This window comes from Patella vulgata, chromosome 2, assembly GCF_932274485.2.
Source record: "Patella vulgata chromosome 2, xgPatVulg1.2, whole genome shotgun sequence".
Lineage (NCBI taxonomy): Eukaryota > Metazoa > Mollusca > Gastropoda > Patellidae > Patella > Patella vulgata.
In genome coordinates this window covers 26,070,093-26,214,271 of record NC_065880.2, presented here as the reverse complement: position 1 = coordinate 26,214,271, position 144,179 = coordinate 26,070,093, and the positions used below count along the sequence as shown (strand labels likewise).

The 144,179-nt window shown below is 34.4% G+C and overlaps 6 protein-coding genes and 2 long non-coding RNA genes across 12 annotated transcripts; 2 read left to right on the top strand and 6 right to left on the bottom strand.

Annotated features, from left to right (window-relative positions):
* Positions 1-274: 274 nt before the first annotated feature.
* On the bottom strand, positions 275-4,266 carry LOC126809636 (CUB and sushi domain-containing protein 1). Its single transcript, XM_050534306.2, has 6 exons — positions 4,185-4,266; positions 3,708-3,877; positions 3,129-3,285; positions 2,784-3,008; positions 1,292-1,471; positions 275-558 (listed from the first exon to the last, which is right to left on the bottom strand). The coding sequence occupies exons 1-6, from the start codon at positions 4,237-4,239 to the stop codon at positions 362-364; spliced, it is 984 nt and encodes a 327-aa protein (XP_050390263.2). The 5' UTR covers positions 4,240-4,266; the 3' UTR covers positions 275-361.
* A 1,354-nt stretch (positions 4,267-5,620) lies between these two features.
* Positions 5,621-19,874, bottom strand: LOC130010674 (uncharacterized). Its single transcript, XR_008785941.1, has 7 exons — positions 19,704-19,874; positions 8,852-8,961; positions 8,427-8,521; positions 6,929-7,150; positions 6,584-6,679; positions 6,156-6,289; positions 5,621-5,757 (listed from the first exon to the last, which is right to left on the bottom strand). It is a non-coding gene; the product is annotated as an uncharacterized LOC130010674 (long non-coding RNA).
* A 29,442-nt stretch (positions 19,875-49,316) lies between these two features.
* On the bottom strand, positions 49,317-57,722 carry LOC126810462 (protein PERCC1). Its single transcript, XM_050535554.2, has 2 exons — positions 57,663-57,722; positions 49,317-50,273 (listed from the first exon to the last, which is right to left on the bottom strand). The coding sequence occupies exon 2, from the start codon at positions 50,220-50,222 to the stop codon at positions 49,374-49,376; it is 849 nt and encodes a 282-aa protein (XP_050391511.1). The 5' UTR covers positions 50,223-50,273; positions 57,663-57,722; the 3' UTR covers positions 49,317-49,373.
* A 9,919-nt stretch (positions 57,723-67,641) lies between these two features.
* LOC126810447 (coiled-coil domain-containing protein 154) lies at positions 67,642-110,394 on the bottom strand. 3 transcript variants are annotated; one of them, XM_050535524.2, is made up of 19 exons: positions 110,016-110,394; positions 96,847-97,365; positions 96,120-96,312; positions 94,601-94,683; positions 94,044-94,139; positions 93,239-93,464; positions 92,734-92,862; positions 87,721-87,845; positions 84,623-84,749; positions 83,575-83,715; positions 82,886-82,915; positions 79,630-79,647; positions 79,214-79,333; positions 78,200-78,276; positions 77,345-77,447; positions 76,695-76,712; positions 73,894-73,980; positions 73,214-73,301; positions 69,941-70,080 (listed from the first exon to the last, which is right to left on the bottom strand). In XM_050535524.2, the coding sequence occupies exons 1-19, from the start codon at positions 110,111-110,113 to the stop codon at positions 70,073-70,075; spliced, it is 2,286 nt and encodes a 761-aa protein (XP_050391481.1). In that variant the 5' UTR covers positions 110,114-110,394; the 3' UTR covers positions 69,941-70,072. The 3 variants fall into 3 exon arrangements, with proteins under 3 accessions (XP_050391479.1, XP_050391480.1, XP_050391481.1); XM_050535522.2 differs by lacking the exon at positions 82,886-82,915 and having other exon boundaries at positions 67,642-70,080; positions 73,144-73,301; positions 110,016-110,389; XM_050535523.2 differs by lacking the exons at positions 79,630-79,647; positions 82,886-82,915 and having other exon boundaries at positions 67,643-70,080; positions 73,144-73,301; positions 110,016-110,389.
* On the top strand, positions 101,795-122,713 carry LOC126810456 (glutamate-rich WD repeat-containing protein 1). 3 transcript variants are annotated; one of them, XM_056098443.1, is made up of 7 exons: positions 101,795-101,926; positions 116,501-116,793; positions 118,690-118,955; positions 119,809-120,019; positions 120,526-120,665; positions 120,843-121,040; positions 121,626-122,713. In XM_056098443.1, the coding sequence occupies exons 2-7, from the start codon at positions 116,634-116,636 to the stop codon at positions 121,935-121,937; spliced, it is 1,287 nt and encodes a 428-aa protein (XP_055954418.1). In that variant the 5' UTR covers positions 101,795-101,926; positions 116,501-116,633; the 3' UTR covers positions 121,938-122,713. The 3 variants fall into 3 exon arrangements, with proteins under 3 accessions (XP_055954418.1, XP_050391503.1, XP_050391502.1); XM_050535546.2 differs by lacking the exon at positions 116,501-116,793 and having other exon boundaries at positions 101,805-101,926; XM_050535545.2 differs by lacking the exon at positions 101,795-101,926 and having other exon boundaries at positions 116,496-116,793.
* Positions 122,714-122,753: 40 nt separating this feature from the next.
* LOC126810455 (cytosolic Fe-S cluster assembly factor narfl) lies at positions 122,754-129,749 on the bottom strand. Its single transcript, XM_050535544.2, has 9 exons — positions 129,584-129,749; positions 128,708-128,800; positions 128,036-128,191; positions 127,118-127,250; positions 126,058-126,192; positions 125,507-125,755; positions 124,598-124,670; positions 123,884-124,021; positions 122,754-123,255 (listed from the first exon to the last, which is right to left on the bottom strand). The coding sequence occupies exons 1-9, from the start codon at positions 129,743-129,745 to the stop codon at positions 122,856-122,858; spliced, it is 1,539 nt and encodes a 512-aa protein (XP_050391501.2). The 5' UTR covers positions 129,746-129,749; the 3' UTR covers positions 122,754-122,855.
* On the top strand, positions 129,746-135,564 carry LOC126810464 (HAUS augmin-like complex subunit 2). The gene is made up of 6 exons (XM_050535557.2): positions 129,746-129,887; positions 130,346-130,465; positions 131,787-131,856; positions 132,470-132,602; positions 133,849-133,963; positions 134,285-135,564. Exons 1-6 carry the CDS (start codon positions 129,771-129,773, stop codon positions 134,402-134,404), a joined length of 675 nt encoding a protein of 224 aa, XP_050391514.1. The 5' UTR covers positions 129,746-129,770; the 3' UTR covers positions 134,405-135,564.
* LOC126810467 (uncharacterized) lies at positions 135,195-143,456 on the bottom strand. The gene is made up of 5 exons (XR_007675227.2): positions 143,329-143,456; positions 142,973-143,045; positions 140,133-140,246; positions 139,039-139,167; positions 135,195-136,532 (listed from the first exon to the last, which is right to left on the bottom strand). It is a non-coding gene; the product is annotated as an uncharacterized LOC126810467 (long non-coding RNA).
* Positions 143,457-144,179: the final 723 nt, after the last annotated feature.

Here is a 144,179-nt window from a genome sequence, read left to right as displayed (position 1 = left end):
CTACTCCTTGTAAACATCACTCTCTGGCCAAAACTCTACTCTCCCTGGCATTCAACATGTCGCCATAGATAAAATGGCCACATGTCAGTCTCATACTGAAGAAATTATTGTGTTGTCGAGATGATAAATTCCATTCTTTTACCATAGAGAAAGCCCACAAGGTTAGTCAGGTGACCCTACTCCTTGTCACGTACAAGCGGAGAATTAAAACTCCACCATTTATAAGTCAATGACAGCCCTTTAGATCTAAAGCAAATGCATTAATCTTTGCAGCCATCCAACCCCCATACTTTTACAGAGTGGTACAAATAGAGCAGAACATGTTAAATTAGGACCGATGGTTTCCGAATGTATTCAGTTTTTAAAACTTACATCTGCAGGTAGGTTGTCCATGTGTCCAAGTTCCATTAGACTGACAAAATATAATTGGTGATCCAATCAAATCATATCCATCAAGGCACCCATATGTGTAGATAGCTCCAAAATTATTGCTATTTGTACCGGTTTGACTTCTCTGCACAAAATTTGATGTTGATGGCAATGAAGGACATGTTGCTCCTAATTAAAATAAAACATGATAATGACAGTTAAAAAAACAATACAAACCATTAATGTTTAAAAATGAAAAGGTCTTTTGCAGGTGTTGAATGGTTTCATCTCTGTGATGTATGAGAGAGAAGGGTAATTGGGCTTTAACGTCCACTCTATATAAACTACGTTATTTTGGGACTATCATACGGTACACATTTTTTTCTTTTCAATCATTTGCCTACATGTTGGGGTCCTTAGCAGTGAAAAGACACCACAAGACTTGGAGTAAACCCATCAGGATGAGCAGGTAAGGGTTGGGACCAAAACCAAAATACTTCACCTAACCAACCCTCTCATATGAGATATATATGCTCGTATGTTTTTCTATTCTTTCAATAATTTGCTTGCATGTAGGGGTCTTTAGCAGTGAAAAAACAACACAAGACTTGGAGCAAACCCAACAGGATGAGCAGGGCGAGGGTTGGGACCAAAACTACAATACTTTACTTAACCAACCCTCTCATATGAGATATATGCACGTATGTTTTTCCATTCTTTGGGAACACCAATAAAAAATTTCTTTCTTATTTCTTTGGGTAAAAAATATATTAAAAATCAATAAGTACTTGTTGTATTGTAAGCTTTTAGTTCCCATTTTACAAGGTGATAAATTTTAAACAAAACATAATTTCATGTCGCCATTTTATTCATCAAGATTCCAAAGAATAGAAAAAAATTTGTTTGGTCAATATGATCTTACCTTGACAAATTGGTGCCGATTCCCATGTTCCATCTACTTTACATGAAATCGTGGCTGTGTTCGGGTTAGCAAAATTATAACCATTATAGCAGGCATAGGTGACATTATGACCTACAGTAGCTCCAGTGGCACTGGAGATATAACCACTGCTAATTGATGGTGCTTGACCACAGTACAGAGCTGTAATAGAAAGAATTCCAATCTTGTTTATTAGACTTGTTTTAATACTCATAAAAAAATGATTGGCTCTGAGTAAATGAGTCAAAACACTTGGTATGTATCATGTGACAAAGTGGTATGAATTATGTGGTATATTGGTATGTACCATGTGACCTAGTGCTATGTATTATGTGGTATACTGGTATGTATTATGTGGTATACTGGTATGTATCATGTGACATAGTGGTATGTATCATGTGACATAGTGGTATGTATTATGTGGTATACTGGTATGTACCATGTGACATAGTGGTATGAATTATGTGGTATATTGGTATGTACCATGTGACATAGTGGTATGAATTATGTGGTATATTGGTATGTACCATGTGACCTATTGCTATGTATTATGTGGTATACTGGTATGTATCATGTGACAAAGTGGTATGTATCATGTGACATAGTGGCTTGTATTATGTGGTATACTGGTATGTACCATGTGACATATTGGTATGAATTATGTGGTATATTGGTATGTACCATGTGACATAGTGGTATGAATTATGTGGTATATTGGTATGTACCATGTGACCTAGTGCTATGTATTATGTGGTATACTGGTATGTATCATGTGACAAAGTGGTATGTATCATGTGTCATAGTGGTATGTATTATGTGGTATACTGGTATGTACCATGTGACATAGTGGTATGAATTATGTGGTATATTGGTATGTACCATGTGACATAGTGGTATGAATTATGTGGTATATTGGTATGTACCATGTGACCTAGTGCTATGTATTATGTGGTATACTGGTATGTATTATGTGGTATACTGGTATGTATCATGTGACAAAGTGGTATGTATCATGTGGTATACTGGTATGATTCATGTAAAACTGGTGTGTGGCCGTGGTACCGGTATATGTCATGTGACATATACATTTATCTTACAAAAAATATTTAGTTTTAAATTTCGAATAAACCATATATCATTCATTTTTAAAACAGGTAAAAAAAAAATTGTTGTGCATTACATGGTGCTCTCTTTCTGAAATAACAGGCTAGCATATGGCTCATTTAAGCTGGGCTAGTCACCCTGGCTATCCTTCAGGTATAGAAAAGGTCATTTTGGAAGACAGATATGCTGGATATTCAAAACAAATAATAAAATAATCCCTGTTGTGCCGTTTCTCAGATAAGGGGTTTCTCTCACTAGACATCTTTGAAGTACAAACAAATAGAATGGTGAAATATCCTGGTGAATTTGACATATTAATAACATAATATTGAACGCTATTGTTGCAGAATAAAGTTACAATGATACTTACGTTCACACATTGGGATTCTGAGAGTGCTCCATTTTCCACCTTTACTGCAAACCATAGTTACTGATGTTTTACTGACAAATCTATCTGTTACAGCTGTATCACGAAATTCTTCTGCTGCGAAATGGTAGCCAGTTTTACAGGAAACCATTATACGACTATCTGGGCTGTTAGATGGGTTGATAGGGTCAGTAATGGTATTTTCATTAAAATCTGGTGCAGGACAATCTGAATAAAATACAAAACAGACATTATTAATAATTAAAAGCTGACAATTGTCAAAATTCTGATTTCGTTTTTTGATGTTTTTCTAATTTTTTCTAAGGAAAGAGATTTCAGAAAACTTACCGACTGAAAAGGTGGCGCGAAAACCCTTCTCGGTTCCAGTTCCATCAGCTTCAAATTTCAAAAATAACATGCCATTTGCTGCCAAGATGTTACTTGGTACAACATCACCTTTGAATGTGTCTACTAAAATTCCAGATTCATTCATTCCTCTATATACCTGGTTAAATGAAATAAATTAGAAATGTGAGGAGTAATAGAGAACATTACCCTATCTTTATTTATGGTATACAGTAACTACCTAATTTTATACCCCAAATGGACTGATGAAGACAGTTTGCTCCCGTTCCCACCTACTCTTCTCAAATTCCAACTGCAAAGGATTTCTTACGTGCACAAAAATGTGTATACAGAACTTTGTTTGTTCATCCCATATGAACAACTAGACATTCTGAACCACTGATAATTAATGGGAAACCAACACCGGCATCGAAACCAATGACCTCCTGTTTAGTGGGCCAGCATGTTACTCACTGCACCACTGTGATTTCCCTTTGAAATTGTAGTTTATTATTCATGGGGTTATGTTGTCTCTTGGGTACCCAATTAAAATCAAATCAAATGAAAAATATCAAAGCCTACCTTTAACGTGTCTTCAGCTTTAGTTGTAAACTCATCAAATGATAAGGTCATTGGTTGACCATTTGTTTCTTTTATGATGTAATCACATTTGACGTTGTTTGGATATTTTGAGTTGATGAAACCAGGAGTAGAAATTTCTCCTTGGCTAGCAACAAATTCAATGGAACATCCTAAAAAATAAAGAAAAGCATGTTACTAGCTAGCCATCTAGGTTTTCATTAAGTGTTTATCTGGTCAGCAATCAAGGATTCATTAAACTTTTATCTAGCTAACCACCTAGGTTTTTCACTACCTGTTTTTTTTTAGCTAGCGACCTAGATTTTCATTAACTGTTTATCTAGCTAGTCACCTAGGTTTCATTAACTGTTTATAACTAGCCGTCAAAAAGGTTTTCAATAACTGTTTAGCTAGCTATAGTATTCTAGGTTTTCATTAAATACTACATGTATTATGAAATTTTTTACAAATTACACTTACCTTGTTTATATTTCAACATAAATCCTTTGCCTGTATCATAACCACGAGTTTGCATGGTAATATATATTTGATAACCAGATGAAAAGATGAATTTCGGTGAAATCATATTGGTGGAGTCTAATTTTAGAAGTTGTTTATGGAAGACCATATCACCATCACGAATAAAAACCATATCAGATCCTCTTAAATCTACTTCCCCAATCTAAAATAAACAAAATTAATATTTTTACAAAGTTTGTAACTAATAATAACTATATTAGATCCACATAAATCTACTTCTTCTATCATTTTATTAAAAAAATCTAAAGTTCATAAAAAACAACTTTGGTAACTTTTTGTGTGATATATTATTAATTCAAACAAGATGACTAGTCATCACCAACCTGCTTCTTTGCACTAGTTGGGAAGACATAAGGAAAAACAACATATTGGAATATCAATGGGACTAGTCAGAAGATTCATAATCTGATCATAGTATCTCGGCAAGGCACAGTCACTACTCCCTGTAAGGTTTGCACAACACCCTTTGCCTACCTCAATCAGCTGCTCTATGTTAAACAACAAGCTTATACATCAGAAAAGAAAATACTATAATAGGCTGATGTTTGTACAAAGTTCCAAACAGATTTCTTGAATGGATAATTAAATATACTCCGCAAAGGAAATCGGGATGGAAGGACGGTCATCAGAAATTTGTTTCCATGGAAACACTAAAGCGATTGAATCCGAGATATCCCAAATTAACAAAAGGCACAATTACTAGAATAGATTGATGTTTATACAAAGTTTCATGAAGATATCTTGAATGGTTTATGAGATATGCTCCAGAAACAAAATCGGGACGGATGGACAGACAGACGGAGCCCATTTCAATATCCCTTCCTAACTCTGTTCAGTGTGGGATAACAAACCAATTTACATTGTGTACAAGTAGACCATATATAAAAATATGAAAGAACTGTACTAATATTAAACATTTAAGATATTTAACATGCAATTATCTAAAGATATTTTTCTTTTCCATCATGATCCACCAACTTTATTCTCATTTCTCTTTGGGAATTTTAGTTTAACTGGCACTTACTTCTAGAGTAATAAGTTGGTTCTTTGGTGAAGCTTCTATGATCCATGTATAATCTTGACTACCAAGATAATTAGCAGGATAAGAAGGAGGAGTGAGAACCTGGTAATCCATGGTAGCTGTTAACATTTTTCTTAATTGAAAATCAAATTTTTCTGAAATCACAAGATATAAACTGCATTAAGCATATATACAAAAGAACAAATCACAGCATTGCCTATTGGTGCATCCTCTTTGTCAATATTTCAAAAGAAAGCAATTCAAAAACATGTAGAACCTACTTGCTGAGAATTCTGCTTTGAATCCCATTTTTTCTACTGAGGAATCTGAAGAAAATTTGATCAGCATGAAATTATTGGAACTGGTGAATTCAGGTAAATTGGCACTCATATTTCCAGAAAGGGTTGCAACGTGATGGGACATAGATTCTGTTTTGCCACCAACATAAATTCTCACAATGTCTAATCCTTCTTCTGTCATAAAATCTGTAAACTGTAAAAATGAAAGTAGATTATATTTACTATCTCAAACTTATTTTGGGACTAAAATAAAGTACAACTTCATTTCAATAATAAGTTTGTGTGTATGGGTCTTTGGCAGTGAGAGGAAACTGGGGGATCAGAAGAAAACCCATGAGGATAGGTAGGTGACCCTACTTGCCTTAAATTGTCACACAATAGATCATTCGGCTACCCACTGACCTCCGAAAATATATTGTTACAAAAAATTATGTAAAGACGTTTATGTGAAGATAAATACCATGTTAAATGGTAAAATAACTCAACTACATCTACTTGTTTCATTGTTAAAACTTTTGAAAAATGTGAACATGCGCAAATTACCTATAAGCAATACCGGTAATAAAAAGGTCACAAAAATAAAGAACATACCTTGATATGTGCGTTAGAGCCTAGTGGCACTTCAACCAACCATAAACAATTTGTATTCATTTGATAAGGACTAGGGAAGTTTTTAGACATGATGTTCCCAGATGCTTGCTTAAAGACAGTTCCACATCGATCAGCTGCAGAGAGAAAAAAAAACATATAGAACTTTATAAATGTATAAAATCCTGTGCTGAAAAGATTTTTTACTGGTTACATATATTTTTCCCTTTAGGAATCCACACTGATCGTTAAAAAAAACCATGAGTTTTGAATTCAATAAATCTACGAACCCACTGCTGGGATTTAGAGTTAGATAATTGAAGATTCAATTTAAGAGTCGTTCATATTATTAAACATTATATTAAATTTTCTTCTAAATCCCTATTGGTTTTAATATGAATATTTTTTGTCTTGAACAATAGAAAACTTACCGCAGTTTTGTTCGTCTGACATATCACCACAATCATCTTCACCGTCACATGTTAATGACTGGTTTAAACATTTCTGATTTACACAATGAAAACTTCCTGTAACAGAAACATCACAGATACAATTCAAGTAAAAAACCTTTAATTCCAAATTGGAAACCAGGCTTTTAAAAAGTTTTCTTTGAGCTTTTTAATTTAAAAGTCCTATACTTATTTAACCAGGGTCTAATAAACACATTTTCTCTGAGCTTTCTTATCTAATAACACAAATATTAAACTTTTTATCCAGGATCTGATGAACAGATACATTAAAAGAAGATCCAGGAATATAAAGAATGATTAAACTACCTTGAGAACAGGCTGGTCTGGAACAAACATACTGAACCTTTTTCTCACAAGGACCGAAACTCCATTTAAACCGATCATCAGCTTTTGTAACATAAACACATTCTCCCTTTTTGATATCCGGTTGGTAGTCAGCCCAATAACCAACATTAGTAGTTTTAATGACTGACTGACCGTAATTAATATTATCCAGGGTTCCTGGACTGATTCCCATTCGATTGGCTCCTGGAAACAAGAAAAACCATTGGCTAAATTATTATAAGGAAAATGCTATCGTTAATTTATTTTGTATGAAACTACAGAATAACTTCTAGGGACTTGCTCATTCATGCATCATACATTTTAATTCTTAAATGAGTAGAGTAAAAAATTTGTTTACATATCAATTCATTTTATGAAGCTTCATGTGCAGTATGGAAGTTCTAGAAAGGAAAAGTGTCCATTCATTTGTGGCTATTTATCTATCAAGCCTCCAGAGAGAGAGAGAGAGAGAGAGAGAGAGAGAGAGAGGGGGGGTTTAACATCCACTCCACACTAACATATGGTTCAATTTGATTGCATGTAGGGGTCTTTAGCTGTGGGAGGAAACTTGGTGACCCGAGGAACCCGAGGTTGGACAGGTGACCCTACGTGCACGCTCTAACCATTCGGCCACCCAACCCCCTAGACCCCAAAGAATAGAATATCAAATGGGTGTGACCTAATCTACAAGTGCTTCTTCTAAACTATGCTATACATGTATATTTTGTGTCTATTCTAAAACTTCATAGTACAGAGTGGGTTCAATATAATTTCTATATGATAATTAAGTGGGTATATATTGTAATAATAAATACAAATACAAGCATCAGCAATTCCCGGAGGAAATCAAGACCTCTGGGCTCTGAAAGCACTGTGTAAGGTGATAAAGTTTGTGTTTATTCTAGAAGTCATAATATCGACTGGGTATAAAGATGCATTATGAAAGAGCTAAATGTTGTATAAATTACTATTTAGACATATATTCCCATGACAAGCCCATAATCATCTCTCTAGACCATTGGATGGCTGGGACATTACATACAAACCCTTATAACAATACATAAATATAAAGATATAAAAATATGATATGTCTAGCCTAGATAGATTGCTATAGCATGTATATTTTTTTTAGCTAGTTATTTGTCTTACCAGTATCAGGAGTCGTGAGGTTTATGTAAATGTAGCCTATGATAATAATACATTTAATTCAAGATTATGTTAAAAGCAAATAAATACAAACAAAATCAAAATAAAAATGTTAGCAATATCAAAACGCCGTTAATCTCTAAGAAATCTGCATGATGAAACAGTAGGTTAGCAAAATTAAAACACCATTATAGTTCTCTAAGAAATCAGAGTTAACAGTATGCGAAAAGGGTTTTTAAAAAAGTTCAGAATTATAATTTTACTGATCACAACACGAACATACATGTAACATGTAAAATATTGTTATTTGTAATATAGTAATTAATATGCTTACCAATCCAGAAATCACTACCACCCATGGTTTCAGCATATTTGCCAATATCATCATTGTTATAGTAGTCTTTAGGACGTACTAACTCAGATCCATACCTGAAATATAAACCGGAAGCTCAATGGGGGTCAATTATCAGATTTCAAGTCCCACCTATCGAAACAATTGCTCTACTATATAGTCAAACGCTTTTTGAATTGGACCTTGCTTTTCGAGAACAGAAGACTGGGCATCCTGCCAGGAACAACGTCAAGTTGGTTGTTCCAATGAGCCATAGCCGAGTGTAATGAGACCTACGTTCAGAGCTGAACTATATATATCCCTGATGTCGAGATATGGGGTTCCAATACCTTATCTCGGCGTATGCCCGCGTCTTCAGTAGCCCAGATGATGCAGGAAAGTAGGACGTATTTCGTTTTTTAACTTACGTTTGGCAGACTTTATGAGCACTATCATATGGTACAGGATCGGTAAATAATTTATAACAAACAGCATCTATAGCATCCCAACCAGCAGGACAATCAACAGGTATTTCTCGCTGTAAATATAAAAATGATGGATATTTATAATTTATTCAAAAACATACTAAAACATTAAATACTAGTTCCAGGACAGCTTTTTGGTCACAGGGGGATTCGGGAAGGGTGTCTCTGTCCCCAATGCACAATAAACATTTAGAATATCGGCAATTCTTGTCCTTAATTGAGATTGTGGATGGGAATGAATAGCTACGAGAACGAGAACGTAGCTAAAAACGTTGAGCTATACTGATGTGCTTAATTGTTTTTAGCTACGATTGGGTGCCTTTATCTAGGTAATGGTATAATATGTACGGGAAATATGCTACTTTCCATTTCTCAATCAGTACCAAAAGCTCTTGAGTTTCAGTTGAAATCATCAGTATTGCTTCGTTATTTTATTAACAAAGCAATAGGGCAATTTTTTTCAGCTGTGGGTGCCCCACTACTTACTATACTAAAAAATGTCCTGACTACAAAAGTTGTATTAAAAAGCACAGTAAAATTGTAACGTTGTATTTAAATAATGTGTTAAAATATTTTCCGGGAATGTGCTTTAAAATTCAAAAAATTTGTGTGCATATAATTATAAATTTACGTGTCACCAAAATATGTTATTATCGGTATGGCAAGTCTAATAAAAACTAAGAATGAGTGGTTTACTCTGAAGTGTGTCCCTGGACTGTCACAGTATGACAGCTGGATATCATCACCATATTGTAGACAGTTTTTGATGTGTCATGATACGCAAAAAAGGCAATGAAAGGGGTCAAATGACTGTTTTATTATTATATACTACAATTGTCGCGATTCAATCTCAAAATGTCACACATCCAAAATCTGGAATCTGTTATTTATATATATATACTCATATATATGTAGTATTAATCTTTATGTCACATCAATGTTGACAGACTCTTTATTCTTACCATTAAAAGGTTCATGTTAATTTCAGACAAATTTAAAATCAAACAAGAAGTGACTTGTAGACAGAGCATCAGGGCAATGGGTACTTAAGAGTGACCCCCTACCCTCACACCTCCTACTTAGTAATATCCACATGATAGCAGTTGCAAAGTAAACTGTTACAAAAAGTAGATTGTTATAAAAATCCAATGAAAGTAAAAGTACAGCTGTCTAGTCGTTCGGATAAGACGAAAAACCGAGGTCCCGTGTATACATTGGCGTGCACGTAAAAAATCCCTTTGCAGTTGGAATTCGATACAAGAGTAGGCCATAGTGCCGCTGCCCGGGCAAAATTTCCCTCATAGCACACTGTATGGCGTATGTCCGTCTTCATTAGCCCAGTCGGAGCAGAAAAGTAGGACGTTAAACCCATTTCATTTCATTCTCCAAATAGCTGAAATAAACACAAATAATTATGTTATTCTGGAAAAGGCCGCGTGTAGGCGTAGGCCTACCATTGGAGCATACCAAACTTAGGGTGTCTGTCTACAGTTAGCGTCGCTTGAGAAGAGACACTAAGCTGGTTGAACAACATTTTCAGTCCTTAAAATCGACAATTTTAGTCGAAAACACTAAGTATACTTCGAGAATTTATTCTGCTTCCAATTAAAAAAATTGAAAACATTTATTTAGTCGCTGTGTGTATGACACGCATTACAAAACAGTATACTAATATATGTATATGGCGGCCATTTATAGGGCAGAGATCTATCCTGTGTGCAGAATGCCGCTGGAGTTTGTGCCAACCCTACGACTTTAAAGACTTCAATCTTTTAGATAATCGAATAAGTATCCAAAAAGTCAGATTAATTACAGCAGTGTGTTCTATGACTCATTTGCATATAGGTGTATTATGAAATAAGGCCCACCTCACAAATATTATGAATATTTGTAATATGTGTAATTTAATATCCTTAAAGAGATATTGGGTTTTGCTTCACCTCACTCAAAAAGTCACCTTAATAAATGTTGTGCAATTCAGTTTCAGCATAATGACATAACTAGATGAGATTTTATCTACCGTGTGAAAAGACCCGCAATCTGAAGAATGACTGGAGCATAGCACATTCCATCAACCAAAAATAACTAGATAAACCTAGATTATATAAAATATAACCACTTTTGTTTGTGTCATGTTTTTGCTAAACGTTACCATATAGTCAGGGATATCACGTACGGTCCCGAATGCGCAAATTTCTGCATGTCTTCATAATAAACGTAACCGATACACAGAACGGTATATCACGAGCTAATGAATTTAATAATATTTCTTGAATGATTCATACATATGTTTATTATGTTCGTTTTGTCTCATGTTTTGTTTTTTATTTCTTTTTCTTATGTTTTCATATAATATAAAATAAACTGAACGCCACCCCTTGTATAGACGTTTTCATATAAATAAAATATCTCATCGTATACGCATGTATTAGTATTTCTTTGAAAGGGCTCCAAACATTCTTAAAATGCCTTCCTCCGGGTCAGAGATTGTCGTCTACGGCCAAAAACCTTATCAACAATACAAAGTATCGTGCATGAGGCAGGGTACATGTATGTCTACTCTCCCCGGAACCTTTCTGATTTATTGAGTAAGTGGAGAAGACCAACCAACGCGTTACGCGTATGACCTTTATAAAAAGATTAACATTCTATAAAAGTAGGTCTAAGATTTAACAGTTCACTGACAAAATGACAAAAACATTCCAAAGAAATGCATCCCCACCTCACTTAGGTCGGTGAAATGTGACTACCAAATTGACGACTTTGATTCTCGACGCATGAGTAGACATGACTGACTACTATTCAGACATTAATTACGTAGGGGACACTTGAGAGATTTTTGGCTAGGTGTTTCACAAAGTTGAGAACAAAAACATTCAATTAACCACTTTCAGAGACCTTCGTGACACGATGGTCACGCGTGTTGTATAGCCGGATCCATTCATTTGTTTTCTATCTGATTGAAAATGGGCGTTAAGGTTAGCTTAAGACCAAATAATAATAAAAAGCTTATTTTCTCAGGTGTTCATCTGCTCGTTTAGTTGGCTATGTTTTTTTAAAATGTCTCAAAGGTAAATCGTTATCCTTAGTACCCAAACATTTTGTCTCACTTTTAAATTCTTTAAATATTTTAAGGTTTCTGTTTAGTCAAAGTTCATTTTACTTGATAACATCCAATGTGCTTTGTAACATTTGCAACGCCAGAACATAGGCGGGCAGGGTTTTTTTATTTCAGGGGTGGGGTGGGGCACCGATACGGATTCCAAAAGTTCTCTTTTTTTTCGCTAATAACACCAGACACCGATGTAGCCCAATATGACAAAAAGTAACCCTCGATTAATGTTAATATTAAATATATATCGGAATATTAGTCTTGCAGATTCTTGTCTGAGATTTCCCCTAAATTTGTGAAAATGGAATAGATATAGAAGTGGAACGATTGCCCGTATTTATGTGACCCCCTTGCTCGAATTTGGGGTCTTACAAATATTAAGGAGTGAGGGGCACTGTGACATCCCCACCCGTTCCATACGCCACTGGCCATGAATATAGCATTTTTCTGAAATCAGGAATTGTAACGAAAAAGGGGAGAGAGAGAGAGAAATGGGGTTTAACGTCCACTCGACACAAACTAGGTCATTTCGGGACTAACATATGGTTTAATTTTTATTTACATAATTCGCTTGCGCGTAGGGGTCTTTAGCAGTGGGAGGAAACCGAAGGCCCCGGAGAAAACCCACGAGGTTGGACAGGCGACCCTACTCCTTGCCACGTACAACCGGGGATTCGAAACCACGCCAGTCGACTCAATGACAGACTTTATGATACAGCGCGCGCACGCTAACCATTCAGCCATCCAACCCCCCGTAACGAAAAAGGAGTAGATAAAATAACGCCTTTCTTCCCAAAATAGAGTATTAAAGTACTGACACATCATGATTAATATGATAGAACAGGTCATATTTGATACAGATATATTTTGATTTATGACCTCCTGTACGACGATAATATCAGACAATATATCAAATAGTGTAAGAAATATTCGGAAAATGTATTTATTTGGTTCAGAAATAAATTTACTACAATTGACACACAACGTATATTTGATGCAAGTATATATTGCCGTGTGTTTCTGATTATGGAGGATAGAATAAAGGGCGGCATTTGGGTCTCATTTAAGCACATTCAGTCAAGTTATAAACACGTTATTATATAACAGACAGGTTATTATCATCTGCGTGCTGGGTACAAATGTTAATTATATCCCATTAAAGGGAATTCATTTCAAAAATCCACCAGGGGCATAAATCTACGATACGATAACTTACTTCCAATCACACGCCCTTTGAAGATAACGGTCATAATCCAATGGAGCCTATGGGCAAGGTCGATAAGAAGATCATAAAAAGGGTCATTTTAACAATAGATAGAAAAGAGCCCTGGGGGACGAATTTAGGCCATTATTTGACCGTTAAGCCGGACATGTGATGTACTTTATGATTCTGTTCTCATGACCCTTCAAACATCAGTCAAATACAACACACACTACTTGTCAACTACAACAATTTGTTCAACTAGGTGTTCAAAACAACTCTTCATATACATGTATACTCAATTATCTTGGATGTTATTAGACAAGTCATTTTATTATATCCCATATAGTCATTCTCACTTCACTGATCAGAAGAAATGGCGTTGAAAACACTTCAGCGAATCTTTCATGCATCATTACATTAGTCATTTCAGAGCGCTATTACATCGTGGTAAATCATCAGTTGTCTTTAGGAATGTAGAATAAATATTTGTCAGGTCACCCGCTATGATAATATATAAATATAGAAATACAGTCATTTATATAATAAATACGATATTTTGCGTTCCTATACACTAGGGGTGTCAAACATGCGGCCCGTGGGCCAGATTTCAACAATCTGACGTGTCGATAGTTCTTAGAAACTATAGCATTGGAAGTACTGGAAAAAGTGACTGACAGGGCAAGATATGTTATAGATATGCACATTCATAAAACAATTGACCATGCTCAATGGCCTTTAACTGTGTTAGGTAACTCACGGGTGGTCCCTGGGGCCGGGTCCACGCCACTTGACTTATGATCTAAAGGACAAGAGTTGGACAACTCGGCCATCCTGAATCCTATTGGCTATATTAGTTTCACTTCATAATGGCATCGAGTTGTTCCGCTAATCGCTAAATAATTTTTGGTGTATATAGGACTGATCGCCGGCGGTGACGAGTTCTCGCTTCTCTGCATGAAGGGTCGAGTTTGTATCGGCTGTGGTCCCACTAAGTCAACATTAGATTTAACTCGTTTTCCCTATTTCTTTTCTCCAATTTCAAATGAAACGGGGCACGAGTATCAAGGAAGTTCAACTTTGTTCGTCAGTCAAAGGAATTTCTTATAAAACTTCCATAATATGTAGCTTTTCTTCCAACTAGATGTCGTACGTGACCAATGAATGCTTATTAATAAATAATGCATATATTTAGCTATGATACACCATGATCGTACCCAGTCTATTTGTTATCTTAAGACTGACAACTTTTATAAATAATTTAAAGGATCTTAGAAACTTGGATTTTAATGAATAATTTAGTTTGTGTGTGTTGATGTACTGACAACCTCTAAGACTAACTAGGCACCAGTATTGATTTTGAAGTTAATTTAGGGGGAGATCAAATTCTAAATGGTCATTATTTAAACATTACTTGGATCAAATTACAGAGATACATCATGATAAAATTCTTTATTGCGAAATTTTCCTTTCACAACATTTCTTAATTATATACTTTATTTTGGTATTGTTGTCGGCATAGATGTTAGAGGTATTAAAGGTGTCACGTCATAGAATCTCCTATTCACGATACCTGGGTATTAGTTGGGTTCAAACAGGATAAAGAAAGAATAAAACATGCCTGAATGAGGAAAAAAATAGACAGATGATATGAAGCAGGTAGTGACACCTATTGTTCATTGGGGGCCCAATAGAAGCAATACAATGGGGTTCGGATTCTCCAAAAATTACATATTATGGTTAAGAGCACGTTCGTTTTAGGGCGCGGTATTAATAGGTTACGTAATGTACTTTATATAACCTATATTTAATGTATATGGTTGTAAAATGCCCTTCACAATCATGTGATGGATGTCACTAAGCCAATCAAATTATTTTTCGATCTCCGATCTAGAGATCATTTTGTTTTAAAACACGGGTAGACCATCTCCTGGGGAAACAATTACATTATACATACATGTATGTGTAGACGTTAGATGATGTAGTTTATTAGGGGCTTAACCTCTTTCATTAAGGTGAAATAAAGTTTTTTGTTTTTTGTCGGGGTGTTTTTTATTAGTGATAGGACAAAATCCATATATAGAATTAATTATTGGTTCGAAATATTAAGAAGTCCGTTTGTTTAATAATTTTAGTTTCGTTTAAAGCAGTTAAAGTCGGTCAAAATACAGTATTGAATTGAATATTGTGTTATTTCGATTGTTGATGGCACAAAATTTATACGATCGAATGTTAGTTTGAAATATTTCTCAGAAATCCGTTTGTTTAATAATTTTTAAGTTTCGTTTGTGGTTTAAACCGTCGATTGTGGACCACGAAAATCAGTTATATCTCAAAACTGACTATATCTGTCGACCCGAAAGTTTAAATTAAAACAGATACCATCTTCTTAAAGAAAACCATCCATAAATATACATTTTTATCTTTTACCCAAATGCGACATCAGTCGTTTTTTTTTCGTATGCTTTTATGCAAAACTGTTACTTATCACTAAAGTTACACCCTTTTCTTTGTGTAGATAATGCATAATGTGGATACCAAATTAATATTCATATACATGTACATGTAAGTAAAACTGTGTCGGCAATTATTTATATTTCTCAACACATGCTATAATATTATTTCAACTTTACTAAAGAAAATTAACAAAGATCTTTTATATAAAAACAATACAGTATTACAGTTAATTATTTAACGTGCGATGTTTGAATGGATGAATGAATGAAGGTTATTGTCCTACTTTTCTGCACCAACATAGGCTATGCCGTGCGCTGTAAGGGAAATTTTGCAAGGACAGCAATTGTATTTCACCTGTCAAGGCTTCTTCTACATGCTGGTCAAGGTGTACCGAATTGGTGATCCAATTGGATATGGAGTTGGTGATTGTATTGGATAATGAACATTTTACGGTTTCTGAAAGTGATAAAAAGTCTCCATAATGAGATGATGCATCGGATATGACGGCTCTTTTCAATATTTGTTTTTCTGTTATAATATATGACATTGCTTGATTTGTGTATCACGTTACACTTTTAGCGAAAATTATAATAAAAATGAAATTTCGAGAGGCTTTAAACCTGTTATCGATATTGAACGATCGTAGCTTAACATTCCAGTTCATATATTAAATATTGAATGGTGTCTTAAATGGTGCTACATGTATAACTAATACTTAATGTACCATTTAAGTTAAAGTGGCTATTAAACATAATACTATTATATCCAATATGAATATCACAGTGCTGTACACTATTGGGGTTTACCCAGTACTTTACAAGCATTTTATATATTTACCAACAATAAAACGATTCCTCAATTCAAATTTCAGACTAATTTGATCATGGTCATCTCATTCCATGACAGGGGGCGTTTAAAATGAGAATAACCGTAAATTCAAGATGATATTTTTCGCTGTTTTTTTTTTCTTTAATCACGCTAATAAATAAAGGGCTCGCAGAGATTTGTCAATTTTCACTATACATATACTTCCGATTATGCAATACATGTATATGAATTAATGGCGAAATTGGTATATTTAACAACAAGTGGGCCTAGTACAAATTAACTCTTGAAACTAGATATACCGTATTGTTAGATTATGGTTTAAAACCAGACTAATGATATATATGATAAGTATATATTATTATAGCGCCTGTAGGTATTAGGTTTTTTAAGATGGACTATATAGATAATAACATGACGGTAGTATTCATAGCAATGTGACTTACAGCTCTACTATAATTAGCATACACAAACATGTATAACATAGAAATACTTCAAGATTATCATATTCTGGTCAGTCGTAAATGCTCAAAATTAGTCATGTCATCTCCGACTGTCTTATATTACGTTGTATTTTGGATCAGAACTTTTCGGGAATCCATTATTTGTGGTAGCTTTCGCTAAAAATCCTTGTGGTGGCCATGCCATGTATTAGAGGAAAATAGTGAGTGGTCAAGATCTGAATTTGTTACGAAGACAGTTTCTAGGCTAATAAAATTAGTTCTCAAGGGAAATAACTCATCTATGCCTTTCTCAAGACTAATTTTCAATAACGTTGATAGATTTATAAATTTGTCAAAATAAACGTCAAGTTCACGCAATTAAACATTAGGTTTGGGTGTCGACAGGTATGTGTAGGGAAGATCGTATAACCAACGACAGCCAGGGAGAGTTCAATGTCGTAGACAAGCCCAAAAGTCATAACAGGATAAGCTTAAAAGTCATCACCACAAACCAGTCCCCGCTTGTCAAAGCCTTTGTTAGCTCATTGACAACACCTTGATTGCATAACAAACACAGATTGAACAATGTAATATCATTATCAATGGGGCTAATTAACAGGATAATCTAGTGTAATTTACAACATTGTTCTCGTTTAATGGCATCTATAGAAAGTTTTATAAACAGAATTAAAATTTCTGACCGTTCGCCGTTTCCAGTTTAATAGACACGAACGGATATACATGTATCATAACTTGAAGAGTAAAAGTAATTTGGAAATGTCTAGCATCAATATAGACACACCTAGATTTCTCTGTTTCTGGGAGGAAGGGGTGTGTCGAGTTGATTCGTTCGTTACTTTTATCTTAGTTCTAAAGTAGATATAGGTTGATATCTAATCTTAAAAGTGGGATTTAACGTCTACTCAATATAAATTTGGGCAATTCGGGACCTACACGTGGTGCAATTGTATTGCAATAATTCGCCTGCGCGTAGAGAGGTCTTTCGCAGTTGGGAGAAACTTGAGAACCATGGGAAAATGATATTTAAAATAAAATGCATCTGTTGAATACCCCTAATAGTGATCCATTTATACAAAAACTAATAAGACAACCTTGTGTGATCTGAGGATGTGTTCAAGTCATCTTTAAAGAGTCAGAAGGTGGACTGTATATAAGAGAACCTCATTGTTGACTCCACAATGACAAAATAGCACAATCAAACCCTTCGTTCTGATTCAATGAGTTCTTCAATAATGTACACTTTTAACAAATATGTGGACTATTCACCACCCAATTCGCTATGTATTTTCTCTTACTCTCGACTAAGGGTTTTCAATCGATATACACGGCCCCTTTGGTGTGAGCAAGTGTATTAAAGAGTGTACAAGCATTCTTATAGTTTGTTAATAGACTGGGAACGACTTTCAATGACTTTATAAGAAGGTAGCTTATTAGTCTACTTTTATATTATGTATATCCATTTCCAAACACCTGTAACCATTTCAAGTTATTTAACATGATTTCTTTATGCTCCTATCATCGAAATGAAGATAATGAATAAAATTATATAAGAATTCAAACGAGTATTAACAAGTTTTAAAGTGTTAACAAAGTAGTTTAATTACATAAAATTGAATCTGAGAAGGTATATTACATGCATGCATACGAACATGTGAGAATATTCTTAATTTAAATTTACGCCAACAGACAAGAAACTATTACAATATTGTCAAAAGGGTGTTTTGTCAATCTTTTAAAGCATAATGCGTTTAAACTGTGTCTAGACAGCATCAAGAAATTTCAATCCATCCCAGTCAATATAAATTGAATTGTTTCCCCATGCAGCTAATAATAGATTAAATTTGCAAGAAAAGTAAGTAGGCTTTTGAAATCTGAAGTTCAAACTATCATCCATATACAATAAATTGTTTCCCATGATGCTATCTATTAATAGATGGAATTTTCTAGACAAGTAAGTTGGCTTCGAAACTATCTTCCAAATTATGTACATGTATATGCATGAGGCCAGGGGCGTGGTGATCCCTGATTTTGCATGAGGAACAAGATCCCGATCGTGCCCCCAAAAAACAATAATTATATGAGGGGAGGGGGCAGTACCTCCCGCGGGGTGCAGTCCCCCCCCCCCCCGGTGCCACCGGTTAATACTGGCCCGTCCGTGTGGAACATGCGATGGTGTCGATTTGCAGAATATCTGACCCACGGTATATGTTTGACACTGGCTGAGCATTATGATTATGATTATAATATTGAAAACCGCATTGAAACCGCATAATTATTTTGCCATTTGCGAAGGAGCGCAAAAACTCAAAGGGACGCAAAAACTCAAAACCATGACGAAAAGCTCGTCATTGCGTCCCTCTCACTTTGCCCCTGCACAAGGCAGGGTGTATCTACACTTTATATATGACATTCTTCTTTCAGTGTGATAATTGTTTTAAAAAAAGATGTACATTATGAATTAGGAATGTGTGTATATGTTCTTTGTAGTGTAGACTATTAATGGCATGTCTGCGACTTTTTAGACAAGTCCATTAATATTAACCTAATAGGTGGCATGTTTATATATTAAAAACACGCGATTAATTCAATTATGCAAGCTTGAATTTTAATATTATACAGTTAAAATGAATAGCCTACTGGTACACGTAGGATAATACACTCGAGTATTATACTTATTAACATATTATACAAATGTTCACTGTTCAAATATGTTTTAAAATATCAATCTTTACTTACCCGTTGAGCTTTTAATAAAACAATGAAATCCACACAAATTATCACAGTCGCTAAAATTATATTGTATTGCTTCATATCTTGATTTCTACAGCCCTTGGGGCCAAAATAGTTTCTTAATAAAACAATATCCGAAATGTAAGTATCCTTAGAGAAAACGAAAATAACTGTACAGAGATCTAAAAAAAATGGGACGAATGGGGTCTCTAACCCTGCCTCACTAGTCCAGCTCGTGAAGTCCTACTGCACAGGTAGTCACGTCGCTTACAAGGCTACTTGTTTCCCAATAAGCCACACCCCTCGGTTCGACTACTCGTCAAGCATAACGCCTTACAAATACACCGAAAAAAAACATACGCTTGAATGACTTCTGATGCGTCTCGGTCATATGCGGCTTTTGTTTAAGTATGTCGTCATTAGACTAACATTGTACTGTGTGGAATACATGAATAAGGTGTTAATGGCGTCAGGTGAAACGAAGACAGTAGTAGGATTAAAGGATTAAGAATCTCTTGTGCATTATAATTTCATTATTTATCTGCTTTAGCTTAGCCCGAAAATTAAAATAAAATCAGTCCCGAACAGCCTATCGCAACTTCTAAAGCTCGGTATTTTCTTCTTTTTTTTTTAGGAAATTCCTTTGATGACGACGCAAACAAGGTTTACTATAGAAATAATTCAATTGATGAAGTGGTGCGTGTGTATTCTAAAGAATGTCGTATCCAGGAATCTGCTAAGGTGAATAGGAAGGGGGGGGGGGGTCATAAGACTGCTAGGGGCTTAGGGACATACGTTGTGGGAAATTTTTAATCATTCTTCCCGTTTGAGCGAGTTTGTTAATAAAATAATGTTAGTTGCATTACGTTTCCATTTTTTAAGAAATGGACTGCATTATATATACTATTCAAAAAAAGTAGGGGATATTTGATTTTGGGGGCATAATACTAAAATATGCAAATGACTACGAAAAAAGTCACTATAGAACCTAACAGAAGAAACATTTCGAGTTACATGTGACGCCCAAACGCACCAATAGCTACCGCATGGAATGCAGGTGATGCTTGGGATCATCATGGTGGTCCAACCCAAGATTTGCACGACTCTGACTTTGAATGTTACAGTCATTGTGGCATTGAATTCCAGGGTGGAAACATCAGTTTAATTGTTTTAGTGACCAGAAAACAAATTTTGATATGCGTCGGCTTACCCAAAATGAAAGGTTACGTGCTCTTGGCATGCTACAGATCGGCACAACACAGGCGGTTGTGGCGCGGACGATGAATGTTTCTCAGTCTGTCATAAGCAGGCTATGGTCCAGATACCGTGATACACAATCTGTACATGACAGACCACGCTCAGGTCGACCAAGGGCGACAACTCAAGCCCAGGATCGATTTATCCGTACCTTGGCCTTGAGAAATCGTGTCATCACAGCAAATCAGATCAGCGCTCGTCTTCAAACAGACACTGGTGTGAGAGTGAGTGGCCAGACGATTCGGAATCGACTGCGTAGGGGTCACCTTCGCGCCCGACGTCCTCGCGTGATCCCTTGTTTGAGAGATCATCACATTCAGGCAAGACGTCGTTGGTGTAGGGATCGTCAACACTGGGATAATCGACGCTGGAGCAATGTGATGTTTTCAGATGAGTCAAGGTTCACTGTTGATTTTTTGGACAGACGTAGGAGGGTGTGGCGTCGTCGAAACGAGCGCTTCCAAGACGTTAACGTCATCAGACATGATCGATTTGGGAGTGGTTCTGTTATGGTGTGGGGAGGCATCACTGTTGCTGGAAGAACGGCTTTACATGTTGTTGCAGGGCGTACTACCAGGACAACATCTTGGCAGTCCATGTTGTGCCGTTCGCACGACGTCATGGCCGCCGTTTCATCTTCCAGGATGACAACGCAAGATGTCACAGGGCCAGGATCGTTACAGGTTACCTCCAACAACAGAACATCACCACATTACCTTGGCCAGCACTGAGTCCCGACCTCTCCCCCCTCGAGCATGTCTGGGACATGCTTGGACAGAGGTTACGTCAACGTCAACAACGTCCTGCCAATGTCCAAGAACTTGCTGCTGCGTTGCAACAGGAATGGGACAATCTGGACCAAAATGACCTTAGACGTCTCATTAGGAGTATGCCACGTCGGATCAATGCTTGTTTGGCAAACAGAGGAGGATTTACCCGTTACTGACTTGGTTGTGATGCTGTGGTAACTTTGCTGTTTGACCCCGGGTATCATTTTACCCTTATAATGGTCAGTCTGTGCCTTACTTAGTCTAACGATCATTTGGAATAAATCGATGAATGTGAACTTCATTTCATTTTGTCATTTGTTTCTTCGTCAGTTTCATTAGGTGACTTTAATAACACTTAAAAATCAAATATCCCCTACTTTTTTTGAATAGTATACAAGACAGACGAGGCCGTTAATCTCTATGCAAATTTATGTCAGTTTTGGCAAATACATTCCAATAAATGATATGGCGTTAGAGTTATTGTCGGGGTGGTAGATTTATGTTTACAAGAACATTTTAACATTTTTATATGTATTTTGATCTTATTTAGAGCATGAATGGTATTTAAGACCCAAGCTAAGAATACAATATTGATATTTGGTTCATTTTCGATCGTAGTGGCTATACCACTACATATCTTACTTTTAGGTAATGTATTATAAAACTAGCCGTGTTTATAGACAACTTGTAACACACTGTATGACGTATGTCCGTCTTCATTAGTCCAGTCGCTGCAGAAAAGTAGGACGTTAAACCCCCTTTCATTTCATTTAGACAATTTACCTAAACATGCATTATGCATGCAAGCGCTAAATCTGCCTATTGCAGGTTTTTCTTAAGGCCTTAAATGTTATCTGAATTATTAATTAGACATTAATTAACTTAACAAGGCCATAATGAACTCTCGATGCCATCGTTAGCCTGCGTTATTTAGTGGATTTGAAAACGTTTTGAAATAGATGATTTAACGTAAAAATGGATAATCGAGACTTTGTTTATTATCGTACCAACGGTAGTAATGACGATAGAGGTTAGGCTAAAATTGAATCGCTAATATCTCGATTCCGATTGAAGCAATTTTCAGCATATTCTGTTTTCAAAATCCACTTTAACTATTATAGCGAAAATTGTCAGCTCTTTATCCAATCCGATCTAATGCCCCTTTAAACCTCTTTTCGTGCACGTGTGTTCACGGTTTTTTCACGTGCGTTTTTTGCCGGTAACCAGCTCAATAACATTTGTATTAGACCGACTTTTTCGCCGGCGAAAACGTCACAAAACACACGCACATGTAAAACGGACCTTAGATAAAGTCTACTGATGACGGTTTTTTTTGTTGTTTTTTTTTACGATCGTGATCAAGATGTTATTGAATAAATAACGTCAGGAATGACGATCTATATTTCTAAAGATATATTTCTAAACTTGCATTAGCCCTACCGATAGGTTAGAATTTTAACCGCATTGGTGATTTGTTATTAAAATAGCTTAATTTTATTTTTAATAATCCAAAGTGCGACGTCATGGATGATACAGCCCAAAAAACATCACGAATTTAAACACTCGAGTGGATTCTTTCAAGACAAATTTCCTTTTAACTCGTCAGACGGCTAAGATATAATATGATAGGCCTATTAATGGAACATCACCATTTATAAAAGTTATCAGTTATTCATTGATTTCGAATAAGGTTGGGACATAAATTTTGTTTTGGTATGACACGAGAGTGAACGCCCCTAACTTTCACATGCGTAGTAGGGCTGGTTTATTTTTATCCACAGTATATAAATAAAAATCCCGATTGCAAAAATTGTCCAATCACTTTAAAAGTGGTTGGGTAGACCAGCGTTGTTAAACAAAATGCTCATTCATCTCCCGGATTTCAAAATTATTGATCATTATTCTTACTAGTAATTATTTGCCACTAAGAAACCAAACCCATTTTTTAGTTTTAAAATAAACTCGATATCCATCATCGTGGATAACAAGTGGATTAAATAGACGATCCCTAATCTGTACAAATTGACGTCAATCCACTTTCTAAATTCTAAATTCGATTATAAAACGATTCTTTGTTCTTGTCCATCTTCTTGATCTTGTGGCTAAGTAAGACGCTGGCTTGCTAGCCTGAAGGTCGCGGGTTCGCTCCCGGAGTTGGCCGGGAAAGTTCATCGGGATTTTCCGGCGTGGTTTCCTCTTGTTAGTAATGCAAGGCGGAAGGCCTGGCAAGGACATCTGTCTAGTCGTTCGGGTGGTAAGAAAACCCGAGATCCCGTGTACACATTGGCGTGCACGTGAAAGATCCCTTGGCAGTTGGAATTCGATATAAGAGTAGGCCGTAGCGCTTGTTGCCCGGGCAAAATTTCCCTCATAGCACACTGTATGGCGTATGCCCGTCTTTATTATCCCAGTTGGAGCAGAACGGTACGACGTTAAACCCAGTTCATTTCATTATATATAATGTCTAAAATATTGCTAGGGAACATTTTAAAACTAATTCACCATTTTCGTAAATATATAGAGGATATTTGTCGTTTTAGAGTGAATAACATATTTTATTTCATCGAGAAGCAAGAAAACTTATATTTTCACGAATGCGTAGCATGAGTGAAAATATAAACGTTTTCTTGCTTAGAGATGAAATAAAATATGTTATTCACGACAAAACGACAAATGTTCTATTTATTTTATGATTTTACAATAATTTTAGGTAAAAACAACATGGACTACTGCTAGCCAGTGGAATAACACTTTTATTTCACTGATAAAACGCGGTATTCCACTACTGATCATAAAATAAATAAAGATATAGACTGAAAATAATACGCACGGATTTTTTTTCTGTTTTAGTGGGAGGAGGGGTGATTTACTTTTCGTTGGGGGGGGGCTTCCTTAACCGTCGAACTTGTAATTAGATTATTTAATCTGTGTTTTATATGTAACGGGTAATAGAGGTTTGACAATAATTTGTTTGACCATATAAACATATCATTTGGTAATATTAATAGGTATTGTTATTTGTATTGTATATAGAAAGGATAATATGTGTACTATACTGGTTAGGTTAATATTTACACCTAACATTGCCAGTCAATAACCACCCATCTTTGACCTCTTATACCGTGTTAAAGGTATGTAAAGCCCTTTGTAGCATATCAAAACTAACATGAACAGAATAATAGCCCAACTATTTGCGACCTATAAGTGTTATCATCTTCTGAAAAAAGAGCCACAGAAAATTCGAGACAGGTTGAAATGGGATATCATTCGTAAATCTGTTCTACCTCACTGAGTAAACAGGGCATTGGGTCCATTTATGCGTTGGATGTAAAGTTATCCTTCTTACCCCCACGAAAAATGTCATATTACTATTAAAATACCTGCCATGGATAGAAAGACGGGCTTTAATAAGTAGGCTACTGTGCGCCTAGTAATATTATGTATCCAACACGCATGTTACACTGAAGCTTTTTATGTGAGAGTAGGAAACGAGAAATACAAAACTTAACACTGTACTGGATCTAAAGAAACCTTAAATTGTAGGTAGTCAGAGAAACAGTAGATTGTAGTAGACAGAGATTTGTAGTAGACAGGGAAACATTAGATTGTAGTAGACAGGGAAACGGTAGATTGTAGTAGTTTTAGTATAGATTCTAGTCGTTTTAGTTTAGAACCTAGAGCAACAATAGACCTAGAGAAACCGTATATATATATGTATATAATATCAATGGAATTACTGATTGATATTGGCTATTTAAAATAATAGCGAGATAAAACAAAAATAAATTTTGTGGATAAGTACTAAAGGTGTTATAATTTTGCCCCAAGATCAATTTTATGGGAGAAACATTTATAACAATATTTGTGAGTTTATCGGGGAAAGAAGTATGGCGAAATGTCTGGACACACCAAAGATTATCATCTAGCTACTAGCCATGGGGGGACACCGAATACGTTCGGTCGGCATGTAAATAAAACCCCCATATCAGATTAAAGCATATACAATGGGTTTGTTGAAGGTGGGGGGATATAACTATGACAACTTGTCAACTAAATCAAGTCAGGTATCGGGTTAAGACAAGGTGGTTTATTTTAACCTGACCTATTTGATTTGGGTTTCTAGATATCATTAATCTTATTTAGACCTATATATTAGAATTCCTTTATTCAACTAATGATCTGTTGATTTTTAGGATTTGTTCTCATTTCTTGACACAGGACAAAAAAATTGCATAACAATCTAAATCAAATATTTGACAGTTTTGCAATAAACTATGGGGCGTTTGATTGTTTTTTCTTTAAAAAATAAAACAAAAAGCAGCCCTCGAAAAAGCCAAAACAATAGCCTATGTTATTCACTTCTATTCCACAATTTGAACCAGAAACAGATTTATGTTTTATATTAAAATATAAGAAGCAAATGTTCCAATGTCGAAATTTTCTTATTAAAAGTTGAGTTATTTCTGAAGATTCTGTAATTAATACTATGAGATCTACATGTACATGTATAGTGTTGGCAATTCGTGATAATAATACACTAAAAATTAAAAATAGAAATTTATCAAGAGTTTACAATTCTGACCCACCCTGACGCAAGATCTACCTTAAAACCGATAGTGCAGATATGGCCAATTATGTAACGTAATATATTTAAACTTCTAGTTTGAAAAGGTAACTTCTAAACTTTACAAAAAAAGCATGATTGCTTTCTGTGCAGCAGCTATAACACAATATTACAAAATGTAAGCGAATCTATTGAGATGCTTTAGACATCACGCCCTCTATTATATCTGAATATCATAGAAAATAACTTTATTTATTTATATCTTCTAATAATTTCTGGGTGTGATTCTATTGGTTTGACAACTATTCAACACGGACTGCGTGTATTAAATGGAAAATTATACAGTGCTTTTCAAATATCATATTTCATTTTATTTTGAGTCATATATAGATTTCACTTATCTTAGGGACAATTAAGAAAATGAATATATTAAAAACATATAGTATACTAAATAAACAAGCCTTATTTTAAAGGTTTAAGAATTTTACTTAGGTGATGTATTGAAATAAAATGACATTAAATGGGATAAGGGTTTAACTTTCACCTTTCTGCACCAACCTGGCCAAGGAAGACGGGCATATGTCATGTAGTGTGCTATGAGGGGAATACGACTTTCTCTTGTTTCGAATTCCAACTATTAAGGGTTCTTTTACGTGCACGCATACGAGTATAGGGGTAGGTCTCGGTTTGTAGTCCTGTCCGAGGGGGGGGGGGGTAGTCGAATGGTCGGTCATTGAGTCAAATGACAAGATTTTGATCACATATATGTCATTGAAAAGGAGTAGGGTCTGTTTATTTATGAACACCCAAGTAATGCCATCTTTGATCCATATTGGAAGGTAGCTTAATTTTATATTTAATGTCACCTTCACCAAGTAGTTCAAGCTTCTGTCCAAAATATCTTTCAAATAAGCTATGAGCAGTAACTGGTGTGATTAAATATTTTTCTGGAACACCAGATACCACCATTGGGATATACTAGAGGGTACTTTTTCTGTTGTCCATTTGGATGAACTACACGAGGGTCACGGTGGCTAAGTGGGTAAGACGCTGGCTCGCTAGCCTGGAGGTCGCTTGTTCGATCCCTGCATTGGCCGAGAAAGTTCACCCAGATTTTCCGGCGTGGGTCCCACTTGTCAGTGATGCAGGACGGTGGGACGAAAAACCGAGGTCCCGTGTGCACATTGGCATGCACGTAAAACATCCCTTGACAATTGGAATTCGATATAAGAGAAGGCCGTGGTGTCGCTGTCCGGGCAAAATTTCCCTCATAGCACACTGTACGGGTATGTCCGTCTTCATTAGCCCAGTTCGGAGCACGTCATTATTATGACGTAGCTCTAAGATTATATTTCTATATACCTTGGTTTGTTTGATAATATTTTTATATACCTTGGTTTGTTTGATATTGTGAGAAAGATAAATGACGTTTTTTTTATCGTATACTCTAATGTCATCATATCACGCCTACATTATGTGTATGCCAATGCAAATAGCACGCCTTATATTTAGATCCCATTGGAATTCCATACGTAATTTTATACTTAATTTATTAAACACGATTTTGTACGTCATTTTTTATTCAACATTTATAATACATCATATTTTTATGCCTGATTTTATACGTATCTTTTTGTATACTTAATTTTATTTATACATGATTTTATACATCATTTTTGTATAGGCTCCTACATGATGTCACTGGGCCTACTTAATTGTCATAATATGATTGCATGCTATTGCTAAGTATGCTTGTAAGTTTTTGTGAAAATCTGCAAAGAGCTTAATTCTTTGGAGACAGAACCCGGTACGTTCATTTACTTTGTTAAGCACTAAAAACAGCAAAGGGCAATAATTCAAATGCTTTAAAATGGATACAGACCACCATTAAATTTCACCATATCGGTACCATGTAGTTCCTTCCATTACATAATACTCGTATGCTATGTGTATCTCAAAATTTCAGTGGTCAACCTCATACAAATTCTGGAGCAAAGACATGGCCCGTTGTTGCCCTGTCTGAAGTGAAAAGCGTTCAACACATTTTTTGAAAAATTCAGGGCTGGCCAAAGAGACCAGAATTGACATTAAAGTCAGTGGAAAAATTAACGTTGGTCTACCTCCGAATCGATGGCGATTATACTAACTATATATCTACTGAGCGAGTAGACTCAGTTATGGATGAACTCACGGGTAGGCGAGACGGCAGTATGCTACAACATTAACATACTAATATATAATGAATTATTATCAACACAAATAACAAACAATATCAACATACCAATCAAACAAACGTGACATGTTTTAAAATTGAAAATGCGGATATAAAACGAAAAAATGCACCCATTAATTTAAAGCACATCATATAGTATGAAATTCATATTTCAATATCACACCCTTTACAGGATAGTTTAAAATGCGTGTTTTTTTATGTTTTTGAATTAGATCCGCTTTCCTGCTTAGCTTTGTCGCTTTGTCGAATTTGAATATAATGAAAATATATGGCGTTATCCCCTTTTAGCAAAAAAATAACAAAATCGACCAAGAAACGTAACAATCAATTCTGACTGAAAAATTATGACAGGCATACGATGATGTCCGTCATTTCATTAAAAGAATACGTTGTCCAAAATCGTTGATACTATTTCTCAGACATCTATGTTGACATGACGGTAAACACCCTTAGGATGGTTCTACAATTGTTAAAATCGTATATAGTCTTATTACTTGCTATAAGTATTAAAATAGGTAAAACAATATATTATTAGTAACACAGGTATATCATCACGTATTTATTGCCATTGATATTCACACTCATTCATCATTACGTCATCTAGCTGGAGGGGATCCCCCGTTTGAAGTGGATAACGTATATAGCCCCCAGGGATTGTAACCATTGTTTTACAACTTTACAAAACCGATCATACAAGGTTATTAACGCCTAGTGGGGTGTCAGTTAGGAACCGCTCTTATCTCTTCTATATCCTTTCATCGCGGATCATAGAGATTATCTTAATCCAAGGGAATGTTAATGGATTATAAACGAGGCGTTTTACTTGTTTTGTTTTATTGTCTTCCTTTTATTCATAATCCAGATATCTTGCTATTATTATTGGCATTGTGTGTAACTTTATTAATTGCGCTCTATTGAAAGCTTAGAGATTACCACCAGTCTGATTACAAAGGCTTCGTTTCGGGTTAATTTCATTTTTGCCCCTTCCTTTCTGTTGCTGAATGAGTTTGGTACTGGTTCACTAATCGGTGTTACCGGGTTAGATCCCTTCGTTTGCCAAGAAGGTTCATCGGGAGTTTCCAGCCTGGTGCCCCCTTGTTAGTGGTGCAGGATGCAGGCCCTGACAAGGAAAAGCGTATAGTCGTTGGAACGGGACGAAAGACTGAGGTCAGCCCGTGTTCTCACTGGCGTGCCCATAAGGGAACCCTTGATAGTTGAAATTCGATGAAGATTAAGGGAAAACAACACTGCCCAGACAAAATTTCATCCATATCGTACTATATGGCGTATGTATGTTCATTAGAACATTAGGTTGTTCAGCCCTAGTTCATTGTATTTCGCTGCCTTTTTGTTCAGTCTTACAATATATTGTTCGTCTATATTTATACGTGTCAACTCTTTTTTTTCTGAGAGACAGGTGACAGTGCCATAATGTCATATCGTGACAGTTACAGCCTATTTACTACGGGTATACAACACAATATTAAACATTTATATCTACTGTGCGAATATAAAAATACTACATACATAAATTTCAAAAGCAGATGGATTCAGTGTGTATTTTAAATAAGAAAATTAGCTTGGGATATCTATAAACGAGAGTTGAACGCTAACACAAGATAGTTTAGTGGCAGCCAAATTGCCCAATAGGTCGACAAGGATATACAAACGTTCGTATGTATTAATACATTCAACACAAATTGGATATTATTAAGCAATCAATTGACCCCAAGCTCAAAAAGTTTACAACAGTTTAAAAAATAAACTGATTAACCAACACACTTCCTGGTTGTTTGTCTATTAAAATTTAGAACGGAATTAAAGATGCATTTTGTAAGATTTAGATAAAGAGCTGGTCGTTCTCGTTATAATGGCTTAAAATAGATAATCTAAAATTAATATATTGAAAAGTCAGTTACATTACTTTAGTCTGAGCGAAATTTCCCTGCATTGGCCGAGAAAGTTCATCCAGGTTTTCCTGCGTGGTTTCCCCTTGTCAGTGATGCGCAGGATGGAGGGCCTGACAAGGACAGCTGTCTTGTCGTTCGGATGGTTACGAAAAACCGAAGTCCCGTGTACACATTGGCGTGCACGTAAAAGATCCATTGGCAGTTGGAATTCGATATAAAAGTAGGCCGTAGCGCCGCTGCCCGGGCAAAATTTCCCTCATAGCACACTGTATGGCGCATACCCGTCTTCATTAGCCCAGGTTAGGAGCAGAACAGTAGGACGTTAAACCCCATTTCATTTTATTTCATTTCATTTCTGAACGAAGTTATGGATGTTTGAAGTTTTGACAAGAATAGTGTAGTCTCGAGTGTCATTACTACGATAATAATTCTCGGTTTTCCATTTTAAATGGAGCGGATGGTATAATCCACTGAATAACCAAGCCACGCAATGGTATAGAGAGTTGATTATGGGCTTATGATGTGTGTAGTGTCTAAATATTAATTTATATAATATTTAAAGCCAGAAGGAAATCTGCAATAACCATATTAGCTCTTACACTGCAAGTTTCATATAATTTGGTCAAACACTTCAATCTGTTGATATGTCTACAAAATTGTTAATGGATTTTTGAAGAAAGGGCAATTGTAACATATTAAACATACATTATGCAAGAGCTGAATCTGCCTATTCGTGTTTCTTTAGGCCTGAAATGTTATATAAACTATTAAGTAGACATTTATTAACATGACAAGACCATAATCAAGTGACGATGCAATCTGATGGGTACGATTTTAAACAGATTTGAATCCGAGCTGCGATTCAACGGCTGTTCATGATTAACCACAAAAATGGATAATCGAGAACTTGGTCATTATCGTAACAACGGTAACAATGATAAGCGAGACTAAAGTATTTTTCAAATACAGTTATCTCGGATCTCAGTGTTGTAATTTGATTGAAATTTCAGCACATTCTCTTTACGTTATCTATATTTTAACTGTTATAGTGCGAACTGTCAGCTTTTTATCTAATCTTCCAAAATACCCCTTTAAATAGGACAATTTCTTTTGACGTAACAACAAACCTCTGTTGTTTTCTTGTCCTCAATATTATGAACGGAATTTTTGAAGCAAAGCCAATTAAATTACATTTCAATAGGTGGCATTTTTATGAAGTAATAATAAAAACGGTAGTGTAGCTCGATTTTGGTTATGGATGGCTCGTCAAGTCTTTTAATGACCTTGAGTCATGAGAACAGTTTACACCAACTAGAATTACACAACTATTAGGATATTAAATCTATATCCAATCATAGTTCAAACGGTGAATGACTGTTGAGCTTTTCGTAGAACGCTTTACAGAGTTTTTCATGTCAATTGAACAGGGTGGGGGTTCTGGCAAGGACAGCGTCTAGTCGTTCGGATGGGACGAAAATCCGAGGTCTTGTATACACGTTGGCGTGCACATAACAGAAACCCAGGACAGTTGGTATTCGATATACCATTGTCCGGGCAAAATGTCCTTTCATAGCAAACTGTATGGCGTATGTCTGCCTTCATAGCCCAGTCGGTACAGACAAGTAGGACGCTAAATCCCATTTCATTTCGCTTTCGGAAAAGTTGGTGTGTTGGGGGTCACTTCTAATCTCTGGTTAGTCAAAATGCATTAACACTTTCAAAATTTTCTAGAAAATATTTCGCATTGTTACGCTCGAAATATCGCTAACATCATATACATTTCGCTCTAAATAATATTTGTTTCATATTAGGTCCCTAACAATCTGATTAAAATACAGATCTATATTTCGTTTCGTTTTTTTATACTTTCGATGGACTGCCTACACTACATGAAGATCTGACAAGTTATAGTGGGAGTTTACGCCAAGGGTCAAACGGGTGGCTTTTGACCCTATGACGTCAGACATTGATTAATCAATCAGCGTTGACGTTTCTGGTAGTTTACCCACAGTACCGTACATCAAGAGGCCAAGAACTCGCCGTAAAATACCGTTCCATTGGCTAATCCCTCACATCATCCAGAACACGTCAATGATAACAACTCTTCCAGATCCTAGTGTAGTAAAGACAAGTAAAACGATATTTTGAACTATAGAAACGAAACGAAATAGGATCTGTGTTTTAATCAGATTGCGTCCCTAAGATCAGATTTGGGTACTATGTATCTCATACATAGGTTTGATGATGCTCGGGGCTAACTCCTTGAATACATGCCCGCTCATGTATAGGGTCTAGCACTCAACAATGTGAGAAAGGAAGGTATTTTAAATATGTAAAAACAGACGAAAAATAAACTTAAATAAGGCAGTTTGTACAACAAAGTTCATCTCACACTTTGATTGGATGCATTTATTAAATAGATGCCTGGGGGCGTCACCCCCTCTGCCCCACCGCACTCCCTCTATGCACGCCATTGTACATATAGGCAAAATATACAGTTCTTGAAAGACTGTGATTCCGTAACTATAATCAGCAAAATTAAAAACAAAATGCAACCGTAGAAATTAAACTGGGTACATGATTAATTGTGTACTACTTTATGTGATATACCAGATAGTAATACTTTATTTAAAGATAGTCATCTATGTTCATAAGTATAAAACTTGTTTAATAATCTAGGGATAGTGTATAGTCTTTCGGATGGGACGAAAAGCAGAGGTCTCGTGTACAAATTTGCGTGCACTTAAAAGAACCCATGGCAGTTAGAATTCTATATATGAGTCCGGCGTAGCGCCTCTGCAACCCGGGAAAATTGTCCCACACAGCACACTAATTTATGGCGCATGTCCGTCTTTATTAGCCCAGTCGGAGCAGAACAGTAGAACGTTAATTCCCATTACATTTCATTTCATTTGTTTAATAATCTAAATATTTGAGAATAATCAAACTATTATACAGAGGGTCTTTCAAGAAATGTATTACCATAAATTACCTTCCTGGTAATCAAAACCCCAAACACGGATATAAAGTCAATTAAACAGATTTAATCACCAAAATAAAACCCCAAATGAATTAATTTTGCAGTGTCACCTTTCAGTAAATTATATTATCTGGATCAGATAACATTACATTATATAAACAAAAACATAAATGTACCCCCGATACACTTCACGAAATCTGTTTTTTCATCTGTGTGATGACTAACCTATCACGATAACAAACAGGGGATCGAAACCACGTCACTTGATTTAATGACAGACCTTATGATCTAACATACAAGCCTTTAATCTTTCGGTCCAGTCTCATCCCCTTCATCACGGAAGAGTTTTTTAATTATTTTGAAGAAAATTGAAAGAGAATAAAGCAGTTTAACATACTAAGAGAGAATCAAGAATTTAGAAATGAAATCGACTCATTCGAATTCTTTTTAATGTTTTAACGTCAATAAACATGCTAAATATGATCCTGTATAAATAAAATTGCTGTATGTCAGGTGCAACACATACCTTCATGGCTGGGTGGTTATTATATTCAATTTATTGAAAGTTATGTTAATTACGATATGATGAAATGGATCTATAGAATAAACCAAATTTACTCTTCTATTATTTCTTTATACAATATAGGTAACTTGGTAATTTATTCCTTTAGATGAAATTTGGACAGAAAAAAAATTGTTGATTTTGAATGTGTGCAATTTTTTTATTATTATTTCTCTTAATGACACACGTTAGCCATTTTAATGCGTCGCTAAAAATATGTACATCTCTGATTATATTCTAACAAAAAATAGATAATGAAATCAACGGTTCAAGTATGTGTCGGGGGGTAGCGGTGACTCGATAAGTGAGATGTTAGCTCGCTAACCTATTAGAGGTCCCCCTATAGACCACGGTGTGGTTCCCCTTGTCAGTGGTGTAGGACGGAGGTCCTGACAAGTGACAACATATAGTCGTTCTGATGGCACAAAAAACGTAGGTCGCGTGTACACATTGACGTGCATATTAAAGATCCGTTGACAGTAAGAATTCGAAATAAGAGTTGGCCGCAGTGCCGCTGACCGGACAAAATTTCCCTTATGTATAATAATCCTAAATTCCATTGTGAAAATTACTATCAACGCTATATTAATAAATATAAGAATCCTTGCCTATCAAGTTCATCCAGATTTTCCGGCGTGGTTTCCCCTTGTCAGGCAGTGGCGGCGCCCGGGGGGGGGGGCATTTGCCCCCCCCCCATTAATCTGGTCTGTCCTCTGTTTGCCCCCCAATAATTTTAGAAAATAAAAATAGTATTCGTGATACGTTTCGGTAATCAATACCTTCTACGGTGAATAAATCCCACAACCCCACTCAGTCATAAACTTGCATGTTGTAGAGCATTTCCGACAGTCTATTTTTCAAATTTTTCTTGGCGAGGTCCGCAATGGACTCGCTACTTTGGCGCTCACAAGGGGAATTCGTTGAGGTTCGCAAGTCCGTTCGTTTGACATTTTGTTCTCTAGTCGGATAAACTAGTGATCAGGCGATGAACGGTATCTGGGCAGATCTATTTATCTCGACGATCGGTGCCTGACAGAATACTGTAAGACAGCATTTCCGGTAGTCTATTTTTCAAAATTTTCTGGGGGAGGACTCCCTACTTTGACGTTCGTGAGTGGGCTTCGTCGTGATTCGCAAGTCCGTTCGTTTGACACTTTACCTCATCGGTCAGTGCCTGAAATACTGCCAGGCTGCATTTCCGGCAAAATTTTCTGGGGGAGGCCAGCTACCCCTAGTTGAAGCTCGTGCCTTTGCCCCCTAACCTTGGACTTTGCCCCAGCTTTGCCCCTCCAATCACAGACGGCTGGATGCAGGACGGGGGGCCTGACAAGAACAGCTGCCTGGTCGTTCGTATGGTACGAAAAACCGAGGTCCCGTGTACACATTGGCGTGCATGTAAAAGACCCCTTGACAGTTGGAATTCGATATAAGAGTAGGCCGTAGTGCCCGTGTCCGGGCAAAATTTACCTCATAGCTCACTGTATGGCGTATGCCCGTCTTCATTAACCCAGTTCGGAGCAGAACAGTAGGACGTTAAATCCTATTTCATTTCATTTCCTTGCCTATAAAACCACATAAAATCACAAGTTTATACTGTATAGCACAGAGAAAAAAAAAGAATATTTCTCGTACATAAATTTGTGACTTGTTTTCCTAAGACTCGATAAGATGTTTAGGATAAAAAATAAAGCACACTTTTCTGGTCGTACTCACATTTTTCACAAAATCGCATTTATATTTTTACAGTTGTAAATAGAGATAATGGGAGATAACTACGGAATTAAAATACCCCGGTCGTATTTTCTAATGTCGACCAGCTTTGCTATACATTAATTTCTGAATTCATCATTAGCGGCGAAAGGATAACCGAGTTAAGAGGTTGGTACAGTGGGTAGTTATATGTTTACTAGTATACTAATTCAAATTTGTGTATCTCAAATTTGTGTATGTTGTTCCGTCTGGGGTATAGAGCCACAGTCCAGCGAAAGCCTGGGAAAAGGCTAGAGCCCGAAAAGAGATAGGAATTCACATTGAAGTCAATGGTCTGATTGATTTGAAAGCGCGGTTGTCTCCCATTAAGTTATTTCCAAAAAGGAAGATGCGTAACGTCCAAATTAAGATGAGCTATGAAGGTATCATTTGTTTGGTGTGCAGGTTTAAACATTATTTATTAACATAAAACGAAACCTTAAAAAGGTCTATTATGGAGCGTCAATAACTGTCTAATGGCAGAACCGTACTTAATCATTATGCGAAAATAGCATTACACGATGTGCATATTCCATTACATGATGTGTATGTTCTATTACATGATGTGCATATTTCATTACATGACGTGTGTATATCATTACATGATGTGCATATTTCATTACATGATGTGCATATTTCATTACATGATGTGTATATTTGATTACAATTCTGTCGTATTATCGTTAAACCTAAAACTTCGATGTTTCATCCCATCCAAAGACACACTTTCCTTGTGAGCACTGCGGGCGCTACCCCTGTCTAGGGATTCGAACCTGGGACATCTTAGTCTACTGTCCAGTGTCTGGGCCGCTCAAATATCATCGTCCCCGATTCCCAATAAAGATTTATGTTGTCCCAACAGAGAGACTGACAACCAAGAAAAACAATAATATGTAAACCTATACTTACCAATTTTGCCCAGCTAGATTTACTCAGTGGTAAATTCGACACCATTAAGAAATATATTATACACAGTTTCTTTAACTTTTTGTATCTTGGTTCCATAATGCGAGAAACGTTCGTAACGATACTGTTTTATAGATCTTCCAACACACATAAAAAACTACAGAATATTAAATGACAAAATAGCGGAATGAATACAGGTTCGTATTATATTATCCTATATGAATAAGTTGTAATATACGTAGATCTGACAGGGATAACACACATCAACGCTATGCGAATAAGGAAGTGCCTCCGGGGATTTAATGAACAAAAATATCAAATATCAGAGAAAAATATAAATTAATACCAAAATGATTATCTTAATGTTTGTTTTAAATGATAAATCGCATTGACAATATATCGATTTAGCATGCTGATATACATGTAATATTCTGTTTGACTTTGTTATAAATGTATTTTGTGATACATTAATAAAATAAATAGAGTTGTTTAATATGAATAATATTCAACAATAACACGTTTCAACATCAATCAATCAAGTACTATACAGGGTTCGATCTAGTAAACACGGATTTGTATTGTTAAAGTAATTTGACCCCTTTTGACATCTTAGTTCGCGAACATAGTAATTCCATTACGAATCCCAATCCAGACTTTATCGTCGATTCGGGAAGATATTTCTTACACAGATGTTCTAAAATTTAGACTTGGATCCTTGCTTCTCCCTGTCTGACACTTTGTAACTGTAAGAAACGAATTGACAGAAACCAATGCCTAACCGTATCCCTTAAACCCGCAGTATATTCAAATTTTTTGTACAAGGTTTAAATACATATTATAATATGATTCATCAAATTTGCACAACCTTGTCAAAAATATGATCCATGTTGTCGTTACACGGCAGAACAAAGGGTATTAAGATATAGGTTTTATTAGTGTTACCCCGATGTTTATGGTCGTAAATCAGAATAATAAAGCCAATGAATTTATCATATATTGTCACCTTGGGCTACATTTACAAGGGATATGAATAAACTATACTTATGTCGGTAAATGCACGTGTTATGAAATACCATGATAGACGTTTCATTTTATTCCCAAAAATTTCGTAAATAAAACATAAATGCGGATATCCAACCTAACTATATTTGATATCTGGAATATTGAAATTTATAAACCGTTATGGTGGTGTTGTAGTTCTCTTTTTTTTACTATCTATAGTGTAATTGTTAGAACTCATTTTTACCTTTTATTAATGTTTAAAAAAGAGAGACCATGTGTAGTCGGTTTTTTTATCAGGAAACCATGGGGATTAGGGTTACCAAGTATATAGTATATAGGTGCATGCAAGTATTCTTCATGTGCGTCTTAACATATTATGCATCTATGAACGAATAACACGGAATGGAATGGATTAGCATGGGGTTTACAAAATATGTCTTGTCACCACAATAATTCCGTCGTTTAAAGACAAGTATATGTTTATTTGTATTTCCGTGGTTACGTATGCAATTTAAGGTAGCGGAATTTAACCGGACAGTGGTGTTTCCGCCTACTTTTTTTCCGATTTCCAACTGCCAAGGGTTCTTTTACGCACATGCTATGATGCGTCCCACATTTTCCTTTTCAGCCACGTGAATGCCGGGTTTGACAAAAACTGAATGTTCGTCTTGGCCTACTCTTTGATTCGGATCGGGAACATTTTAGTCATGAGCCCAGTTCCCCAATCAAGTTTTTGACTGTTCTATGGATAGTGAGTGGTATGGCCATATCTCTCGCTTGCCTTTTATAATATTCGTTGCACTATCTATGATTAATAAACGACAGAGAAGTTACTTGGACTCTAGATCTGTCCTTATTTAAAGGAGCTAAATCGCTAATATTTGGGACCTAGAAATTGAGACAAATGGGTCGCAACGCATACAATAATGTAATATGAATTAATGTATATATTGACTGATTTACATTCAATCGTTTCCGTTTTACTCTAATTTCAAATCAGTTATGTTCGGCGAAATACGTCATAAGTCTCAATCGAATTGCAATGTCTAGCGTCTGGTTATTCCAGTCTACACCGATAGTATTTATTGCGCATGCACTCCAGATAAGAATATGGCATCTCCGTTTGACAGAACTCGTGGAATATGTCTAGCCTCGTTCTACGAGTGGCGCTGAAACGCAGTATGGTACACGATTCGTGTACCAATGGGACAATGTTTATTTTGTCTTAAATATTCGATATCTAAAGCCCATCTTTTCCCAGTAACATCACAACATCCATGTTGACTTAAATTGACAAAACATTTGTGTTTTCAATGTCAAAGACTTTGGATGATATTGAGTTAGAGACTTAGCTACTTTAAGAAGACTTAAAACAACGTGGTTACATTTAGTTATCAGTTGTCAGAAACGTCATATAAACTTGAAAGAATGTGCTGATTCATTGGTCAATCATGACGACCATCTGGACAAGAACTGGTCTTGGCAGATAGTTCTCGCAGGTTTTATAATCTTACTTTAAGACTGACCGACAAATTGTCCAGAAGATGATGCCAAAACCATGATTTTCTTTATAACACATGTTTCATTAAGTTCAATTAAGCCCTTTCTAATACCCCACAACAATCGAATCATGCTTACATGTCATATTTTCTACTATCAGAAACTGCGACAATTTAATGTTTGTGGAATACGATAAAGGTTGACAGCTATTATATGGGTGTCAGTAGATGTCAATATAAGCCTATCAAAATAGATAAACTCCTCTTCTTCTATATACACTGTTTATATATAAACATTAGATCGTGATGGTTTAAAACATCTCAACCTTTTGTTAATACTATCTAAGATAAACAGTTTGTAATCATTGGTCGGAGAGTTATGGGATGAGATAGGGAATACACGTTGATTTAGCACCACACCTATATCAAAATATCGATTTATTAAACATCCTGACACTTGGGGAGTTGACAGCAACGTGTACAGACAAACCACCAACGGCTCAACCTTTAGATCAGAAAGTTTACTTAAAAGCAGATAGACTTATTGTATGGGTAAATGTAAAAATTGTTCCACTACTGATAATTTCCGTCTTGACTCCAGCCACAGTAATGGGTGGTTCTAAGGCCTTCCTTTGAGCAGGTTTAACGTCTTTCTGTTCTGCAACAACTGGGCTTACGACATGGGTGAATCTTGCCCGGACAGCGACGCTACGGCCTACTCTTAATTCGAATTCCAACTGTTAAGGCTTTTTTTTTACGTCGTCCCATCCGAACAACTTGACGCTCGACCTTGCCGACCCCCCGTCCTGTACCTGCTGGCAAGGGGAAGCCAGGCTGGAAAATCCTGGGGAACTTTCTCGGCAAACACCGGAATCAAACTCCGGACCTCCTGGTTAGTGAACCAGCGCCTTGTGAGCACTCGCTATACGCGCTACTGTGTGGTACATGGGATCAGTCAATAGTATGCCAAACAGAAAAGCAAGTCCTGCTAAGTGGGGGTGGACCAAGAAAAATAATCCATGGCATATCTTCTGGACCGGCCTTGCACTTATTGCCGAGAGTTGTGGGCAGCAGACCATTTGTGGAAGAAAATCTTGGGTTCCATACCCGGTGTTGGCCGAGAAAGTTCCTCGAGATTTCTAGGGCCTGGCAAGGTAAAACATCTAATCCTTCGGTTGATAGGAAAAAAACAAGATCCCCATTGTACTAGTTAGCTTGCGCCTCAAAAGGACTTTAGACAGTTGGAATTCGGTGAAAAGTAAGCGGAAACGTCGCTGTCCGAGCAAAAAGTTCACTTATTATAACACATACAAGACTTATCCCCCGTCTTCATTATATGCGCGCTGATGCAGTAAAATGGGAGGTTGCCCCATATCACCGATGTCATGTCTTTTCAATGTAATTTTATAACTAATAAGGGTACTAGTGTATCTGGTAGCTTATCAATCTTGTCTCTCATTAAAAGATTATTTGTAAACTTCTTCAAATGATTTAATCATAAAGGAATAAGCAGTGACACGCTCCCCCCATTTTTAACGACTTGACCATGTTTTATTATCTGCCGATATGTCTTTATAAATCTTCACTGACATCATCAAATATTATCTATAGCTTTCAATATCGTCCCTAGTTTGTTCTCCATTAATCGTACTCGTGTTTAGTCAGTCAAGACTAGTTAAGACTCATTCCAATTCATTATTATGCGGTTATTATCTTTTTCTTCGTATCAGTTGAGATGAACACAAATGCTTTGATGCTGAGGGATTCTATATGTGCATGGGGGGTTGGGTGGCCGAATTGTTAACGCGTGCACGTTGTATCATTGGGTCTGTCATTGAGTCACGTGGCGTGGTACTGATTCCCCGCTTATACATAACAAGGAGTAGGGTCGCCTGTCGCGAAGACGAAAATATTTTCGGACACTTACGCTAAAGTGGCGAAAAAAGGTTGAGAACCACTGGCCGAAAGATACATATATAACAGCAGCTATATAAGAGAACATATTTAAATCCACATGTCACATTTAACTGGGACAAGATTACACAACTTTGTATTTGATATTTTTAAATATAAATTTATTTCACAAATAGATCTACAGGTCCTTTCAATGTAATTGATTATGTTCAGCATTCACAACTAAACTTTGTTAAAAATATAATATATTGGAATAAGTTTGGTAGAAAAAAATTCCGTTATCATTCAATAAAGATAAATTATTTACCCTATTTTCTATACAAACGTTACTGCTTAGTTCCCTACTAATATTAAGTTGTTATGTAGATAAAACCCAGCCGCCTCTATAGCGAAATAAAACATTTAGTCCATATGCTAATACCATGGGAAGTCATTTCGAGCTATATTGTGTCTACCATCAACATGATATGTTCATGAATAAAATTTAATTGAGAATTTTGTGATGGGCTATATTTATAAGGGTTATGTTTTAACAATGTTCTTTCAATGAAACCATGAAATATACAGTCATCTGATACTGTGAGAAAAGTGGGTGACAGGCCATGTTCACATAAAAACGTTTCTGACATAGACTGTACCTCAAAATGAAATAAAATGAAATTGGCGTTAACGTCGTTCTTGTCTGCGTCGACTGGGCTAATGAAGACGGGCATGCGCCAAAAATTGTGCCCGAAGGCGAGCCAGAAACCTCCTGATCTATCGCGGCTTCACGTTTCTGAAGAGACTGCACCACGAAGTGTGCACCAGAAATTATGTTCTGCTTAAAGATACATTATGGGAGATTCGATAACGAGTTGGCAGTTCTCACTATAATAATTAAAAACTAGATAACGTAAAGGCAATTTGCTGAAAATTTCATTCGAATTGATCCCCTATGAACCGAGAACTAAGCGAACGAAATTTCTGCCTGGCCTCGGTCATCATTACTAAAGTCAGTACGATAAACAGCATAGTCTCGATTATCCATTTAATCGTTTAATCGAGAAGGAAAGTTATGCAGTAAATCGGCTCACAATCCACATAAGATCGCAGGCTAGTGATGCCATCTAGAGTTGATTATGGTCTCGATAAGTTAATTAATGTCTAAGTAATAATTTAGATAACATTTCAGGCCTAAAGAAAGACCTGCAATAGACAGATTTCGCTCTTGCATAATGCATGTTGAATATAATTAAATAAAGGATGCCCTTGAATGTAATTAGGCTACAAAAATAATACCCGTCTTTCTATTACATGTCCTCCAATAACAGGCGTCGAAAACCACCCCAATACCGATTTATACCACCTGGGAAATGAGGGCAAAATGTTTAAGTTAGGCGATTTTGACTACAAAGAAGAAAGATCTGTCAACTAACTGCAGTAAACACGGGTATTTTGTTTTGTTTTCCTTAGACATTATTTACAAGTTATGCATTATGTGATATAAACATGTTTGATACAACCAGGTGTGGGTGGGGTAGCTCTGGGCCCAAGGACCAACTGGTTTGCTTTGGGCCGATTTAGGCCATTATATTTTCCCATGGATGCGACGATCAATTTTATTTATTTTGAAAATAATTTTTCGTGACGTATGCTTTTATCTAAATGTAGTAATTCTGGGATTATTCAACATGCCTTTAATTTAGCGGTTAAAAGTTCTAACATGGGGACCGTTTTTGGTTTTGAGCCGCGGTGGCTCAGTGAGTATGCCGTTGACTCGCTAACCTGGAGATCACGTGTTCGATCCCGGTGTTGACCAAGAAAGTTTCATCACTCTACATAAGCTGTCTTGTCCCAAAGCACCGAGGAGTGAAATTCCTTAACTTCTGTTTAATTATAGCTGAAAATGTCAATCATTGAACCATTCACATAATGAACATCTTCACCAAGTTTAAACATTGTTCCTCAATTAGAAGGGGAAGTTATTGTGTTCCAAATTCACGACCATTTAAAATTAAGTCTCTACTTAACCTACGCAGAAAATGCTCATTGCCGGACTTAGTCAAGTTATTGATGTAATGAAACTATACACGAAGTTTCACCACTTGCACTCAATTAGAATCAAAGTTATCGAGCTCCAAAGTCTCGACCAATCAAATAGCTTATGGCTCTCCTTAGCCTGGGCAAAAAATGCTTATTATCAACCTTTATCAAGGAATCGGTATAATGAAACTATACACCAAGTTCCATCACTCACATTTATAATAATCCGAAATTATCGTGTCCCAAAGCATCAACCAATCAAATTGCTTATCTCAGCTTAACCTAAGCAGGAAATGCTCATCTTCGAACTCCATCAAAGCATTCGTCTAATAAACACCTACTAGTGTGGTATGACATGTCATCCCGTGGGATTTGTATGCTAAAATTGATTGTTTTGGGTTGATGTTGGACCAAGCGATTCAAAAATGTTGGGGTTCAAATTTTTGAAATCGGGACCCCTCTGAACGAGGATATGTCGCCAATAATGGTTGGATTTTCATGATCTGATTTCTCGTGATTTTTTCATCATGCCGACCCCATCTATGATACAATTAAAGCGATTAGAAGTAGTTTTCATTGACTTCCGGTGGGGAAAGCCAATTTCCAGTTTCAAACTCGGATTGATTTCAGCCAATAATCTTTGGATTTTCATGATCCGAAGTTCATTCTGGGTTTTTTTTCATCATCTATGATACACTTAAAGCGAATGGAAGTAGGTTCCTTTGACTTCCGGCTGGAAATACCAATTTTGGGTGTCAAACTCGGATTGATTTTAGCCGATAATCTTTGGATTTTCATGATCTGATGTTCATTCTGGGGTTTTTTCATCATGCGGACCCCATTCTAGGGTTCCAATTTTTCGACCCTTGACCCCTCTGGGAGGGGCCTTTTTGAAATCCGGACCCCTCTGACCAAGTCCATGGCTATCTCTGCCAACAATGGTTGGATTTTTATAATCTAAATGTCATTCTGGGATTTTCTCCCCATGCCGATTCAATTTATGATACACTTAAAGCAAAAGAGAGTAGTTTTCATTGAATTGCGGTGGAGAATACCAATTTACGGTGTCTCAGCCTACCACTTTTTGTGGATTTTGAAGCATGGTAAAATGATTAATATGGTCACTTTTCGGTGACTGGAATGTTCTGTCATGAGATTAAAGACACTTTGACATTTGTAACAAGTAAACAAGTTTAATATCAGAAACAAAAAGAATCTTAACAAGGCAGAAGTCGCCAGAAATGAAACAAAAAGATCCTATCTTGGAAATGAATTCATCAGTTGTTCATTATCCTCGTCCTCATATTGGTACGGTCAAAACACGTGCAGAGATGTATAAGGCAGACCATTTTTGCGGCAACTACATCGCCCCGTGCAACCTGTTTTACAACCACATTTTGTGAGTTCAATTACAGCACGATGGGCAGGCAGATCAAGATTCGGCACAGGAACATGAATGCTCTTGTCCAACTGCCAGCCGCTGTCGTTAAATGGCAGGAATGTCGAGGGATCTGGTTAGGTACGACTTGTCGCGTATTACGGTGTACTTGTCCCTGTGATATGGGGCAACAATGCAGCACAAGTCAGTGGAAGCATCTGCCCCTCCAAAGTTTTCTGAACTGAACAATTGCCATGTATGTGCTGGTAGGTTTAATGGACAGAGGAAGAGTAGACTTGGCAGAAAAATCTCTCCAATTCTTTGAACTGCGTGGGCAAGTCACCATTTACCAGCTCGGTTGAGATGATACATTCTACAAGCTCCTTGAAACAGATGATAACAGGGTCATCACCATCAAGCTTCATGTATGCACTAACCCTTGTTTTCTTTGTGATGCCCACAATTTTACCTTTCCGGTCAGCACCAGAGAAGCTGCGAAGTCCAATCAGACCTTGAGACTTATGACTATCTATCTCTAGATCTTTGTATTTTGCGGCCTTCTCAGTTACAAACCTGAGATGACCGCGAATACCGAGAGGACCCAGGAAGACGAGGTCCATGAGAATTGTGAGGGCATCGGCGTCACATGATCAAACACGTGCTTCATGCAAGATCTAAGAGTTTCTCAGGTGTAGCCTTTGCTGTGTCAAACAGGCTAGCATATGCTGTTGAAGGAGCAAAGGCTCAACCAGTGTCATATGCTAGCCTGGTTTACACAGCACAGGCTACACCACCCAAAGTTCTCATCATTTATGCTATGGCTGTACATCAGAGTATGAAGAAAACATCAAACATGCAGAAACTCCCTAACCTACAAGAGGCATTCACCATGCTGGCTGAATACCATTGAGGACGCATAGTATTAAGAACTTTCCGAAGGCGTGATAATTACTGAATTGGTGAATTACACCGCCGTGCGCGACAAGTCGTACGTGACCAGATCCCCGAACCTTCCTGCCATTGAATAAAGTGGTATGTATGTTCCTGTGCAGAATCTTACTCTCCCTGACCCTCGTGCTTTAACTGAACTAACAGAAAGTGGTTGTAAAACAGGCTGCGCGGACCTTGTACATCTCTGTGCAAGGGTTTTGACAGGGAGCGTACCCATGTGACCAGAGGTGTGCAAGGAGACGAGGATGATGCATCGCTGATGTAGTGGACTGCGTATTTTTTTCCAAAATAGGAATTCAGGGGCGGATTGGGCGATCGGGCGAGGGCCGGTCGGACAAAAAATGAAAAAAAAATAATTTTGTCCAATTCGTCTAAATAAAACCTTTTTTCTGCTGAACATTATATGGGGGGCGGGGGTATTGGACCGGCCATGGAGCGATGATGATCATGTTGTATGTGGCCGGTGGCTTTAACGGGCCGCCACGCCATCACTGGAGTCTGGAATGGGCTGGTATAATAGACTTTCTGGGCCGGGTGTGCTGGGTGTGGGCCGGAATTCGGAATCTTGCAATGGGGATTCCGAATTTCATCCGAAAATTTCATCGGATTCACCCGACACTGTCGCCTGCAAATTTACTAATTATTAAGTCAACAGCACCCTGTTTGTGGGGATACGCCAGAAAAATCTGCCAATGATTCGTATATCCAAAAAAAATTCAGTTTTAAGGCCCCAGCAAAATTTGGTGATAGCTGGTCTGCTGGCTGAATTTGACAGAGATTATAATCAGATATGCCACCAAATCGCATATTTGGGGTTCATTTTTCAAAATTTTCCCGGAGGAGAGCACCCGGACCCCCCGCCTGGGGTCCGCGGCCAGTAAAAGGGGCCGCTCCGACACGGGAGCCCGGGCCGGTTCCCGGCCCCAATCCGCCCCTGTAGAAATTTCGTTGTTTTCGTTCCTGGCTACTTCTGGCTTGTTATGGTTTCTTTTTGATTTTGTCGGGGCCGCTCCGACACGGGAGCCCGGGCCGGTTCCCGGCCCCAATCCGCCCCTGTAGAAATTTCGTTGTTTTCGTTCCTGGCTACTTCTGGCTTGTTATGGTTTCTTTTTGATTTTGATATCAAACTTGTTTACTTTGCTAGATTTGTCTTGAATCTCATGACAGAACTTTCCAATGACCCAAAAGTGACTGCACGCAACATTAACGATTTACCACAAAAAGTGGTACTGCGTGATAGATTTCTCTAAACTGAAATCGACCAGAGTTTGACACCGGAAATTGGTGTTTCCAACCGGAAGTCAATCAAAACTACTTCCAGTGTATCATAGATGGGATCGGTCTGATGAAAAATACACCCAGAATGAACTTCAGATCAAGAAAACTCAACGATTATTGGCTGAAATCAATCCAAGTTTGACACCGGAAATTGGTAGCCTATTTCCCACCGGAAGTCAATGGAAACTCGTTCCATTCGCTTTAAGTGTATCATAGATGGGGTCGGCATGAAAAAAACCCCAACAGAATGAACTTCAGATCACGAAAATCCAAAGATTATTGGCTGAAATCAATCTGAGTTTCACACCGGAAATCGGTATGCCCCACCAGAAGTCAATGACAACTACTTCCAATCGCTTTAAGTGTATCATAGATGGGGCGGCATGATGAAAAACACGACAATGAACTTCAGATCACGAAAATCCAAATATTATTGGCGGAGATAGCCATGTCCTTGTTCAGAGGTGTCCCGATTTCAAAAATTCCCTAACTGGAAATCAATGAAAACTACTTCCAATCGCTTTAAATGTATTATAGATGGAGTCGGCATGATGAAAAAACACGGGAATGAAATTCAGATCATGAAAATCCAAAGATTATTGGCGAAGATAGCCATGTCCTCGTTCAGAAGGGTCCCGATATCAAAAATGCCCCTCCCAGAGGGGTCAAGAGGTCGGAAAATTTTAACCCAAACATTTTTGGATAGCTTGGTCCCTAATCAACTCAAAACAAAAAAAATCAATTTTAGCACACAAATCCTACACTATACACCAAATTTGAACATTTTGTCTCAATTTGCAGGAGAGTTATTGTGTCCCAAAATGTGTTGCGGACAGACAGACGGACGGACAGACCTATTTTAATAGTCCCGGGGGACAAAGAGGTTATTGAAACAAGGGCATTACCGATTAGATCCTAATCGATATTATTTATCTTTAGCTATATCAATATATATATATATATATATATATATATATATATATATATATATATATATATATATACAATATATATATTATTTTACTTAATACAGTACAGATTTTATTACAATAGAAGAGAGATAAAAAAAATAAGTAATGTTATGTGAAAAAAATGGCGATTTGAAGTGATCGAGCACTTATTCAAATCGGACTAGACCCTTAAAGTGGTGTATTTCAAGTTGATTATAGATTCAGGTTTAAATAAACACTTATTAATTGTTTGGATATTTCTAACAAGCCCATTATAATCAATCATTATACATAGGTCAACATGTTAGTGCACCCATTACTAGGACGTATATTATCTGTATTATCCGTATTATCTGTATCAACAACCACAGAAAAAAAAATGTGCTGTGGAGCTTGGTGTTTGACTTGATTATTTTAGATTCGTGGGGATAGTTATTATTTTCTGATGACAAGACATCAATATCTACGAAAAGAGATATACATATATATAGAAGATGAAAACGATTTAATGTAAGCTAACGATAGTAGCCATGTTGTAAAAATAATGGTAGAGTGACTTTCAAACCAACATTTTTTTTATGATAGGTCAAAACGGAACGCAAGTGTTGTAAATAATGGTACAGTAATATTCAAACCTATATGTTTTTTAATGTTAATAACGTGATATAATTTCACCAGAAAGTCAAATAATTCTGTTATAAAAGCTTCACTGAAATTAGTGTCAATTAAAAAGGACTTAAGAAATAAATGTAAAGGAAAACGATAAATAGTACATGTAGATGGATCGTAACATTTTATTTGGCAGTAATTCATGTTGTCAAGACGTATTCTTCACAAATCTGGCCCAGTTTCAAAAAAACATTCTCAGACTTAATTTAAGAATTTACTCAAAATTGTTCGCCTAAAATATAGCCCTTTATAAAACTTATGTTGTTTTAATGTAACAAATACATAAGTAAGAAACCGTGTGCATTTTTGGTGTTTATGGATCAAAGATATTTCTCATAAATAGTGATTGAAAGTTGAGTAAATTCTTAACTTATGTCTGAGAATGCTTTGTGAAACCGAGTTCAAAAAAATAATTTACTGCTTGAGATATTTCTGCTTTTAAAAAAAGGGCAAATATGACTCATTCTTTTTTCATATCAAAACGATACCCTTCTCTCCCCCGTCACCAAAAACAATGTAATTTGATTCGATCAGGAATCGGTAGCCGAAGCGCTACTTATCGTGTTGTTGTTCTTCCTGTTCTTGAAGATGACGCTCTTCGGAAAAATTCATGTGCGATCTACGTGAAACTTGTCATGCTTGTTCTTCGGCCAATTCCAACATGGCTGCGATGACGTCTTGGTCCATAGTACGGTGGTACTATTAACCTTTTAAACAAACGTAGAGATCCGGGTGTAGTTCGACCTGATACATGTTCGTAATACTTTTAAAAAATCAGTCATTTCTAGAGTACTTAGGCCTATCTCTAGAAATGTAAGACCTGGGAGATTTTTAAGCCCCAGCCTCCCCAAAAATTCTTAAACCTCAATTAGCATCAATTAGTACACATTTAATCCGACAAGGCCGTAACCTCGGTGGCCAAAACATCGGTCTATACCGTCCTACAGATATCTTTACTAGATTATATAAACTGTTATTTCTAAAACATATGAATATCAAATGTTAAAAATTCAAAAATAACCTAGACATAAATACTGAGCGCTGGCAGTCCTGGCAAGTAAGTAGCATACATTCGGATAATTTCAAACACGACGATGGTGCACGGGAACTGGTGACGTATTACTCGTATCACTAGACACGTCTCCTTTAAATTCAGTATCACCCATCATCGTCCATGTTTCTAATAAATCACTAAAATCGGGTGGTTTGGGTGAGTTTATCACATGAACATGGGCACTGTGGCATTTCTTAGTTAAGTGTTCAGGTTGCTTCCAGAAGGACTCTGGAAAACGTCTCTGCTGCATCGGCACGGTTGACACAGATTTGCTTTCTCGAGTTTTTGCCTTCTTTTCATTGAAATATCCCTTTAAGCCATGTTCAAACAATTCCTTGAATGGTCCTAATCCCAGTCGTTTATCAAACCGTCCTGTGAAAGTGTGTCGATTATCTACGTCTTTTTGTATCGACTCAAAAACTACATCATCCTTGGCACTTCTGCTCATATCATTATCACCTTCCGCGATTCGCAATAAATCTCTATAATAGCGTTCACGCCCAGATTTAATTGTTTTCCATTTGTCAGCATAAATATCACACGAATCCTCAGCCCCTTTCTTTGGTCCAAAAAACTTTTTTATATCACTATTTACAAGATCAGCAAAGTCGAGAAGCTGACGCGTCATATCCGGTCCTGGACCGGAAGTGAGGAGCTCATGCTGGTAATCATCTGCTAAATCCTCCGAATAATGAGAATCGTGATCACTGAAATCATCGTCGTCGGCAAAAGTATCCAACATTTGTTGATCAAATCCAATGTCACTATCGCTAACCACCGGTTGAAAAGTCTTCCTCAACAAAGATGGTGGCACGTCGCAGATTGAAGTTATTTTGTGATTTTGAAAGGCAGTCATTTTGGTCGGAAAGTCGTGCATGTTGAATTATATCATGTTGCCGTGACAGGTAACATACGTTTAGATTCCGGCCTGAAAAATACAAGAAATTGATACCACAAGTAAAATAACAGTTCATTCATTGATCTATATATTAGCATATCTATATACACACAGCACGCCTACCAATTTTAAGCCCCTCTTATAATTTGTTGAGAATTGAATATTATGTTTGATATAAGCAATACATTCTATATATAAAACAAATACAAACTTAAAGTTGCTCTTTCTTAAAGTCAGATAATTTGACTATCAGACTTTATATTATCACTTTGTAAGACCGTGGTCTTAATCCCATAAAGAGCTATAGAGATGGGTGGGTGTTTTTGAAGGGTCTGTCAAATTGATCGATGGACTTTGATCTCAGTAAGTAGAAAGGGTGTTTTACCTTAAACAAAAACTCAGGTGTTGTATAGAGACCCCACATTGTACGTCTGACAAACAAAGAAGTTCGGGATACAGGTAATTTACAAACCAGACTAGTTACGACTACGAATTCTCAACCTGTCGTTTGTGGATGGGTGGATAGGGAGGGGCGGGGATTGTTGTTGTTTTTTTCTGTTTGGGCCAACAATTCTAATTAAAGATATGGTCATTTAAATTTTACATTGTTTTATATTATTTGTATTCATATCGATTCTTATAGTTATATGGTTAAATGAGCTACACCTCCTATTTAGGCCAAAATAAAGCACTGAATTATTAGGTTACGTCGGTTATTGATGGGTCGTCCATACTCTTAAAAAGATGGAGCTGAAGTCTTAAAAGCTGTTCTCTGAGAATCATAATCTATACCATGTTATAAATAACCCTAATGTCAATACACATTTTTTTTTTATCTAAAGAAGCTTTATGGGTATACATAATTGTTCATGTTACAAAAATCTATCCATCATTATTTTGGACAGAATATTCATGAATGGTATATGTCCCTTTCTCGCGGCTATACTTGGTCACCACAAGTTACCTTTTCTTTACTTAAAAATGCACAAGTTAAGGGGGGTAAATCGCTAATATTTTGGATCAAGAAATTGACACAACTGGGTCGCAACGCATATAATAAGGTAATATGAATGTATATAAACTGATTTACTTTCAATCGTTTCCGTTTTTACTGTAATTTCTAATCAGTTATGTTCGGCGAAATACGCCAGAAGTCTCAATCGAATGGTAATCTCTAGGGTCTGGTTATTCAAGTCTACACCGATAGTATTTATAGCGCATGCTCTCCAGATATAAATATGTCGTCGCCGTTTGACATGACTTTGACTTTGACAAGTCCCTTGTTACAAATGGCCCTGAAACGCATTATGGTACACGATTCGTGTGACGTGTACCAATGGTAAAATGTTTATTTTGTCTTAAATATTGGATATCAGAAGCCCATCTTTTCCCTGTAAGATCACAACATCAATGTTGATTTAAATTGACAAATAATTCGTGTTTTGGATGATATTGAGTTAGAGGCTTAGCTACTTTAATGACGATAGAAATTGGTAGTGGTTATGAGAGGGCTACGAAGACTGCCTTATCCCTTTATACAGTTATTCAATGACTATTGTCTTTATATGACACTAGCAGGATATCCGGCTTCGCTCGGGGGTCATAACAACGAAACCGGAAGTGGTAGACTAACGCCACCTGGCCTATGTTACTCCCCGTCCGGGCTACCCCTATACCCCAAATTTCAGACTCGGGGCAGACCTAGTGTAGCCGCCAACCGCGAACAGACCGGCTTCGCTCGGGGGTCATAACTCCGAAACCGGAAGTATAGACTAACGCCACCTGGCCTATTTTACTCCCCGGTCCGAGCTACCCCTTTACCCCAAATTTCATACTCGGGGCAGACCTAGTGTAGCCGCCAACCCCGAACAGACAGACAAACAGACAGACAAACGACAGTCACAAATATATCTATATATAGATAGATTACTAAGCATTGTATAAGAACTAAATCTGCCTATTGCAGATCTTTTTTTCGTTCGGATAATCGAGACTTTGTTTATTATCATAACAACGGTAGCAATGAAAATCGAGACTACGCTATTCCCCAAACGTTCATAATTTCGCTCAGAATGAAGTAATTTGACTGAAATTTCCATATATTCCTTTTTCATTATTTATTTTTAAACTATTGTAGCTTTAATATGTGGCAGCTCTTCGGGACAGAACCGAGGTCTTGATTGAAATGGTTGTGGAATAAACGGAATATTCCAGATAGTAATTCAGAATTTCGGGTAGCCAATTAAAGAACATAATTATATCATAGTTAACGTTACACAGAAGAACATGCCCAATAACTTAAAGATACATTATGGGAGATTAGATAAAGAGCTGATAATTCTCACTATAATAGTTAAAAACTAGATAATGTAAAGGGCATTTGCTGAAAATGTCAGCCAAATTAATCCACTCTGAACCGAGAATTTAGTGATTGAATTTTCGGCCTAGGTTCTATCATCATTACTAAAGTCGGCACGATAAAAAGATGGTCTCGATTATCCATTTCTTAATTTAATCATGAATGAAAATTGAGCAGCAAATCGGATTCGAATCGAGTAAATATCTCAGGCTAGCGATGACATCGAGTGTTGATTACGGTCTGGTTAAGTTAATTAATGTCTAATTAATAATTTAGATAACATTTAAGGCCTAAAGAAAGACCTGCAATAGGCAGATTTAGCTCCTGTATAATGTATTTTTAACTTGGTCGTCAATAATACGCCTGAGATTTGCGCGCTGTGGTATACCCGGGATGTATAAATATTATTCAGACAAACGAAAATGTGTGGTTGATATAATCTGTAGAATATTTATTCTTTTTTATTATGTATATTCTAGACTTGGAATATTACTTTCGATAAATCACACTGAAACAACATTATAAACAACCAAGAAAATTAGCCACTAACGGACAGTTTATGGGCAGTTTATGGGCAATTGCAATCTGTTTGTTATTTGAATCCCGTACTGACATTTGTATTTTGTGACCATATTAAAGATGCATTACTCAAGAGCTAAATCTTCCTTAAATGTTAAGATAATCAATAATCAAAGCACACATATTGTCAAAACTACAAAACGTGATAACTTCGCTCAGCATAAAGTAATTTGAATGAAATTTTCAATATATTCATTTTGCATTATCTATTTTTGAACTATTATAGCAAGAACGGTCAGCTCCTTATCTAAATCTTACCTAATGTATCTCTTAATACATTTATTTTCTTAGTGCCTCTTTAATAATAATAATAATAAAAAAAAACATTTACACGGATATTCATGTACATTATCTGAATTCTGTAATATTTGTTTGCACGAACAGCAAACATTTGACATAAAAATTCTAAAATCCACCCAATTTGAAGATATAAAACAACGTCAAATGATAACACGGCTAACACCAATCGTGGGTTTTCATGATAACCATACCCTATGATAGCATTTCTAATTGATATCAATTAGAAGATTGATTTTAGCGACCAGGTGGTAGCTTTAATTGTGTGAGTTATCGTGTATTATCTCTGTTGAATAAACTTGTCTATTAGTAGCTATTAAAATGTTTCTTTCTCGAAGCTCTTTGACGGTTGATTATATCGAAAATCGACGGGATTAATTTCCATACGGATTAACCGTAGAATATAGAATTATAAACTTTTTGATTTTTGAATTTATATGTTTAATATTACAAATAAGAATGATTTCTGTTAAGAGAATTATTTTTGTTTCTATGGTTATACTGGGACAGCAGTGTGTGTACTGGAACTAGAAGATAATTTATACAGGTCACAATTCTATGGAATACAATTACTGCGTATTACTGAGCGACGTTTCGACTAGGCTTCCATAGAATTGTGACCGGTATACTCCAGTTTAATTACTAAATTCCATTGAAACAACTGTGAAATGTGTAACTACTTTTCTGTACCAACCGGGAAAATGTCTTTCTGAAAGGTGAGCATGCGTCACGAAATGCTACGGGGGACATTTTGACCTGGCAGCGGCGTTACGTACTTTTATTTCTATTTCCAACTGCCAAGTGATCTTTATACGGACCTCAGTTTTTCGTCGCGTCCAAACGACAATACACTAACCCTTGCCAGGTATTCTGTCCTGCACAACTGAACGTCACGATAAATACACAACTATCCGTTTCGTGAAATTATCACGGGACATCTCTATCATAGATAGAGGAGTAAGCATATCCCACATCTTGCCAAAGCTTTTGAATTTGAAGGAAAGATCTAACTAAATTATAGTATAGCTAGGGAAGCGACGGTGCTTCATACTGTGCTTTATTCAAATTATCTTTAACTTTACAATTCAAACAAAATATTATAAATGTTAAATTACTACGAAATAACGCAATTGATAATTATTGGTCATTGTTGTAATAATTATTATTAATTGTTTAATTATTTGTTAATATGTACTCAGTTATTTTGTTGTATGGTTGAGTACATAATTTTAATAAATTCGGATATTGTTAACTGTTTATCAGAACTGTTAAATATTATTTTTGAATTTTGTTGAGTAGTTTTTATTCAGTTATTGGTTAACTGTTATTATTATCCATATGTTTTTATTTATTAAGCAGTTTAAATCTTTTTATTAACTTATTATAGTGTTAGTTATTTTGTTATTATTATTATTATTGAGTTATTAGTATTAATTTATTCTGTTGTTATTATTTTGATTAAACGTGGATGTTTTTTGCTTTTTATGCAAGTAGACTACTAGACTATGTTAAATTTCATACTAAACCGTTTTAGTGTTTTTTCCGCAGTTTATTTAGTGGTACTAATGTCTGTTGTACCATCTGTAATTATTATTTTGAAAATGACGACTGGTTAAGAGGAGGAACCATGTCTACTTATTCGGAGTTAATTCTTGCCGGGGGGTTGGGTAGTCGAATGGTTAGCAGTGCGCTGTATCGTAAGGCCTGTCATTGAGTCAACTGGCGTGGTTTCGAATCCCCGGTTGTACGTGACAAGGAGTAGGGTCGCCTGTCCAACCTGCTGGGTTTTCTCCGGGTCCTCTGGTTTCCTCCCACTGCTAAAGACCCCTACGTGCAAGCGAATTATTGAAATAAAAAATTACCATATTATGTTAGTCTCGGAATGACCTAGTTTGAGTCGAGTGGACGTTAAACCCCATTTCTCTCTCTCTAATTCTTGCCTTGTCGCCGAAACCTTCGAAACGCTGTGCAGATCGGATTTGTTTTGAGATTTTTATAGTCCAACTTGAGACTGTGTGTTTTTTTTGAAAGAACGAACGCTATGCCAAGGATTACATTAATTGACATTTTCTGCAATTTTAACCCGAAAACAAAACATCTTGTTCAAAGAATGAATGATTTACACTAAACTAAAACGATATATTAATACAATTATAACTATACCCCCCTGTTTGACAACCGATAAGTTTTTATTATTTACGATTGTTGACCAAACGTCAAGTTGTATTAAGGTGGTATTACACTATATTAAAATTTGCCATGTTCACTGGTATAGAAATACTTTCAGAAAACACGCGTTTATCATTAAAGAAATGTAATAAAACAAAATCTGTATACAACTTTATTTGAATTTTATGATTAATGAGACATCAGCGAATCAGAACATTACATTATATAATAAACTATACATCTTTTTGTTGTTCTTTTATCTAACGTTTTAAATTTATATAGTGTTTTAAAACAGGTTTTTTGTCGTTTATCACCCAACCTTAATACAAACATAATTTACATGACAGAAATAGGCATTAATTATACATCTTGTGTCTACATTTGGAAATAAATCTACAAATAAATATATTTTAAATTTAAAAAAAAACAACGCTATTGCCATACTAAGCTCTCGCTACGTCACTCGAGAAGTCAACAAGCCGAAAGCCTGCCAATGTGTGACATCCTTACATTTTTCCCATGCGCGCACATTGCTGTTTTTCAAAGAGTAAAGTATTTTTCTAGTCAGATTAGGTGTTTATACTTTCCATATATATTAAATTTGACATACTTTTATTGAAAAAAAACCTCCCCTATAAATACTCTCGTAGAAATGCATTTATAAGAGCAGTTACTCTGGCAAATGTTGCTTTTAGATTTCACACAAACCCAATGAGGGCATAAACATTACATACTAGGTCTTGTGTTAGAAGAAATATCCCATTTGTCCATTATTGGTAACCATATATACCCGTCCTCAAAAGCCCGGTCGGAGCAGACATAGGCGTACGAGCTATTTGGACACCAAATGCTGGGAAAATTAGGGCACACAATTGTACTTTGTAAAAGTTGTATAAAAAATATTTTGTTCTTGAATGTGTCCAATTTAACAGCGAATTTATTATTATTATGTAACATACTAAGAACCTAACTACATTCTTTGGGCACCAACCACCACCGCCCCCCCCCCCCCCCGTCAAAAATTTCCCCGTACGCCTATGGGAGCAGAACAGTAGGATGTTAAACGCCATTTCATTTTTAATCAAATATAATAAGCGGCATTTAGTAATTGAACACATTCAAATAAAACGAAATGAAAAGGGAATGAGGTTTAACGTTTAGCACCATTGAAACAGGGGCGTTTCCACTTCCTCATCGAATTCCAGCTGTCGAGAATAATGTAACGTACACGCCAAATGCACACGGGGCCTCGGTTGCTCGTCTGGACATTGTTCCTTGTCAGATTCTTCGTCCTGAATCACTGGCTGAGAAATCCCAAGGATTGAACCCGGGACCTCCCAATAAGTTAGACATCACCTTATACACTAAGTCAAAGTGGCTCCTTAAAATAAAACACAATCGATTCTATGGAAGACATTTACTGAATCTCTTTTCAAGCATTAAAATTCCCAATTTTTATACCAATTCTAATGAGAGAGAGAGAGAGAGAGAGAGAGAGAGAGAGAGAGAGAGAGAGAGACGTCCACTCGACACAAACTAGGTCAGTTCGGGACTAACACATGGTTCAATTGTCGCTTGCGCGTAGGGGTCTTTGGCAGAGGGAGGAAACCAGAGGATCCGGAGAAAACTCACGAGGTAGGGCAGGGGACCCTACTCCTTGTCACGTACAACCGTGGATTTTAAAACCACACCAGTTGACTCAATGACAGACCTTATGATACAATTAAGTGGTTTCGCTAATGTTATCATTGTACATAGAGGACTATATTTTGTTCTTTCTAACTGTATCAGCATTGTGCTGGAAAACAACAAGAAAATCATTGTAGAAACATAACCCCAATTAATATGCAGTAACTGTCTTCCATAGAACTAATGTGATTATTTCAATAGACGGATATATTTATATGTCATCGTGTATTACAAACCTATCCCTATCTATTAACCGAATCAGATAGGTTTGTAGACAACACTTGGCCATAAAAATCAGACCATATTTACCTTAGACTAATACATACCTTAAATTTTATTCCATTAAATATCGAATATCCAGATAGCCCTCCTCGAATCTTAACTGTCCAGACTGATATTTGACAATAAACGATTTTGAGAATCAGTTATAGCACAAGCTGAATTGTAGAATTCTGATATTAAGACAGCCATTAGGGTTGTTTCAATTTTATCAGTGTTATCATACCTGCTATAGTAAGATATTAGTTGGCTAAATATAATGTCAACATGTAGATTACCTTGTCAAATATCCACCAATCGTGCACATTCTCCTTGATATTAACATCATTTATCTTTCAATGATTGGCCACCCTTTTAAATTTTGACAGGACGGGGAAAACACGTTTTGCCATCGGTAATAACTCCCTTTAAGTGAAAAGCAAACATTCAACTATGGCAGTTTCATAAATCTTTTCATAAGAGTTTGTTTCTGTAATAATTGTAAAATTTGAAATAACATGGACTTTATTGAAGGATCAGTCTTTTGTCAATTCAAAGGGTTATTTCGTGGAGGTATACATGTCCCTGGGTAGTTGAACTATAAATTTTGCTATATCACATATTTAAAGCGTTAGAAATGAGAAAAATGAAACTGAACGGACAGTTCAGAACGTTTAAACAATAATGTGCGAAAGTTATGGAATGGTCAACAAACTAGCTGGGAATTATTAAAGAAAATTTCTCCGACAATTTATCCTAGACAACGGTGTTTCCATCTACTCTTCGTCAAATTCCAATGTTTTATAATCATTATGTTCACGGACTCAATATGTTTTACTTCCCATCCGTACCTGTACATCAGAACCGTAGGACTTCCACGGTCCTTACAGAAATATTATACTGCATCAAACGGAATCCGTATTTGGTGAGGCAAATACATCATCATCATCATCATCATCATCAATTCCTGTTATCCCCTTTGGCTGTTTGTTTTGCTTCTTCCCAGGATATAATTATGTCAAGCCTAATTCAGTTCAGCATCTATAGTTCGACGCCATATGGTGGTTGGGCGCCCCCTCTTTCTCTTGCCTTGGGGGTTCCAGTCAAATACAACCCTTCGTAATAGTCATATATCAAATTGTCATATTTTTTTTTAAAGATTTGTAGCAAGCAAAAGGGTTAATTCTTATTTTTTATTTCGATAATACATTAGGGAAACCAAATTTTGGTTGAGCAAACCATCACGGCATTGGTTGCACCGCATTTATCGATAAACATTGACCGAACAAAATATGTATTTCTCAAAAATTCTCTACTTCAATCGAAGATATATATAATGTTGGTCTGAAAATATTAGGATATGTTTCTTTGAAAATATGTTATTTTTGCTTGAAAATATGTTTTTTTTACCTGACATTATGTAATTTTTGCTGCTATAGTAGTTCCAGACACATCGGGGTACGGAGACTAAGAGGAAAAAACGTGTAAGACCATGGGCACTGAATTAAGGTATAGAGCAGGTGGTTAATTTTCAAACTCAAATGTATTTTGTGTTTTATCGTCAAGCTACGTTTCATTATTGATTGGACAGAATAAAATTATTAAAATAACGATGTGTCTTTTGCATTTTTCGCAAAAATATGAAATTTCTCACGACTCAATCCACGATATACACTCAGATTGATTATTAAACATTTAATCAATCAACAGATAATCAATCGGAGCGGGCTTATTACATAGCGACCTGCATAGATCGATCAATTTACAATTCAACATTTATCTGTATAAATAAATATTCCTATTACAGATTCACCTTTAACAATATTAAATAATGAGCAGCGTAGATCAATGAAATTTCAATTCAACATATTTTTGTAAATACTGAAGGGAACTGAGCATTTTTTGAACTGATATTCCTTAGAGATTCACCTTTAACAATATTGTAATTTGCAAGGTATTCTTATTTAGCTAAATTGACGCAATGAGACATTCATTTTCAGAGCCATTTAAAAAACGAAAACAAACCAACTAAGAGTAATTTACAAGCAAGGGTATTTCCGTTCAAAATAACCCGAACTCTGTTATTTATATTCGTTCAGCATCTTATTATTAACTTACTGTATAAGGCTACGAAGTTGGATATTTTCTGTAATATGCAAATACAAAATTTATGTTTGCCAACCAAAACGTCTTGTAAATGTAACAGTTACACTTTTTTAAAAGGGTTTAGGTGATATAATATTCGTTTTGAAACAAATTTTAATGTAACAGTAAAACTTTTAATATTAAAAACATTTAGGTGATATAATATTAGTTTTAAAACAAGTTTTAATGTAACAGTAACACTTTTTAAAAAAGGTTTAGTTAATGTAATTTTCCTTTTAAAACAAGTTTTAACGTAATCTACGGAATTATTTTAATATTAAAGTTATCTGTATTGCGTCACAGGCCTGTGCCGAGGAGAACATTTCCACGTCATATGGTTTTAGAAATCTAATATCCCGATTCAATTTATTCTACAAAACCATATTCTGATGTCATTTTAAAATAACAGAAATTGCAATATTTCTGGAACCTGTATAATATTTATTTGAATATTCGCCTATTTCTAAGAGATGAAGTGAACTCCGACACACTGCCTGGTATCACAAACTTCTTTCCAAGAATGGCATCAGAGTTTTGTATTATGACTTTTCTATTGCTTATTTCCAGTTGAATCTGTGGAAGGGAGGATGGGTACATTTTGCAACAGAACATGCCGAATTTAAAACTCTACAGAGTAAGCCGGTTTCGCTGACAAAACCCCCTAATCATTCCGGAGCATATGGTCTTAATTGAGTGTCAACGCAACTGAAGGTTGCATATTATATAGAAATTGGACATATTATGTACTTTGAATTCGAAGACAAAAGAATGATGTATCAGAATTTACCTTATTACAGTCAATGACTCAAACCCTTTCTTCATCATCTGCATTCAAGTTTAATCTATACTGGGTGTCATATAGATATTGTGGGAGGAGTTATATTTTATAGATCATATTGATTGACAACCTAGTTATAAACATGAATTTATTTAACTAAATATTAATAACCGAAGTTTTAAAAATATGGGTTATAATATATGTTCTAGTACTGAAATGGGTCTTATGTGATCTTGAAGGAGCCTTTTTGTTGATAAACTAGAATTGTTATATAAGCAATAATTCAAAATTCACGGAACAAAAACAAAAATCCCAATAAATGAACAGCAAAATAAACCAATTTCAAAATGTTCAAAGTAAGAACAAAAGAAAAATTTTAAAGTTTAAAACGGATTGATTTTCAGGTACAGTTAAGACAACTTCGCACATGAAGTGTGTTATATAAACAGTTCATTGTGAATGAAAAAAGATCAATTTATTACAGAAAACTCACACAAAATTAGTTGTAAAAGGGTTTTTTTTCTAGATTGACTAACAAATAGCATGATATGGATCCGTTTCATCTTTGCGAACAGATGCAACAGTGACCTCGGTGTCGTTGAAATTACTCCTGGACCATGATCGAACTCAAAATCAAAAACATCGTGTTCATCACATCCATGCTAACCAGGGTAACATATATGTCGAAGCACAGCAGAAAGAGGTCCACACATAATTTTTTGGAATGGCTTCACCTGCTCAACCCCCTATTCCATCCACCCCTGTGAAATTGAAACAATGTGTTTATAGCAAAATTAAGATGACTTCTGCTGATTGCATTGGACCTACTATCTACGCGAGGATGTTTAGATTAAAATATGTAAATCACATTATCTCAACTGTTAATTACAAGCAATCAAAGGGCGGTAAGACAAATATTATTGTCTAATAGAAATTCATGAAATACTCTTCAGATTAAACACTATAAGCTTTGATATTTTAACTTTAAAATTAAATCCTGGCCATCTTTGCATTAACTTGTTTGCTAATTTGAAACCATTCGGGTTTGTATTCGTCTTTGTAAAATTAATACAATCTGCGCACAGAGAGCTAGATCTCCGCCATATCCAAAAATTAGGGTACTATTTTGGAATGTGGTTCTACTCCGCCATGCACACACAGACTAAATAAACCCTTTCAATTTTATTAAATTGAAGGGGAAAAACACTTCTCAAAATTCTTGAAGTATGCTTAGTGTTTTCGACTAAAATCGTCGATTTGGGAATTAAAATATTGATCAACTAGCCCAGTGTCTGTTCTTAAGCGTAAGCATAGTATGTTTTACAAATATATGCACAAAATATATGCTAAGAATTTTTTAATCTTTTTCTTTTGCATGTTAAATTGACTCGATTACTATGAAGATATGCAAAGAGAAAAACGATAAAATGGGGCACATTAATGGTTTTAAAGCGTGGAGAGACCTGATCCAAGGGTTCCTTCCCCTCATGGATCTATCACTTTCAGATCTAAACCTTTATCAACATGCGGATGGAAGCACATTAGGCTTAACACTTGTTTGCTTTAATCACATAATATCTAGTGTTTATATGTATATCATTATCTACAGTAGCAGTACGTTAAGTAAATTTCACCTAATCAAATAATCTACAGCATAATGTAAACGTTGTGTCTAGCAGCCAAAGTAAACCAGCATCTATGAAGATAAAGGACCAAGGGTTTTCGCCAATATCTATTGTAAGATTATTATGGTGTTGCCATTTATTAATCTGACACTTGGTTAGTTGACAGGTAGAACTATATTTTATAACACTTTATAACTAAAGTAGTGAGAGAATTATCAGCTAGCTGGCGAGAAAATCTTCATTTAACCTTCACGCCTAGAAAACATTAAATACGTCATGTTCTCTGTTGTGAGGTTACCGTGTATAGCAAACTCAAAGGAAAATCAATACTGTTATCAATTTATCATTAATATATTTCTGACTCTGTGTAATATGGCTAATAATAATAGTTTGATATTTTATAACTCCAAAATCCCAATAAAATAACATACAGTACAGTCAACATTTCCGACCAAGCGTCAAAGGGGGGGGGGAAATTTTGCTATAGAGAGAGAGAAAAAAATGGGGTTTAACGCCCACTCGACACAAACTAGGTCATTTCGGGACTAACATATGGTTCAATTTTATTTCAATAATTCGTTAGCAGTGGGAGGAAACCGGAGGACCCAGAGATAACCCACGAGATTGGACAGACGACCCTATCCTTGTCACGTGCAACCGGGGAAACAAAACCACGTCAGTTGACTCAATGACAGACCTAATGATACGCTCGGCGGTGTGCTATTTAATGTTCATGAAATATAAAAAGTTATATATTGTTTTATTGTATTTTTCTTACCCTGTCTTTCAGAAATCTTGCATATAACCAACTGTTCTCTACCATGCATGGGGGCTCCGTGTTTGTTTGGCCCTCAGTCCTTGATCCCAATGCCCCGGTATGTCCATTCATCTGTTAAATACGCGTTGAATTTAAATGACGCCTTTTAAATGACACATGATCTTGGGAATCCGAAAATGTGTATAAGAAAATAATAGTGAATAGGCCTATGTCTGATATCCCGAAACAGGCCCCTGAGAACCATACCGTGTTCTGAAATGTTAATACAATAAATAACAACGGGCGCCATAGAGAACCCTTGGGTACTCCAGCATGGATAAACTTTAATAGTATATATTTCATATGCACAGTATTGCTTTCTTTTAACAATTAGCAACTTCACGTGAAAATGTAACCTTCACATTTTTTACAACAAAACACAGCACAATAACGGCTATAACTACTTCTATGTTATTTAATAACGATGTTTCGTAACACACACGTCACATTTTCAAGTTAAAATCTATCATATCAATAATTGACAGAAACTACATGACGAATGGTCGTCGAAACTCTTTCCAGATTTTATAACTTACAATGTATTCGTTACTTCATTTCAATGACAAAAAGAGATAAGGTTGCATTTTTCCATTGTAATTTATTTATTCAAAAAAAGATGAAAGGGACAAAGGAAATAATATATATTGAATAATTAATCTTCGTGGAGGAAAATGTTTTTGAATACTAATCTATTAAGATAAAATAACTAAAAAAAAATACAAGTGGGAAATTACTTAACATTGTTAGGCATTGATAAGACGAACAGTAGTTTGAAACACAAATAATTAAATCAAAGATTTCAGAAAAAGTTTGAGATCATTAATAATGTGGAGGACTGAAAGCTAATCCCTCTGATTTTATTTGAGTATTTGTATAATAAAAGCAAGGTAATCTGTTAAAGGATATGACTTGCATCGCTACGCGCCAGGGGAACATTCTTAAAACTCAAATTATCGGTGGGAAAGTCTCTTATCAAATGTTTAAAGAATTAAGGTGTTCAAGTTTAGATTAAAAGACGACATACACAGACATTGATCACGTTTTCTTCAAGTTTAATAAAAGTCATACTGAGTTGAATTCAAAATTATTTTAAAAATAAATATTAGGTTTTCGGAATCGCTGAACTCATATCTGAACAACGTAATGTCCTATGATCGAAATAAACGACAGTACGGTTCTCAAACCCGACATTATAGCTAAGTTAAGGAGATCATGGAAAAAATATAGTAATGTAAAAACATTTGTATCAAGGACAACCAAACCAAAGATATTCTTCCTCTTGTATTCTTATAAGAACATAAGTTATACACGGTCAAACACAATCAACTATCAGACCATCGTCAGTTGAAAGCAAATGTTTCTAAAAGCTAACTGGTGATCATATATTGGTATTGTCCAGCCTCACATATTTGTCGCTTAAATCACTGGAATACTCGCAATCGGTATGAACCTTGACAGTAACGAATCTTGACCTAATACATAACCAGAAATACATCAGGGCGGCCATCTTGAATAATTAAATTTCCCTAGGGTGGCATCATCTGGATTCTGAATCTACACATATCGAAGATTTATAATCCACCGAAACCCTATATTTCAATGTATTACACACCTTTTTAGGGAACTTTATGAGTTCTCGCCAAAATGATCCCCAATTTTGAATTTGGCCGCCTAGTGGAATTAACCTTCACTTTTAGGAGGAATATCTAAGCTCGTTGGATTCAGTAGGTCGAATTCTTATAGAACTCACCTTCAAACTGAGGTCCGAGAGAATCTGTCACAAATTTTACCCCACTAAATAACCAGAAAATGCCACACCTGTTTCGGAATTTGAATGATCAAATTTTAATTTGATAAATGTAAGAAGAAATGCAAAGCATAATGTATAAATGAATGAAATAAAATTGGATTCAACGTCTTACTGTCAGGGTATCTTTAAACTGCTGAATGATATAGTATGTAAGGAACCTCGCTTTTTCGTCCCATTCGAAGGACTAAACGCGTATCCTGGCCTGAACCCCCGCCCGCCTGCACCACTTTCAGGGAAAAACTAGGCTTGAAAATCTCGAGGAACTGTCCGATTAATAGTCGGACTTCCTTGTTAGTTATTAACCTCACGGGGCAACTGTGTCTGGGTGCATAAACAAAGACAATGCAAAACATAAAAAGACAAATGTAAGCGAAAAAAAAATACTATATAAAAAACAATTATTGACTACGCATGGGTTTATCATATGAGATTTATTCACGAATGAACACGCGTGAGGAAATGATAATACATTCTAAATTTGTGAATAATAAACTGAAATATAATAGTGATAATAAAAAATAAGAAAATATGTTTTATGTTTGTGGTTGCTATTAGCTGATAACCTTTTTACAGAGAAATATTGATATTTAATATAAACGACTGTTCACAGATAGCAAATATGACACATTCATGACAAGTGTCTAATTTACAATGGAATGTTCTTCTGTCAAAATTCAAGTCGTCGTGAGATGAATCTCTTTAAAAACTTAGGACATTCCACCAACTCTAATGTAACTAATCTACACAAAAAGCTTTCTCACACTTCAAAGACAACAAGTGGTGGGGTTTAAAACGTCGGTGGTTTTATATTAATCCCATGTCTATTATTTTATTTTGATAAATGTTTTCAAATGTCATATTTTGTAAATAGAACGATCTGGTGAAATACTGATGAGCCGATATTATGGTTTCTTTGTGTATCATGTTGGAAATTTCTCTTTGTATTTTTTTTTGGAATGAAAACGGCGGCACTGTGATTGTGGCGCCTGCTCACTAACCAAGGGGTTCTTACCAGTTCTAGACTGTGTTTTATATTTCTTGTGGAGCTCAGTGTGGCTCTGGATCGCTAACCAGAAGTTTCCGGGGTTTGGGCATGGTACTGTCCCGAGAAGTTCCTTTGGGATTTCCAGCCAGGTTACCCGTAGCCATTTGTGCAGGACAGAACTTTACAGAAGGTCTGTGGCAAGGAAAGGCGTCTTGTTGTTCGCATAGTATGTCTCAGTTGAGTAAGACTTTAAAACCCATTTCATTTCATATATCCACACCAAGAAAATGCCTCAATTATATAATGGCGATAAATCTTTGCTTGCTACTCGTCCGATTTTTGAAGTTTTGACAAGATTGTTTATTGTCGCAGCAACGATACTTGTTAATCGAGGCTAAGCCTCGATTCACCAGCTTTAAATTAACTCACTAAAGGGCGATCGTGTTTCAATCCGTTTAAATCTTTGCCACCAGATTATCTAAGGAGTTGATTATATGCTTGTCATATGAATAAATGTCTAAATAATAGTTTTGAAGCCAAAATAAAGACCTGCAATAGGCAGATTTAGCTCTTACATAATGCATTATTTGTAAATCAACGACGTAATATACTGGACTATGGTTCCGATTTATAATGCATGCAAAAGTGTGCCGCAAGGTTCTGTTCTTCATCCGTTACTAAATCTAATTCATGCAAATAACCATTTTTTTTATGTCTGCATCATGTCCCTGTTATGTTTATGAATTGTCCAAAGTTTCATTAAGTGCTTGTATCAACTAGAAATGGTTCCACTACTGATGTCTTCCGCCTTACCCCAGCCACAGTAGTGGCTCGTCCCTATAGAGTTCCTTTGCGCAAGTTTTTAGTGAAATCACTACAAAAAAGGTTACTGGCCTATAGCTCCCTTAATTTACACACAAACTGACCCAAAACAGTAGTGCACATAGCTTAACATATAATAAATCAATTCCTATTGAAATAAAGGTGAAGCCTTACCGCATAATTATATGATTTGATGAAACCCAACTGCTACGCGAAATTTCAACTGCCGGCTGGTGTCATGGCGGATTGTGTAATACGTCATTACAAGAAACATCGTTATGCAAATGTAGAACGCATAACCACGAAGAAAAACTGTTCGGTAACTATTTTAGTGGTCCAGTCTTCACTATTTGTCAAAGAAATAATTATTCCAATACAAACTGTAATGATATGTGTTGACAATTGTGCGTTTGAACCTATTTGAACTTGCGTAAGGACTGTATCAATTGTAACGTTAAACACACAGTTTAACGTTACAAGTATAGTAACTAGTATCAACTAGAGGGAACACCAATATTGTTGCACACTGTACTGGAAAGTGGGTTTGATTATTGTTCTTCTAGAATATCAAGTACTGCCACTGACGCATTAATGACTTTTGAGATTTTGTCTTTGGCATGCGTATTGTTCTAATAAATTGTATCCCCATACATGCTTTAATTTTTTTTTATTTTTTATTTTAATTATTTATTTATTTATTTATTTTGGAATACTCGGCCAAACAAACCCGCACCTGTATCCACTCATACTAATATGATGTTCTGCAAATCGAAAATTATCTGATCCTAAACTCGTGTACATATTTTAATAATGCTGTAGTAAAACTTCCTCAACCCACCATCGTCAAACCAACGACGTTTACAGAAATGTGTTTTCTCCAAACCTTGGGAGAAATTTGTCATAAAACATAAATTTAATATCCAAAGTCCAAGAAGTGTTGTATGACAACCTGGTATAGTTTCAATTGTTCAGTTTGTATATAAATATAAATAAATATAATTTTCTTGGCAATTGTCGTCGGCAGCCATTGGTGACCAAGCGATGTTTAAGAAGGTCTAAGAACATAAAAATAAGGCATTTTTTAATATAACACATTTAATTCTATCAATGTAGTGATATTTTGAAAATAGTGATGTTTAAGACACTTTGATAATAGTGATGTTTAAGAAAATAACAAATATGTATGCAATTTTTAAAATAAATATCAAGATATTCACAGGTAAAATTGTGTAGAATACTAGTGTATATATATCAAAGTACATGTTCACTTTTTACTTAATCTGACAAAGTAATAGAGAGGCAAGACTTAATGATGACTTAAATAACAAAACAACATCATGGACAGAAATCACAAATTACACCCATTATAACTATCATCATAAAATATCAAAACTAATAATAAAAATCAATAACTATATAAAAATAAAAATATCACATATTCAATATTCCACGGAATGTCTGTTAAATAGATTTCAAATATAAGAATATCACATTGGCCTTTTGAAATACATATGAAAACATGCCAGTACAACAATGTCCTTATAAATATATTTTGGAAAAATAAATTTATAGAATCTTTTGGGTCTAATTTTTGTGTTCAAACAACTGACTATTTTATTAATATTTATTTCTTAATATTATTTAATTTTGGAAATTTTATTGATACCTTTGTTTTTCTTTGGCCAAAACAATTATCAATAACCATATTTACCCTTTAAGTTATAAGTTATGTTTTATAAAATAAATACAAGATATGCATCACACTAATAAAATATATTATAAACAAAAAACAAACACACATTTAGGATAAAACAAATACAGTTTGGTTAGAGACAGCAGTTGGGTGTGATTTAATGTAACATTAAACAGCAGTGAGTTCTTTAAGGCACTAGGAATGAAAAGGATGTAGTGCATATCAAAACTCATGTAAAATTAATAATGTTTTAAATGTCAATTAGTTCATGCACTACATTTAATTTTTCTACTTGAAGCTTTTCAAAGTTTCTATATTTTCTTGATGTGTACAATTTCATTTCATTAGGCCAAACCAATGTAATTTTATTAGTTCCTTGATAAATAATTACATTGAGTCTTGTGAACTATATTTTGTTTAAATTCCAAAACTTAAAAACTTTTAAACAGTGCAACCAAGTACTTATTGTTTTTAAATAACATTTTTTTAAAAAGAAATAATTAGCAAAATTTTTAAAAGGTGTTCCTGAATAAAAAAAAAAATCAAATTGGTTTGGTTGTATGACCTATTTTTGTAAAATTCTATGATTATGTAAATTTCCTTTATTTTTTAAACAATCATACATTTACAGTGAAGTTATAAATAAGCCACAAACTTTAGTTCTAATTTAGATCTAATCTCATGAAACCTACATTTTATATTCAAAATAATGTTCATCAAAACAATAACATTTTTTACTACAACAATTAACATACATAAATCAATGGACAATTTTGCACTAACAACAAGTGGGGACTAGATATCACAGTTTTTAATTTTAATTTTACAATTAAACTTGTCAGTAGTAAACTTATTAACACATCATTCTTTAAAAATTCTTCAGAGTAGAAAGATCTTTAAAAATTTAGATTTTATTTTTAAAAAGTGCAACATGAAACAAGATTTAATTAAGAATGGAAAATTTTTAATATAAATAAAAATGCTACCCCTTTGTTGATCTAGAATGTTATTTCAGGGCATTTCTCCTCTAAAAAGTGAAAGTAACGATATTCATAATAAATTGTAAATGGGACATATCAAAAGGATTTAACCCAGAATCAAAAAAAATAAAAATACCCTCACACCCAAGAAAGATGTCACTCTTTCTGCTTATCTAGAAGATCATTTAATCATTTGGAGACACTACACCAGATGATCATTTCTACCAGGTTTGGGTGTGTAAGCTTGTAGTATTTGGTTTAGGTGTATTAGTTTTATTTTTTTATTGAGATTAGTTACCATTATTTACAGGTTTAGGTGTGTTAGTTTTACTTTCAGGTTTAGGAGAGTTTACTTTACTTTCAGGTTTAGGTGTGTTGGCTTTACTTTCAGGTTTAGGTGTGTTGGCTTTACTTTCAGGTTTAGGTGTGTTTACTTTACTTTCAGATTTAAGTGTGTTAGCTTTACTTTCAGGTTTAGGTGTGTTAGTTTTACTTTCAGGTTTAGGTGTGTTAGTTTTACTTTCAGGCTTGGGGGTGTGAGCTTTACTTTCATGTTTATAAGGAGTATTCATTTTACTTTCAGGTTTAGGAGTGTTAGTTTTATTTTCAGCTTCTGGCGTGTCAGTTTTACTCATAGGTTTAGGGCTGTTCCTCTGGCTAGAGAATGGAGTTTTGTTAAGTGTGGGTGGAGGTGTAGCGTCCCCAGGTCGAGCGAAACTTTCATTTAGCATATCTAGATCAACATCAGGACTCGGAGCAAAAACAGATTCTTGATCGGTGATATTTTTACTCTGAAGAAGTTTTATCCAACTTGATTTCCATTTCAGCCATCTGAAAAAGAAGAAAATATTAATCTATTATAACTAGTATTTCATAATTCATACAAAAAACTTCTTACAATGTGAAGTGAGGCAATGTGATAAAAAATAAATGATATTCAAAATTATAATGATAAATTTGATGAATATATATTTAGTGAAAGTATCTTTTAAGTGAGTGAATTAATAGTAAATAAATATTTAATACTTAATTTTGCAACATTTGACAATTTACAATTACAGGCGATGTATGGTACATTTCAGATTTATGATTACATAAAGGCTGATTCCTCATATCACATGACAGTGATGTCAGTGACAAAGGCAACTATTATTTACATGCAATTGCACATAAATAAATGTTCAGCATACATGTACACTATTATCTGTGTACATATAGATTCCCTGGATTTATCGAATGTGTACAGGTTTGTTTCTGCTTTTAGTTTAACCACACAAGACAGATCAGACATGAACATTTAACAGAGTCGGTTGCCAGAATACATTTGTATTATAATTATCAATAAATAAAAAGAGAAGATCAGACAGAACAGATTGATCATTCACTAAAAGAATGTTGCTGGGGTACATACTTGAATACTTCCTTAATAAATATCTGTTGAATTTGTGCCCTGATTGAATATGATCAATACCATGCAAATACCCCCAAAATATGGACTAAACATATTTTTTTTATAATTTTATATATACTGTACATCACAGGGTATTGTTTCTGGCAACTGACACTAAAAGACAAAATTAACATCTAAAATCTAAAACTAGTAATAAAACCATTCTAATCGAAATCTAAATAAAACTAAACCAAAGAGTGTGTAATAATGTTTGTGAGATCTTTAATATGCTAATGATAAAAAAGAACATCCTTTAAATTTAATAATAAAGAAAAATATAATCAGATACATTGGTAGGCGTATTTAAAGGGGTTGACCATTTAATTACTTAATCAATCCAGCCTATTATCAATGGCAATCAAGATTAGTAATAGATCTACCACCAGTAAATTTTTGGGGGAATTTTGAATATGATTCACAATTATATCTTTATGCCCGATTTGGCATATTCCTGGTTGGATGTTTGCCAACTTGTATAGGCCATGTCCATCATATAGAGAGAAACAGCATCCATGTGATACAAACACAGCAGCTTTTGTGAAGAGATATTAAGACTGTTAGCTACTTGACATTTGAAAAATGGGTGTTGCATTTGAGTAGAAAATTTTAAATCTGAACATTCTTGTATAGCAAATAATATAATAAACCCAATAGGTATGATGGTTGATAAATTATATTTTTCTTTAAATAAAAGAATTGAGATCAAACATTTTATTTGTGATAAAATGAAAACAACACCAATACTTACCGGGTTGTAATAAATTTATTAGTAATAAACAATATTTCTAATATCACCCACATATATAGGTTATTAAAATGAATATCTATAAAATTTCATTAACTAGTAACTTTACACATCTTTTACAAGAGAGTCAATAGGTTATTAGAATTATTTTGATAGTACAGCAACACACAAGAACAAGATTACTACCACACAGAATATAGAAAAAATATCTTGTATCTACACTAAAACTTTTAACACTACCCTAAGTGTTGTGAAAATATGTGTAATCTGCACTTTATTAATAAGCACTAATCTATGATATATATATTGATATATATATATATATATATATATGGATGTATAACTACTATTCTACCATATAGAAGCTTGTAAATTTGTTAATAGTTTCACTTGTTTTATTGTGCCTTTGTTGAAGAGTTTGGCGGACTCCTAAGCTTAGAATACACATGATTATCTGGATTTGTGTGTTAATTTATTTCCTTGTCTGGATAGATGTTTTCAATTGGAATACAATATAATATATGTTGATATATATCTATATATTGACATATAACTCTAATGTAATATATGTTGTAACTGCTTGTGTACTACATAATATTTTTAGAACTGGTGATATTTTATTATGCTTTTCATTCATTACTCTAAAATGTATTGATATATACTAATACATGTATGTGGTAGAAACACCACACCACAGCTAGGGATTAGTAAATATATAGTTGTTGAAACACCACTCAAGATCAAGATTGTGACATTTTGATATATGAGTTCGAAACACTAGCTGTTCTATCTAGATGTTGTATAAAAACTGTTGTAGATATTGTAATATTTCAATATGTTGTAGAAAGAAACACTGTTGTAGATGTTGTGATATTTTGATATGATGCTGATGCAATACTCTACAAGATGTTGTGATGAAGTTCTTTAGAGTTTGTGATTTTTTGACCGATGCACTAAATCTAGATGGTGTGATATTTTAACATGCTGGAGATGCACAACTTTCAGGGTTTCATATTTTGTTCGCAGGGCAGTGTGATATTTCATTTTATTGCTGATGTTGTAATCAACATATTGTCATTCACTCATGTATCTAGCTGTTGGGAAAATATAATTAATGTGTAATTATTAGCTACAATTGAAATAAGCAAATCTTTGTTTGAAGCAATACCATTCATTTTATTTACTTTTCCGGTGGGATTTATGCAAATCACGCCTTATTATTTTAACTAACTTGATAAAAAAAAAAAAGATGCAGAAATTTATGGTAGTTTTAGTAGTTAAAATTCAATTCATGTACTAATATTTATTTCAATTTGAGAAGATACTCGTTTAGGTATAAAATATTATAAGTACGCGTTTTAATACAAATTATACAAATGTTTTGTGTAAACAACAGGAATTTCCAAACAATTTACTGAATTTACTACTTTGCATTGTTCTTATCTATAAAAATGCTCCCTATAACCTATATTACAAAATCTCAAGTGTATATTTTTTCCCTTCATATTTAAGTAGATCTAATTCCACACCAATTTGATATTCTGGTCTTCAGGGTCTTCATAAATAGTACATTGATTTTTAAATTAGTATTTTTCCCAATGAAATAAGAAGAGATTTTTTAATAAGTGTTCCTGAAGAACAGAAAATTAAATTGGTATGTAAGTGTTATGCAAGGAAAGCAACTAAAAGCAATAACTACCTGTACACATTATATATTGCCCATTTATTGACAGAACTACTAGCATCCAAACCCTTCACAAAATTATTACCATCAGGTGTATTCCTTTTCTTGAATGGTTCTATCTCAACTCTCAACTTAGCGATCTCTGCTTGTAGACCTTTCAGTTCATCAACTCTCTGAAAAATATAACACATACATTTATTTTAAACATCCAGTGCTTTTAAAATGTTTTCAGATCCCCCAAATTGGAGTCATAATTAATCACATATGGTCAATAATTATATTTTATAAATTATATTTTAATTTAGAAAATCATTTATAATTTTTATATAATATAATTAAATGTTTGTGCTCTAAATACTGAAATCCATCTAAAACATGTGGGTGTACGTTTATGATCATAAGGTCCCACATTGAGTAAAGTGGCATTGTTTCAATCCCAAGCTTGTACATGACATGGTGTAGGGTTGCTTACTCAACCTCGTCAGTTTTTGCTGTGTCCTTTGGTTTCCTCCCACTGCTAAAGATCCCTTTGCGCAAGCAAATTATTGAAATAAATTTTTTTTTACCATAAGTTAGTCCCTAAATGACCTAGTTTATGTCAAGTGAAATAAAACTCCTGTTTTCTCTCTAGCCATATAAAACTATACTTGAAAGCAAAATAACTCCACTTCAATATTTCTCTGTCCTGATTTTTGCTTCAAGTTGATATATATATATGGGCTTCTTTTGATATTATTAATAATAATATATAATAATGTTACTTACCAACTTCTGTTCTGCTTGTATTTTCATACCGAGTACAGTCTTTGTAACTTCAACACTTTCAGCAAGTCTTTTAACACTGCTATTTAACTACAATAATAACAATAACAACAATTTTTAAAACAGGCAGTTCTGTTAATTTAACTACAATAACAACGATTTGTAAAACATGTAGCTCTATTAATTTAACTACAATAACAACAATTTATAAAACCTGTAGTTCTGTTAATAACAATTTTCAAAACATGTAGTTCTGTCAACTTAACTATAATGACAATTCTTAAAACATGTTAACTTAACTACAACAATAACAAATCTTAAAACATGTATATTTGTTCCCAAAGAATAGAGAAAGTTAAGGCAATATGACTGATATAAACTTGTTTAGAAGCCATATATCCTTTCAAATCAAACCAGTGCTGAATTATATAATATTAAAAACATCTTGATTAGAATAAATACCACTGTACACATACATAAGATTAATTCAACAACAGATGGATTTTTCAGGTTGGTATTTTAATTTTCAAAATCTCAATTAATCAAGAGTTACAGTTTAAGGGACGAAAAGAATCCCATATACAATTCATTATCAGATAAGACTGTATATAAATTTATAGCTTTAAGCACCAATTTTTTTAAAATTTTTTTAATCTGTTTTGAAATATACCTACAGAGGCAAGAACCAAGTCACTACGGTTGTTGTCAACATAGTTTCAAAAGTCATACCAAAGCTTTCAACGATTATCAGATCTTGTTCTTTGATTTTCACCGGAAAGATCACAAAGGATTAATGCCAACCCTTTGTAATATACAATGCCTATTATGGAGTCTTATAATAATATGGTAATAAAGATCAAAGCATTGATTGGCTGAGGCATGCCAGTTGCCCATGGTCTTCCTAGTTTAGAGGAGAACACCACATTCGCTGTGAATTATTACTTAAAGATGCATTATGTAGGAAGAGCTAAATCTGCCCATTGCAAGTTATTTTTCTAGCTTTAAAATGTTATATTTATTATTGTTTAAACATTTATTAACATAATCAATAATGAACTCTCTGGGACTCTGATTTTAAGTAGATTAGAACATCAAGAATATTTATTAGTTTAAAACGATAAAACAGATAATCAAGACTTTATCTTGATTGTCAAGTTCCTATGCTACGATAATCAACAATCATCTATGCTACATTTTGTCAAAACTTCAAACACTCCTAACTTTGCACAAAATAAAGCAATTTGACTGAAATTTCCAAATGTATTCATTATCTATTTTATCATTGAACTCTAAAACATAGCCCACTTTTTTTTATCTACATCTTAAATAATGCATCTTTAAATTACAGCAAGGTATTGAAGACAACAGATTTGGATGTACAATGAAAAAAAGATCAATGTTCACTTTTGAAAAGCACACACAACTAAAACTTGTCTAAATGATACAGAAATTGACATCAGGAATCTATTTTCCAAAAACATTTTTAAAATACTAAAGCTTTGTCCACTGGAATCCAAAATGCAGAGGAGAATGTGTGTTGGATGGCTAAGTGGTCTCACAATTACACCTATTACAGTTGAGAATTTTACCCTAATTTTACCCTAATCTTGTATCTGGCAACGGGGGTGGGGGGTGGGGGTGCCTGGCTAACCTAATAAGATTTCAGCGGATTCTCCAGATTCTTCCCATTCCGAATAAGCATGGTGTGCAAGCGAATTATTAAAATAAAATATAGAGCTATGTTAGTCCCAAAATAGTTAAGTGTTTGTAAAGGTCCCTCTCTAACCCTCTATCTCTGCTCGGGGGTTGGATGGCCGAATGGTTAGCACGTGCGCGCTGTATCATAAGGCCTGTCATTGAGTCAACTGGCGTGGTTTTGAATCCCTGGTTGTACGTGACAAGGAGTTTGGTCACCTGTCCAACCTCGTGGGTTTTCTCCAGGTCCTCCAGTTTCCTCCCACTGCTAAAGGCCCCTACGCGCAAGCGAATTATTGAAATAAAATTAAACCATATGTTAGTCCCGAAATGACCTAGTCTGTGTCGAGTGGACGTTAAACCCCATTTCTTTCTTTCTCTACCTCTACTGGAGAACATTCTTGAATAACAGATGACAGCTTGGGTTATTTCCCTTCAATCTTTATATAATCACAATATTTAAAATACAGATATGTGATGTCATCCTTTGATGTTGGCGTACCATTATTTCAAATAATGGTACTGGCAATGGCCCATCATACATTATTTATACTAGCTGAAATATTTGACTTGTATGACAATTTCAATGAAATGCATGTGCAGGTGCAAGACATTGCGTAATATATTAATTCATGTCTCTCCACCAACTACACTTAATACACAACATCCTGATTGATCAAGTGAGTGCAAACATTAATATATTTCTAAAATCGACGAGCTTAAAATATATAGTCTCAAACAAACTCCTGTATGCACAACTTCAGCTAAAGTCGCACTTTATAAATATTAAACACTTAATTTTTGACTCAAGTCTAGAAGTAGATTGTAATAAGTAAATAGATGAATGTTAAATAATCACAGAATGTAATAATATTAACAAAAAACCCTGAACATGCAGCATCCAGATTGGGAAATTTGGAGCACTAGGGTAAGACTTTAGCCAAAGCAAGAAAAGTGCATAATCCTACAGTGCTTCAACATTTAAGAACACTTTTTATATATCTTTTTTTTTTCAGTAAGTATGTGACAACATCATTGTGTGTTAAGACAATATATATCAAGCATATATAATATATGAAACACTTGATTGCCCGATATCTATAACAAACCTGTTCTTTGGTAGCCATCTATGTAAAAGTGCCAAATTATCAAAAAGTGAGATTAATTATTTTAGTGAAATCAGTTTAAACTTTGTATGTGGAATAAAAGATAAATTATTAGAAATATTAAGTTGTTGAATAAAGAGAACAAAGTAGTATGTTTATTAAGAGGTGACAAAAGATTAATAAATATGTTTGTGCCTTTTTATAAATGAATTAATAAGGATTAACAGGTATAATATATATTGAACTAGGACGAAGCATATTGTTAAGAAGACTAATAATAACTGATCTGCATAATTTTCAAAAGTACAATAAGCCAGAACATTCACATGTTTCTCAAAGTAAAAAAAATATGTACTATTTTAATGTAAAAATTGTTGTAATTATGTAATAAGCACAAGTATAAAAAAGCATCATGAAGAATAGCTGTCTTATAGGAAACTATATGAGAATTATTATTATTTTATTTGTTTAAGACACACAAGTATTGTAGTGTGAAATCAATGGAAACTGAATGTCCATAACTTAATTGAATGATTTAAAAAATGTTTTGACACATTGTTTAATAAAAAATTCTTTTGAATGAATATGGTTTTAAACTTTCTTCTGGCATATTGTGGCTTTTACGTGGGCTCAAAAATAAAAAAAATTCTTACAGTTTCCATCTCCTCTACAGTAGGACCAGTATTTTTGGTTGGTTTGTTCATCATTGCCTTTAATTCTTCAACATCTTTCTTCAAAGTTTGAACATCTTTTAGTCTGTGAAAAGTTTATTGGTGTTATAGTGAATCAAATAAATGAATCCATTTCTTTATGATCACAATCAATGAATATCTTTCAATATGTAATTTAGGTCATTTTGAGACTAGCACAAGGTTATTGTAAGGTAAGACAAATAAATTAATTCATTTTATTATCATCACATTCAATGAATATATTTCAATATGTAATTTAGGTCAAATTGAGACTAATACAAGGTTATTTAAAGGTAAGACTTAGTTGCTAATCGTCATTCAATTTGTTTTTTTCAATATTCCAATTAATTGGTGATATAAATTTCATCTTAACACACCTAATTTAAAAATTTGTAAAAATTCAACTTAATGATTTGAAAAGCCTAACGTAAACCTTTTCAAATGAGACTTGGATTTTAAAATATTTTCGGACCCTCTGGACAAGTAAAATAGGATGTAATGGATAATTTACACAACAGGTAGGACACTTAAACATCTAATACTTAGAATAAAGCTATTATTTATTTTCTGGAGCTGTCAAGCCAGCAAGAGTGTTATTGTCCCTTTAATATTGACAAATTTTCAATTCATTGTATCTTTGCAAATACTCAACTGTATTGACCCAATATTGTGGATTGATATTTCTTTAACTAAATTTAGAGATTAAACTTTTGCAATATTACAGTTTGCATGTGACTAATAAACATCCCTCAATTGACAATCAGAGACTTTAAATGTTAATAAAAGACAATCATATAACCCTGATATTTGTCTTACCTGACATCAGCTTCAGCAGAAACTCTTGTATCTAAATCTGATTTTAACAGTTTCTGTTTCTCTTCTACGGCATAAATCTAAAAACACAATATATTGGATAATAAGTCATAATCACTAAACATGTAGATTAAGCTAAAGTACAAAAATACCTACACTTTGCAAGTCTTTAAATGTCAACTGTACAATAAGATTAGAAGACTGATTTCTGCTACAGGTTTTGTTTGGTTCTTGTTGCAGCAGAGGAAGACTTTTCCGATAGTAAGTATTGAAATTTATGGACACCAGGCACAAAACCCTAATAAATAGTAATCATATAGTCATGGCACACTTAACCAAAAGATCTTGGGCTGATCTTGCTGTTTACTGAGAAAGTCTGGTTTTTAGTCTGGTTTTCCTAGGTCAATGGTTAAAGGGACAATAACACTCTTACTGGCTCATGACAGCTACAGAAAATAAAAAATAGCCTTATTCTAAGTACTAGATGTGTTAGTGTCCTACCTGTTGTGTAAATTATCCATTAAATCCTATTTTACTTGTCCAAAGGGTTCAAAAATATTTTTAAATCCAAGTCACATTTGAAAAGCTTTACGTCAGGTTTTTCAAATCATTTAGTTGAATTTTTCCAATTTTTTAAATAAGGTGTGTTAAGATGAAATTTGTATCATCAATTAATTGGAATATTGTAAAATATTACAATTTGTTGACCAGAATAAAGATTGGGACACATTATTCAGTTACAAAAAGAGTGGTATTGAGCCTTTAAGGACAGAGGGCCTGGCAAGAAAATACATCTTTGGTACACTGATCTTCAGCGAATACCACAGGCAGCCTGCAGCATGTTAAAGTTCCCCTATAGTAGTTGGAAATCAAAACAAGAGCAGTCTGTAGCAATGCTGTCGATAAAAAAAATTCCTAATAGCATGCTTTATAGGGTATGACATTCTTAAGTAGCCCAGTTGGTGCAGAAAAGTAGGATGTTAGTTTCATTTCATTTCATGCTGTTGCTCTACTTACATCATTTGGTATAGCTTGTACTGTGGTCTGCATCTCTTTCACTGTATTACCCATTAAATCTTTCCATAGATGTAATGATTCTACTTGTTCTCTTAAACCTGTAGTTAGTTCAACAGATGCCTGAAATAACAGTTCACACATTTAAAATATAAACCAACAACACTAAATTAAAATTAATGGACAAATTAAAAAACACCTGTGTTTATGGCTACTTGGCCACAAAAACAGTTACGGAACAGACAATCCTAGTGACAGCTTTGATTCTGCCCTTTTTAAAATCGATTTTTTGGCGTAATACAAATTTGAAATGTTACATTTAAAACTGACAGCATTAACTTCAAGTCAACAATTTAACAAAAGGGATAAAAATTATTTGTTTCAAAGGTGACTATTGATGTAATTCTTAATTCTGGTACCTTCTGAAGTTCTTCCTCCTTTGTGAGCAAAAAGGAAATGACAATGTTTAAATTAATAAGAATTAAAATATTTTAAAAGCAGATATAAACATTCTATTCACACCAGCTATATGCTGACTTGCTGTAAACAAATATTATTCTCAATTCATTCAGTTTTTATGAAATCAGAAAAAAGCAGATTTGTGTCAGTGCTACATTATGAGGGAAGGCAGACAACTCTACTTGTAAGGTGATACTTCTTTTTATTAAAGGGTAATGAACAAAAAAGAAAATTTCACATACTTAATCTATCTAAAGGTTTATTTACATAATTAAAAAAAAACCAAGAGGTGGGGAGGGGGAATTACGGGAGGGGCAGAGGTAAACAATGTACATCATAATAATATAATAGTATGGTGATAATATAAAAGCATGCAACACAAGTTCTTGAAAAGTTTCAAGAGACAAAAAGTTTTTAACTGTGTTAAAGATGATCATAGGTTAACAATTTCATATCATTAAGACTATTGCAATAAAGCTTTATACTGTGTTATACTGTATGTTAACAATTTTATATATATAGCACACTGAGACTATTACAATAAAACTTTATACTGTGTTAATAAAGATCAATGTATGTTAACAATTTTAGCTCATTGAGACTATTACAATACATCTTTATTATACTGTGTTTTAAGTAAAGATTATACTATCTTAGAGATGCATTATGTAAGATTTAGATAAAGAGTCGTCGTTCTTGCTATATTACTATAGTTCAAATATAGTTAGTGAAGAATGAATGTATTTCATTCGATTACTTTATTCTAATCAAAGTTATGAGTCTGAAGTTTTAACAAAATGTAGCTTAGATGGTTTATTATCGTAGAAAAAGTACATGACAATTGAGACGATCCATTTCTAAATCTGACAAGTAATCAAATCCATTTAAATCTCAGCCATACGGAGATTTTGAGAGTGGATTATGGGCTTATGTTAATAAATGTTTAAATAATAATTTATATAACATTTGAAGCCAAAATAAAGACCTGCAATAGTCCAAATTAGCTCTTACATAATGCATCTTTAACAATGAGTCTATTCTAATACAATTCATTATTTAAAAGTAATATTCCCGGTATATTAATTTGTGCCAGTCTTGAATTAAAATAAGAATTTTTTGCTAGGACAACAAAGTGACATCTTCACTTTAAAGGGCCAATCCCGATAATATTTTGGAGAATAAAACTGCTTAAGTTTTTGTTAAAATCCCCTAAAATCCTCTACCTCAAGCCGAGCAACTAACTCAATATATGTGATACGTTTTCAAACAACTTAAAACTGTCAGTCTTCATCTGAAAATGGAGACTGGTGTCCCAACCGGTATTATACGGTGTCTGGATAAAACCAGACTTTTATTTTATAAAAATAATGTGTAGGTGAAATTGACCTTTCGTTATCAAGTACAGCACATGGGTCAATCACTGTATAGACCTCTAAAGGAACGGGAATCGATTATCAGGTCACCCAACAAAAAAATCGACCCAAAATCTTAAAAGGGTTATGTGTCCGGATAAGCAGTTTTGACGTTCATGTCCAAACGACTCAATATTTTGGGCTGAAATTTTGGGACAAGCTAAATACACCCTTCCTCTATATTTTTGCGCTTAAATTTCATACATACTCAGACTTTTATTTTTGAGACTCTGTTCAAATCGGGAAAGTCCTTTAAGTTTAACTTATTTTTGATTGGGCTGGTTTTTGTTTTGAAGAAAAAAATGTTTTTAAAAATTTTATGCTAGGACAACAATTGCAATAATTGCAATAAAGCAATAATTGCAGATTTTCTTAGAAAGTTAAAACATAAATATGTACCTATTGCATAATGGGTTGTCAAATCACTATTATGCAATCATAGCAATCATTCTAGCACTTAAAAAATATTCACATAAAAATTTGAAATAATTTCTACTCCCCGACAGTATTTAGAAATTGTATCCATTCTTTTCACTGGAAAACAAAGTCTACACAATGGAAGAGGGAGTTGTCTCGATTGTCAAGGTCCGAGGTTAAACAGATAATGATGCCTGGTTGAGCGAGACTTTTTAGACCATAACACCGTAAAATCCAACATTGGATTTGAAAAGAAAATTCGATATATTTGACAATTTCTCAACTGACACAAGTGAATTATAGTATTTAGGATTATTCTTTAACAAGGTAGAACTGTGTATATAAATGCCATGTACTTCAAGGTTTTATTTTAACATATTTTAACCATATGACTTCAAAAAATGCAATTATAGCTTTTTTAATTTATAACTACTGATTGGGCTGGTTATTGTTTTGGAGAAAAAAAAAGGGTTTAAAAGATGGTGGGATTGCTAAAAATATAAAGTATAGATAAGATATAACATAGATTGAGTTGTGGAGAGAACTTTTATAACAAGAAATATTTTTACTAAGATAAAATTAAAGATATTTCTCTTTAAGTCAAATGAACTTTATCTCAATGTACTTCAACATTAAAGTAAGAAAATAGGAGAGAACATTAAATTATTAATTTGAATGGGAATGTTTTATATTAATCTATAGTCTGAGTCACAATTTCTACAAGTAGCTCTTCAATATATTCATTGCCTTTACTCCATGTAATGTATCAATATAACCCAATACCTTTTTATTCCTTCAAAATAATTTCTTGCTTAAAAATGCTTATAATGTTATAGTAAATGTAGTACAGAGAAAAGTGTAGAGAAAAGGAGAGATAGAGAAAGGTGTAGAGAAAAGGAGAGATAGAGAAAGGTGTAGAGAAAAGGAAAGATAGAGAAAGGTGTAGAGAAAAGGAAAGATAGAGAAAGGTGTAGAGAAAAGGATAGATAGAGAAAGGTGTAGAGAAAAAGAGTGATAGAGAGCAGAGAAAAAAGGAAATAGAGAAAAGCAGAGAAAAAAAGAGACAGAGAAGAGCAGAGAAAAAGTGGAAAGAGGATGGAGTAAGGAGGAAAGAACATAGGAAGAAAGAATATGGAGAAAAATATGTAGAAAAAGAGTTCTATACTGAAGGGTATTAATATAATAAGTCCTTCTTGTAGTAGATTATTACTACTTATAATAATAAATATGTTTTATATAAATGCTTGTGCATTATATAATTATATCATAATGTGAAATTAAAAAAAAAAACTGTATGCAATTAATATATATTTCTCTGAAATCTATAAAGGTGCATATTAGTAAGAAACCTATATAAAAAATATGCATCTGTTGACAAAAACAATACCTCTGGATTAGTGACATTAGCAGCTTCCAACTGTTCAAATTATTATTCAGTTAGTTAATTATATTATTAAAGTTTGAATCATAATTATATAATTAAACGAAACATGAAACTAGGAGGTTAAATGGGTTAAAATTATAATCTGTAGAAGGGAGGGGTTGAAGAATGGGTGGGGGAGGAGAAGGGGTGGATAAGATTAAAGGAGGTAGATAAGCTTTTCCTTTCATGTATTTTATGAATCTAGTGTACAAAGATCAATACGCAACCATAGCAGTACGCTGCTATTTTGTAGCTATAGGCTAACATCAATTTATCATGGTTTATCTAATTAAGTTACAAATGTTATTCCTAAAACAAATAGAACATTTCCTGTTACAAAATGAACAATATCAGTATCTAATGGAGACACGCAACAATAGAGTCGGGAAAGACTTTAGGTTGTAATTAAATAAACATGCTATACAAAATCATTTGATGCATGCAAACAACTTTACTAATTATATACCTTATCAAATATTCATAATATCTTACTAAATCGGGTTGTTTCATGAATTATAAGAATGCCAATTAAGAAAAATGGGAAAAAATATTATCCAATTAATATAATGATTAAAATAAGTTTTTAAAATGTTAATCTACTTTTTAAAATTACTTGAATAATTAACTGAACCAAATTATTACAAATAACTTACGTCTTTGATTTTCTTATTTATTTGATCATGAAGATCACTCATCTTTTTAGTAAGGTTTGCGATTCTGGTATCCATATCAGCCATTGTACGAGTGTTTCCTTCTACAGAATCTGCCATCATTTTTCTAACATCGTCCTTTAACTGCAATATATCAAAATCAGTTGTATGGGACATTAAATTTGCATGGCATTTGATAAAATATCCACTCTTTCTAGTGATTGTTGACATTACACCTGTCCTCTATAAATTACTTTGGTACCTGTTGTATATAGAATAGAATATAAGATTTAATCTGAACTTTTAAATGTTTAAATAATGTAGGCCCTTCTTATTTGTCAGATATTTTACAATTTTACAAATCTAGTCATTGTTTTACGTTCTACTTCTGATGAATATCTACTTGTTGAAAAAAAAAGCTAATTTGGAGTCTCACCATGAGAAAGTTTTTCAGTCGCCTCTCCCAAACTCTGGAATAAACTCTCATACACTATGCGTAGTTGTCAGTCCCTACCCCATTTTAAACGTCTGCTTTTTAATAACACCCATCTTTTTAAAAGAGCGTTTAATTAGATTATTAGTAAACTTTAGAGAGCGTCATTATCTCTGTCTATAATATATTTACATTTTTAATATTTTTTTTTGTCATTTTATTTGTCTGTGACTTTATATTTTATTTGTTTGTAACTTTATATTTTATTTGTCTGTCACTTTATATTTTATTTTAACTTTGAGACAATAAGGTAATACCAATTGGAATTTGAGACAATAAGGCAATACCAATTAGAATTTTTGTCCTTTGAGAACACTTGATTAAAATTTTGCTTCCTATTTTTTTAGGAAGAAAAATAATGTAAAAACAAGAACAACTTAATGGTTACTCTTGTCAAAAGCTTTTAGTTGAAATATTTAAATTTTGAAATTAAAAACAAATCACTGTTGACAAGACGCGAGTTGCTGACCCTGAAGGACAAACAGTAAGAATTAAATTGGTTTGACCTAACTTTCTGAAAGTATTAATGGCTCTGATATAAATGAAATATAATTTTACCTTTTCATTATTACCAGTAATCTGTGTATTAACACCACCTATAGCCTGTTGTAGGGCAGATGTAGCCAATTGTAACTTCTGTTGAACTCCATCAATCTTTTCTGTAGTCGTTGTCTCATGAACTTTCCTGAATTAACATGCAAGTAATCTTTAATTTCATTCCAATCTCACAGACAAAGAAATTTCATACAAAACAATCGCTTATTACAGATGGATCAAACTTTGAGAGTAAGGGATCTCTACTTACTTTATCAATATGGGGAGGTTTCATACCGTGTTTACAACCTTGGGTGTGGCTCAGAAAGATCGTGGTGTTGGTCACGAAAGTTCTCATGATTTTTAGGCTTGGTTTCCCTGTGTCAGTGATACAGAACAGAGTCAGGCCTGACAAGGAATAGTGTCCAACCTGTTCAGATGGGACAAAACCACGGTCATTTGTACACATTAGCGTGCATGTAAAAGAACCCTTAACTGTTGGGATTTGAAAATTTTTAACCCAGTTGTCAGGGTGAGATTTTATTAGTGCAGTGTACATAAAAGAAAGTAAGACGTTCAGTCCGGTTTCATTTCATTTGCATTAATAAGCTAATCAAAAAATTATATGTCAAATAATTCATAATTCATATAGTCTTTAGAATTTAGTGAAATATCATAATGATCTGATCTTATTGTCTTGTATAATGCACCATTGTATTATCTGTTTTTTTTTTGTATCCATTATAAACGGCACTGGTTCTTGATAATACAACATAATCTAGGATCTATTGAGAAAGTCCCATGAGAAATTAACATCATGTTCTAATACTATGGTACATTATAACATAGTTTACATTTCAATAATTAAAGAGGCATTATCACTTTCACTCAAAACAATAAATATAAATAATTTTAAATGGAAATGAAATGAAATGAAATGAAATGGGGTTAACATCCTACTGTTCTGCTCCTATACTGGGCTAATGAAGATGGGCATACGCCATACAGTGTGCTATGAGGGAAATTTTGGCCGGGCAGCTGCACTATCGCCTACTCTTATATCAAATTCCAACTGTCAAGGGATCTTTTACGTGCATTCCAAATGTATACACAGGACCTGGGTTTTTCGTCTCATCCGAAAGACTAGACAGCTGTCCTTGTCAGGCCCTCCGTTCTGCACCGCTGACAAGGGGAAACCACGTCGGAAAATCCAGATGAACTTTCTCGGCCATTGCAGGGATCGAACACCCGACCTCCAGGCTAGCGAGCCAGCGTCTTAACCACCTAACCACTGTGGCTCCCATTTTAAATTGGATGTTTGAAGTTCCCCCAACACATTATGGTCATTTTGAGATTTCTATGGCAATACAGAAATTTCTATGGCAATGTGTGCAATGTGACGATGAGAATTTTTGACGGTAAATGACGTATCTACGTACAAATTCGAATTCTAACTGCGTCTTACAGCACTTTGAAAGAGCATTCAATAAATTTCTTGGAAACCACTAAATAATATGTACAAATAGTAAACTGACTCGTAAAATAGCTATATCTCAGCAATCGAATGACAGATTCTTTTTGGATTTTATGTTTGATCTTTAAATCCCATCCAGTACTAGAGGTTACATTTAAAGCAATTATTTGTGATTAAAAGTATTAGATTATGTGCACAAGTGATGTGTAAACAGCAGACAGAACCCATATAAAATACATTATTTAATGTAGCTATTGATTTCCAATCTCTTCCATGTTAATATTATTATTACGAGCACAGAGATGGAACTGAATTTACAAAAGACTTTGGTATGCTAGGAACAGAGTATAAATAAGAAAAATTGATCACTGCACAATTTGCACATTCAATATTCTGGTAGTGGCTGGCTCCAATGATTACTTTAATCAACCATGCATGCTGTCATGTGTCTATTACTGATCAAAGTCTGATTACTACAGATTACTTTTATCACTTAATAGTAAGTGCAGGAAGACTGCACCACACACAAACAATTACACAAGACAAACCCACGGACTGGACACAATATACAGACACCACAAATAACAAATGCATATTTCAGATCAAGTGAATGCATGCATCTCTTCATTATAGGAGAGCGGCATGTCGGATGACCAAATTGTTTAACACATGCACTTTAGATCATAAGGTCTTTCATTGAGTCAAGTGGTGTGGTTTCGATTTCTTCCCACAACAATCCAGAGAATTATTGAAATAAAATGGAACCATATGTTAGTTCCAAAATGACCAAGTTTGTGAAAAGTGGACATTAAACCCCATTTCTCTTTCTCTCTATTAATTATACAAGACAGTGAGTGATAGTATTTGATTATAATTTTTAAAAATATTGAAAAAAAAACAAACAAATATTTCAGGAAAAAAGGTATACACTTTAAGAAAAAGGTTTTAGATGGTACCATTTCATTATTGCATGGAGAATGGTCGCTGCTCATTTCATGTTGATTATTACACAGATTAGGAAATGAAATGAAGTGGGGTTTAACATCCTAGTGTTCAGCTCAGACTGGGCTAATGAAGACAGGCATACGCCATACAGTGTGCTATGTGGGAAATTTCGCTCGGACAGCCGGTGCTACAGCATACTCTTATATTGAATTCCAACTGCCAAGGGATCTTTTACGTGCAAGCCAATGTGTACACCGGACCTCGGCTTTTGGTCCCATCCGAACTACTATATTATGTTGTGTCTTGCCAGGCCCTCTGACCGGTACCACTTGACAAGGGGAACAACTCGGAAAATCCTGATGAACTTTTGCATAGATTGCATAGATGTGAAATGAAAGTGGGATAACAACCTAGTTTTCTGCACCTAAGTAGCTACTGATGACAGGCATAATATGCCATGCAGTGTGCGTTTTCGTCACCTCTTCGTTGAATTCCAACTGTCACGATTTTTATTATGTGCACAGCAACGAGTACACAGGCCTTCCCCATTTTTTGTGTCCCACTGTAATAACTAGACGCTGTTCTTTGCCAGACCCTGCACTACTGACAGGGGGAAACGGGCAACACCTGACACGCGAAGTTACCCCTCACTACTGATGGTCTAAGCAGCTAAAAATAATATTCATACTAAAAGTTAACACACCTTGATTTGATTTCAGCAGCAATAACTTTATCAACCTGTTTTCTGTTCTCAGACATTTGTTTTTCAAGCAGAGTCAATCCTTCATCTAGCTTCTGTAAAGTTTCTTTGTTTTTGTTCTTATCTCCCTTAAAAATAACATGATATTCTTTAAAACTTAATTACTCTCAAAATGTACTCTGAATTCAAAGTACACACATATAATTATTTAAAGGGGTAGACCAAAAATTTTCAACAAGGTTTCCATAAACCTTAAATATATATTGATAAATAATCCCCTCTGTAGCACAAGCAAAAAAGTCTTTGTAAGCGAGAAATTAATTTTTATTAAAACCGATTTACGTGACGGCTTTGTGTACTAAACGTTAAAAAAACATAAATTTGTGTTTATAATATCCTAATAAACAACCCAATTGATCAGATTTTTGGCCAAAGGATGACGTGTGAACACAATACAGCAGAGAACTTGTGCCAAATCTGTATGCTTACTATAGAGCCCAGTGAGCGTGTTGAACCAACTATGTCACTTCCGGTTTAATGAAAATTAATTTCTCGCTTACAAAAACTTTTTTGCTTGTGTTACAGTGGGGATTATTTATCAATATACAGATTTATGGAAACCTTGTTGAAAATCGTTGGTCTTCCCCTTTAACTATTAGTATTTAACCAAATACCACTTTTTTGCTTGTGTTACAGTGGGCATTATTTATCAATATATAGATTTATGGAAACCTTGTTGAAAATCGTTGGTCTTCCCCTTTAACTATTAGTATTTAACCAAATACCACTCAAAATGATTCAAAACCTACATGTACTTTTAATTAATAAAATTCAAATCATTCTGTATAATACCGTTGAAATGTCTCATTATTGTCAGAAAAAAAATCAGAACATTTCATCAAATCGTCTTCCTTATTCAAATGAATTGTAAAGAATTTATTTGCCATAACAGTCTGTACTCAAATATGATTATCTATTTCTATCTGACTACATATATGTATAATCTAATCATCATTGTCTACTGGAGGAAGACGAGACAGATCTATTTTAGTATTTTTGATAATTATCTTAAAGTACGATAAGAATCATGAGCTTAAATACACTATCATTTTTTATTCTGTATACAATAAGTAATATCTTTTTTTCATGTTTTATTTTGCAGAGTATGGACAAAAACTACACAATTTTTAAATTTTTTGCATAGAATTAGTATAACTAGACATATACTAATGTCCAAAAGAAAGTATACACTTCCATTTATTATTTATAAAAAATAAATACATTCCCCTGTTTACATTTTTGGAGGATACGATAAGCACACTAAACATATAGAATTAGTAGAGAGACAGGATTCATATTCTAAATCACAATATGCAAATATCGCTTAAATATCTACAACATCTGCAGTGCATGGGGGGGGAGTTGTGTATGTAAATAGATACAATTGTTTTAACAGAAAGAGTGGAGGTTCATGTCTACAATACAAGCATTCATTAAAACCGGACCATTTCTAATTTAATCTATTATACTAAATATGTATTCTAACTATTGAAACTGACTTCCGTGCGAGTGATATTTATAACCTAATAATGCAATATCTGATTTCCTTAATACCGATAGTCTAATCTAATGTGTCCAATCTGATTCACTCTTTTGTTTGCTAAAATGTTCTTGCTACAAGTAACAATCATAAAAAATTGAATGTTTACCGAGTTTACCCCATCCTGGCCATCCTGAAGGCAGCCAATCAGATCAGGATGTAATTGATTAGTAAATAAATAAAATGTATGGCAATCAATCAATTTCTGTCAATCATTAAACAACTTTTTGTATTTCTGTAACTTATTACAATAGATAACATTATAACACTGAACCCTTCAAATGTCATATCTGATTGCCCCTTATGCATACCCATTAAAATACATTTGTCATCATTCTAAATGGAACTCAAAATAAAGATATTTTTTATACACATTTAGTCCAGATTTCCGTCATCAGTGTCTGTTTATGGTGATTGACCAATCAAAAGTTCATTAATTAACATCTAGATCTATAGAAATAAAATGAACTGAGAAGACTGAAGCTATGATATAAGTACAATATCAAATATCTACTTTTTCTCATGTTTTTTGTAAAAGTTTAATAATCCCCATATTTAAATATGTACATAACACAAACATATCATTAGCGTTCTGCCATTCGAACTAAATCACTAATATGCATATCTATATCATATTTATCCTCGCCAGTCACTTTTTGCAATACTTTTGACCCGCTCTTGTTGCTGATTAGTAAGACCGAAACCTGTCAATGAAAAGGCACTCTTGCCTGTATTCCCTGAAAAAAATGTTGCTAATTCAGCCATTTCAGGTAAACGGCTCTCATTTGATTTCCAGTTGACATGATGATGCAAGCGCTGATGGTTGTCTGACAGGTTCTATTAACCTGGATCAATACATGTAAAAACTAGAAAGGGCCTTTGAACCAACTGCTGTAGTCGTATCTGTGATTATACTGTAATTCAATTTCAGAGCAGCTATATGTCCCAAATAAAAAAAATGAAATAAAATAAAATGGGCTTTAACGTCCTATTGTTCTGCTCTGACTAGGTTAATTCAGTGTGCTATGATTACGAGACAAATTTTGCCTGGACAGCGGCACTACGGCTTACTCTTATATCGAATTCCAAATGCCAAGAGATCTTTTATGTGCATGCCAATGTGTACATGGGACGACCTCAGTTTTTCGTCTCATTCAAGCAACTATACATTGTCCCTTGCTAGGCCCTCTCTGTCCTGCACCACTTGACAAGGAGGAACCACACCGGAAAATCCTGATTAACTTATTGGGCATGCTAACGTCCTACCCGCTGAAGCACCATGGCTCCCCAAAATAAAGAGACACTACTACTAAAATAGTTATTCTGATAAGAAACTGTCTGAAATGGATCAAATTAATTCATGCCGATCATTTATTCAAATATCAGACTAGTATTTGAATATTAGAATACAGGAGTTCTACGATTGAATATTTGAATGACCGAACACTAATTATTATTATACAGTAGTATTCTACATTATCAATAATACAAACTACATGTATAAAATATAGAAATCTACACATCATAATACTTGTAGAAAGAAATCTAACATTTAATACTACAGAAAGACCTATTGCTAAAAATTCTAACAATTACTAATAATATTAATGGGGCACAAGACAATAGGAGGTAAATTCCATTTCGCTACAATATATTTTATTGTTCCATCTCTCTATCTTAAATGACAATCTGTGAAAATTTGGGTATTTAAATCAATTATGTGTCAAAATATCTCCTTTTTAAACGTGGTGACTCACGTAAAAAACATCATATGTAATCAACAGTCTGTAAGCACTTGCAAATTTCTATCAAAAATATCTACACATGTCAAAATGGCCTACCAAGTTCCCCAATTGTTTTTGTATTCCTTTCAGTAACAATCAAGCGATACCAGTCTTGTGATTTAAATAGAACCTACAAAATCATGGCCAGCGATTGCAATCGTCTAAATGAATCTTGGCAATAGGTAAATTACATACAGTTATTATTCTATGGTCATGTGAGTAATGTTAGGGAAAAGGATTTTACTCAGACAGTAGAGTTTCTGCTTACTAGTACTCTCATCATCAATAGTTCTTTTACGTGTACTCCATTGTGTACATGCATGCACCTTGACTTTTTGTTTCATGTGAACGACAAATGGGAACCAACCATGAAAAATCCTTATGGTTTGTCTTTGCCCACATTAGGTTTTGAACCCAGGACATTCAGTGCTCAACTACCACGGCCCACAAATCAGAAGATAAAAGAAAAGCAATGATAAAATAACTCCACAGCTCCACCATCCACAAAATTTTACATGAGGTAATAAATGTAAACTTCAATGTTTTTTTACAAGGAAGGAGGGACGACAGCAAGGCAGAGCCATGACCAAATATTACATCATTTTAAATTGACTGAATATAAACAGTAATATTAAAAAGTATGCTACAATGTTATAAAAAGTTTAAAATCTATGAACATATATTAAGACAACACAATAAAATGAACATGATTTACCTCATCCTGTGTTAAGTGATAATAGTGTACAAATAAACAATAGAACATATGTGTTAAATGTGTTGGTATTTATGGTAAAAGTGATAACATGCCATTGAAATGTGAATAGGTGAATACAATCATCAGTTAGTTATACAATCAGTATTTTCAAGGCGTTTGAATTTATATTCAAATCAGATATTTGAAAGTGAATTGAAATATTGAAAATGAATTGAAATATTGAAAATGAATTGAAATATTGAAAATGAATTGAAATATTGAAATATTGAAAATGAATTGAAATATTGAAAATGAATTGAAATATTGAAAATGAATTGAAATAATTGAAATATTGAAAATGAATTGAAATAATTGTAATATTGAAAATGAATTGAAATAATTGGAATATTGAAAATGAATTGAAATAATTGGAATATTGAAAATGAATTAAATTATTGAAATATTGAAAATGAATTGAAATAATTGAAATATTGAAAATGAATTGAAATAATTGAAATATTGAAAATGAATTGAAATAACTGAAATATTGAAAATTCTAAGTGTTTAAATAAAGCTTCATGGATCAATTAAAAGTTGAAAAATGACAAATGTTTATCCATTGTTATATATTATAAACATACTTAAAATACAGATGGGTCGACATCCTTTGATGTTGGCATACCATTATTTCAAATAATGGTACAGGCAATTATTTGCCAATCGTACATTATTTATACTAGTTGAAATTTTGGACTTGCGAGTGTCTGTAATTTAAGTTGTTTAATGGTCTCAAGCTTAAGACATTGCATAATATATTGAAACAACAGCTTGGGACTGACGTCCCTTGTGTTGTTTCAATATATTACTTGTTTCAATGTCTCGTTCTTGAACATTAAACCACACATCATGTAGTATAATACTAACAAAATAATACTGACCTTCATTATTTCTCGAAGATGGTTTATTTCATCTTCTATTTGTTTCTTTAAACTATTAAAGCGCAGATCACCCTCATCTCTAGCGTTCTTCTCATATTCTCTTCTTCCTTTCTGTTCTTGTTGTATAACCTTACAACAAAGAAATAAATAAACAATTAATTTAATGGAATAAAATTTCTCAGAAAATAAATTCAATTTCTTTAATCATATCTTGTTCCAAATAACATCATTATCAAATAAATTGCTGAGAAGAAGTTAATCTGACTGTAATAATGTTATTTAACATCAACTTATACCGAAGATAAGATGTGTGAGGGACCTTTGTTAGCTACTGATCCATCCTTGTGCCATTAGAGATCTAGCAAATGTTGAGAATGGAAAGTCATCTAAAATAGAAATCATTGATAGATGACTGTTTGATTGGCTTTTCGGCTGTTCATGATTGACTCTTTATGACTCACTATTGCATAATTAGTATAATAAAAGTACGTAAGCTCCAACCTACCTTTTCAAGTTGTAAGAATTTATCTTGCAATTCTTCTCGGAGTTTCATTTCTTTGGTTAATAGACGCTTATTGACATCTTCCACACTTTCTGTCAATTTTCCTTCTAATCTTAGTTTCTCGGTTTCCACTTCATGTTCTTTTTCTCTTTGTAACATATCTAGAGAATGTATAGCTTCTTCACGTTTTCGTGATTGATCAGCAAGACCTTGTTGTAATTCATTTATCCTGTTAATCAAGAATGTTGTATTTAACTAGCTATGAAAACTGCCCTGTGACTTACATTTCATTAACCCTCTCTTAGGAAACAGAGCATACTACTCATTTGAAGTCATTTTTTCTACAAGGTAACCAGAGAGAGAAAGAAATGGGGTTTAACTTCCACTCGACACAATCTAGGTCATTTTGGAGTATGGTATGGTATGATTCTATTTCAATAATTCAATGAGAAACCCACAATATTGGGCAGTAGAGGACCCTACTCCTCACGTACAAGCATGGGCTTAAAATCAGACCATATGATCTAAGGTGCACTCGTTAGTCCAACTAAATAATCAAGACTCTGCTATAAACAAACATCATGGCCATTATCATTGTTGTGGATTCGGAGCGTATATGGCAAGATTTTTTACTTGAAAAATTCTAGAGCTATTTTTGAAGAGTGCTATGTTTGAATCCCTGGTTTAACCAAATGCATCTATTTGAAAGGGAAGGTGAAATCTGTACACTGTTTCATGGACATGTACAAATCTGTTCAATAAGGATCTAATGTGGATTAAATTATTATCAGGATGAGGTAGAGCTTACTTGAGTTGAAGTTGCTGTTCCAGTGTTCTTCTCTCGGAACTTTCTTGATCTTGTTTTGTTCGTAGATCTATTATCACATCTCGTAACTCGGACAACCTGCAAGGTGGAGAGAGCTAACATTTTGGGACTAAGTGTAAACATTTTTAATTCAATAATTTGCTCATAAAGTTCTTTAGCTTTGGGATGAAATAAAAGAGCCTAAAGGACATCATTAGATTGGATAGGAATCGCTACTCCTTGGATCAAACTAATAACTTGCAGACTTGTGATCCCCTGTAAAACAGCTTGGATTGCAAGAAAAAGAAAATGTTTTTTTGGGGGGGAAACCCCAATCTCATTGATATTCAAACACCTGACACTAAAAACATACTTCATCTCTATTTTCCGACTGAACAAATATTGTACTCCCTGCCACCTACATCATTTAACTTTAACTCATAGTGTATTCCGTAAAAAAAAAGAAAACAAATGTCCTGATTCATTCACATCAAAGAGAACAAGAATATCTAACCTCAGAATTGTAAAAAAGCAGAAAGATGCAATGTGAACATATTTACCTGGATTCAACTTGTCCTCTCAAGTGAACGGTTGCATGTTCAGAATGGCTATTCTGGTCACCATGTTTTCGCAAAACTTCAACCTAACAATCATAGAAAAATTCATCATTTTTTAGTATTCTTTCTGAGAGAGAGAGAGAGAGAGAGAGAGGGAAAGAGCGCGAGAGAGGTGGGTTTACCGTCCACTCAACATGGTTTTATTTTATTTCAATGATTCACTAGTGTGTAGGTGTCTTTAACAGTGGGACGAATCTGGAGGTCTCGAATAAAACAAACATGCTGCTCCTTGTCACAAACAAGTGTGGGATCAAAACTGCATCCCTTGATTCAATGACAGACATTATGATCTAAAGCGCACACAATCATAGAAAAATTCATCATTTTTTAGTATTCTTTCTGAGAGAGAGAGAGAGAGAGAGAGAGAGAGAGAGAGAGAGAGAGTGGTGGGTTTAACATCCACTCAACATGTTTTTATTTTATTTCAATGATTCACTAGTGCGTAGGTGTCTTTAACAGAGGGACGAATCTGGAGGTCTCGAATAAAACAAACAAGGTTGGACAGAGCATGCTGCTCCTTGTCACATACAAGTGTGGGATCAAACTGCATCCCTTGATTCAATGACAGACATTATGATCTAAAGCGCACACATTAAACCATTCAGCCACCCAACTCCACCTAATTAAGATAGGCATTTTTATCTTCATATTTATGTTTTCTACTTTCCAAACACATTTTATTAGTAGCAACCTTTTTTCAATACTATTTCCCAAACACATTTTATGAGCAAACTTTTTTCATTAGTGTAATATCAAGTCGTGCGAAAATTCGTTGTCAATTCCAAACAATTATTCATTCACTGTTTCCGTATGTGATTTATATAGTACTAACTTATCAACTGTCAACAGGAAAGACAATAATTGATCGAACGTGTAAAAATCAATTAGTTCATTATCTTCAACAATTGAATTTCCGTAGAAAAAGGTTATTGTGTGAAATAATATAATGACATATTTATGAGCTAAAGTTAATTCAATATTAGCGCAAAAATCAACGACACCTCTTTTACAATAAAGACATTTATCAAACATTTCGATCTGTCTGGTTAACTAGTGTTTCATATCAGACTAGTAATCACTGGAATGGGACAGGAAGAATATCTGAATATTTCATATCCTGTTGCTAGGTCATGCAGATGAGATGAAAATGGGAAACTACTTTTTGGCTATATTCTTATTATTGATTCGACTTTCACAATATTGTAGTTTGCAAGGGATTAACAATACCTCAACTGACAGTTCACAGACTTTTGAGGGAAAAAAGAAAAGAACGAATTCTGAGCAGAAGAATTTTCCAGGACAATCAATAAGTTTCTGTTATTTAATTTAAGTTTAATCATAATGGCCTTATAAACTCTGTTTACACAGAATGAAAAGAGTGGGCTATGTGTTTTTGTATAATAAATTGCATCTTTATACAATGATAACCAATCAATATAATCAACTCGTTCGTGTAATGTACCTGGAGCCTTGTTTCATCTTCTAGTCTCTTTGTTTTGTTTTTCAGTTCATTGGATACTGACATAAGATCCGAGCCCTGAATGTCGACTTTGGTCCTCAGGGTCCTCAACTCGTCCATCAATTCCTGTGTGTGTTTTTCAAGTTTATCTCGAGCAAGTTTTGTTTCCAGTAGGCCATTTTCCAGATCAGCTAGTCTATAGAGAACATCAAAGAAATTGTTGTAATATATAAATCATGACTACAAATAAAGGATTTAATGAAACGTAAAGAGAGAAAATTCACTTATCAACAATGATAATAATGGTGTCATAGTAAGAAGGAGTCTATGTTACAACCTGAAGATCAACGAAGGAAATAAAATCTATTAAAAATTAAACGGTTATTTATTTATGTTATAACCTAAAGATCAATGAATGAATTAAAATCTATTAAAAATTAAACGGTTATTTATTTAACAAAGTCACAGTCTTTAACAACCTATATACTGAGACTATAACTGAAGACCAGACACGCATCTTCATATCTGTTTCTTGTATGATGGCAATGATGGCATTCCCTATGTCATTGGTCCATAATTATACAAATACCATGCACTTGCTCTGCTCAAATTCCTGAACATGCCCCTGTAGTATCAATTACTAATACCGATGCCAAAATCATAAAAGAATTAAAAAAACAACCATACAATCCAGTAACTCCATGGATTTGATTAGCCTTTAAAAACTTACTTGGATGATTGAGTATCTTTTTTAGATTTGAGTTCATGCTGGCTGTTTATTACTGCCTGCTCCACTCCTTTGGTATGATGGACTAGAGATGTCATTGCTGATTGCTCCTGAGCTAAACGATCTTCGGTGCTCTTAATCCGTGAAGACAGCTGCAGGATGAGGTCATTACATGACTTGAGTGAGGCCTCAAGTTGTTGTCTTGACATACTCTCATCCTTAAGTGTATCTTCATTTCGTTTGACCGTTACCTTTAACTCATTTTGAAGACGCAGTACCTCATCCAAAAGGGCACGGTTGGATTTTTCAGTTACATTCAACCTCATTTCCATAGATCTGACCTTTTCCTCTGCATCCAGAAGGTCACCCGAGGATGGAAATCGGCCAACTGGTTTACGACTAAAAGGTGAGGTACCATTGTTAAAAGAAACCAATTGATTATCTGGACCAGGCTGTGGAGAATTATTAGGGGGAATGGCTGGTAGCTGTGTATAACTTCCCCTCTGGAAACCAGCTGGTACTCTGGAAAAAAAAAAGGTAAAAAGTCAATAAATCTTGAATCATTATCGATAGTTTTATTTACAAAAATAGCTGTTGTTGGAGTTTCATGGAACTGGAAGTTGTACAACTCTAAAAATCAGGAATCCACAGTTCATTAATGCCACCAGGTCTTTTGGCCTTTATACCACAAGTTTCGGCCTTGGGGAACCCTAGTGTAGCCACCAACCCAGAATAGACAAACAACAGTCACAAATAATATAGATAATGTTCAAGCTATAATTAAAATATTTGGACGCCTTTGTTTTTATGAATCAAAGTTACAATATGTAAAATATACTGTATGTTTGTAAGCAGGCCCGTAACTAGGGGGGGGGGGGGTGTGTGCAAAAGGTGCAAAGCCCCCCCTGTAAAAGGTTTCGCCCCCCCCCACCTGTGAAAAAATTGTCGACCATTATAATAATAGATATACATTGTCCATCAATTTTACAGCACCCCCTGAGAACACTTCCCGCCCCCCCTCACCCTCGTTGCTCTGAGCTAGTTACGTTCCTGTTTGTAAGTATGACATTTATGGATCCCAGGACATAACATAGAGGCCTACCATATAGGTCTACTTCTATCTTGTATTTCGTAACTAGTTTTTTTAAAAGAAAAAATCAAAACAAAAATTAAAAACTTCATAAAATGTATGCTTAAATTAGCATAAAATCCACTGTGGATCAATAATCCATCTCTATATCAAAACTTTAAAATAAAAGGAAACATAAATTTATAACTGTCATAGTTACAGTATACAAATTTATCAACAGGTATGTGGCTCTGTGAGTATGACACTTGGTTACTAACCAGAATACCCCTGGTACCATCCCACTGCTACCAAGGAAGTTCCTCAGATTTTTTTTTAGCCTGGTCCCCCTGTCAGATGCAACAGAAGATACATGCACCTGGCAAGCAAAAGGCATTTAGCCCTTTGTGGCCTATTCATTTGTGTTCACGTAAAGGACCCTTGACAGTTAGAATTCAATAAAGAGTACCGGTAGGTGAAAACCCAACTATGCAGGCAAAATTTCCTTCACCGAAATATGCCTATAGCGTAGAATGTGTCATTAACCCGGTTGATAGTGCTGAAAAACCTACAAAAATATACAGGATGTTAAACCTCATTTTATTTAATTTTGATATATAGAAATAATAATACCTCTCTAAAGACCTATATAGATAGGTCTATAGTACAATTCCTTTCTTTTCTTATTATGGACAATTTTACAAAAATAACTCAATATTTTCTTGATAAATATTTAATATTTACATTAGAGCACTACGAATCTGGAATATACAAAGTCTGTCTATAATAACAAGGAACTCTTCTAACATTTCTCCTACACAAAGATTACATTCAGTCTTTGATATGTCCTTTGGGAAAAAATTGTAGGTTGCCAGTGAATTAAACATGTAGCTCTCTGGCTCTGAAGATACATTGTTGCATCGATATAAATGGCATACTACTCCCACTAAACACTGCTTTAACGAAGGCAAATTTCTGTTCCAAATTATGACTGATCAATGGTCAGATTAACAAATAATAACCAACGGGGTTACAAAAGCATTACGCTTAAAACAGAGCTCCAAATTGGACCAAATATGTTTACATAATGTTACGGCATAGTCATGACTCACGATTTTATTATGCCCAATTAACCAGTGCATAGCAGAATATTGCAGAAAAACTAATTGCGTGACAAACAAGGCTATCAAATCGAAAACAATGTAAACAATACTGTTTGGAGACGAACATACTTTCACCGTTTTTAATACCTTAAATCACTGTCCAAAGTTTTAGGGAAGACCCCGATTAAACGAAGAGCTGTCATGTTGCAGTACTTGGGATAGATTTGATTGAACAGGAAGAATAGACAAACTCCATCAAAAGCTCAAGTATCAGAAGCTAATCCAGCAATGGCCAGAGTGGGATTTCTCGGGCCATTGCTTCATGAATATGTATAAATGGAAATTATCAGTATGTCAAAATAGAAATAACAATAAAATATCATTAAAATGTTTAGCCTCTACAGGGTCCTCATGACATCAAATTCAGCAAGAGCAACAACTCCAATAGTAATTATCAGAAATCATTGAAATTGAATATGATTCTTTGTCTCACGAAAATAAGCAGTGTGTATAAATTCCAATTCAATTTGTCTCAGATTATATTTTTGATAGTAGATAGATGTGACCAATACAGTTTTATTAGGGATGTTAGATAGGTTGTGCTAAAATTATCTTAAAATAATTTCAAGTCTACATTTGTACATGTGTCCTTAAACTATTGTCACTGAAATAAAGATAAGAGAAATTGGGTTTAATGTTCACTCTACACAAAATATGGTACAATATTATTTCCATAATTTGCTTGCCTATAGGGGTCTTTAACAGTGGGGGGGGAAACAAAATGAACCAGACCTCAATTTTTTTTAGTTTATTTTAACGACTAGATGATTTCCTTGCCAGGACTTCTGACAAGCGGAAACCTAGCTAGAAAATCCAGAGGAACTTTCTCGACCAACATTGATATCTAAGTAAGGACCACCTGGTAAGTGAACCACGTACCATGACTACCAATAAATCAATAATGACAATAACAGCAGTTAAATGCATCATAATGTAAAGTCTTAATACATATTGTTTTATATCATCAGGATGAAAGACACTATTTTATTATGAGTATCAAATTGCCCATTGGCATGACAATAAATAAACAAACAATAACAAACAATGGAAACATTCACGTCTGCAGCATATTTAATAAGCCTCAATACAGTATCTAGTATGGTATCAATTTACTCCATATTCAATAGATTTAACATTAGATTTTTTAAAGGGACACATCTATGAGATTAAATTTTGACAGAAATGTATCTTGGTGGTCTTACTTTTAATATCGTATGTTACATTTACAAGTCCACCTTTACGTTCATTTCATTTAGAGAATAGAGATTGGTTCACTAACCCTAAAACTAGAATTTCAATGGTGGTTCTCTCAACCTTTTTTAGCAAACGGCACTCCTTGGAACACATGAAAAAAAATAGCGGCACACCTGGCTAAATATATATGCAAAATATTTGAATTTTGCAAAATAAAAACAGGGTTCGGCAGACGGCACAACCGCTAGACAGAGACTGTCATAGAATGCACATAGAATGACTCAAACTAAATAAAGAAAAACACAGCTATGAACTTATCAGTAGACACCTGTGAATACTCAATTGGGATCACATGGTTTTTTGCATTTTCTTAGTGTGCCGTTCAAAATATCGTGGCACACCTTAGGAAGATCTCGCAGCACACTGGTTGAGAATCCATGGTCCACAGTCTCAGTGGGTTGTTGGAGGGCAATTGAGCTCAAGAAGTTTTTTACACTAACAATTAGAGTTACATAGAGTTTGTTTTAGAAATGCCCTATTTTGCTGATGATATCTTTGTACATACTGAACTATATCAACCCATTTTTGTACCAATATTCCTCATAAGTTTCAACATTTACAATATAATAGTTCGCAAGAGATTGACAATTCCTCCAGTGACAGGTCAGCAGATTTAAGACTTTAATCAATGATCTGCAGTTAGATTCAAGGTGAGTCAGTGTCTATTGAAATTTAGACAAGACTTTAATCAACCCAACATTAGGTATCAAAACCTATCGTTTTTATGTTAACAGGAATGTATTAACTGACTGATTGTACTTACTGTAAATTTTGTAAGGATTTTTTCAGCAAATTTTCACGTAATAAACTCTCACGCAACAAGTTTTCACGAAACAGATCCATTGTATGCGATCAAAAACCTACTACTCCTCAATTCTTCAAGTCATAAATCCAATCCCAGCACATATAACATTGACTTATCCACAAATTGAATTCAACAATGTTCAATTTAATGACACAAAATATTCATCAGCATGAAACTAATCTTGGCACTGAATATTTGAAGATCCTAATAAAACATCAAACACTTGTTTTACTGTACACATTTGATTAATTTCTTTAGAAAAATCATTTTCTGTCATGTTTCAAGTTCTAAATTGATCGAAATTTCATTATGGAGTTTTTTGTAAGGTTCGTACACACTTCACAGACTTAAAAACAGGTTTCAAAGAACATGTATCAAACACTTGGTTAGGGTTTAGGTAGCTAGGTAGCCGCTAAATACAAGATCAAGTACAATAACCATAATCTATTATTGAAAAAATAGATATCACCTTCTTTACATTTCGATCTATAGCATATAGCCTTTATTCAATCAATGATCAATGATTTTTATTATTATAAATTCCCTTTCAATATTGACTGTGTATAATCAATGGTAAAGTCAACAATAAATATCATAAATTGGTCTTTTATTCATTATAATATACACAATCAGTGAATCAAGTACTGCAAAACACTGGTTGGTCATTTTACACACAACTGGTAGATATATAGTAATCACACATAAACGTCATTCTACTGTTAATAGTAGTACACATGACAATTTTCTCTTTACCTTTGTTTTCAACACCTAGATGAAACAACAAGCTGACTTAAGGTAAGCAATAAATGTATTAAGTAGTTTAAGGGCAGAATATCCAATTGGGCAGTTTTTAAAAAAATAATTAAGCAAAGAAGCACTAAGAATTAACTCCCATTGATTTTATTGTTATACATTCTCTCAATGAAAATGTATGGTATAATTTATAAATTCAATTGTTTAGGCTTCAAATCTACATACTCGCTTGTAATAATCTAAAATTCCTCTGAGGTTACTGTGATTTGGGAGGTTGGATGGATGGCCGAATGGTTAGCATGTGCGTGCTGTATCATAAGGTCTGTCACTGAGTCAACTGGCGTGGTATCGATTCTCCGGTTGTATGTGACAAGGAGTAGGGTTGCCTGTCCAACCTCGTGGGTTTTCTCCAGATCCAAAGGTTTCCTCCCACTGCTAAAGACCCATACCCACAAGCAAATTATTGAAATAATATTAAACCGTGTTTTAGTCCCGAAATGACCTAGTTTGTGTCAAGTGGACATTAAACCTCATTCCTCCCTCTTCCTCTCTTATTTTGATTCATGGTAGGACAAACACAATAAAATTGACACTTATTTTCTATCCAATTAAAATTCGTTTTAGATATATACAAAACTATATATAATCAAGATGTAAATGGTGAAATAACTGAGAAATCTGTGATTAAACTACAAGTTTAATGGGCTCCAGCTTTATATATATATACAATATGAATAAACATAATGACTTTACAAGAAATCTACTACAGGGATACCTGCGAACTAAACTTATTAAAACCTTTAAAAAGTTTTATGGCCGTCATATTGACTTGGTTAGTAAATATAACATGTCTCTCTCGGCTATTATTCTAGATATATTTAATTGACGCGTATACTATCTCCCTGATAATGTCTGTCAACTACATCGTTAACACTGTTTATCACATGCATTTTGCATACCGATAGTCGATTGGCCAATCACGCTATTTTACTGAGATTTCGCCTAATAGTTTGGATGCAGCTATGGAGGGTGTGTTTGTCGTGTATTTTGTACACGGTGAACAGTCCATATGCTGATTACACTATTTTGCCTGATTACACTATTTTGCCTATACCGTTTTTTTAGGACTTCGAATTTTGTCTAATGGTTTGGATTGTTCGTACTTGGTTTTATTTTATTTATATCAGTAAAGAGACTTATTGATGTTAAAAACCTAGCATCCTGGTTCACACAAATAATAGTGATGCAAATATTACATAATAGACTTGTTTTGTTTAAAAACTTTCAGCAAAGCTGTTTGACAAGCTCTTCTAAAATAAAAAAAAACTCACATCAAAAGAGCACTTCTTAAAACAAAATGTTTTAAATACACAATACAGAAACGATAAAATAAATGTACCATGTCCTACTTTAGGTTCAGATGAGAAAATAATTAAATTGATTTATCGATAGCTCATGTTGACTTGGTGAGTATGACATTTACTCACTCACTAGGAGGTCTAGTTTCAATTCTGTTGTTGGCTAGGAAAGTTTCTTATGATTTTCCAGCCCGATTCCCCCCTTGCCAGTGGTGCACGAAAGAGGATCTGGCATTTAAAAAATCATCTATTCTCTTGAATATGATGAAAAAACAAGGTTCCAGGTATACCATTGTCAGGATCCCCAGAAAATTACATGAGAAGACCGATGGCCAATGCGACATGTTCCTGGCAGAATTTGCCTCATACATGTAGCATCACAAGCATCCAATGGACTAGAGACTTGAATATAGAATTGTTGTGAATAAATGTCTAATTAATAATTAATATAACATTTGAGGCCAAAAGAAAGACCTGCAATAAGCAGATTTAGCTCTTACATAATGTATCTTTAATAGTACCCTGTCGTTATGAAAGAATGGCTATAGGGCTTGATTTATGTATCTGAACGAAAAATTTTCCATTATCACAGACATTAATAGAAATGAAATGAAATGAAATGAAGTGAGGTTTAACATCCTACTACGCTGCATCAACCGGGCTAATAACAATGTAAATGCAGTAAGCAAATACCGAAATTTTGTTAGGACTCAGGACAACGGCGCTTTCGCCCACTCTTCATCCAATTCAAACGGTCAAGGGTTCATTTAAGTACATGCCAACTTGTACATAGCACCTCATTTTCTGTCCCATCCAAACGACTAGATACTGCTCTTTGCCAGGCACTCCGTCCTGCACCACTGACGCTGAAAATCTTAATGAATTTCCTAGGTCAACACCGAAAGCAAACCCTGACTGCTGGTTAGGGAGCCAGCATCTTACTTACTGAAACACTATGGTCCCCAGAGATGGGTAAACCTCTGACTAATCTTTGATGATGGCACATGACATGACACACAAATCTCATTCATCGTAAACAAAATGTCACGCACTGAAAAACCTATCCAATCTCATTTGCACATGATCTCAAGTGATCAGACCTTTAATCACTAAAAGGTTATATCTATTGTTTCTCGGAGGAAAAGTAAAAAAAAAAAGAAATACAGAATAAAATCAATAATTATCTACTAGGAATGTGAGTTAATTAATCAATATTTGTAATATATTGAGATCCAGTTATGAAATTAATTGCATAACTAAAAATATTGCTTTCTGGAAAACAAACGTTTTTTATTATTGACCATAGCATGGTTATGATTAAGTCTGTGGGCTAGACAGTAAGAAGTTGGCCACCACTGAGCTAGAAACTAAAAGGTTGGCCACTCCTGTGCTAGACAGTAAATAGAGAGAGAATTAAATGGGGTTCAACGTCCACTCAACATAAATACTAGGTCATTTTGGGACTAACTTGCATGTAGGAGTCTTTAGAAGTTGGAGGAAACCGGTGGACCCTGAGAAAACTCATGAGATTGTACAGGTGTCACATTCAAACAGGGATACAAAACATTTCTTAAAAACTGTCTTATATTCACCATCTGAACGGGTCGGCTTAAAAACACAGACTCCAGTTTGCTTTGGGCCCCCGTATTATCTGTCTTAAAATTTCCAGCGATTTTAAACTAGTTTAAATGCAAAGATTAATCAAGTCTATCAAGCAGATTAAGTAGTTAAACAATTAGTAGGCGTATAACACCACAAAAAAGTTGATCCTTTAATTACTTAAGCAATCCCACCTATTATCAATGACAACAGAGATTAGTAATGGCTGTGCCCTCGGTGCAGTAAATATTTTTGGGAATTTTGAATATGATTCACCATTATATCTTGATATCCGATTGGGAATATTCCTGGTTAGATGTTTGCCAACTTGTGTAGGGTATGTCCGGCATACACGAGAGAAACAGCATCCATGGTCTAAACAACCTATCCCAGTTGTTGTTTGTATTTTAGAGGAGAGCTGTAAAAAACTCCCCTTAATCAACATATTGAAAAAATCGCGCCCCTAAAAAAGCTCTCCCAGTTTTGGTAAGAAGAGTGATTTAAAAATTAAGGAGAGTGATCTGCTATTAAGGAGAGTGATAAGTTGTGTGTATAGGAAATGGTTCTGAAGATCAATAACTGCATATTAGAGGATCATTCCTGGTTTCATAAATGATAATAAACCCCCGACGACTTTGTAAAGGACAGCAATTTTTATTATTAAGGGGAGTGAGCGGCAGGTGCTCGAGAGCGATCACTCATCTTAAAAAACAATGACTGCCTATCAGAGAGTACAATGTTGATCTCCACTGTGCTAGACATCAAAATATTAGCCAAAATATTTAGACAATAAAAGGTTCACCACCAATGTGCTAGACAGTAAAACTGTAGCATAGCTTAAATAAAACTAAACAAATATTGGTTTACTAATTCTTTTATACTCTTTTACTAAAGGTCACTGCAAGCTTTAAGATTTAAACTGATACTATCTGATTTCTGACAAACAGATTAATCGTAACCCAATTCTTAATCAATATGCAAGCAAATTATAAACGTATATCACAACTACTTTCTAATCAGAATTATGTCTTTAGCTTATAACAATATTATCAAATCTGTCTTTTCCCAGGTTTGCTTTTTACATGTAGAAGTACAGTACCCTTATGCAAAAAATTGCACCTACCCAATAAGCCCAAAGGCCCAACGCCAACCCAAATAAAAATAGTATTATTATTAAACCAGTCTAAACTCTCTCTCATTTCTATGCATTTGGGGATTGAAATATAAGCATTTTCACTGTTAATTTCGTCCACAGAACAAACTATTTTATCCTCAAGGTATTTTTTTGGCACCTTGCACGATATGAATATTTATTTCAAATGTGTTTTATTTATATTTCCTTACAAGTACTGTTTATGTACATTACATGCAGTCAGTATATAGTCCTTAAATTTCAGGCAACTGAATAATATGCTCATTTGGTAGTCAGTTTTGATCATAATTCTTCAATTTCTGGTACATTTTATTACAGTAAAAGACACCCTCATAAAAACATGATGTCCATATGCCTATAGTCACGATTGTCAACTTTTAATATAAAAAATTCAAAGCTTCGCAGATTAATCAGTACAATAACAATAAATACATGAGGCTTATATTTATTTCTTTACAATATGAAGAAAAGCTTAAAAACGTTAACCACAAAGCAATGACCTTTATAAATAATTCAAGAAAGCAAATTAGTTGAATTAAATTCAACAAAGCGAAAAGAATGAATCGATACAAAATAATGTGATTTAAATTTATTTTTTATCTTTTATCACAGTCTGAGTCAATGTATTATGTTGCAGACATTTACTTTACATCTGACAACATTACTTAGAAGTTTTTTTGTTCAAGTTCAAGTTTTAAAAAAATAGAAACCAACTTCTTTTTTTGTTGTTTTTCAAAAATACCTATTATCAATAATTAATTAGCTTCTTATGTTTTGCACACAGGGGATCAGGAAGTGTGCGTGGGTGTGCAGTGTCTCAAAAAGTTTTAGTTCAAAATTGTTAAACAAAACATTGCTCACCAGATTTCAGTGGCTACCCAAGTATTCATTTATCAAGACCCAAACGAACTAATAATTTAATGGCCCTAGAAGTTTTTGTTATAGCTTTTAGAAAATATAAAGATGAAGTGTACAATCCTCTGACTAGAATAAGGTGCCTGATTACAAATCCTGACAATACTTGTGCTGTTATTTGCGGATTACTAGATGGAAATAAGCCCATTATCAATGACCTTGGTAGGCTTTGAAAGCTTTGAAGGCTTTGAAGGCTTTGAAAGATACGATTTCTCTGGTGCCTCTATATGTCCAGAGCAAGAGTTAAAGTAACAATGCGCCATTTGCATTTTTTGCCAATATATCAAATTTCTCTTGGCTTAATAATCCATGCTAATATGTACTCAGATTGATTATTTAATATCTAAAATACCAATGCTAGATAATCTCCAGCTTGGATTCAATCCGACTTAAAACAGGCCAATCAATTCGGTTTCCAACAACAAAATGACTGCAGAGTATTACATAACAATTTAAATTCAACATATCTCTATGTAAATACTGAACAGAATTTTTCGAGTGATTTAAAAATTAAGGAGAGTGATCTGCTATTAAGGAGAGTGATTAGTTGTGTGTATAGGAAATGGTTCTGAAGATCAATAACTGCATATTAGAGGATCATTCCTGGTTTCATAAATGATAATAAACCCCCGATGACTTTGTAAAGGAGAGCGATTTTTAATTTTAAGGGGAGGGAGAAAAACCTCCCCTCGGTGAGCGGCAGGCGCTCGAGAGCGATTGCTCACCTTAAAAAACAATGACTGCCTATCAGAGAGTACAATGTTGGTCTCCACTGTGCTAGACTTCAAAATTTTAGCCAAAACTGTGCTAGACAATAAAAGGTTCACCACCAATGTGCTAGACAGTAAAACTGTAGCATAGCTTAAATAAAACTAAACAAATATTGGTTTACTAATTCTTTTACTAAAGGTCACTGCAAGCTTTAAGATTTAAACTGATGCTATCTGATTTCTGACAAACAGATTAATCGTAACCCAATTCTTAATCAATATATGCAAGCAAATATCTGAACTAATAACATCATATCAGTCAAATCAGTCCTTGAGATCTTATAACCAGAATACTCCTTTGGTTCCACAGTCGAAATTGAAACATTTTGGTTGACAGAAGTTTCAGTGTAGTTGCTCCTAAATTGTGAAACTTTGACTACTTCAAATCACAGCTGAAGACTCACTTATTTCGGGAATGCTATCAGAATTAGACTTTCTATTCACTGTGTATATAACTAACTATTTTCTCATTGCGCTTTGAGCATGCTTTTGGATTGATTTGGTGCTCTACAAATGTACATACATTATTATTATCATTATTAAATAAGATATTTTTATCAACAGCTGATCATCATTAAAGGAGTTTTGAAACTATAATGTTGTGAACATTGAACCATGAATCTCCTAAAGAAGTATCAGCCCAAAAATGGTTGAATTCCTTATTTACAAATATACTCTTCAAAAAAAGTAGGGGATATTGAAATGCAAATACCTATGCAGGTTGTGATATGATAAATAGTCATGGACACTTGACATGCTTTGAGAGTATGTTCACAGATGAAGAACTTATCGCCCCAACAGAACCACTGAGTTGCACATGTGACACCCAATAGCGCCATACACGTGGGAGGGGTTCATTGTCAAATTTGACACTTCAAGGAAGGGTTGATGAAAACTGCCGCGTGCTGGTTTATCTATCCATGTGTGCTTTCCTATCGGTTCTTGCATAAGATTTACTGTTTAGGGTGTCTTTGCTTTAGTGTGTTATGCTTAATTTGATCAGGAGACGTGTTCGTCGACAGCAACGTCAACCGACAACACTGCAAGAATTGGCCGTGGCACTGCAAGAGGAGTGGGTCAGATTGCCCCAAATCGTGATTGGACTGTTGATTAGGAGCATGCCACGACGAATTGCTGAATGTCTGAGGATTGGTGAAGCAATTACTCATTATTAAGACAAAAATCAAAAACACATTTTCAGTTTTGACAGTGTATCTCTTTGCGAGTGAAATGGGGTCGTCATATAAGCCGCCCATATAAACTGTTTATGTTCATGTGTAGGCAATTGGCCTGTTATTAACATACACTGGTTACCTCTAATAAAAACAGCAGTGCATTTCCGCAGTTTTGTATTGTTTCTGAATATCCCCTACTTTTTTTTGAAGAGTATATTAGCAACAATTGGCATCTGATCTGCAGATGATATAAACAAGCCAGAGTCACCTATAAAGGGCTCTTTTTAATTTAATTGAATCTAAACCAGGAGATTATTACTGTTGCGACATTTTGGTTTGGTTTTGTTAAATAGTCAATTTCAATCTGTTTCACAGAGGATTACGATATGGTGCCTTTTACTCATTTTCATACCCATTTACAATAAATAGGAAATATTTTTCACCTACAAATACTTTTAAACGGCTTTATTTATTTTTCTAATATATAAAAAAAATGTTTTAGAATTTAATTTGTAGGAAGAAAAAAAGTTAATATTTGTGGTTCATTAAGTCGCATCAATGTCATCCTTATCAGTGATTGTAGCGACCTAGCGAATATTCACTGCTGATCAGTGTGAGTCAATTTAAGTACAATTTAGCATGGAATATGCTATAAAAAAAATAGATATTGTCCATGAATTTAAGCATTTGATAGAACTTTATTATGGGTCCAAAATTTTAATCCATCATATACATATTTATATGCCCATCAACATTACAGTACAAAATTGGTTGCCAGGCAACAAAACTTATGCATTTTGGTTCTGGTTCTAAATTAAATGCAAAACTGTTAAACTATACTCATAATCAAGGGAAATTGACTACATAATTAGAAGTAATTAACAGAAATTGTTAAAATTCTCAATTGCACATTAATTTCAAGCAGATTGGATATGATAACTGATCAGGGCAATAACCGCTTAACCGATTCTTTGTGTCAGGGTCAACAAAATATATAAAATACACAAGTTCTGAAATTAAAACGGTTTATACTATACTGTGTTCACAAGAAGTTGTGGATGACAAGATGAAGACTATATAATATTTATTTTGTAGTAAAGTAAAATGTACCGACTGTATGTAGCCTAATACTAAATTAATCACCATTCAAATTTGATTTACCGTAGATTTTTATGCTGAAAGTCTGTAGCAAAAGGATAATCCAATGGACTACTTTTGTTATAAGACATGCTTGTGCCTTCCATAGATTTCCATAGCATTATGTAACTAACAAAAGTGGTTCCTTTAAAATTCTATTCATTTAAGAGGTTCCTAAAGTAAGAATCACATTCTGTCGTTGGTTAATATCACAATAAAACTTCACACTGAATGTCTGATGTTGTTAATACACTCCCTTCAATCAACAAGAAATATGATGAATAGAATTTGATGTATTGATAATAAACTCCACCTCTTTCAGAACATTTCGAGTCGCAGTCGACTACAACGCGCTGATTATTGAATGTTACTGGAAGAGAAACTAAAGAACATCAGGCTTATGTTAACAACTGAACTACCTGTAAGGCCTTTAATCAATAAATACCATTGTTTTTCATCAATATGGTAGTTTCTTCAGTATTGATCTAACTCTAAAAAGACGGCACTGTGTTGATTCAAGTACATATCTTATACAATCCCTGGCTTACATGGTTTGTTGATCGTCAATCAATTATATACAATAAGTGACGGATGTGTAGAATTGTACCTGGACGTGTGTATGTGCTGTTTACATGATTTAATACATCAATGTTGATTTCCTCCTGATTTATATGAACATGAGTCTCTATTAACTAAGTCTACACTGTTGTAACAACTATAACAAGGAATATGAATCGTGACTTAATACAATATACCGCTCTTATTACATGTACATGCAAAGATGGATGAGATTACACACACTGCCATAAAAAACAAAATGGAATCAGACACTTAATTATCAATGATAATGATTGAATTTAGAGCAAAAAATAAAGAATTATCATAAAGTAAAAAAATTAAGCCATATTAATACCACAAGATACCCAGTATTACTTTTCATTTATAAATATCTATTTTGTTTCATGTGTCGAACTCAGTGACATTGTCTACATCAAATGAAATTAAATTTAAAATCGTTCTGCATCAACCAGGCTAATGAAGATGGGCATACATTGTATGTGCCATGAACTGTGAAGATAAAAATTTTCCCCCGTCCACCAGTGTAGTCCCCTTTTTGGACGACTAGACGCTGTTCCGTGCATGACAAAGGGGTAACATGCTGATAAAAATCTAAGAAACTTTCTCTACAAACACCAGTATTGAACCTGGGTCCTAAAGAGTCAGTGTTTTATATTCAGTGAGCCACCTTGGCTCCACTGCACTTGTTGGGGTTGGAAGCCATGCATGCATTCACCTTATATTTTATATATGCATGGTATTACGAGATAGAAGTTTCCCATCTGGGAATTAGACCAACCAACATTCAGTGCCAGATTTAACTATAGGTTTGGGAGGCTGAAGCCCAGGGTCTCAAGTTTTAGGGGGCCTTCGGCTAGAGTGTATAATTTTTTTTACACTTTCATAAGCCTTTCTTACATACATTGTTGTCTTAACCATCCACTATCATTCTTGACTTCTCTCAATTGTGTTTAAGATACACTTTTTTTTATTTTCCTCTAGTTGTGAGGGTGTAATAACCTAAAACCTCACTTTAACTAAATAAGGCCCTGACAATATTGAAATCCCCGTTAAATTAAGCATTAGCGATTCTAGTTTGTTGATAAAACAATAAAAGCTTTTTTGCTCAAAATACTTTAACTTAAATTTCGCAATATTCTAGTGTGAATTGATATTGATAATCGATAATAAATATTGCCAGTCTCTCATAACTTAAGATGTGTGATTTGACAAATTTCCGTGCAGAATACCATTTTATACCAGTCAATTACTCGAAGTTATAACTCAATAACCGTAACAAATAACAATACATTAAATATTTATAACACATTTCTGCAACATTCATCATAATCATATTGAGTTAAAAAATGTTTTTACTTGAGAGAGTTAATTTAGGCCAAATCAATTTTTTTTTTTTTTTTATTTCTTAGGGAAAGTATTTGGTTAACTGTTCCAAATTTTTAAGTTTTGAAATTTAAACAAAATGTCTGTCAGATGATTCAATTAAGTGGCTATATTTACTTGTATTTATCAAGACTCTGTAGAACCGAAAATAAAACGGATGTGGCCTTTTAAACATCAATCATTATTAGAGATGTGTCATTAAAATATGGTTATTGCTTATTACATTTAAAGGTTTGTTTTTTATGTTTATTAAATGTCAGTATAATTGTTACCAGGAAGTTTATTTCAAAACTATTGCCAGACACCCACATACTATTAGTATTAAATGAATATTTCCCTTGCATTACATTTCATTCTCTCTGACTTGTATTGTTTAAAATCAATATTGTGTGGAGTTGTAACTACATCAAATCAAACTAAGAAGAAAATGTAGGCCTACACCTTCAATAAAGTCTACAAGCTTCCAATTACAATTTATCACAATAAAACACATACAAAATCTATGCCACATATATAATACCTTGGCACATCTGAAATGAATACAAAATGGATATATATTTTAATATCTGATTTAACTAGCACGATAACTGTTGTATTGAAATGAACTACGTGCTGTACTGTAATGTACTGAAATGGACCGATTAATATTCACTGTATACAGTCATTATCTTTTATTATCCCCTTCTGCAGAAATGTTTTGAGTTATTCTCAATGAATCTACGCCATTCTACGGTATATAATAAGTACAATATCTCATCAAGGATAACAATGAATGGAAATAAAAGAATGTCAAGTGTTTTATACTGATAAAACTTCTGACATTACACAGACCAATAAAGACATGTCTTAATAATACCGTAAATAAGCTCTCATCCTGCTTTATCTATATATTGATCTCAAATCAATATCTTAGTTAGTTATTAGTTCTTCAAAACATCAATAAAAGCCTATTACATATAATATCTAATGAACATTATAAAGACTTCAAATAATGTGGTCATTGTGTAGTGGCAGCCATTAGCCATGGACAGTTTATCAAAAGCAATTGCTAATACTTATAATTTCAAAATGAAAATGGACTGGTATAGGCCTATTATCCTAAATAAAACCAATAATAATTATATAACCTTCTTAAACTGGTCTTGCACTGAAATTTGGACATCATTAGTCTGACATATCTCACAGCAACTAGTGCTCTGACAGATCTGTGTTAACAGGACTCCTTCAGGATTCTACTCTGATACTCTGTTAAATAACGCTGGAATCATTACTACCTGGGGCCTGTTGCACGAAATTTTAACTAAGATAAAATCCAAATTTTAGTAATTTGATTGGATAATATTGGATTGATTTTAGTGCTTAGCCAATGAAAATTGAAGTATCTACTAAAATTTGGATTTTATCTTTAGTTAAAATTTCGAGAAAAACAGGGCCCTGGTTGAATTAATGGTTCAGAGAATATAAATCATATCACAGTGAGTAGAAATGAAATGGGGTTTAATGGCCCACTTTTTTGCAACCAATTATGGGCTATAATGAAGACATGTTGTGAGCTATGAAGGAAAGTTTTGCATAAGACGATAAGGATGCATATCCTAATTCAACTGATCATGTCTGTCTACAACTCACAGCCATTGCTTCAGGATTGTCTGTAGAAACCCTATCAGATTTAAAGACCCACACACATCATGAGAAATCTTTTCATTATACTATTTTATTATTAATTATGTTTTACATAAATATGTACAGTTGAGTTGAGCATGAAGGCTGCTTCTAAATATCTCTCTCATTATCATATCATGTTGATTGTAAAGCGTCCTTATTGAGCACTTTTGTGGAAATAGCGTTATATAAACGCTTGTAAATAATTAATAAATAATAAAAAATAAATATTGCTACCTAAAAAGGCATGTCGTCATGCCAGGTTGTTCATATAATATATTTATTTCAAAACTACAAAAATATACATTATGCAGTATCTTGATCTAAAGACTGTTGTATATTATAGACATTGATGGAGAATGGGCCTATATGAAAAAGATAGCACAATCATTTTTTACTACATCCATCTACCTCTAAGATACATGTAATATACCATAATTGATTGATTTTTAATTTATGGATCAGAATGTTTTATTAATAAAAAAAACACTCTTGATAGTGTATTTACACTATATATTTAACCTTTAATCTGGCATGTTGGGGGCGTGAAAGTCACTGCTGACCAGTTTTAATAAGACACTTGTTACTGTAAAAATCAAGATAGGTTATGGTATGCAGTTAATTTTCTTATTAATCTGTTGACTGTTTCACTGTTAAATGGATAAAACAAAAAGAAGCAATCAAGAGAAATCTTATTGAGAAATAATTAAACCAGTTAAAGGGAGCTAATTTGGTTTGACAAAAATTAAAAATTCACGAACATCTAAAAGCGCCCCAAAAATACAACCTATCAAAGAGAGAAATTGGGTTAATGCCCACTAAATCAATTTGTGATTAACACATGCAGTGGAAGGAAATTGAGAAACTGGGTCTTCATTTCACCAACTTCTGAATTTTATTTGAAACATATTTGACTTCAACGAGCTTTCTGAGTTGAGCAGAACTCTTTATATTGTAGATAAGCATATTTTTCTTCTTTGTTTTCCATACAACACATACTGTACTACAATTCAATTATTAATATTCAAAAAAAAACAAAACAAACAATAGTCAAAACATTGTAGAATTTTATTCAGAAATTATTCATAATCAATTAAAAATATTATAAAATTTATATAAAAATGTTTTATTCAAAGTGGCATTAGCTCTTTGTAGGTGTTTATTAACAGTTGGTAAAATCTTTTGTAATCTATGTAGGTCAGTGTTTAGATTGTTGGTAATTCATGGGATTAACGTTGTTTAAGGCTATTCTAATATAGACCTAGATATCATTCAAAATTAATTGTGTTGATTTAATCAAATTCTGGATTGTTTTGCATAGTGGGTATTAAATTTTGGCCCATAGGGCCTATAGTATAGTGCCATTTTTGAGATACCGTTAACTAATTTTGTGTTCATAATCCTCATCATGTTAATGATCTTGTGGTCCATGTTAGCAACAGTTTATTTAGTCAAACATGTAAAAATAAAAATTTGATCGTATAGATCTTAAACAAGCACTTATCGATCTCATTTTGTTTATTAGTTTGTTTAACTCGCTGGCAGTTCTCACTATAATAGTTAAAAACTAGATAATGTAAAGGGAATTTGCTGAAAATTTCAGTCAAATTGATCCACTATGAACCAAGATTTTAGCAATTGAAATTTCGGCCTAGCCTCGATCATCATTACTTAAGTCGGTAGGATATAAAACATAGTCTCGATTATCCATTTCATGATTAAATTATGAATGGAAGTCAAACAGCAAATCGGAACCTAATCCAATAAACATTGCAGGCTAGCGATGCCATCGAGAGTTGATTATGGTCTGGATAAGTTAATTAATGTCTAATTAATTAATAACTTATATAACATTTCAGGCCTAAAGAAACACCTGCAATAGGCAGATTTAGCTCTTGCATAATGTATGTTTAAAGGGGCTAAATCGCTAATATTATTTGAGACCTAGAAATTGACCCAAATGGGTCGCAACACATATAATAATGTAATCTGATTGTATATAAACTTATTTACATTCAATTATTTCCGTTTTGACTCTAATTTCAAATCAGTTATGTCCAGCAAAATACAGCAAAAGTCTCAACTGAATGTCAATTTCTACCGTCTGGTTATTCCAGTCTATTGCGCATGCTCTCCAGATAAGATATATGGTGTCCCCGTTTGACATGAGTTGTTGAATATGTCTAGCCTCGTTCTTAAACATCAAACATATGGTTTTAATTTAATTTACATAATTCGCTTGCGCCCAGGGGTCTTTCGCAGTGGGAGGAAACCGGAGGCCCCGGAGAAAACCCACGAGGTTTGACATGCGACCCGACTCCTTGCCACGTACAACCGGGGATTCGAAACCACGCCAGTCGACTCAATGACAGACTTTATGATACAGAGCGCACGCTAACCATTCAGCCATCCCCCCCCCCCTCAAATGACGCTGAAACCCACTATGGTACACGATTCATGTACCCTGCCATTCATTTTTCCAGTTCATTAAAATTATTTTATGATTGTAGGAATAATATATTATTTTATGGATATAAGAAAGGTTTCATATAAAAAATGTTGTGTGCAGTAGTGCGCTGCTCGGCCTTGCTGAGTTGTCAACTTGCATATAAAAAAAAAGTTTTGATATAATCTAGTGTGTTGGCTAATAGTAATAGACTAATTAATAAATAATAAACTCGCCGAAAAACCAAATACGGTACGCCACTAGGCTACTGTAAACGAATGGATTTTAGCTTCGTCTAATCACGCAATCCATACATTAATTTGTACAGAACATTTGCTAAATGTATTAGCACGACCAATAAGTGTCATGACTATTAATTGCAACATTAATTAGGCAGCCACCTTAATATATTATTATTATATTACCTCTCTTTCCACAGGGGCTCCGCCATATTTGTTTACAGTGTAACGAAGCAGTCGAAACATGATAAATTTCTATTGTTTTGATTGGATGCAAATAAGGTCAATAGAGTTCATGTTGAATATTACCGGAAGCACGTGTTAGCTGACAAGATGGCTTCTGAAAGCGAAGATGATGTTGAAATGGGAGAAGAAGATTCAGTCAAAACGAATAAAAATGACACAGTTTATCTTCCTGGGAAGTCAATGGACGAGGGCGAACAATTAGTGTGCGATGAATCCACATACATAATGTACCATCAAGCCCAAACTGGTAACGTCAATGACTATTAATTTGTATGATTTCATTGATTATTTAAACTATCAATATTGAATATTGTTAGACAATATTAATTATCCTCGTACATATAAGTCGAGAATTCACAAACACAAAGTTTGAATTAAAATGTATACTATAAACCAGTTGTTGTTGGTATTTATTATATAATTAAAGGGACAATAACACTCTTGCTGGCTTGAAAGCTCCAGAAAATAAATAATATCTCTATCTAAGTACCAGATGTTTAAGTCAATAAGTGTCCAGCGCTATTGCACTTTCGTACCTCTACCAAAAATTTCAAGTGCCTATGACCACGGGAACTGGTAGAGGTACGAAAGTGCAATAGCGCCTGTTGTGTAAATTATCCATTACATCCTATTTTACTTGTCCAGAGGGTTCGAAAATATTTTTAAACCATTATGTTGAATTTTTCAAAATTTTTACATAATGTACTAAAGGAGCTAAATCGCTAACATTTAACATGTATATTTAAACTGATTTACATTCAATGGTTTCCGTTTTTACTCCAATTTCAAATCAGTTATGTTCGGCGAAATAAGCCAGCAGTCTCAAGCGAGTGCAAATTTCTAGCGTCTGGTTATTCCAGTCCGTTTGATTTGGTGCAATGTGTCTAGCCTCGTCCCTCGAGTCTCTTGATACAACTGGGGCTGAAGCGCATTATGGTACACGATTCGTGTACCAATGGTAAAATGTTTATTTTGTCTTAAATATTGGATATCAAAAGCCCATCTTTTTCTGGTAAGATCACAACATGAATGTTGATTTAATTTGACAAATAAATCGTGTTTTCAATGTTGAAGATTTTGGATGATATTGAGTTAGAGACTTAGCTACTGTAAGATGAAATTTGTCTCATCAATTAATTGAAATAATCTAAAATAGTACAATTTGTTGACCAGAATAAAGATTGGGACATATTATTCAGTTACAATAAGAGTGGTATTGAGCCTTTAAAATAAACCACTGATCTGCAAGATAAACACGGTATTTGGGGCGAATTCCGATTTTCTTATAGTGAATTCTGGTGTTTTAGTAAATACTATTATTAATAATTACTAAAAAGGGAGGTCTTGAGTGCAAATACCGATATATGTTTTCCATGTAAATTCCGGTGATTTTAGGTGTCTTAAACTAACTTATTATTAATGCAAAATACTAATGAATAGGAATTAATATAGCACCCTTGAGCAACTTGTTTGTTTGATATTCAGCTCTTTATAAACAGATTATTATTATTATTATTAATAAGGTCTTACTCTTAAGTGTGACTTCAGATATTATGAAATGTTAAATGTTTTCAGTGTGAATTCCGGTGGTTAAATGTTTTCAATGTGAATTCCGGTGGTTAAATGTTTTCAAAGTGAATTCCAGTGATTTTCCGTGTTTTTAAGTAGGCCTAATCAATATTAATGCAAAATATAAATAAATAGGAGGATCTTGCAAGCGAATTCTGATATCTTCAAAGTGAATTCGGGTGTTTATAACCGAATTCTGATATCTTCAAAGTGAATTCGGGTGTTTATAAGTGAATTCCGGTGAATTCTGGCTATTAGTCTACCCGAAGTCAAAGTTGTTACTGTGAGTTAAGCAAAACTTGTCTACTGGGCTCCATGGCACATTTATGGAAAGACTATAGAGTTGGTATCTGGTGTTACTTTACTTATAGTAATGATTGTTTTTGTCTTTTCATAGACTGGACCAAGTGAGCAGAAATAAAAAATTAGGACACATTTTCTATAATGATTTACATCCCAAAAATGCCACTTAAAGATGTGACCTGTCTATTCAAGTCAGGATAAATGACCATTTTATAATAGCAACAACAGTCAACTGGCATTATGTAAGTATTATATGTATTATATGTTTCAGATGCTCCTTGTTTGAGTTTTGATATCCTGCATGATCATCTTGGAGAAAACCGTGAAGATTTTCCTCATACTTGTTATGTGGCTGCCGGAAGTCAAACAGATAAAACGTATTCTAACCATGTGATAGTGATGAAGATGAGCAATTTATGCAAAACTCAGAAAGAAGGCAGTGATGATGAAGATGATGATGAAAGTGATGATGATGATGAACTCCCAGAACTAGAGACAGCAATAATAAAACATGATGGGTGTGTTAACAGAATAAGGGTATGTCTTTTGTAACACTTCCAACAAAACTGAAAGGAGAGGTTTTTGTCCATATCACCCCAGTGGCACAGTTTGGGACTGATCAACTTCATTTGAACAATCTGGGAGCCACAGTGGCTAAGTGGCTAAGACGCTGGCTTGCTAGCCTGGAGGTCGCGTGTTCGATCCCAGCATTGGCTGAGAAAGTTCATCAGGATTTTTTGACGTGTTTTCCCCTTGTCAGTGGTGCAGGACGAAGGGCCTGACAGCTGTCTAGTTGTTCGAATGGCATGAAAAACCGAGGTCCCGTGTACACATTGGCGTGCACGTTACAGATCCCTTGAGTTGGAATTCGATATAAGAGTAGACCTTAGTGCCACTACCCAGGCAAAATTTCCTTCATAGCATGCTGTATGCCGTATGCCCGTCTTCATAAGCCTAGTCGGAGCAGTAGGACGTTAAACCCCATTTCATTTCATTTCAATTGAACATTGTGAATAAACCCAACCCAAGCAACATAGACAAGACAGGAAAACTGCACAGGACACAGATACAAGAACACAAGTCTACTTACCATTACCAGTTGGAATTCGATATAAGAGTAGACCTTAGTGCCACTACCCAGGCAAAATTTCCTTCATAGCATGCTGTATGGCGTATGCCCGTCTTCATAAGCCTAGTCGGAGCAGTAGGACGTTAAACCCCATTTCATTTCATTTCAATTGAACATTGTGAATAAACCCAACCCAAGCAACATAGACAAGACAGGAAAACTGCACAGGACACAGATACAAGAAAACAAGTCTACTTACCATTCTTTAATGTCCTAAAAGGAAAAAGCAGAATTCCATTTAAATAATTTCTGTATTTTTAGGCAACATTTTTAGGTGAAAAAAATGTAGCAGCAACATGGTCTGAAAAAGGCAAAGTATTTATCTGGGATTTATCAAGACCAGTGAATGCTGTTAATAGTTCAGAAGTTATGACAGAATATACAAAAAATTGTGAATCTCCAGCTCCTATTCATGTATTTGAGGGTCATGCAGATGAAGGCTATGCTCTAGACTGGTCCCAAAAGTCACCAGGTAAGTCCAGTTATTGATTTGGGGTTGATTTGGTAGGTGGGCATTTAGTTTTGGCCCTGAGCTGCATTCCGTTACAGGGGATTTGGAGGCTGATTGGTCTACCAAGAATAGTGCGCTTTAGATTATACATGCAAGTTTTGTCATTGAGTTAAGTGGTTTCGATTTCCAGTTTGTATATGACAAGAAGTACGGTCACCTGTCCAACCTTGTGGGTTTTCTCTGGGTCCTCTGATGTCCCCCACTGCTAAAGACCCCTATGCGGAAGCGAATTATTGAATAAAAAAAAACATGTTTCTCTCTCTTTCGCCTTCCATTACTTTCCTGCCACAGAGGAGATCTACATTGTATGGTGTGGAATACAATCCGTCCTGTATTTACCATGCTATTTTGGAATAAATCTGTAGGGTGGAAAAATTATGTAAAAAAGCTAGTTTTTATAACTTATTTCAAATGGTTGATTGATCTCCTCTCTATTAGTGTTCGTTATATAAAGGTATGTGTTTCAGGCCGTTTGTTGTCTGGTGATTGTAAGAAAAATATTCATCTATGGACACCAAACTCTAGTGGCTGGTCTGTTAGTCAACAATCATTTGTTGGTCATACAGCATCTGTTGAAGATATACAATGGTCACCTAATGAAGATAATGTAAGCATCATAACTTCTCCATCAATTACATAAATTTCTTCATTGATAAATAGTTTAACCTACTGGAAATAATATGCAAATTTAAATGGGAGAGCCCTGCCTATTATAGAATGTGTATTGACCAATTGATAAATGTTCAACATCTATCGGTGCTTTAATTGTTGTTTTGCTCTATAGGTATTTGCATCATGCTCTGTAGATAAATCTATTAGAATATGGGATACGAGAGCAGCACCAAGAAAGGCCTGTATGTTGACAACATCTAATGCTCATGATGAAGATATCAATGTTATTAATTGGAACGGAAATGAACCTTTTATTGTATCTGGTGGAGATGATGGGGTTATCAAAATTTGGGATCTTCGACAATTCCAGGTATGTTCCGGTGCATACTTATATTTTGCACAATACTACAATTTTACATAAACTATTTAATTGAAGTAACTGAAAGTTATTAATGCAGCTGATCATCATTTGTATTTTTTGGACAATATCTAATTTTTCATGGGTTAATCCACTAAAATGAACTCAAATTGATTATTTAACATTTAGTGAAAGAAATGAAACCAAAATATCAATGGGAGATAGTCTCCTGGATTTTACCCAGAAGTTATAGTCTCATTTGCTTATTTACATTGACTGTTGCAAAATTTTCGATTTGTTTAATGCTGAACCATTATTGGACTGATATTCCTTTTAGAAATTCAACTTAAACAATATATTGTTGCATTCAAAATCCTTTAAATGATGAGCAGTGGCTTTAACATGAAATTATTTAACATAATTTATTAATAATGGATTTTAGGGTTTGATTGGATTTGAGGAATCTTACATTTTTAAAATTGATTTATTTTTAGTATACATGTTAGGTAATATATATTTGCAAATTTGAGTGTAATTTTAGGGCCTGTTGATGTGTCAAGGGAGATAATCCATGTATATTTACTTATTTATTTTCAGACTGGTCAGCCAGCAGCGTTATTTAAACATCATACATCACCTGTAACATCTGTAGAATGGCATCCAACTGATAGTTCTGTATTTGCTGTAGCAGGGGAAGATGATCAGTTATCATTGTGGGATTTATCAGTAGAAAGAGATGCTGAGGCATCTGGGGCAGAGAAAGCAGAACCTGATGTACCTCCACAGTTATTATTTATACATCAAGGACAAAGTGAAATAAAAGAACTTCACTGGCATTCCCAAATACCAGGCGTAATAATCAGTACTGCTATTAGTGGGTTTAATATATTTAGAACTATCAGTGTGTGATCAGTTAGTATACAAATTGTTGTTTTAAAACAGTTATTAGCCAGGTCATTCCAATGGTATAAAATTGGTTGTTTTAAAACTGTTGTGAAGAAGAACGATTACACATTATAAGAATTGTTGTTTTAAAGCTGTTATGAAGAAGGAAGAAAAAGATTATTTGTTAGTGATCACAGTAACAATATATACAATGTGCTTCCATACCCAACAATAATTATTGGTGTTAAAATCCGCTTGAAAGAAAAACTAATATTCATGCAAATTTATTCTGCTCAGGCTTTAAAGGGGGGCTATTTTTGCGATACCCACTATAACAAACATTTTAAAAAGTAGATCATAACAATAATATTTGTTATATTTTTTGACATTTTACTATTATTTTCATGGGCATAGCCATTACTGTTTTTCAGTCGGTGCAGAAAAGGACATTAAATCCCATTTCTTTCCATTTCTGTTTGTCACATGATATATCAGTGGCGGTGTAACATACAAAAAACTCTGTGACTGTAAAATAGGTATCTTGTTCACAAATTGATATTTCTGTCAGTCGGTCATAACCATACAGCAATTTAGTCTGAAATTTAGTACTACTTATATAATTACTAAAATGAAAAAGTAAGAGATTACTATAGGACCAGGAACTGGGCGTGATGTCATCACAGCAATCTTGGAATTGTGATGTCCTATCAAAACTCAAGTCCGTCTATCGATGTTTCATTTCGATCGTGCTTGACTAGACGGAACCTTAGCCTTTTTATAAAGTGTTCCCCCCCCCCCCTCCCTAAAAAAGAAACAAAACAAAACAAAAACAATATAAGATTTTCTTAGAGGAATCGTTTACTTTTGTTACAAGTGACTGTTACATTGTATATATGTATATAAATAAATAAAAACAAATGTAAGATATTGCCTTTTATTTATCTACCACTTAATATTCAAAGCATTCGTCATTTTTTCAACTTCATGATACTGGGTATGTAGCAATGAATTGGATTTTTCACTGTCTGTGCCATTTAACCATTCCTCATATATTCGTTTTACATCGGCATTGTCAAATGGACTGATTGTTTTCTCAGATTTATATAAATCATTGACTCTAGCTAATCGTTCATTGGCAGTTTCATCTGGATCATTTCGTATTTGACCACCTCCATTGGTACAACCAGATGGACAAGCCATGATTTCAACAAAATGGTACTGACATTTTTTCCTCTTAATTTTCTGAACTATATTTTGAATGTTTCTAAATCCATAGGCAAGAGCCATCTTTAAAAGAACTTGACCATCTTTTTCTATTACAACCTCCTGAAAATCTTTATTTCTGCAAAATGAAGAATAATTGACTCCATAATAAAAGAACAATAAAATTCAGTTACCCTAATAAAGGTCTCAGTCAAATTCAGTTATTCTAAAAGACACAATCAATTTCAGTAACCCCAAAAGAATGATCAAATTCAGTTAATGCTTATCTCACTTTTCAATATAATTAATACAAGGTGTTATTTTCATACCCTAATTAAAGCAATGCCCTTTATGACTGGAGTAAAACCCCAAATTAGTCTTATCACTGTTGAACCCACTTGAAAATTGTTTAAAATATATACAGAGAGTAATTTTAAAGAAAATGCATGTTAACATACTTTTTTGCTAAAATCATGTACATGTATTCAGTTGCTTGTGCAAGGTAAAATATTATATATATGCAATTCAAATTACCTTCCATTTAGTATTGGGACAGTTCACTTTTTGATAAAAGGTGCGTCACAAATCTGAGTAATTCTTAAGTGTATATAACAGAAGAGGCCAGGAAAGGAAGATGATCATAGACAACAGTCACATGAAAATGGTAATAATTCTCTTGTAAGGTTTCCAGGTTTAATACCAAATTATTTCTGTTTGTACCAGTACTTTTAAATGAATCGAGGCAATCTGTTTATGCTTTTACATACCTTAAAACATTATACTGTATATTCTGTAATTCTAAATCAAACAATTCTTTAGCTGCATATTTTATTATATGTTCTAAATAACCACCTGATCCACCTCCATCATGTCCAACTAGTTCTTCTCCAAACACATTACTCAATCTATTAATAAAATGGTGGTTCAGTATCTTATTTAGGAATGAGTCGTTATAATAAAGTGGAATTTTCCAGGGCAGAGACAAACCAGTCTCTAATTTGAACTGACAGGTGTGTCTTAACATTCTTTAAAAGTATGTGTGCATTGAAGATTTTGCTCATATGCATGCTCACAACACACAACCCTTTCAGCATTGTTATTTCCTTCATTAAATCAAGGAAACAACCAAACATTTCCCAAATGATCATAAAAAGCATAATACTAAGATCAAAACAACATCTTGTAAATATATGTCCAAGCAATCTGTTAAGTTGGTTAGGAAAACAATTGAAAATATCTACAGTAAAACTGTCCCTTCCGGGTTTGCCTGCTCCATCTCTTACAGGCCATTTAACTTTTTTTAAACAAATCTTGAAAAGCAACGACATCGATTTGATCAATCAAACTCATCCTGTCAGTGTATCCACAAAATATCATGGGCAAAAAAGAGAATCAAATTTTACAGTTGCAAATATGACAGACATTAAATTAGTGCATGTTTAAGTTTCATAATACACTGCATATTTAATGTTACAACTTACATTGTGTCTAAGGACATCTCTGAAACATCTGCTAGATTTATTCCTTCTTTTTCTAACATTTTCTCTACTTCACCTAAAATAATATAGAAGTTTATTTACATTATACTGTGTTTTAATATAGTTTCTTTCGGAAAGGTCTCACTCCGGTAAGTTTATTTACATGATACTGTGTTTTAACAGAAAATACTTTTTGTCACCGCGAACCAAAATTCTGCCAAGTATAGTATCAATACATATCACACCATGCTCAATCCTGGCTTGTGAACACAAACATTCTCAAGTAAGGCTGGAAATTTAATAATGACCTGCTCTCGCATAAGTATTAAGACTGTTGGCAGAGAACAAAACGAGGTTTAACATCTGTTCAACACAAACTAGATCATTTTGGGACCAGGCCTATGTCTTAATTTCATATTAAAATTACAAGAGCACTGGAGACTTTAGTAGCAGGAAGAACCCAGAGAAAACCTATGTGGTGAAGCAGGCAACTTTATGCCTGTCAAGAGTATGCTTGGGATCAAAACCATGACTGGCATCAATTACAACCAACTCATCCGTTCCTACTTTAAATAGAGAGAGATATATCGCTACTTGTTAAAATCGGCTATAATCTTCGTAACAAAGTTACACCAGCATTAGTTTCTTTCGGAAAGGTCTCACTCCGGTAATGGCAAACCATTCAAACGCAATTTGTTTATGTCTTTGAATTTGCGAGAAATGATTCCTTTTGTTGAACATAGAAGAAAATTACCATGTAAAATACAAGGTACCGACTCCAAAATAGCCTTAGAACAGAGGTTGAGGGGTACAACCGTTAAAGTGGTGTTTTCAAATTGCAGTTTAATAAGAACGGCCAGAGGACTTTGTCTGTCCATAGACTTTTTCAAGAGGAACAACACAAGCACATACCTGAAGTTATCACACAATCAACATCTCTAGTTGAAAATACATCACTATAAAAATCTGAACGAGAGGCTTCCAGTTTCTTATCAAAACATGGCATAACTGTCACATGATACACTTGATCTGGCCTCTGACCTTTTAATTTACCAAAATATTCTTTAACTAAAGACCCCATAATTTGTTGTGGTGATTTAGTTGTACTGATATATGGCAGGACATATGAACCATGTGTTTTTTCAGCATAACAAATCCATCCTGAAAAAGGGACAAAAACGAGAATAAATTAACAAGAACTTTAGAAATGTCCCTCTTTGTTAAAAGCTAAGGTTGGCGTAGAAAATTTTTTTTTTTTTTTATGTGTTGAAAGACAGATGTTTGTCTTACATTCTAAGTTTTACATTACCCTGGTATACTTTAAATCTGTGTTCTTTCTCTGGTTCATTCAGGATGACTTTTGATTTATTTTGCTATCCTGGGACAAATATATGTTTGTCTTGAAACTAGGCAAGATGTTGAAGGAATTTCCTTTATTTTTCAGAATCTATAAGTTAACAAACCTGGACAAGCAGAAGCCAACATTGGTAGTGCTGTTTTATTATTTTCCCTTTCTCGGTATCTGCTAACAAACTCTCTACAGCTTTCTAATAAACTAAAATTTCTCGAGAAATTGGTATCGAACACATGATCAACCCCTAGAATATATTATTAGAAATAAAAATTATTAAAAGATGTTTTTTCCTGGTGATGACAGTCATTTCTATTACAAATCTGATTATAAGATACCACCAATATGATGACTATGTCACACTCAAATATTTTGAAAGGACTGGCCATTGTCTATTCTATACTTTGACTGACCTGCTAATTACAGGCTGAAACTGGATCTTGTTTTTCAGAGAATTAAATGCTTTCTTCAGTTCATTTTTTGTGAACTTAGTACAGGTACTTTCAGCCTATAATAATATTATTTCTCCTTTTCATAAAAAGTAACAATTCGTCATTCTCATTCATAGGCGTACGGGGAAATTTTTGACTGCGGGGGCGGTGGTGGTTGGTGCCCAAAAAATGTAGTTAGGTTCTTAGTATGTTACATAATAATAATAAATTCGCTGTTAAATTGGACACATTCAAGGACGCAATATTTTTTATACAACTTATACAAAGTACAATTGTGTGCCCAAATTTTCCCAGCATTTGGTGCCCCCCCCAGCTCGTACGCCTATGTTCTCATTTATCGCTAAAATATCAAATTTCTAATGACTTAATCCACGCTATTTTAGCGTTTAAGAAATGAAATGAAAATACAAATGCTTTATAATCTTCTGGCTTGTAATCAGTTGGATTTAAAACAGGCTTTTCATTTATATTTGCCCACAACAAAATGGCGACAGGCTTATTGCATCACGAGAAGGATTGCTCAAAGAAATTTCAATTCAACATATCTTTGTAAATACTGGCCAGAATTGACCCATTTTTGGACTATATTCCTACTTGAGATTCATCTTTCACAATATTGTAGTTTACAAGGAATTTCTACTGTGCTAAAATAGTACTATATTTTCAGTTTAAAAGAATAGGCTTTTAAGTTGAGGTTTCAGAGAATTGTAAAAATCCTACCAAGATTTTTTAGGAATGCTGTCAATTTACGAGCTGTTTGATGTAATGTAAGATTATATTTAACAGCTAAGGAGGCTCTACACTGGGGAGCTATAGAAACTACCACTAATTTTCTTTCTTCAGTATTCCCATTCTGAAAGATAAATTTTATAAGCTTTTAAACATTTGTTCCTTTGGGATAACTATTAGGACCTCACTGAAAATTTAGTCTTGAATGAAAAATAATGTTGTTATTTTTAATATTTGTGAACAAATGAAATGAAATGGGGTTTAAAATCCTACTGTTCTGCACCAACTGGGCTAACAAAGATGAATATTTGTGAAAAATGGGGGGGGGGGGTGGATGGCAGAATGATTAGCACATGTGTGCTGCATCATAAGGTCTGTCATTGAGCCAACTGATTCCCTGGTTGTATGTGACAAGGAGTAGGATTGCCTGTCCAACCTCGTGGGTTTTCTCTGGGTCCTCCAGTTTCCTCCCACTGCTAAAGACCCCTACGCGCAAGCGAAATTATTGAAATAAAATTCAACTAGGTGTTAGTCCTGAAATGACCTAGTTTGTGTCAAGTGGACGTTAAACCCCATTTCTCTCTCTCTCGTGAAAAATAATCCATATATCCAAGTAATCTGTGTCTTAAATCAACTCTTGTGTACTCAGAAAGTTTTTTTTTTTATTTATTTTAATGGCCGAAAGACTTAGGTCCGCAATTTATTCAATTACATTCATACCCATATTTTTCAACCACAAATAAGGAATATATGGATCTTTTCCTAAAATTTTAGATTACAAATCAAAAATGATCAAATGTTTAAAAAAAAAATGTTGTTTTCTTAAAATGATCTAACTCACCTGTATAGCGATTTTATTGTACTAACTAACCTCAGTAACTGTGTAGGGATCTTATTTTACTAACTCACCTGAGTAACGATTTTATTTTGTTCTAACACTTTATATAATTCATCCTGACTTTGTTGTGTTATTAAAACTGTTTCTGCTGAAGTAATACAACCACTACAAGCCAGACAGTCATTTAAAGTTATTTTAGCCTTTTCAAGTTTTTTTTCTTCACCAATCTAAAAAAAAATAAATAACATAAAAGAGATCTTTTTTTCAATAATAATAATCATCTTATTATAGTGCTTAAATTCCAGCCAAGTGGTGGTTCATAGGCACTAATTAAAATACGATTGTTGAAAAAGTTCCATTTACCGATGTGGTTATCTGTTGGTTGAAAGATTGAGTCAAACATTTGTTGATTTTGTGCACAACAGTCAACATTGAATATTAAAAAAAAATATAATATCTTGGGATTCTAGTACCAGTACTAGAAGGTAATAGGTTTTTACAGCTTATTTACTGAGAATTAATGTTCAATATATATGGCAGGGCTCGAAATGTTCTCCTATCTATCTTTCATGAACTAATGTTGTTTTTTTTTTTATACCTGACAGGTTAAGTAAAGTGACATACTTATGCACCATCTGACACATATTTACTTATTATTTTCCAAAATGGTTGTTATGTAAGAATTAATTAATTAATGTTTGAGACTACTGTGGTTCATGCATCCACTTGTCAATATATCTCACCTCTGATATTTGAAAGTAACTTCCATCATCTTCTATTCTAATCTTACCAACTTTTCCAGGTCTTCTCTCAACTTTCACAGGTTTTATACATTCCTAGATAAACAGAAAATTGTTTTTTTCTTTTATTTGACAAGTCAAGCATTTATATAAATTTGAGACCTGAGTATGGTGCAAGCTGCAAATTCATAAAACTTGTTTGCTACAACTTATTGTACCATATGTTAGTCTTGAAATGACCTAGTTTGTGATGAGTGGACGTTAAACCCATTTCTCTCTCTCCTCTTTAATAGGCCTACTGCCTACTTAATTGGTTAGCTTTTTAAACATCCATTATGCAAGAGCTAAATCTATCCATTGCAGTTCTTTCTTATATAGACCCGAAATGTTTTCTAAATTATTAATTAGACATTAATTAACTGATCCAGGCCATAATCAACTTTTGATGGCATCAGATTTCTCCAATATTTAATAGATTAGAACGGTTCAGCCATATTTTGATTTAATTTAAAAATGGAGGAGGGAGACTTTGCTTCTAACAACGTGGATGAAATTATTGCACACATCTTGTCAAACCTTCAAAGGCTAATATCTTCACTCGCAAAAGAGGAATTTGGATGAAATTTTCAAATTATTCATTTTACATTATCTATTTTCGAACTATTATAGCAAGAATGGCTAGCTCTTTATCTAAATCTTACATGATGTATCTTTAAGTTCAAAGGCCAACAAAACAAGAGTTACCTCCCTTGATTTTGGCTTCTATTATAACAATATTTATTACGGTCCACAGATTGTGATGCGGTGTCATTAATGTATACCGAACAACGTGTGTCTAGTGTTAACTACGAATAAATTCACAATGTTAATGTTTATTACCTGAGATGGCGTGATGTAATCATCTAAATCAGTTAGTTGTAAAGCTCCACTAAAATGTGATGCCATATCTGTAAACAGGAAATCAACGGAACTCTCTAATGTTTGGAGACCTGTTTTTGTAAGAGCGGAATTTACCAATTTACAACAAAATGTAAACATCATTTTTGACCTCGACAAATACTAGAATATGGCATCATTCAGCTATTCCGAACCTAATCACAATCCTTGGATCAACGAAGACAAGTCTTTGACATCGATTAAGAATGCCCTTATCTTAGGAGAAAAAACTGGACATATAAGAAAGGTATAAATAAATGCCGCAATGCCAATCATGGGCACATAAACTCGTTTCGGATAAAGACCGCAAAGTCTTTTCATCCAGTAACAGAGATTGAATCCGAAGCCAAAGGAGATTATTAACCATCAATATTTTAGGTTTTGTTTTTTTTATTTAAATTTTGAATAATAAATTGTACGAAATTAAAGTGCGTTGGCGACTTTTAAGTTTCTGTATTTGCATGTCAACGTAAAGCTGACCTGTTTTATTTTAACTTTCAAGGGCTCACTTTCAACTTTGTCGGAGTACATACATGTATCACTCGGATGAATTTGTATCCTCTCTGATTTTAAAAGCTGATGCAAATGAATTACTATAAATGATGTATTACATGATTTCTGTTGAAATATTCAAACATAGTTTGCTTTTCATCAACTTTGATAGGGTGTAGCATGTATCAATATTTATTTCTTGAATATTTTTAGAGGTATGACGATGACTCATGTGATGAATCAAGCAGTAATTTTGATGAAGAAGTACTCCCATCACTGAAACTAATCTCTGTTCAACGAGAAATCTCAAAAAAAAGAAGAGAATTAAATGAAGTAAGTTTGAATGGTATACAGACAACTCATCCCAAAGACAATTCATCCCAAGACAACTCATCCCAATAAAAGACAACTCATCCCAATATAAAAGACAACTCATCCCAATATGTTGTAATAAACTGATGATTACTGTTTTAGTACTTTGTTGTTTTAACAGATTGGTAGTTGTGTTTTGTTTTATTTTTTCATCATGAAGCACTTCAAAGAAAATTAATTAACAAAACATTGATTAACTAAACTGAGTAGTAGTATTTCAGTATCATTTTTCAAAATGTCTGATAGCTGTATAGTTTGTGAGTCCGTTTTTCGCCCAAGACCGGAGGCTGTTCAGTGCGACGGATGTGAACGATGGCAGCACAGAACTTGTAATACTGGTAAGACTTTAATGTCATTTTTTTAAATTCAACAATATTGTATTAAATTCAACAATATTGGACTACATTTTGGACAACTGGATAACAACCCAAATTAAGATGGTATCGGATGGGAAATTACGAAGGCACCAGCAAAAACAGACAAGAACAACGCAATTCAAATTATTTCAACTGTGGCATTCATACACACACCAGACTATTAGTACCAACTAGTTACTAAAGAGATGTGGGGAAATTTATGGACCTAACTGAAGGATAAACTTACTAAATGGCTAACCTACTGAACGACATACCGACAGAAGAAAAAACATATTTATAAAAATGTATTAGTTGATCATGATATAATAAAATGTATTATTTAATAAATTGTTGATGTAATAAATAATAAAATGTATTATTTAATAAATTGTTGATGTAATAAATAATTTAACATTATTATTTTTATAAATTGTTGATCTAATAAATTCTTATATAAATTGTTGATATAATAAATTTTTATATTACTGATTAATTTAATAAATAAAAAAAAAAAAAATATTTGTTGCAGTATTTATTTGTAACTTGGAATGATTGGGTTTTTTAAAGTTGGGATGAGTTGTCTTCTAACTTGGGATGAGTTGTCTTTTGACTTGGGATGAGCTGTCTTCTAACTTGGGATGAGTTGTCTTTTATTGGGATGAGTTGTCTGGGATGAGTTGTCTTTGGGATGAGTTGTCAGTTATTCGTTTGAATCTATTACAAATTCATTGATTGAATACATGTATTGTCTGTTTAGACCGTGGACAGCTCTGTTTTGATTTCAAGACTGTATATTAATATTATATTACTCATCCTTCCTTTAAATACATTAAGGATAGAAATGTTATAAGAATAAGTGTGTAGTTTATTATTTCTCAATAACCCTAAAGCTCCAAAATATTAATAAATTTATAATTATGTTTTAGGTAAAACTTCAGATACAGAAGAGAATGCAGGATAAAGAAACTCATGATATTACACATATAGATAAACTTGGTAAATATGATATATTGATAGATATATAAATTTAATTTTCAAAAGACCCACTACATGTAATTAAATGTATGACATTTCAAGCACCCGTGTTTCGGCCAGAGAAGATTTTAATCCTAACCTTACCCACTTTAGTTATTCCCTATTAACATCAGTTTGCACCTATTTAACCTCTATGGCCGAAACTATTGTCTACCAATGTAAATACCTCCTTCAAGTTATACATTGAAAATTTGTTTAGCTTACATGTATTAGCTTTGTGGTTATATTAACCTTCAAGTTCTTAGTGGTAAACATACATATCTTCAAATTGTCAAGAGTGACACATTACAGCATATCACTATAATACATACACATTTTCACATTGTCAAAAGTAAAACATACTACAGCATATCACTAATACATACATTGTCAAGTGTATTGCTGTTAACTGCAAATATTAGACCTTTTGTCTAAAAGTTGTGTAGTGCCACACTTATCAACCAGAATAAGAATATGTATATCTTTCTAGATTATTATGGACCCAATGATCGTCACATCCAATCCAAACGGTAATGTAGTTGCTTTCTAAATTCATTGCCATGTTATACATGTATAAAGATCTTTGTATTTACAGAGAGCAAGATACAACAAGTAAAAGAATTAAATAATCACCTTCAGTCTATATTATCATGTAAAGATCAGGTAGTCAATAGACTACAACAACCTCTTGTTGGTGATTATATTAAAATAGATGCTGCATATCATAGGTAAGTTATCATCATCAAATCTACTTTTATCTGTTTAGACAATCTGATTAAAATATGGGTAATAATAACCATATTATGTTTGTCTCAAGATGACTAAAGTATTGTATTGATGAGGCATTAAACCTTATTTCATTCACAATGGGTTGGGTGTGACATGAAATCACAAAGTCATTCATTGAGTCAAGCATGTGACAAGGAGTAGGAATGCCTGTCCAACCTTGTGGGTTTTCTCTGGTTTCCTCCCACTGCTAACTACCCCTACCCGCATTCAAAGTATTGAAATAAAATTGAACTGTCTGTTAGTCCCGAATTGAGCCTGTCCAACCTTGTGTGTTTTCTCCGGTTTCCTCCCACTGCTAAAGACCCCTACCCGCAAACAAATTATTGAAATAAAATTGAACCATGTGTTAGTCCCGAAATGACCTAGTACAATGTATGTGTTGAGTGGATGTTAAACCCTATTTCTCCCTCTCAATTTCATTCACAGATGAGTTCATTTGCAATGGGAATTTTTCTTTACTTACATATTCCTGAAGTAATGACTTGAGAAATCCCTCTCCAGCCATTGCTGCACTTAGAGCGAAAAGGTGGGGCTTGAACAGAGTGTGTCTGCTCCTAAGTACCATTGTTGGAAGTCATCGGTCTATCCAGTCTGTTGAAACAAAAATGTAACATGAGAGTCCGTCTCTTGGATATGGGGTCTTCCCTAAAACTACCGACAGTTGATTAAATGTATTAAAAGATGGTGAAAATATTGTTCGTCTGCTGCATGGTCTAACAGATGATAAAAAGATTCTACATGTGGCAAATACCCAATGTTGACGTTTATAGCTATTCTGGATAGCATCGTTTATCGCACAATTAATTCTTCTGCAATATTCAGCTTTTCTCTGGATAATCACTCATACCTGTAATTAATTTTGCGGGGTTGTGACGTAATGTAGCTGTGATTGTCATTATACAGTATACTCTCTTACGTTCACGTATTTGAGCTCTGGTTAATTCCTATTGATTTGTTATGCTGTAATGGATTGGTTGTTAACCTGACTATTAACCAGTCATAATTTGGGACAGGAATCGGCAGTCAGTCCAGCAGTGTTTGAGTGGGATTAGGTCTAATCAAACAAAACACTGCGAGGAGTATCTTTTACTGAAGCACCAGGATTTGCAAGAGAAGCACCGAATCTCCATGATTGTCAGCTGAATAAGTACTTTTAATGTAAACTTATATTCTCTTTATTTTCAGATATGTAAGTGAGTTATTTCCTTTGGTCACACCATTACTGGGAGATTTGAATATGCATTTAGATAATATCAGTTGGATAAAATCAACCAATTTTCCCAAAGGAAGAACAAAATTGGTAAGTACCTGAAAACACTGTGTGTAAACGTTATGAATCATGTAGCCAAGTCTGTTACTTCTATGTGTAATCCTTGTCTTGTCTGTATGTTAATTAGTTAAGTTAATTAGGACACCTAACTCGTAACAAGGCTTTGATTCCCATGACAAGACCTGTATTATGTAGATTTAGTTGCTCAGATTAGTAAAAAAATAGTTTGTCTTTTGGACACATGAGCAGTGCACATTAATGATTGACTGTTTGATTTTCAAAGAAGAGTAGGCAAAAACCCAAAACATACTTGATGCCAAGTCTAGTAATATTTATTTATTTGTTTTTTAGGAAAGTGTACTAACAGAGTTATCTAGTGCCATTGCTGGTTTACAGTCACAGTATCAAGCACTGTGTCAGTTGAGAAAAGGGATGAATGATATGTATAAAGCAAGTGCTAATAATAGATGACAAGCTAGATTTTAATATAAAGTCTTAACCCATAAATTATTTATTAATAAGTTTCTCAGAAAATAAATTGTCCATTTGATTGTGAGTCGAGGAGAATCTGATTAAAACACAGATCCTATTTAGTTTCAGTTCTTATAAATCAAAATTTTGTTTTACTTGTCTAGTATTTTCCCCAACCTATTCTTCGAACATCGCAGCATGTGTAGGACGTTATATTACGTCTGGTCGAGGAAATCTAATTGAGGGGAGACAACTCTATTTACCGTTAGTTTTATATGCTTTTGGACTACAAACTAAAGGTCCAAAAATGACGTTTTTCGTCAAATTAATTACACAATAGGGGTTAGTTAACGTTTTAAAATCTACACAGTTAAGGGGTTATAAATAACCTGCATGCTGGATGATGTGAGAGATTAGTCTGTTGAGTTGAGTTCTTATCGGGTAGCACTGTTGGTAGACATTCACAGCAAAGGAAAATACAAAGGAAAATTTGTATTAACAAATAGCCAATTGGTTAATCGAATGAAAGACTTCATCTTATTCACAAGTCACTCACTAACACCTGATTTTAACTCTTCATGGTTATTACCTGCTGGACTAACAAGGAAAGGGTTGTCAAGTCATTGAGTGGTATGAAAAAACAAGGTACACTCATATGCACACTGGAATGCACATGAAATATCCCTTGAGGCGGAGAATCTGCTCCCCAGGCAAAATTCTTCTCCCTTGCATTGCACATGACCATATTTTGTTAATTTCTATCAAATTCTAATCAAAATAACACATCAGATCAACCCAAATCAACACGTTATTTCTCTTAATCAGCTCGGTTGATATAGAAAAGTAAGACATTAAACATTTATCAAATTTATTTTATGTCTACATAAATACTGAATTTAAATGCCTAAAAATTATTATCACTATTCATTTTTCTTTTGTTTTATTACTTTCTTGATATCTGAAGATATATATTGTGTATAATATATTTTGTTTCTAAATATACATACACGTACATATTTACATTATAATAAGTTCATTTATAGTATTTACTGTTTTGTTAAACAATTAAGATGTCATGAAAGTAATGCGACCTGAAGAAGGCGGAGGTCATAAATGTGTCGGGAAAGTAAAGGCCCAACACATTTAAGACAAACAACAAATAGAGAATTGGTAAAAAATATAAAGTAGTCTTATGAAAATGCATATCCCTCTAAAATTCACTTAACCTTCACATAAGTTTCTATTGATTTTACAGTGTCACCTTTAATTACTTGATTAATCACATACCATTCACTGGCCATCTTTAATTTTCTATCAATGAGCTTGGTGGCCAAGATGCTATATAACCCCCATTTTTAAAAATTGTTTGTCTAAATTACTACCTAAAGAATACTTATTACACCTTGTTTTATCAAATATAAATATGGGAAATGCTATTTTGGACAGGTCGCATCATACTCATTTAGATATGGATTGTTGTTTAACTTTAACAGAACAAGCAGACTACTGCCAGAGAATTATTTCCTTGTTAAGTTTAATTACACAGATTAACTAGGCAACTATTGTCTACTTTTATTTTAGTATCTTAAAGAAAAGTGTGCTACATCCAGTTATGCATTAAATTCATATTCATAATAATTATTTGTTTTACAGTGGTACAGAATATTGTAGGAAATAGTGAAACTAAAAAGATTATATTTTGTTTTACATTAAATAAATTCATTTATTTTATGATCAGTAGTGGAATACCGGTTTTATCAGTGAAATAAAAGTGTTATTCCACTGGCTAGTTGTTTTTACCTAAAATGATTGTAAAATCATAAAATAAATAGAACATTTGTCGTTTTGTCGTGAATAACATATTTTATTTCATCTCTAAGCAAGAAAACGTTTATATTTTCACTCATGCTACCCATTGGTGAAAATATAAGTTTTCTTGCTTCTTGATGAAATAAAATATGTTATTAACTCTAAAACGACAAATATCCTCTATGTATTGATTTTCAAGGACAGACAACATCAAACTTGAATTCTCCTTCTGGTACCTTACATTCACATTTGGTTTTGTCTGCAGGGTTTTTGAAGAATTCATCACCATCAGAATAGCATTTATTGCCAACTTTACACCCTAAAAATAAACAAATATATAATTGTATACTTGATGTAAGTATAGAGTAGCCTGCATGTAATGATTATCCATGCACCTTTCAGTCTGAGATTGTTTTGGGTAATATATAGTGATAGTGGACAATTTAATTGAGGTCCATGGTTCATGAAGAGATTCATCTAGCCAACCTGTTTTGGTTTCTCATCCATACATGTGAAAAATAATATCTGATTTGATCTGATCCATCACATTGTGTATGTCTTGAGCCACATAGATGAACTTTGGAATGTTATAAGCATCATTTTCTTCTTCCCCAAACATGTCCTCATATTTTCAGTAAAATGTTTACATAAAACATATATAAACAAAAACACGCCCACACTCACAGCTAAAATACAGAATAAACACAACGAAAGTTTGTTAGCTATGTGAACTCTGCAAGTGATCAAGCGGTTGCCATTCAACATAAGGTCAAATTTTGCAAGAATTTGACTGAGAACTGGGAAAATCGACAGGCGGTGGCATCTTCTCGTCCCAATGCTTCACATCTAATTTTCAAAAAAAAAAAAAAAAATCCGTTAAAACTGTAACGTTAATCGCCTTCACAAGGTTTTCAGAAAAGCGGGGTAACTCAGGAATGGAAGGTCACTGAACGCTAAATATCGGTATGGTTCGTCCTCTAATGACCCCAAAGCTTCACACCAAAATTGACTGGGAATTAGATCAAAATCGTGATTTAAGATTTACCGTTATAATTTTAGTATGCGATATACATGCTGACAAAGGCGCAGTTTTATAAAATCGTGTGCTTATTGGTCAAGTCTACTGCAAAGTTGTAGGGAACTTGGTCATATTTTGACATTGATCAATTTTTTTTTATAGATTTATAAAATACGATTTGATTAGTACCAGATTAATTGACAATAAAATCAATACAGGGATTTTTGTTTCTATCCTATAAATCAATGGATAAATAATTTGTTAATTATGTGATGTAAATATGAATAGACCGTATGTCCATATGCCAAAAACAATACGCCATTCTCTGAAAAACTTCTGAAGAAAGCGTAATAAAAAATCTTAAGCAATTCAAGTCACATAAGTATTTACTTAAATATACATTATACAAGAGCTAAATCTGCCTATTGCAGGGTTTTCTTTAGGCCTTAAATGCTATATAAACTATTAATTAGACATTAATTATTAACATGACAAGGCCATAATCAACTGTCGGTGCCATCTGATGGGTCCAATTTTCATTAGATTTGTATCCGATCTGTCGTTCAACGGACATTGATGATTAACCGCAAAATGGATAACCGAGACTTTGTTTATTATCGTAACAACCGTAGCAGTGACGATCGAGGCTAGCCTAAAATTGGATCGCTAATATTTCGGTTCAGAGTGACGCAATTTGACTGATATTTTCAACATATTCTCTTTTCATTATCTTTTTTTTAACTATTATAGCAAGAACCGCCAGCTCGTTATCTAATCTGATCTAATGCCCATTTAATATCCAGGTAAGCCACCAAGATATACCTTGTTTAATATGTTGATTATAACATCAATATTCTCCAGTCTTCTGTCTGTTGTAAGCGTATTCACATGATATACATGATATACCCCCCCCCCCCACATGTTGTAAGATAAAATGTTTCAATAGTATAAATTATAAACACAAATATACGCGTTTGTTGAGTAATACATGCGTATTTCCTAAATATAATAATTCAATGTGATATGTGAATTAACAACCCAGATTCAATTATGAAATATTTTATGCAAATAAGATCGTTGGGCAGAAAATGTAATAGTGTTCAAATTTGGACGTGAACAATTCAGCTTCTTCGTCTCAGGGAGTTTGAATATTAATTCAACTGGATGATAACTGTAGCTTTAAGAACAGCCATCGACATGCAATGCTTAACACGATTTTTGTACAGAATTGTAGCCTCTGTCGTATTCAATAAGATTTCGGCTAAGGGGGGCATCATTACTCTGAAACGAAAGGTCCTGGAACGCTGGATATGGCTACAGGTTTCGTCATATCGTGAAACTATAGTCGATATCGCGTGCACAAGGTTTTCGTAAAAGAGTCTTAACTCCGGAACGGAAGGTCTGATGCTCACCAAAATCAAACTAATATGCGATATTTAAGTTTCTTCTTTGTACATATTTCACATTTTGCGTAAAAGGCAGAGGCCATAACCCAAGAATTTTAAGTCTTTTATGCACCAAAATCGAACCCATTAACATATGTGTTTAGTTTAATCAAAGTACTATGGCGTCTGGAAGGGTCAGCAAACTGCGTTCGCGCTTTGTATAAATGACCCTTTAATCAATCAAATGCGTTCACCGCGTTTGCGCTTACACCTAGTATAATTCAATCTATACTTATGCTTTTGCAGTCGCGTCCGAAGTACAATTGACCGATCGCGAGAGCAGACGTAGCAAATCCTGACACCGAGTCAAACCGCTACACATAATTAAATAGAAACCCAATCTTCAAATTTATTTTACTTACTGACTTCAGTTTTAACCATTCCAATGATTTTACCGTTGGGTGTAACCCTTTCTTTACATTCAAATACTTCACACTTGTCATTGACGTTCAAACCACGCAGTTCAATACATTTACCGTCATGTTCACATTCTAAAAAAAAAAATATCGCATTCACGGTTAATTCACGTATTAATTCCCATGTATTGCATGTGAACCTGTCTATACTATTATTACACAGGCGCACCAATCAAAAGAGTGAAGACATTTCTCGTAAAATCCACAAGGAAGTGCTAACCTGCAGGCACCCCCTCGAAAAATCTTGTCGTATTTGAGTACTTAAATGTTTCAATTGCTATTTATGAACCGACTTTCCTGGGGGTTGTCTGACGTTGCGAGCACTATTCCTTCTTTAATCCAGTCTCACCCTGCCATTTGGCTTAATTAACCAATCTATCTAACTATTTACATCATATTTGACCAATTAGATAATTGAAGGTCCAAAACCCAAAGCTACAAAACTATCATACTTGTGAGAATTCGTCAGACATCAGACATATTCTGGAAGGGAAAAGATGTAGCCATTTCTATCAGCAGACTCGCCCCAGCGAGTCTGGCTAGGGTTTGAGAATGAGTTTAATATTGTAATCTATACTATGCTTGTATCCATGTATCCGGCTATGATATATAAAATGTAAAAACGAACTGTTGCATTGTTATAACTACTGAGAAGACAAACGTCTTAACTAACTGAGATAGATAAGAAGAGAATACACAACGTGAAGTATAAGCAAAGACGACAAGTGAAAATACTAGACGATCACAAGGCTACTGAAATGTGTAGTAAGAAAAGATGCATGGGACAAACGTAGGATGTGGCGACCGGGTTGGAATGGCCCGCTTTCCACGTCTGCCAAAAGACGCATGGTATTACATGTACTCCTTGACATGTTGGAATTCTGAGATAAAATGTCCCTCATAGCACACAGCATGGCGTATACCCATTAATCTAATTGGTTCAGTAACGTTAGACTTAGACGTTAAACCTCATTTCATTTCTCAAGAGAAATTATGTATTAAGGTGCAGTAATGCCGACGAAACGGTGTAGTAAACTTACTGGCTTCATGTACTTTATATTGCTGTCCGTTACACTTGTAAACAACACATGGCTCGTGTTTAAATTCAAATACATCGCCGCTTTGAACAATTCTTCCTGGAGTAACTTCGCATTCTAAAATATATAATAAACATGCCATGCATACAAAATTTCACTTACACACTGACGTTTAGCTTCATTCATCAAGGCACCTCATTAAAAATTGCGCCCGAGAGCATAGAGTACACATCGGCGTGTAATGGTTTTAAAACTGTTTACTGTGTCTTAAATATTTGATAGCAAACCCTCACATGTTCACGGTAAGGTAACAACATCACTATTGATTGGAATTGATGAATAATTTGTGTCTGTAATGTCGAAACCTGGATAATATTGCGTTAGAGCTGTAGGCCCTTCAATCACTTGATATAATAATTATGGACTATTGTTTTAATTGGTCAGCTTAGTTCGCTAGTAGACTTCTCAAAATTGTCGATCCAATCTCTAAATCTTTGACATACTATAAGGGCTATAACTGTTAAACATTACTCAAACGGTCACCGGTTAAGCTTTTCAGATTGGTAAATTGCATTTCAAACATTATAGAGAAATTACTAACTGAAATATCGAGGAGACCCTTATCCAGATACTTTGGATTGGTTCCTAGAGAAAGTCTGTTTTCGTATTTAGTCTGACGTGAAGATTGGAACAAAGGGGAGATAATTGATCCGAAACCCCACTTTACCATAATATGTATGAGGATTATCTTTTTTGAAATAAAATAATATTTATAATGAATATGTGCAGCCCATGAGATATGTAATATACTATTCAAAAAAAGTAGGGGATATTTGATTTTGGGGGCATAATACTAAAATATGCAAATGACTACGAAAAAAGTCACTATAGAACCTAACAGAAGAAACATTTCCAGTTACATGTGACGCCCAAACGCACCAATAGCTACCGCATGGAATGCAGGTGATGCTTGGGATCATCATGGGGGTCCAACCCAAGATTTGCACGACTCTGACTTTGAATGTTACAGTCATTGTGGCATTGAATTCCAGGGTGGAAACATCAGTTTAATTGTTTTAGTGACCAGAAAACAAATTTTGATATGCGTCGGCTTACCCAAAATGAAAGGTTACGTGCCCTTGGCATGCTACAGATCGGCACAACACAGGCGGTTGTGGCGCGGACAATGAATGTTTCTCAGTCTGTCATAAGCAGGCTATGGTCCAGATACCGTGATACACAATCTGTACAGGACAGACCACGCTCAGGTCGACCAAGGGCGACAACTCAAGCCCAGGATCGATTTATCCGTACCTTGGCCTTGAGAAATCGTGTCATCACAGCAAATCAGATCAGCGCTCGTCTTCAAACAGACACTGGTGTGAGAGTGAGTGGCCAGACGATTCGGAATCGACTGCATAGGGGTCAACATAGGAGTCAAGGTTCACTGTTGATTTTTTGGACAGACGTAGGAGGGTGTGGCGTCGTCGAAACGAGCGCTTCCAAGACCTTAACGTCATCAGACATGATCGATTTGGGGGTGGTTCTGTTATGGTGTGGGGAGGCATCACTGTTGCTGGAAGAACGGCTTTACATGTTGTTGCAGGGCGTGTTACAGGCCAGTACTACCGGGACAACATCTTGGCAGTCCATGTTGTGCCGTTCGCACGACGTCATGGCCGCCGTTTCATCTTCCAGGATGACAACGCAAGATGTCACAGGGCCAGGATCGTTACAGGTTACCTCCAACAACAGAACATCACCACATTACCTTGGCCAGCACTGAGTCCCGACCTCTCCCCCATCGAGCATGTCTGGGACATGCTTGGACAGAGGTTACGTCAACGTCAACAACGTCCTGCCAATGTCCAAGAACTTGCTGCTGCGTTGCAACAGGAATGGGACAATCTGGACCAAAATGATCTTAGACGTCTCATTAGGAGTATGCCACGTCGGATCAATGCTTGTTTGGCAAACAGAGGAGGATTTACCCGTTACTGACTTGGTTGTGATGCTGTGGTAACTTTGCTGTTTGACCCCGGGTATCATTTTACCCTTATAATGGTCAGTCTGTGCCTTACTTAGTCTAACGATCATTTGGAATAAATCGATGAATGTGAACTTCATTTCATTTTGTCATTTGTTTCTTCGTCAGTTTCATTAGGTGACTTTAATAACACTTAAAAATCAAATATCCCCTACTTTTTTTGAATAGTATATTTAACTGTAGTTGTCGAGAAGATTTTTTAAGCAAAACTTTATTAAAATAACCAAATAATAAACATGATCTTAGTAAAGCATCTAAAGAATGGGCTAATGTAAAGCAAAGTAAGATTTGGCAAATAAAAATTCCATTTGGCCATAAAATATATAAACAATTTTGCATGTGAAAGTGATAGCTATTAAATTGCTATATCCTATGTTTACAATATTATGCTACTGACATTTTATTGTTGTTGAAATGAGTTAGCGCATATTGCTTTAAGCGGTAGACACAATAGCCGAATGATTCTGTCGAATGAATCCGCGCTGTCACTGTCATCTGACTGAATGATTCGCGAATCAAACATGTTTGATATATTCGCCCGAATTATAGTTAATCACCAATCATATCGAGAAGTCACGTGATTGTTTGAAGACATGGTCGCTGCCATGTTTAACCATTGCTTCAGTAGTATATCGATACAGTACAAACAGCGTTTGAGAAATGGAAGTGAATATTAATTTAGTACGTTGAATAACTGACGATTTTATATCGCATCTACATGTAGTATTTAGAAATATTTGGGACGTGTATCGGTGGGGAAATAAAATCTGTCCGAAAACAAGTCTTTTTGTTTTACCTGATTTGACAGTTGAAACTGACACCAGTAGGATCACAACCATTGATAATATCACAGCCATTTTCACCTCTGACTACCATGGGTAACATTGAAATAAAATACAAAATGTAATATCAGGTTAATATTATTTCCCTTCCTCCCCCTTTCTTAGAATTGCAGAAATAGGTCATAGTTTCTCTCTTTATTATTTCATTAGGTACCGACCCAATCAACAGCAACCCCCAACAATTGAAGTTTGTTATATAACTCCTTATTTGGATATGAAGCCCATTAATACAAAAACATAAGTCTCATTAGAAATTACATCGTATAAGAGGCTAACACGGAGTTTGAGAAAATGAATTTAAACATCTTACCTTGCTAACAAGAATAGGAAAGTTTCCACCGCTAATGTTGGTTACAAAACAGTTTTCAATGAACTACGTTAATTATTGTAAAGCGATCGTTATTTCAAAATGACGAATTTTGTATACATAAAGTCTTTAAGTTTCGCATATGCTACCAAAACTAATAAAGAAATCGATTTCATCACACTTGTCTTCATTTTATATTGAATGTAAGTAAATAGACTACAAAAGATCGCATAATAGGTCTATTATAAAATTATAAATTCTTCTTAGTAGAGCGCACACATTCAACATAGAACGAATAAATGCTTAACAAGGATTTTCTTTGATAAAGAAAACGACTGAGGTTCGTGTCGCCCTCCACCAACCTCCAGTTGCATAAGATTTTCAGATTCCCAAAGAAATGATTACAAGAATTTCTTACACTCTGTCGATAATAAGTAATCCTACCTGTATTTAAAAGCAGGCGGCTAAATATGGTAATGGACGAGTACAAACTGGAAATTATAGTTCAGTTATATTCTAGACATCTTACTGAGTATTACAAAGAAAACGCCACAAATTTCTGATAAAGGAATTTATCTTGTTCCCATTGGATGTAAACATGTGAAATTCTATTATAAATTAAAAGTACGGTGTGTTTGACACTTTGATGTTCCAATCTAGACATTTATCCATTTACATTCTGGGAGCCGTGGTGCAGAGCCTAAAATAATGTGGCTTGGAGCACGAACGTGCTTCAAAATGAAAAATCCGTGGCTCGAAAATAAGAAAACCATGCTCTGAAAAGAAATGGTGTAGTGCTCTGAAAACGTGTAAGGTAGCCATACCTCCTGACCCATAATGAGTGTTTCCTCTTG

What these genes read in the sequence shown, in the direction of transcription:
- LOC126809636 (XM_050534306.2), bottom strand. Translation starts at nt 4,239, where the DNA reads ATGCAAACTCGTGGTTATGATACAGGCAAAGGATTTATGTTGAAATAT. An exon ending in TATGTTGAAATATAAACAAG is followed by an intron (nt 3,878 to 4,184) that starts GTAAGTGTAATT and finishes TTTATTTTTTAG; the next exon opens with GATGTTCCATTGAATTTGTT. An exon ending in TCGCGCCACCTTTTCAGTCG is followed by an intron (nt 3,009 to 3,128) that starts GTAAGTTTTCTG and finishes TATTTTATTCAG; the next exon opens with ATTGTCCTGCACCAGATTTT.
- LOC126810462 (XM_050535554.2), bottom strand. Translation starts at nt 50,222, where the DNA reads ATGCACGACTTTCCGACCAAAATGACTGCCTTTCAAAATCACAAAATA.
- LOC126810447 (XM_050535522.2), bottom strand. Translation starts at nt 110,113, where the DNA reads ATGCTATGGAAATCTATGGAAGGCACAAGCATGTCTTATAACAAAAGT. An exon ending in AAGATGAAACAAGGCTCCAG is followed by an intron (nt 94,684 to 96,119) that starts GTACATTACACG and finishes TATGATTGTTAG; the next exon opens with GTTGAAGTTTTGCGAAAACA. An exon ending in GAACAGCAACTTCAACTCAA is followed by an intron (nt 93,465 to 94,043) that starts GTAAGCTCTACC and finishes CTTGATTAACAG; the next exon opens with GATAAATGAATTACAACAAG.
- LOC126810456 (XM_056098443.1), top strand. Translation starts at nt 116,634, where the DNA reads ATGGCTTCTGAAAGCGAAGATGATGTTGAAATGGGAGAAGAAGATTCA. An exon ending in GTACCATCAAGCCCAAACTG is followed by an intron (nt 116,794 to 118,689) that starts GTAACGTCAATG and finishes TATATGTTTCAG; the next exon opens with ATGCTCCTTGTTTGAGTTTT. An exon ending in CTGGTCCCAAAAGTCACCAG is followed by an intron (nt 120,020 to 120,525) that starts GTAAGTCCAGTT and finishes TATGTGTTTCAG; the next exon opens with GCCGTTTGTTGTCTGGTGAT.
- LOC126810455 (XM_050535544.2), bottom strand. Translation starts at nt 129,745, where the DNA reads ATGATGTTTACATTTTGTTGTAAATTGGTAAATTCCGCTCTTACAAAA. An exon ending in AAAATAAAATCGTTACTCAG is followed by an intron (nt 127,251 to 128,035) that starts GTGAGTTAGTAA and finishes TTTATCTTTCAG; the next exon opens with AATGGGAATACTGAAGAAAG. An exon ending in TGATTGTGTGATAACTTCAG is followed by an intron (nt 124,671 to 125,506) that starts GTATGTGCTTGT and finishes ATATTATTTTAG; the next exon opens with GTGAAGTAGAGAAAATGTTA.
- LOC126810464 (XM_050535557.2), top strand. Translation starts at nt 129,771, where the DNA reads ATGGCATCATTCAGCTATTCCGAACCTAATCACAATCCTTGGATCAAC. An exon ending in AAAGAAGAGAATTAAATGAA is followed by an intron (nt 130,466 to 131,786) that starts GTAAGTTTGAAT and finishes ATTATGTTTTAG; the next exon opens with GTAAAACTTCAGATACAGAA. An exon ending in ATAGATGCTGCATATCATAG is followed by an intron (nt 132,603 to 133,848) that starts GTAAGTTATCAT and finishes CTTTATTTTCAG; the next exon opens with ATATGTAAGTGAGTTATTTC.